Here is a 106483-nt window from a genome sequence, read left to right on the forward strand (position 1 = left end):
GAGGGTCTCCCCGGGGCGGGGGGCGACTGACGGGCGGGGGCTGGCGAGCTCCGGGCCCTCCCCCCGCGAAGAGGGGTCCGCAACCCCCCGTTTCCCGGCGTTGTGTTGCAGCCATTGTCATCGCTTTCCTCCTTCCCCCGTCCCTTTCTGCTCCGCCGCGTTTATTGTTCCGTGCTCCGGAAAGGGGCCGGTTGGGGTCGGGGTGCGGGGAGGGGGTTTTGGGGACCGGTTCCGAGGTGCAGCCATTAGAAACGGGAATGCGGCTGTAGGTTGTAATTAATTCGCTGGTTTCCTCTTTTCCCTCTTCGGGTAAAATTTAGGCCAAGCTCTGTTTTTACTAGGTTGTAGTGTTCAGGACTTTTTGCCTCTGTACGGAAAGTGCGATATTAACTTGGGAGCCTTTGGGGTACTGGCGCGGGTCCTCTGTATCATCCAGGAGAGGGAAGGGACACGTCTCTTTCGGTGTGGTATGGCAAAGGGCTCTTGAGCTGGGGTGTTCTCAGTGAAACCGATGCTGACTTGGACCTGCTGTGAAGTCTGCATCAGAAAGTATCTCCCGTACCCATTTAAATATGGCTCATCCATTTGAATAGAATGCCACAGAGAAGTCTTCCTTATTCTTTCCCCAGTGAGCTATACATAGAGATAATGCTAATGAAGAACCTTCAGGGCGCTCTCCCCACTTCTCTGATTTCATGGTAAAGCCTGTTCTGCAATCCCATTTAATACTAGAATACGCTGCAGAGTGCTGATAGTAGAAAAAAAAAAGTTTGTAACTAGGATTAAATGCTGTCCTGAATGCACTTCGTGTGATCTCTTTGATTCTGCAATTTTCAAAATTGTGCTTCTAAACATTTTCCTTCACTTCTGAAGTTCAAAAAATCGTAGTGAGCTGCCAGCACAAATTAGCATGCTGCTCTGCTTCAAAGAAGCAAGACTGTTTCTAGTGAGCTTTTGGCTTGACACCAGGTGTCAAAAAATGAATTGAAGTGACTTTGCCCCAGCCAGTGGTTTTGTTTTTAATTTTAAAGAGTTTCTTCTGCTCTTCTGTAAACGATTCACTAAACTGAAAGTCGTGTGAGGCCATAGTTCAACTGTACCTTATCTGTAGCAGTAATATTGGCTTGAGGAATTCTGCGACTTGTGGTGTCGCTGGCACAGCTTTTGGTGGTGCCAGGCATGAAGCAGATCAGCAAACTTACCCAGCTAGAAAAAAAAGGAGCCGGCACAGACTCCCCGATCCAGTTTGGAGCGCGGTCCCGCAAATGATAGGATGAGCTCGTCTGTGGGGAGGTGATGAGCTCTGGGATCATCTCAGATAGCCTGTGAGGATTTGGCTTGCTCGAAGCAGGGCTGAAGCGGAGAGGGACTATGTTCGGCTGATATCGGTAGCGTGCGAGGTTGATGATGAGCCCTTCATTAAGCTCTGAGGGGGCTCGGAGGGGAAGTGAAGTGTAGCTGCTGCAGGAGGGGCTTGTGCTGGCACACGGGCTGGCAAGGGGCAGCAGGGGATTGAGCGTACGCAGTAAGGCCTTGCTTCCCCCTCCCCCCCCCCCGAATTCTAATAACCTTAAATGTGGCGCTTTTTTTGTTGTTGTTTTGCAACAAGCTGAGCAAAATGTTGGAGTTGCTTAAAAAAATGAAAATCAACAAAGTATGTCACGTTGAGTGTATCTCAGTGTAGTATGACGCTTGTATATGATTCTTTGACAGTGGTGATGAGGCCGGGATGTCTGAATTTAAAGGCATAATCTCTGCTGTCTGAATTAAAAGTTCCAATGACGCCTCAAGGGCTGTATGTTCCTAGTGTGGTCCAGCTATTAGAAAAGGGTAATTAGTTCACCCTGCAAAGAAACATGTTGGTAGAGACTCCAAATGAATTTGCAGTGTGTGTCTGGGGGTGTGTCTGCTGGCACTGCTATGTCACCTCCACAAACACCACAAGCAAAGCTGTCAAAAATGCTCTGCTTTTTCATAGTTGTTATATTGCTGAAGTAGCTGTGATGCTTAGTACATGACTTTTTTTTCTCTTTTCTTTCTCTTTAGCTGATATATCTGTGCTGGCAAAACTTTCTGAGAAGCTGCGGTATGGCAAAACCCAAACAATTATGAAGCATTTGTTTTCAGAGCTAGCAGCCTCAGAAAGAGAGTATTCAGTGTTTGGCTGTTTCACTGTATCAATGGTACAAAACTTTTCTAATGACTCTTAATAGCTTGTGAAAGTTGACTTTGGTGGCCTCGGGCTAGGTTCACAGGGATAGATGCCTTTATCACAGATCTGGCATAGTCTATATGGGTGTCAGTGTGAGTGGGAGGTAAAAGCTTAAATAGATGGGGCAACATGTGTTCTGCTTTCCTTCCAAGGTTCTCTGCTTTGAGCTTTTTTTTTTAATTCTCACAGCTGTATTGCATTGTCAGAATACTGGATGGAAACATTTTTATGGTCTTCTTTTTAACTATTTGTGATGCAACAGGTTTCTTAAAATTGGGAGGTAAGTGCTTTGTGGATAAGTTAAAAACGCTAGTGTAGAAGGAAAAACTTTTCTTAGTACATTTGCTATCCCTAAGCAAAGTGTCTTTGAAAAACTAAGAAGTAATTAAGCAATATTAGATCGTCTCTGGGAGAAAGGGCATGCTTTCAGTGAACGTTCAGGGTAACTGATAAATTTACTGGTGTCATCTGAATTATTTTCGTAAGACTGTAAGGGCTTTACGCAGTAGTGAGTGTTTCAGGGTGGAAGCAGACCTGGGCCACGTAGTGCGGATAGCCTGTATCCTGCGGCAGAAGGGTCTCAGAAAGGAACTAAGCTCTAAGTGCCTTGAGATGGGAGATGCAGGGACTTGGCGACAGGAGTGTTTCAGAAGTGGATTTCTTGAAGCCATCTTTTGGATTATGAGGTCGGAAGGGATCTGTTTGAACCCAAGAGGAGCTTGCAAGCTGGGACAAAATTTGTATGACTCCTTTAATTGGCATATGTGTTTCAGAAGACTAATCAAAAGAAAATTCAAAAGATTTCCAATGTTCAGTGTCCTATAATTTGATGTCTTCCATGCCTATTTTGAGAAGCTGTTTTTAAGTGAATCAGGTGTACTAATTTTTTTGAAGAATGCACCAGCTACTGATTTGTGTTGTCAATGTTTTTGCTTTAAATTTGCTGGGAGAAATATGTCATTCTGCTTCCTTTTGTGGAAACAGTGCTTTGTTGTAACTACTAATGACACTGGTCATATGATTTTCTTGGGGCTTTTGTTTTAACTTCTTCTTTGTGATTGATGCAGCTGGTTGGTGGTGTGTTCTGTAGTTGTGAAATGTGTGAGATTTATTTGGCAACGCCAACACGCTGTCTGTTTTTAAAGTTATTCCACTTGGTTCTTTTAATATGAAATATTTAAAATGTGAGAAAGGTGAAAGTAGAAATGAAATAGATTGCGAACAGAAGTTTTGCTTTCAAAGAAGTTCTCAGAGTTTTTGCCCCAACTTGTAGTCTCTTAAAGTTTAGGGAAAACTTAAAACCTTTTTCCATTCCTGTATTATGGAGCATCAGTCTTCCCAGGTGCCCCATGGCTGCTTGAGCTGGTGGGTTATGCGTTCTGCTGTTCCTTGCCGAGGGACTCGGCTCCGGAGGGGTCCCCAGACGGTGCTGCACATGGGAGGCTGTTGACAGGGCCAAACTGCTGATGTTTTTTTGTGCAGGTGTGGATGGGACCCGAAGCGGAACTGGCTGTCAGTAGTCAAAGCAGCAGGACTATTTACCCATGATGTCAGACACCTTCCTTGGGCTCCTTCTGCCTTCTGGCGTACGTACTTGTTTGTCCTGCCTCTCGGAAGTCTCTTAATTTGCCTGAAGGTGGGAGGTATAAGCTGCTTTAGGATGGCGGTCCTGTCTAAGCTGTTCCACCTTGCTAGAAGAACAACAGTCAGCAAAAAGCATGTGGGAATGCGTTGCACAAATCTCATGGATAAAACCAGGGATGGGATGATTTGAGTGCCTGTCCCAGCTCCCAGGGCTTAAAAGTAGATGTTTGAACAGATATTGCAGTGCTCAGCATCTCAGTGTGTTAGTCCCGTTCTGAATGTAAATTTCCACTTTTGCAGGGAAGCAGGGGAAGAACTTTGTTGCCTTTAATCTCGGTGAGAAAAATAAACTGACAGGCCCAATTTTATCAGTCTGTATCATTTGGAAATTGCAGACCAGGATTTAGTAACATGACAAATGAAAACCGTGGTACATTGTAAATGAGCTTGATTACACCTCCATCTGGTCAAGTGCAAACTGTTGTTACGAGAAGGTGAGGTTCCATGTCATGAAAAAAAAATAAAGCAGGATTTTGAGGTGTACAAGTGATTAAATATTAGAGAGTCCTGTAGGTTGAAGAAAGCAAGGATAAATGTGAATTTCAATCCATTTCCTTTTTCCTGATTGTTTTCTTGGATCTTCATGTGAGTGGTCTGTTCTGGTTTCAAGTTGAGTGTGTTCCACGTGCATTTCATTTAGCAGCGTGGGAATTTTGATTCCTTTGAATAACTGACCTTATCTGATAACACTGATGTGAAATATCCAGCAGTATGTTACGATGATGATCTGTAATATCCAGCGGGTTTTTACTGTACTGGCACAAAACCCGGCTCTCTAAAGTTGAAGCTCTATTTCTGTTACTTATTGTTGTAGTATATTTTCTACGTACTTAAATAATTCTGTAGGAAATACAAGCAAAACATTACTTTTAAATTTTAAACTTATTTATAAACGTCTTATGGATTGAAAAATAACCAGAAGATTCATACGTGGAGGGCAAAATCTGATACTAGAGGCTTTGGAGGCAGTTTGGTGCTGGAGTTACCTCATCTGAGACATCTCTGGGTGGTCCTGCCTTGTGCCCCTGCTTTCCCGCTGCAGCTCCCCTGGCAGAGCTAACGCTTGTATGATTGCGGGGTGATTTCTTTCATGCTGCTTATCTCATGGGAAACTAACCCACTCGGGAACGTTTTTATCAGTTTGCTAACTCGCCCTGTGGCTACACCTTGCTGTTGCTCTCACAGGTAGAGGCAGGAATGATGTGGCTGGAGGTGAGCGGAGGGGAAGCAGGACTGCTTCTCCCAGCACATGCTGGGGATGGAGCATCAAACTCAACGCAGCAGGACCGGGGCAGTGCTCCCACTTCAAACTACTCATGTTTCCAGATGCCTTTAAGGAGATGCTCCCGGGATTGCTGTTCTCCAGCTAGCTTTCTACCTGTCTTGGAGCTGAATGATCCACATAAATTCATGAAAGTGTGAGTTCAGCTCTACAGTAAGGTAGGGGGAAAGCTTTTGTCTCAGCTCTGGAGGAATCAAAACGCTGGCCTGCACCCTGCTCACAGATGTCATCTGGCTCCTGAAGGAAGCCGAGAGGGAGAAATGGGTTGCTCTTTTGCCGTGTCAACTTTTAGCTTCTCAGTGCCACTCTCAAGTAGCTCCGGTGTTACGAAACAGGCACGGTTCCGGGCAAGTTTATGGCTGCCCACAGATTTTGAATAGAACCGAGGAAGTGAGTAGCACATCCGTTATTTAAAGAAAGCCGTGAGTGGCACTGGAATCCTACAAGCGTTGGCATGTATTCTGTGTATACATATTATTTTTTTTTTAGAAGCTGATTATCCACCAGAGTGCCAGTGTTGTAGAAGACGTGTATTAATAGTTTATCCCCCCGCCTCCCCTCCCTGATCATCTTTCCGCTCATCAGCAGTGAGTAACTTTTTAAGTAGTAGCAAGTAGAAGTTACAAAATACATATGTGGTTGTATTGCTGTCCTTTATTAACAACTGTATTTTATTGCCTGTTTATGTTGGAAACTTTTAACAGGAACAGAATGTAACCAGTTCTGTTCTCTTTAATGTTGAATTTGTAATTTAGCAGGGATGTTGTTATACCTAGAAATTTAAGCTGCGGTCTTGTGTTTGCTGTTTTAAGCTTGTTTTTATACAGTGGAATTAAAGTATTTCCATCAGGGCATATGACCTATGAGGTATATAAACTAAAGACTTTGTGAGCTTACACTTTCCAAAGGGAAATTATGAATTAAGCACTTGAGCTACAAAAGATTCAAATGATAAAATTCAGCAATATTGAACCTGAATTTACTAGATTGCTCGAGCTGCTTTATGTTGCTCCCTGGGTAGCTATGCAAATCACACCAGTCTCTTGTGGCTGCTCACATTTGTCACGGAGGAGTAATGGTAAATACGTAAGCGTTCACTGACTCTGTTCTTCATTAGAGTAGTGTCTTTCATGGTAGAAGGGCTGGTGTGGGCAGTCTTGTAATCCAGGTGGGACTCAGTACCATATTTTCCCCGTGAGTCTGAAAATTTTGTTCTTAATGTCTGAACAGGGAGTTTTAGTATTTAAAGGAGAACAGTAATGAGATGATCACATTACCGGCTATCTTGGAGTTGGTGGAAGTGTCATTAGCTCAGTTATCTTAGTGATGTTGGTGGTATCGCTTGCTACCAGAAAGCCTGGCCCGTATCTTTGGAAGTAGGCTAATCCTTTTTTCAGGAATGGTTTAGTAGCTTGTCTTAATATAAGGTTGAATTCATGGAGGAGTTTGCTGTGAGGCTCTAAATGGACCGTGGCACAGCTCCCCTAGTATCCCTTTTTAGCAAGAAGGTAGAGACCCTGAGGTTTTGCTTTTCTACCACAATTTCTTGATTTTTTTTTTTTGTTTTGTTAGTGCTCTTGCTGATCTGTATACCTGATGGTTTTAAGAACCACAGTGACGGACCGAGACCTTGGTATGATAGTGCTTCACGTGTGCAGAACAAAAAGGCAGTTTCTGTTCCCAAATCTTGTTACGCTACTGTAGTCTTTCTTCCGCCTGTTATTTTTCTGGGGTTAGTGTGTGGCAGTGGGTGGGGAGGGTACAACGGAACAAAAAAAGCGGTTAACATGGTTGACAACATCTTAGTAAGCATGTAGCTGGACTTGGTAGCATTTTTCTCTTTCAAAACTTGTGGTCTTTAGGCAACTTGATGGATTTTGCCAGCATCTCTTGCCTTCCTCCAAGGGCAAAGGCTTGTGTGCTGTGTTAATATTAGTGCTCACGTGGCCGTTGCCGCTTGTGGAGCTCCGAGTTACGCCTTCTCTAGGTGGAGAGCTAGGGGAAACTCCTTCCCTGGAAAGGGTTGAGGAGATGTAAGCAAGACTTGCCCTCCTCTTCACATTCATTCCTTGGGTGATGCCGAGTGTGTCAACAGCCCTAGTTTCTTTTGGGATGCTGGCAGGGGTTTCTTGTCTGGTTTTGTTGTTGGCCACCGTTCCTGGTTTGTAGGAGGAGAAAATATTTCAGTAAGGGGGCTGTAAACCTTACCTCTGGCAGCTTAGGCAGTTGTGCGAGCTCTTCTGCAGAAAGCCAAGCAAAATAAGCCGGAGTGGTTTAAACAGCCTAAATAATCGCTCTTTGTATCGGTTGATCCTGAGTAAATAGGTTAGCCAGTACTTAAGAGCAGCTCAGCTGGTGGCCGCCTGGCCGAGAGCAGGGACGAGCAGCTGAGGGTGCTGAGCTCCTCCACGGCACAGCTGTATCTAGAGGAGGAGATCCGGACCTGGTGCACAGGTTCACAATGTAAAAAGCTGCTCGACAGGCAGAAATGTGGCTTCTCCCCCGCAAATAACCCCGCGATTACAAGTGAGCTAAGAGAATCCCAGTTCATCGTCCTCACAGGGAATGAAGATATTTTCTGGTTAAGCTGTAGTGCTCTGCTGGTGTGGGATGAAAGAAGCAGCGGTTCGATGTAGACGTGGTTTCTGGGGAGGTGAGGGATGGCAGGAGCGCTAGCCCTGTTCTGGCAGCGCGGCCAGGCTGGTGGGTGGCATGGGACGTGGGATGGCATGGCTGTGTTCTTCCCCACGTGCGTACAGAGAAGGTCCGCGCTGTGGTTATAACCAGCTCCCGTTACCAGTTCAGATTGTTTATTCATGAGTAAAATTAATGGTAGGAGGGAGTTGGGCTGGAAAATGCGAAAGTGCAAGAGAAGAGGTTGCATGGCAACACTTTACAGTCATGAACACAGAGTCAGGAATAAATAATGGTGGAAAAAGAAATGGGGGGGGGCGGGGGGAAGAGTGGGTTGGAGGAAAAAACGCTATCTTTGTATTGACTTTATTGTTTCAGTGCCATCCCAGATGCGGCTAACAAGTCTGCCGTTGTTGGGGATTTTCATTGCTGAGAGCCTTTCACAAGGGCCTCCGCTGTGCCGCTGCGTGGCTGGAGCCGCCTGACACGGCTCTGCAGCGACGCAGGTTACGCAGGACCCTCTGATGGGGCTGGTGATCTTACGCCCGGCGTTAGAGAGCTTCTTGCCACTGGGAACTACCTTCTGACTTCTCGTCCTGCTGGCTTTCGTCACCAAAATGACCCAAGAGGCTTCCTGATGACTTGTCGGTGTCATCCCTGCCATATTAATATGCCTTTAATTCTGGACCATGTGTCTTGCTGATGGCTGGCATAGAGATACACATCCATGAAAAGCAAAATAATTTGACACATTTTAAGGAGGCGCGTCAAAAGGAAGACAGCTTCATGAATTAAGACTGCAGTAGCCTCTCTAATCTCCGGGTAACTCTTTTGATTTGGTTAAGAAGTTTGAATGTCCCATAGCGCTTCATATCTGTTACTGTTGGTTAACTTGTGGTTTCCTATGTTGTTAGTATTGTTTCATTGTTTTAACTGGATGAATAACCGTAGGTTGGCAAGGGCTTGTCATTGAAAAAATGCTGTTCATTCATTGAATTGTAGAAGTGACCCCCACTTATTGGTGTAACTGCATGTGAGAACACGAGTTGCCAAGTGTGAGGTTTCAATTTTTTTTTTTTCTTTTCTGAGAGGAACCGGGGGGGAAGTGAAAGCCGGCAGTGTCATTGCCGGTGTTTCCTCGCACCGCTTCACGTTCGAATGAATAAAAAACCACGACTGCCATTGCAAATGACAGTACTGCTAATTGCTCTTTGCGTTTTGGGGCAACTGGCTGCCTTTTTCCTTTTCAATTGGACATGCTGTCTTTTCAGCATTGAAAAGAAAAGCACTGTCTCCTACCAACTCCTGCTCCCCAGTTCTTCATTCTGGCCGGGAAGATGACTTCCAAATAGCCGTGCGACCTTTCGCTGTAACTCTGCGCTATCGCAGCTCTGTTGTGACCGGTGCTCTTTCTGCAAGCCCAGCCCGACGGCCGCCTGCTCTGACAGCGACGGAGGGGTGAATTTGTGAAAAGCATTAGTATCATGATGGAAGGTATTACTTCTGTTTGGACTTCTGTACCTCCTGTGACTTGGGTGCATTTAGTGATTTGCCTAAAATGGTGGCTCTACTTCTTATACACAGAGAGACTAGTTTAAAAGCAAAAGTTAGCTCTGGCTTTTTTTTCCTTCCGCGCTATTGTTGAAATTGATTTTTATTTGAAGCCGTGGTCTTGCAGAATTGTGTCTGAAATGCTCTGTATACATGGAAAAGAGCAGGATGCTCAGATTTTGTAGTGAGTTATGTGAACTTTCCCTCCGGGCAAGCAGTGGGGCTATCCAATTTTCCACTCGCAGTGGAGACAGAGCTCAGAGCTGCAGAAGCCAATAGTTAACTCTGTTGGAGATGCTATACCCTGCAGTTCTTTAAAATAACATCTACAGTGAATAATAGCGTGCAAACATGTGTGACAATTTTTTTTCTCTTCCTGAACCTTGTTCTAGATGTCAAAATTAACCTGGACTCCTTGGGAATGGCGAAACGTAGCCCTGGGATCCTGCCATGAACAGTAAGAAAGTTGAGATGCTTTGTGTATGCAAATAATTATTCTTATTTTTAATGGGAAAACCCCACTTCCTGTTCAATTAACATAAATTAGGCAACACGTTGTGTAGTTCAATGTGGATGTGCTCCCAGGTTTTTGTGCAGTAAAGAGGCAGCACAGCGAGTCGAGGGGTGGCTCCACAGGGGAGCACGCTTTGGGAAACCGTACTGGGGCAGTCCCTGCAGCCAGTATCCCACTGGAGGTGGGAAAGCCACTGTGGGTGGTGTGTTACGAAATTATTGAGGTGATAGCTGAAGGATGCTTTCCTGTAATGTGGAATTATATTGTTATCTCGTGTGAAATTACATCGAGACTCCTGTGTCACAGGATAGCCTGAACGCAAATGGGATTAGACAAATTAGTGGAAGAAAAAAGTGAATTGTGGAGTGGTAAAGGCTGCATTTGGGATGCAGTTTGTGGGAGGAAGTCCCTGAAATGCTGGCTGAGGGAAGCTGTCAGAGCGCAGCATGGTTTTACTCTCACTGCTCCGGGATCGACTCCTGTTAGACAGTAGTTTGGTTAAATAGGTCTGACCTTTCACATCTGGCTTGTGTGTAGTGTTTTCCTTGTATGAAACAGCTTTTAACAGATGTTGATTAAATGGTTTATGCATCCAAGAAAGCAGGCACCTTTAAAGATAATTTTTAAGTGTTGATCAAAATATTCGTATATTTTTGTGTTGTTGATAGCCTGAAACTTCCTAGTTTGAAGGATACATGGATAAATATTTATGTACATACATGCTCTGTATTCTTTATATAGCCCTTTCCAGATGTTGCAGTAGGCATCCTTAAATTGATGCATTGAAAATTATTCTGATGAATTTTCCCAGTACAAAACAGATGACTTATGAGAGACTGTGTGGGTGAGTAGCATGCTGGTGAAGTGCAAATTTTCAGCAGATGCTGTTGACACTATTTGTCAGCCTTTAGTGGGACAGAAATTAGAAGACTTTTGTATTGTTAAATACCGTGATTTGGATATAGTCAATTGTAAATCAACAGCTCTTGGAAACGCTTGTGTCTAAACTCTTCACAGCAGTTTAAATGCTTAACATTCAAATGTTCAAATGAAAAATATTTCATTTTCTTCTGTAGAATTCTCTGACCATGTCGTGTTTAATTCTTCCACGGGAGCAGTGTTTTACCCAGGGCTTGGAAAAGCTGGTTGATATACTTGAAATGTTAGGCACTGTTAACGTCTTCAAAATCTCAGAACTCTCCTTTGATGAAAATACTGTAATTGCTAAATTGCTGTGGATCAAATTAGGTAGCCTTAGGTTATTTATTAGAACAATTGATAAAGACATGGGAAGCTGTTTAGTTCTTTGTGCAAAATAGTGTATGTATCACAAGGAGATACTCCTAAGGCTTTTCGAGAAGTTTGTTCAGCTTAGCTGAAAAACAGAAATGTGTGTATTTGTAGATAATTAAATAGCTTTGAAATCTTACCAGAATGTGGCTAAAGCTTCAGTTTACTTTTTCTCATCATGGAGAGACCAAGCTAACAATTTAAGCTGTGCTTAAACATTCATTCATTTTAAACTGTCCTATTTAGCAAGGTTCCCCCTTTGAAAGGTAAGGCAGGGAACTTTGCTGTTGACAGGTTTGCTCTGAGAAAGCCTTGTGATTTCTTGTGGACCTGAGAACAAATGTACGTAATGTCAGAGAATAATCATGTGTGTACGGTGTAGTTAAGAGGAATTTTGAGGGTGGAAATGATTCTTGGTGCAAGTTGAGACACCTAGAATGATCTTGGGTTTTTTGTTCCCTGCCAGTCAGTTATCGAAAAGCTGTGTGGCTTCTCCTCGGGCTCTCCTTGTGAGGTGGTGACTGGGGCCAAGAGAGCTGGACTGTTGTTGTACTGGTGTTCAAGGTCCTTGTGCCTGGGAGGTTCTTAATGTCCATTTCTAGGACAAATAGCTTTAGAAAGCCGAATCTTACCTTTGCTATTAATCCCGTAGTGTTAGAAAATGTCCACATGCTACTGAGTAATAAGCTAAATTACTAACATGTGAAACGCATCTTATTCAACTCTCATGTCATTTGTTTGGCTTACGATAAGTCGGTGAGCGGTGTGCGCTATGCTGTGCTCTGGATAGCCTCATGGCCTGCTGTTTCCTGAGTTATCAGTTCAGTGGTTGTGTCTTTTTAAGGTATGCTCAGCATTTCTGTTAGAAAACAAAGGAAAAAAATTAGGAAAACTAATGCCTTTAAGTTGATCTGCAACTTGGCATTCCCTTAGCTTCCACCTTCACCTGTTAACAGTGCTCCAAAATTAGCAAGCTTGCTGACGGCGATTGGTGTTTGAAATCATGCTGACTAACTTGATCCAGAAGCATTTTTCCCAGGCCTTTATTTGCATATGTAGATTTTTTTTTTTTCCAAGGATGTGGTTTAGAAGCAGCCTGCAGGTAAAGGACGTGGCTGATGAAAGTAACAGCAGGTGGGGAGGCTCAGCATTTAGTGGAAAGTGATTCCAAGGTGGCTTGTCACATGGATACCTGAATGGTAGCTTAAGGAAATACCATGGATTTAGTTTGTCGGTGAAGCAGGTGGCTCTGGTACTCTGGGGTGTCATATAGGAGAGGGGTACCAAAAGGTTTTACAGCAGAAAATGGGAAAGTGGCCTTTAATGTTCTGAGCTTTTTTTTTGCTGTTATTGTCAGATAATGTATGGTGGTTGTCCAGAAGTTGCTTCTGAAGACTGGGAGATTTCAGTCTACTGAAGTGTACCTTATTTTACTAGGAAGCTTCACAGGATTTCACCTCCTGTCGTTATCACTTGTTTTCAGTCTGGTGTGAACTGGCCTTTTCATTAACCTGTTCTGAGCAGTATTTAGTTGATGCCTCTAAATCTGTGCCATACGCTGCCCAGAATGGGAAATGCTCCCCTGGCAAAGGGGAACAACCCGTGTAGGCTGAGAGTCACAGCTCTCTACTTTCAGGGCTGTTGAGAGATAATGATTCAAAACTTTGCTCCAGTCATAACACGGAGGCAGAAGCCCACGTTGCCTTTAATAGAGGAGTGACATGGAAGACGCTCGCTTTATAGCCTGGACACCCACAAACAGGAGTACGGGCATCGTTGTCGGGAGGGACCTGCTCTGGGTGGTGGCTGTGGTGACAGCAGTAGGAGGACAGCAGCATTTTAGGCAGCTGCCACTGCCAGATGCTCAGATGAGCAATGCTTGGAGCTGCAGCTGTGGCTGAAGAGATGGTGCAGATGTTTGGACCAAGGGCAGGAGGGAGAAAGCGGTGCTGCTGTCCAAGCAACAAAGCCCATGGGAACCCAGGGGAGTTACTGACCTGGCAGGTCTGCGGGGCTCTGGCAGGGAGCTGGCTTGTCTCGCTCGGGCTTTCCTTGCCCCTGCTGCCTCCTGGTCCCCTCCCTGTGCTGGCACCTTAAGCTCACGGCGCTGTGTTCTCTGCAGCCCCCTCCTTGTCCCCCTCTCCTTTGGTCCTGGGCTGGGATTGCTGCGTGGAGCTGGTCTCGTTAGGGCTCAGCCTAATGGGGAAAAGTCCCTTCCTTCCCTGTGGCTGAATTAAGACTATGCTGGAACCGCTGAAGCTCCCGGTTTTAAGAGCGTAATATAGGGGCATCTAATATGGCACAGCATTTTCCTGCTGCCTATGGTGCCATTTTAAACTGCAGGTGTTTTACTTGGGTGTGATTTCTAAGCAGTGTGTTCATGGTTCGATCTTCAGAAAACTGTTTTCTCTTGCATATAGCAAGAGTGAAATACTACATGGAGAGGCTTGTTTTCTATGCGTAAAATATTACCAAAGACTTCCAAGCTTGTGTGAACATGCTGAAGCGCGGTTTATTTTGTCTTCCTAAAATAGGTCAAATAAATTTTTTATTGAACATATTTTTAAAGCACGTTAACAAAGGACATTATGTAATTGCAGTTAACGAGCATGGTAGCATTGCTTTTGGTGGGCAAAACTTATTCATTTAATACAATTCCTAAATTTCCGTTAGGATAAGATCTGTTCTGCTATCTGGGTTGTATTTCAGCAGTTTATTGGCTTCCTTTAGGGCACAGGGGTTTTCAGAAGGCGGTGCCTTGGCTGACTGAAGCAAACTGGTAGCTTCAGGTAAAGCCCGTATCTTAGACTACAGAAGGTACCTTTTGTGTGTGGACTTGATTTTTAGTGAAAATATTTAAATACTTATATACTCTTTAGTTTGTAGGTAGAAATTAGTAATGATTCTGTATGTTAATTATTGATTATCAGGTGATATTTGATATATGTTAATGATGCTCTCTGGTAATGCAACTCTGATGCCCGTTATAAAAACTGGGAGGTTATTCTAATGCCCAGAAATGCATACAAAGTTCATGGTGAAAACATCAGGCTATTCTATATCCTACTTTTAAGATAAAAATGCCTTTTCTAGGCCTATACTCTGTATTTAGGGAGAGAATTGTCTTATTGCTACTTATTTAGAGAGTAAACCTTTTTTTTTTTTTTTTTTATTTTTAACAGTATAGTTTAATGTCAGAATTAATCAGCTGCTGCTGAAAGGGGCGATGCTGCTGCCACCTTCTGCCCTTGGCTGGGTTGCTGGGTGGGTGCTGGGCCACACTGGCCTGGCCGTGCTGGGCACTGCTTGCCCTCCGACAGCGTGTGCTCCCGTGGGGCAGCTCCTGCTTCGTCAGGTTTGGCGCAAGGCGGGCGAGTGCTCGTTAGGTCAGACCAAGCGGGACATGGAACCATGTCCTTCACTAATGTTCCCAGGCTAGAATCTAGCCTCTTGCTCCCTCTGGATTTAGCCTACAGTCTGTTTTTCAGCAGTTCGGTTTTGTTATGGTTTTAATTTTCCTTGGCTACTGTGCTGGAGAAAGGACTGTGTTAATGGTATGGGTCAGGCTAACGCTCAGCATCTTCTGGGTTTGTGATTTCTGAGCACCGTGTGAAAACAACTCACTTTCTGGAGAAACGGCATGTTTGCCGAGGTCTCTTCTCTGAACTGACAAGTGTATTTGTCATGTTCATGTTGTGCTCAGATGTTTGTCACCGCGGACGGGTGGGCTTGTTTGTTCAATGGCTTCCCAGGCTGTGCCCCGCTGGCTTTATTGTACACTCTTTGGCATCTCTTGTGTCACTCACTCGTGGTTGTTTCTGAAGAGCTGACCTTAACTGATACACGTTACCTACATAAGCCGTGTGCATCATCTATCAATTCTGAAAACCCTAGAGCATTCTGATAAAAGGCAAAATAGCCAAAATTTAGCCTGGAGAAGAGAAGACTGAGGGGATATCGTCAGTGCTTACCAATATCTAAAGGGCGGGTGGCAAGAGGATGGGGCCAGACCCATCTCAGTGGCGCCCAGCGACAGGACGAGGGACAACAGGAACACAAGAAGTTCCATCTGGACCTGAGGAGGGCCTTCTCTGCTGTGAGGGCGGCAGAGCAGTGGCAGAGGCTGCCCAGAGAGGTGGGGGAGTCTCCCCCTCTGGAGCCATCCCAAACCCGCCTGGACGCCGTCCTGTGCCACTGCTGGAGGTGCCCCTGCTCTGGCAGGGGGTGGGATGGGGGAGCTCCAGAGGGCCCTTCCAGCCCCCACCAGGCTGGGATGCTGTGAAAATATAGGCATAAAAATCAAACAGTTTCACAGGGTGTCTGCTATGTGAGTTGTGTGCGCTGGCACCAACACATGTGGTGTTCTTATTTATTTTCTGGAGTTGGAATTAAAAGTCGTTTAACTTCTCAGTGAAATGCTAATCAATTTTACATGGGTCTTAACCACACACCTTTTAAATTTTCTTCCTAAATTCATGCTGAAGGTCGTTAAAACAAATATAATGGGTTATATAGGAAATGAATCATTATTCATAAATATATGTACTTCCTTTTGTGTATTTGAAAGAATGATGGCAAAAATATAACAGCAGCAACAAGAGCAAACACTATAAGCCAAAGAGATCTGAGGAACTGGAAGAGCAGTGAGAAATTCAGCCCCTGGCAGGGGAGGGAAGTTAGTGCTAGTGGTAAGATTTAGCCTTTGTATGGACATAGTGAGTAGCTGTAAAGTTGTCAGCGGAGGTGTGAATTTCTCATATTTGCGTGTTGGGCAGGTAGAATTAACGATGAGGATGGAAAAGTTGATAGCAGCTTTACTGTTAGAGTTGAAAGTTAACTAGAGCTTTTCTGAGTTTAAAAAAAAATAAATATTTTTAACGTGGAATTTGAGCTATCTGAATTTCTGTGGTAATGAAACTCGGGAAATATTCCTCATGTGCTTGCTGAATTTTGTACTTTATTTGAAGATAATCCATCAGTTGCCAGGTTTAGAACTTGTGCGCATCAGCTTGCCCGTCCTGCACTATTCATTTTTATAATCTTTAGTTTTCTCCTATGTACCAGAAAAAAAAACAAACCAAAACAGTGGCATTTCTTAAGATTTTTCTACTGCAAGCCAGGCACGCACCTCCAGAGAGGTAGTTTCTTTCGTCCCATCAGCAGTGGTTTAAAAAAAAAAAAAAAAACAAAAAACAAAAAACAAAACCCCCCCAAATTTTAAAAGAAGGAAAATTGAAGTTTCACCTTGCAGTATAATTGGCTCACCTTTCTTTCACAAGCAGAGTAGCTTTTTATTTATAGAATCATAGAATGAATGGAGTTGGAAGGGACCTTGAAGACCATCCAGTGCCACCCCCTGCCCTGGGCAGGGCCACCTCCCCCCAGCCCAGGTTGCCCCAAGCCCCGTCCAACCTGGCCTTGAACACCTCCAGGGATGGGGCAGCCACAGCTTCTCGGGGCAACCTGCCCCAGGGGATCACCGCCCTCACAGGGAAAAATTTCTTCCTAAAATCTAATCTGAATCTCCCCTCTTCCAGTTTGAAGCCATTCCCCCTCGTCCCATCACCCCATGCCCCTGTAGAAAGTCCCTCCCCCGCTCTCCTGGAGCCCCTTTAGGCACTGGAAGGGGCTCTGAGGTCTCCCCTTTTTTGCCTTCTCTTCTCCAGGCTGAACCCCCCCAACTCTCCCAGCCTGTCCTCCCAGCAGAGGGGCTCCAGCCCTCCCAGCATCTCCGGGGCCTCCTCTGGACCTGCTTCAACAAGTTTGAAACTAGGCAACAGGGTTAAAGTTATTAGAAGTATCACTAACTGTATGTAAATAGTTTGTCCAGTCCAATGCCTTAAGCAGTCTGTGGAAGAAGGTGAAGCTGATCTTTTCAAGAATTCAGGTCTGGGTTTATTGGGTACAGCTCAAATTTATTGTGTGCTACTAACACTTATTTCTCCAAAAACTTTAAGAAACTTGCAGCCAAGTTGACTTGGAGTGACCTGTTTAGGGAAATTATGTGAAATGGCAGGATTAAAAAAAAAATACAGTTATTTGTAGTTAATAATTGAAAGGTCAGGTTTTCTTCCCATTCTTTAAGTGAGCTGGAGTGAGCAGTATAGTTGACGTACAGATATTAAAGCCCACATCAAAGGAACATGGTTTGACCTCACTGAGTAGGTGTATGGAAAGAAGATGCTTAACTAGATACACAAGCCCATCTGTAGCATGTGCTTGCCCGAGAGGAGGCCAACTTCTTTTGCCTCTTAGAATTAATTTAATCCCAACCTTAGAGTTTTCTGAAGCCGAGGGCCACCTGTCTTTTGATGCCTTCGCATGGTTGTGCAGTGTATTTGCCTCCTCAGAGAAGCCTGTGCAATGCCCACGGGATGGTAAAGGGAGGAGCGAGAGTGCAGCATCCCTCCTAACGCCGTTAACCATGCCGCGCATCCCGTAGGCCTTTGCAAACAATTTTCCTGAGTATGGCAGTAGGAAAGCAGTTCAGATGTATGTGGTACTTTTTGAACATGTTAGTTTTGTGATGGAGGATAGATAAAACATATCCTCTTTACTCAGACTTCTTTAATAGAGGAAAACCTGAAGTTTGTTTGAAACAAGCGGATGTCCTGAGGTGCGGTGACATCAGGAGTCAGGAACCACCTCATGCTGCTCGTGCACCAGCGGGAGGGAGCGGGCACGTGGGATGCTCTTAAGCAATTCTGTTTGATGCCTTCTCCGTTATGGCACGTTCAAAGTACTGCAAAGCACGCACTGAATTTATAATTCACGCTTACAAATACTGCGGGTGATTTCCTTCCGCTAAATGTCTGCTTCTGCTTTAACAAAGTAAAAATTTTAGACAGGCTCCTAAATTGGCATTGCTTGTCCCCTGCTCTGTGAAGTCAGAGTTGTGTTTGTAAGGGTACAGGGCGATTGGAGGGGAGAGCGTGATTTGCAGAACCTTCTGTTTTCTGTCCTATATAAACTGACCTGTAATTTCAGATCTGTTACGTAGATTTACTCTTTTGTGACCATATCTAAAAATACTAATTTACTTTTGTATGTTAGAAGCATTAATAAAGAAATAGGAATTTCTGCCTTGGGCTGTGAATTAATAAATTGCTTTAAAGAAATATCTGATTCATACAGCCACTATTTTTTTAATCATTCACTTATGTTTATCAATATAAAATATATGAAAAAATCAAAAATCAGAAGTGTGTCTTTTTTCAGGGCTATTGAGTAGTTTATATTTTGCCTTGCTTGCTGCTGACTCATCTCAGCAAATTGAAATTTTACAACTTTTCCACTGTCCCTTCAAGTGGAGGTACAAGTTTACAAACTTGACTATAGTCTGTAGTCTTTCGTTTTGGTTAAAGGCTGTAAGATACCATGCTCTTGAGACATAAAAAAAATTGAACAAGGAGCTTTTTATCAACTATATTAGATCTTAAAAATGGAATTAATTAACATTTTGGCCTCTCCTGTACAAACTAATGTGATTACATCTCACACGTAAATAATTTGAGCTGTTTCGCTCCCTCTTAAAATAAAAGGTGGCTTTCATGAGTCACAGCTTCCATTTTAGTAAATTGTTCATGGGATAGGCAGGCTCAGGAACAACTGGGTTAAACCGAGAGATTATTTGAAAAATCTAGGGCATGTGCTCTCTCTGTTCGCTTGATTAGTTTTCATAATTCATCCTTGTTTCCGCAGCAAAGAGCAGTGTAATACATGCAAACGAGAAGCAGTTTTCTTTATTTCGTCCTCCTTTATCTGTAATTTTGCTGGAGGAAGTTAGTGAAATGGAAGGAAAAGTCATATTGTGTGTGAATGTTGAGAATGAATCTTGGTTTGTTTTGTGAAAATCCATGGGATCTGAGAGGCAGGTGATATTTCGGGCTGTCTGTCTGTGACTCTGCTTCAATTCTTTTCTGTTTGACTACAGGTGCATGAAGAACAGAGGAGATATTCCCGCTTATCAGAGATGATGTGGAGAGACACTTTGTGAGTAACTGATGTGTTTTCTAAAAAGCCCAAAGTGCTAATGTGGGAATTAAATTTATTTATTTATTTATTTATTAACTTAAAATAACTGTGCCATTTACCTGACAGTTTCATTTGGGTCGGGAAAGCTGTGAATATAGAGCGCTTCATGGAAAGCAGAGACAAAGCCGATCGTTGGAATAAAGAGCTGGAAGACCAAGCAATAGGATATGTGTGGTTTCATAAATGATTAACCATGACACCTACGTTTTCTAGCGTGATGAGTCTACCGAAGGCTTTTACTGTTGACTGCTGAATGTGTTCTAGACATCAGTAAGAACCCCTGACACTGGGTGTACAGGTATCCTTCAGCAGGGTTAACTCAGTGCTTATAGAAGCTCTTCTGTCAAGCTTACTGGTGCTACCTGTTCCACATGACAGGTTATTAACGCTTTGTTGTCCTTGTCTGATTTTGATTGGAAGTCTAATATATTTGCCGTAAAGAAGATGGGAATAGCAGCAGTCAACAGAGGCTTTCCTGAAAGTTTTCAGTCCCTGTCTGTTGGAATGCAACAATATTCTGGGAGCATGCAGCTAAACTACGCTCTCAGAGTATTAGAGGAAAGGAAGAACCTCAATGACAGAATATAACTGTACATAAATAAATACTTAAAGGATTTACTTTTGCGGAAACAAGGTCATTTTTTGTGGTCACAGTTAGGTGATGTAATCTCTTATTTGTCAGATGGACTCCATGAATATGCTTCTAGTGCCGTAGACTCATCAGCCAGCTCTTTCTTTTGGGGTGATTAATCTCAGTGTTTCCATTTTTTGCCCAAATTTCCAGTAACGGTTGAGAATTAAAGCAGCATGTTATTTTAGGATTTTCCGCGATAGTCTTTGTACTTTTTTTTTTTTTTTCTTCAAAAGTATAATACAAGTAATGTGGTCTTGAGTGCTTTCTTTTAAACTGTAGGCTTTGATACTCCGGAGCTACTGCTTTGTTCTGATGATAATTATCTAGGAGAATGGTGCCTTTGTGGACAACTTCAGTGCTTTTCTTGGCACTGAACAGCTCAAGTCAGCAGAGCTGCTCGTACCTCAGGCACCTCTACATTTTTTTGCATTTGTAGTATTAATGCTACATCATGAAAATTTTGTTCTTTTTTTAAATTGAAAAATATCCTTTTATTGTAATAGACTAGTAATTGCTTAAACTCCAAGGTAGGAACCACTTTGTGTTCTTTCATGGGATTTGCCTTGTTCGTTACCTAGATCTAAGGAAAAGGGTTTTTAAGTGGTTTTTAGGCTTCCCTCATCCTGGACCCCTTTGCGTATTTTCATGGATATGGTTTTGTGATTTGTAGTTTAGTAACCACTTTAAAAAAAATGTCATTAATGCTTAATTTCCTCATTCTAGGATGAGGTTTGGCATCTGCAAATAGTGGCTGGTAGTCTGTCCTGCTTTCAGTCAAGAGAAAAATCTGCTTCAAGATAATGTTGGCTTGTAGTCATCTTTCCCTTGGCTTCTTCCAGGCTCTGCTTTGCCAGTTCAGGAAGGCTGAGGGATGGTTTCCGTATAACAGTGTCCTGGCCCAGGTGCTGGATTCTTTATAAAGCAGCAGGAGAAGTCCTTGTGCTGATCCAGCTGACTTACCCAGGAGATAGTGTTGATTTGATTTACTCTGTGTCCTTGAGATCACTCTCTTGTGGCCAGAGTCCATGAAGACTTTGCCACAGTTGGCTGAGTAGCCGCAATAATATGGAATAGTATTTAACAATAATATAACTTTTAAGAATAATGATGAATATTTTAAATAAAAATATTATGTTCTGTGATACCTTTTGTGAGTAAGTGGAGTAGTGGATGATGTAATTCCTCGGTCATGGCCCACGTTGTTCTCCTTGTTTTCAGCTCTTGGTCAGGGCTCAAGGGGAGCCGCCTGGGTTAGATCTCGTGGGCAGAGCTTCTGCAGCTCCTCACGCTGCTCTGGTCTGCCCCGAGAGACAGTCATCTTTTGGCAGTCCTACCTCTGGCCCAGTAAGTCAGGTAGGACTTGCTCAGGGGTCTGCTACTTCCACAGGCTCCTTCCTTCATGGATGACACTGTTCTTACAGTGTCCCTCTTCATGTTCTCCAAACGCCGCAGCAGAGATTGAGGTGAGGGGATATAACCAAAGGCTTGGCTTGGTCCAGGTTCTTTTGTTTCAACTTTCTAGGCTGCTTCCCTAGGACAAAGGAGCTTTTTCATAACTAAAAATATTCATCCTTTAAAAAAAAGTTCTTTAAACTCTTGCTGTTCTTTAAATTCTTTCTAGAAGGTATAAGGGTGAAGGAAGGAGGCAGAAGTTGTGTGCCACCTGGCCTGTACAGAAGTTTGATGTGCTTTGGAGAGGTACAGCGTGTTGGACAAGTCCAGTTGTATTTACTTGCCAGTTGAGTGTCACTCTACAGAGCTTGGAAAAATTTGCAGTTGAGAAATAACTTCCTTATTTTTTTAATACAGTGTCTTTGTTACTATCAGCTTAATAAAATTGGAACTTGATTGATTTTTTTTTTTTAAACAAGAAATATAGTTTAGGTATAAATGTTCCAAGTGTCAGTCTACGTACCTTAAAATATTTCCATAGTGATGCCACAAGTTACTGATATTACATATGTTTTTCTCGGAGTGTATTTGGAGATGTCGACTCTATTTTAGTGTGGTAATTTTCAGAAAAGGGTGTTTCAAAAACAGACAACAGTTACTTTGTGGGGCTGGCATTTCATTCATACAGATGGTCGCTGTTAAGGCCCTTTTGGCTGCATAGCAGTTGGCTTTTCACGGTCTTCAGCATATGGCTGGGTCAGGTTGTGCTCTGATGCTTAAGAGAGCGGATAAGGCTTACAGGCAACGACACCCACCGTGAACAGTGTTTCTGGATTTGCCTACATTAAGACTGCTCTGTGTCAGCATTAGTAGCTGCAGTAACGGGTAATATCTGTCCGGCTAGTTTCATTAATCACTGCGAGTTTATTGCAAGGGTGAAAATGGGTAGCATATAATGGCATAGCTGATGAATTGAATAGAGTTTAGTCCTTGTTGCAGGGTGGACCTGCAGGAACTGGTTTCTTTTCCCAGTTCTAAGCGATCATAACCTTGGCTTTAACCTCTGTGCTATAGTATCTCTTTCTGTGAGTGGTATTTATTACAGTTATATAAAGTTTGTAGGATGTATAATGGAAATTGCTGTTTACCTGTTACTGTTGTTTTCATTGTGGTTATTACTGTGCGCTTAGGAATGTGCATGATTTCTGGCTAAAAGTGGAAAAAATGTTTCACCTTTAAATGCTCAATCAGCAAGCTCTAAAAGGCTTAAAATATATCTTGCAACTTAGTCTGTTAAATTAAAAAGTGGCTTTGCTAGTAAAGTGAGAACATAAAATAAACGCTTTTTCATTTAGTAGTATTGACTCCTACAATCATAAACTTCAAAAATATTAATTCCTAAGTATACTGGATAATATTTAACTTAAAATTATGGCAATAAAGTACTTCAACCAAAGCACCAAGATGCGCGCCCCTTCCCTACCGTGATTTTTTTTTTTTCCTGGCAGGCTGAATGAGGGTGCCTTGTTCTACTTGACATCTGCCCGTGTCTGAGTAAGTCGAATTTGTACCACGGTAATAGGTACTTGAGCTGTGCCCTTGGTAATCAGGAGATGAGGGGTGTATGTGACAAGTTGGACACCGAAGGGACACGCTGTATCTAAGCTATTCAGTTTCCTTGTGAATGGACTAATATGTTCCGTCGGCCTTCCCTGATCTTAGTAACCACATAAAGCTTTATGCTCTTAAAATAACTGACAGTCAGCAGCTGGTTTCTTACCAGATTTTTTTTTTTTTCACTGCGAGTGAGGAGAAAGTGGGATCCAAATGTCACGAGTCCTGTTGTCTTCCTGGAGATAATACAGGTTTTTCTTTTACTTGTATTTGCTGGAATGTTTCTGTGGGCTTTTTTTTTTTTTTATGTGCAGTGCTTATCTAATCAAACTGTTGTCAGTGGAGTCTCTTTCCCCAGTGTGGATTTATAAAGTGTAGGTGGTGATGAATGAGCTTTAATAAGCTGAAATTGTAGCCATAGGTGACTTATACTGGAGAAAGGCTTTATGAGGGATGGAAAATGCATGTGAAATGCAAGTCCTTTACAGAACACTGAAGATACGGTAAATCCGTAAGGACTTAAACATTTCTACATCAAAATTGATTAGATGTTTTTGGGCCAATTAATAACCCTCATAATATTTTGATTCCTCTTGCCATAAATACATGAGCGTTTACGTTTGGTTCATTGTGCGAATCCAGGCGTGAAGCAGTTGATGAGCTGACTTACAATTCGAAAGAATATTTCATTTAAAACAATGTTTTGACACACGCATCTCAGCATTGCAAAAATTCTGCTTTCTGCTACTTTACTTTCGGTACAGTGGGTTGGGACTGTCCTCGCACAGTGCCCTGACCTGGTGTCACACGCAGCGCCTTGCGGAAACGGGTGAGTTTCAGGTCCCTGCCCCATTTCTGGGAAAGATGTGATGCCGTGTGGTTTTTTCATCCTTGGAAATTTTCAGGTAATAGCTAATTTTACTGGCAGTAAAGTAAGGACATCAAAGAAGGGAAGGGGGCAAGGGAAACCCTTCTGTGACCTGTAACGCATATTAGGTGCGTGGGACGCGCCAGCCTGGTTCTTCACAGCTTACTGTCCAAAACCTGACATACAGCCTGAAATGGTGAATGTGGCAAGAGGGGCCCCTTCCAATGCAGTCTGGAGAGACATGTCTGTGGGGTCTACTGGATGTGAAGTATTGGTGGAGAAGAGCTGTCTGTCTCTGCTCTTGATGAGGCTGTCGGCTACAAAGCTGTAGCAGATGGGCTGAGGGGTTAGTCTAGACACAGGGGTATAGCTTGGAGGTGGTGTCATCTTCATCAAATCACAGAATGGTTAGAGTTGGAAGGGACCTTAAAGACCATCCAGTGCCACCCCCTGCCCTGGGCAGGACCACCTCCCACCAGCCCAGGTTGCTCCAAGCCCCGTCCAACCTGGCCTTGAACACCTCCAGGGATGGGGCAGCCACAGCTTCTCGGGGCAACCTGCCCCAGGGGATCACTGCCTGCACAGCAAAGAAGTTCTTCCTAAGATCTCATCTAGATTTCCACTCTTCCAGTTTGAAGCCATTCCCCCTCGTCCTATCACTCCATGCCCTTGTCAAAAGTCCCTCCCCAGCTCTCCTGGAGCCCCTTTAGGGACTGGAAGGATGGTTTTGGTGAGGGTGTGCAGAAGGTCTGGCATTCAGCATGATGCAAGCATGCCATCCGGCACGATGGGAAATCGCCGCTGCCCCGGCAGTGTGTGGGTGCTGGGTCTGGCTCCCGTTGCCAGCCCCGGGACCAGGGAGTCGAGGTGTCCTGCTGTAAACGAGCTCCAAATGGGTCGGAGCCCTACTGGGCTGTGTTGGGTTATGCATCCTGGGGAGCACGTTTATGAGAGATTATTTTGAAAGAGTAGCTGATTTGCTTCAGATAAGCTATAGAAATAATGTACAAAGAGAGGAGGGACGTCTGGTGGCGTGTGGCTGACACAAACAAGTGGATCAGAGTTTCAGTAGAAGTGTGCTCCAGCACTGTGTTGTCCTACACATCGCTCAATGAGTGTATAAGCGGAGAGGTCTGTTTTCAAACTTTAGTTATGTAAATCTTTACAGAAAATGCACTCTGTGTTTGCCTTGAAATGTAATGATGACTCTGGTATGGTCAGACTTGTTGCTCTTAGAGTTCAAATTAGGAAGCCCATAACTGCCAAAACACGGATTGACTTGAGAGCCAAGATCCGTCGGGGCACAGATGCCGGTGTATTTAGGCAATGAAATAATCCCCTTTTAGCTCGGGAGCACAGAAGCGCGATTGTGCTCCTGCAAATGCTATGCAGAGGTTGAAATTACGGAATGGTTTTGCGATTATAGGTTTGATTGTGTTAAAGGTTTTTCTAGAGGCTTATTTTGCTGTCTGTACAATGTCTTATTGAAGGGTGCTGTAGCGCTGCCGTGAAACAATTTGCATTGGTGCAGGCATCCTTCTGGACCGTTTTGGGACATGGTTTAGGATGACGAGGGCAAGGCAGGAGATCTTTTGGAGCTTTTAGACTCCGCACATTGGTAGCGCTTCCATTGCCAGCTCGTGTCCTGCATGTTACAGCGTATTTTTCACAAGTCGGATGTTTACATGGCTGTAGCGGTGCTCTGTTGGGTGCTGTACAAGCTAGTTTTGCAGAGGAATGGTTTACATAAAACAAGAATTACTTGCACTAATTTGAAATACGGTTTTGTATGATGGAGTTCAGCGTAGTGGATCCTGTTCTGTTCAACAGTCTCACTTCCTTTTCGGTATATGCGGTTTACCTGAAATTATGCAGCTTGTACGTGGCATTTCAGGAAGTCTGAACTGATGGAGAATGTGCTTACTGCTGAATTTTAACGAATTCCTGTGTGCAATATGAAATGTGATGGTTCCCACCCCCCCCCACACCCCGATTTTAGACTTCGGGCAGTTTCACACAACTTTTTGTTCTTAATGATCTCTTGCTTTTCCTTCACAGAGCTGAAACTGAATAGCTGTGATAACGGTCTGTTTGTTTATCTATTTATGTTTAAACATACTAATGCACACTGTCATAGTGTCTTTTCAATTAAAGACAAAAATCCACAGGGAGTCTTTTTTAAAATGTTTGTCGCATGCCCTCTTTGACACTTGTTCCTAAGCAACCCGGACTCAGCAGATGTTGCATTGGGGTGTTTGCAGCTGCGTCCGAATACCCCTGATGGGAAGGGCTGAGTCTGCTGCTCTCGTGCTGGCAGAGTTCTCGACACTCAACTTGCTTCTCTTGTCATCGTGTTGAGTTGCAGTGGCTTTTGAGCAGTGATAATCAGCTTTTTGTGCTGGGTTTGCAGGCGGCAAAGTGCCACCTTAACAGCCACTGCCTACTCGCCCTTGTAAGGCTTACCTGTGCTGTGCTGGCCTTCAGCTCCTGGTTCACAGCATCCCAGCCTGGTGGGGGTGGGAAGGGCCCTCTGGAGCTCCCCCATCCCACCCCCCGCCAGAGCAGGGGCACCTCCAGCAGTGGCACAGGACGGCGTCCAGGCGGGTTTGGGATGGCCCCAGAGGGGGAGACTCCCCCACCTCTCTGGGCAGCCTCTGCCACTGCTCAGACTGTTCCCATCCCCCTGGCACCCTCCCTTTAAGTATTTATTATTATTGATAAGATCCCCCCCGAAGTCTTCCCTTTTCCAGACTCAAAAGCCCCAAGTCCCTCAGGCTTTCCTCGTAAGAAAGATGTTCCAGCCCCCTCATCATCTCCGTAGCCCTTTGCTGGACCCTCTCCAGCAGTTCCCTGTCCTTCTTGACCCGGGGAGCCCCGAACTGGACACAGTGCTCCAGATGTGGCCTCCCCAGGGCAGAGCAGAGGGGGAGGATGACCTCCCTCCACCTGCTGGCCACGCTCTGCTTGATGCCCCCCAGGATGCCATTGGCCTTCTTGGCCACCAGGGCACATTGCTGGCTCATGGGCATCCTGTTGTCCCCCAGGACTCCCAGGTCCCTTTCCACAGAGCTGTTCTCCAGCAGGTCAGCCCCCAACCCGTACCGGTACATGGCGTTATTCCTCCCCACGTGCAGTACCCTACACTTGCCCTTGTTGAATTTCGTTGGGTTCTTCTCTGCCCAACTCTCCAGTCTCTGGTTCTTGCTGCGGAGGCTGATGGCTAGTCTGCCTTAATGGATACAGCCTTGTGTTATAAGTTAAAAAAGTAAAAATTTAGAAATTGAAGAGACTTATGAACTTTCCTACGAAGCAGATTTCTGATTTTTTACTTCCTCTAGGTGAATGACTGATTCTGTGACCAAGTTTAGATCTTTTACGCTTCTGAATTCAATGATGCTGTGCTTTTACTTAATTCTGTGTGCGTGTGGAAACGCTGTGAAAAGTACAGCTCAGTATCTAGTTTGCTGAAACTCTCCTTAGGTAATGTGCTGTTGTGTTTTGACCTGACAAGCCATGCCCGGGTACAAAGGTACGACAAAACAGCCTTCATCCCAAGTGCTTCTAACTCAGAGTGCCAAAAGAGCGCGGGTGCAGGTGGGGATCTACAGAAAATCAAACCGAGTGACTGAGAAGAAATCGTTGCACTGTATCAGCACTCACCGATGCTGAGCGCTATGTGACATTGCCAACTTGGTGGTTGTTTTGAAGGAGAAATTGTTCCTTTTTTTTTTTTTTTTAAGGCACCTTTGTGCGTAAGGGGTCGCCTGAAAGAAAACACAGAGGTGCTTGTTGGAGGGTTTGCCAAAGGTTGATCTAATTAAGGGGAACAAATGTTGCAAAACCAGCAGAGCTGAGTCCTGAAGGGCATTAGAAAGCAGCTTTTTGTGCTTGATGTTGGGAGAGAAGCAGGAGTATTGGATGCACAGTAATAAATTAACTGTGGCTGAAGGGACAAAGCAGGAAGATGTTTCCAAAGTTGCAAAGGTTTAAGAAATGTGGAGCTTGTCTGAAACAGAGTAATTTAATTTTGTGAGATGGATTTTAGCTGAGTAGGTAACGAGGCAGAAAAGGCCGTGTCTTGAGGATGTTGGAGAAACAGTTCTGGAAAAAATTGTTGTATATTTGACAGTAACTCTTTATACAGGCAGTGTACACTGGTGGAAGATGGCTTTTTCCCAGTTTAACCTAATTGATTTGATGCCATAAATTGATGAAAGTCATTTATCAATTTAACTTCATTTGTTAAACATTCAGACCAGCGAAAGCCTTTATGTTCTTTAGGGGAACAGCACTCTTCATGTTTCCTATATCTTCACTCTCTTGCCAAGGAAAAAGCTCCTGCAAACAAAACTCTCTTTCTTTACTCCCCCCGGCAAACAAATTACCAGTCAGGCAAAATTGCGCATCCCTGATGAGGCAGTAGTGCAGGCAAGAGGAAAAGCATAAACGTAGATCTGTCCAAAGACTTGAAATAGTATATGGGTAGAAAAGAAGAAATGAAAAGATTATTTTGATATAAAGATTGTTGGATTCACCCAAGGCTTTATAATATTAAAATGTCGGAAGACCTAGTTCAGCTTTGGAATCTCATTTTTGTTCTTGATGCTTTGTTGGCAAAGAAAAGAACTTGTGAAGTTCAGTGATTTTTTATTTTTTTCAATACAGAATATTTTCATTGTATGGAATGCTTTGTGGTGACAAAAGTGACTTAATGTTGATTTTCACTGAAAAGTAATTCAGTTCATAGCACATTTTCAGGAAAGATTTTTTTTAATGAAGACAAAAGGAAAAAAATAAGCGCAGCCTTGTGAAGGGAGTGCCTTCATTTTCTCTACAACTATGTTTTAAGTATTGGATACCTGTGATTAGGTTCCTCTGAACCTTTTCTTCTCTAGGTTGAACAGATGAGTAATTAAACAAGAGAACAATTCAATTTTCTCATTTTGTTTACTGTTTGTGCTTCAAACTGGGCCCGAGTCTACTCTCACTTCTGTTCAGACTTTTAGCAGTTGAGGAGCAGCAAAGCTTTGGCGCACTGAAGCTTTGCTCCTTGCATTAAAATGGAACACTGTGATTATATTTCCTCTTAGATGTTCTCCTTGGCTTCATAATGCACGCATGAATTCAAGACAAGTTAATTAGAAATTAGCATCCTAGATTAGATGCTGTCTTTGCAAGCCGAAAGACGACTAATGGCAGTTCGTGGTAGGCAAGGGAGTAGCAGAAATGCAGGCACCGCAGCTGAGTAGCGCAGAGGAGATTCGTGCAGAAAGAGTTTTGCTAGGTTTGGGGAAGATTGGGATAAAGGCTTTTCATCGACACTGGCGCTTTTTATATTGTCATTTTTTGGGGTCCTTTTTTAACTTCAGACTTTTCAGTTGGTGGGATTTATTCTTGACTCGGTTTTCTTTCTGCTGCTGTTGATATAGCCTTGATGTATTTGTGTAGGTAGCACTGCGATGGACTGCACGCAGATACCGTTCTGCCTGAGAACATTTTAGAAAGCGTCTTGTCTGCGTTGTGGCTTTCTGCGATTCATTTCTCTTTCTTCAAACAAAAAGGACTTGTTTTCTTATCAAAGCCAAAAGATGGACCCCGCAGACCTTGGGAAGTTCTTGGCTGTAACCTCATTTGTTCTACCACGTTAAGCACCCGTCGGTGTGGCTGCTCTCGTCTAAAATGACGTATGATGTTTTTATCCCCTTTGGTCAATAGGGGAGTTACTACTCTGTGCTCAGAGGGGAGGTGGCAGCAGTGCTCCCTGACAGGTTGCCTGCAAGGGCCTGAATTCCCGCAGAGGTGCCAGTGGGGATTTCTTCCCCCCCACAGCAGCCTGGAAACCCTTTCTTCCCATCTGGAAAACTGAGGAATTCTGGAAGAGCTAATTAGCAAGTAACTTCAGAAACGAAAGGACACAGTTAGTGAGTTGTAAGCTAATTTCTTCATCAAATAACGCATTATGATTTTCAAACAAAGCAGAAAAAAATCCAGCTTTAGTCTTAATGGTTCTCTCGTCCAAGATTTCTGTGAGTTTTTCTGATTTAGTTGATGCCTTCGCGTCTGCTTTTAGGTATCCAAAGACCAATTTTAGAACAAGGAGGCAATAACAGTTACTTACCAAATCTTTCGGTGTGCTAAAAGCATTCCTGATATGGCTGGAAAGGGATTTCTATCTCAAAATATACTGAAATCGGCCATTCTGTCTTTCTTGATGACACTCTACCTGCTATTTAATCTCTTTGTGCTTATTCTTTTTTAGAAAGAAAAACCACAGATTTAGGGCAAGAGTAGAGATGATCACCTTGTCCCGGAAGAAATTCCAGCAACCTTATTTCAGTGTCTTCCTTTCTTGAAATAAAGTTCTTAAAACATGAAATGTTCCCATATTAACTAACTGAACCTGATTTTGGGAAGCTATGAAATTGTTTACGTTTTTATCTTGTGCTGTACTTTGCAGACTGTAACAGTAGTTTTGTCTCATCCCATTAATTATAATTATGTTGGAGTGACTGGTTTCATTCTTTTAAGGAATGGGATTTGTTGGGTGCTTTTCTGCGCTGCCAGATGAAATACAGCAGCATGAATAAGAGTGTTTCAGTAGGGAAACAGTGTTGGTAGGATTTGCTTTCCCTTGGAGGTGGTTGAAAAATATTCCTGCATCAAATGGCGTCGTTCGTGACTAGCGATTTTTTGTTAATGCCATTTAAGACTTCCACATTCTTCATTTTGATTGTTAATAACATTTAAACCTTTCGTTTAACTAGATTAATATCTTTAAAGAACTGTTTTGAGCGTTCTTAAGAATAAATGCTCAATTATTTCTATTCCAGAGGTTGTATTGACATTAAGCAACCTTATTTTTTAGCAAGTTTAGACTAAAGAAATCTAATAGAGCTGTTCCTGTAGTTTCCTTGACTGATCTTGTGTCCTTTGATCTTGGTCTAAACAGATAATTCATGGGACAACAGTTGAAATCATTGAAGTGATGTTTTGGCAGGAGCTAGATCATTCTTGAAGAAGGATCCAACCCATCAGTGCGCTGCTCTCTGCTTCTGGGGGGATTTTTCACTCGTCGTTTGATCTTGAATTAGAAGCAATAGATTTTCTGCTTTTTTTTGGTTGTTTTTTTTTTTCCTCCCCCAAAACAGGCACACAAGTGCCTTTTGTCCGCTGGATGCATTTATGGTGATTTGAGCATATTCAGTCTCAAGTTTCGCTTTTCAGACTGCTGTATGAGCAAAATTCCTGCATCCTGCTGTCACTCAGCGAATGCATAGAGCCTTTTCGCACTGTTTTGGTCCATCACACTTCTGCTTAGCATGAAGAATGGCTGTTTGATGAATAATGCTGTGAAACTTGAAGAAAAAAAATCATAAAAGCTTTCCTTAGAGCAGAGTTATGATTTATGTGTTCTCTCCCTCTTCAGAAGCTTCCCCTCTCTGGTAATCCCAAGCGGTGCCTCTTTCCTCCAGCCCATTTCCCTCTGGTTATTGTGTGTGTGGTTTTATTTAGCCGTCGCGCCCCGCTCCATCCGTAGCAGAGATGTTGCCTGTATTTTCTCTCCTCTTCATTAAGGCCATGCATTTACATCCTTCGTTCTTAGGCACGTGCACTTGAATATTTTAGAACAAGTACGTTTTCATTTGAAATGGGAACGTTGGCATTTTCATGTAAAGCCATTCAGAAGAGCTAAAGTTAGAAAATAAAGAACTGGAAAAAATCCAGTAGGATTTTTTTTTTTTTTTTTTTAGAGGAGATGACAAGTTTCTTATCTTATTTTGTGGACACTTGTGTTGGTCACATCTGGTCTCGGTATGGTGTCTGTGACAGTGTTTGTGCTTGTTTAGGAGGAAATGATTTCGTAACCTCAGTGGAAGAATTAACCTCTTCAGTAACAAGTTTGTTTCTCCAATAATTTTTTTTTTTAGCTTTCCAAATTACTACTACTTAACCAACCACTCCAAATGACTTGAGGATTAATAAAGTAAAAACTCGCAGCTTTACTGGTGACTTGCATGTAAATAAAGTCTCTGGAGTTTGTTTCAATATTGATTGGGTAAAATTAATGATTTCTTTGTGATGGAGTAGTTGACAAAAAAAGCCAAAGGTGCTTTTGTAGGGCTAGAAATTTATGTGCAGGCTTGATGAACAAATTGGTAGCATTTAACTCTTACATTTATTATTTTTTTTTGCATGGTTCAAAGCAGTAACACGCTCTTGCATATTTAAAAGCTGGTTTTTGGTTTTGGTTCAGGTATGTTTCTGGGTTAATTGCAGTTAAACTCCCTCTGGATCCTCTTCTGGATCCCAACATCTGTCCACGTGAAGCTTTAGTATATTATTTGTAAACCCGTGCCTCTGACACATGAAATGTTTGCAGCTTGATGTGGGTGGCAAATAGGTGTGGATCCAAAATAGTTTATTTTCTCTCTGAAGGAAGTGAGGCCACTGGTTTTAACGGGATGGGTGGGCTTGCAAACTGGAGTCGCTGCTGGGACGGTCTGGCTGGTGTGTGCTATGTTCGATCTGAAAAGACACAGCTCTGCAAATTTCTCCAGCTGGTGACACGTTGCTAGCGGTGTAATGTCACCTCACGCTGATTGTCCTTTTCCCTTTCCTTTTCATATCTCTGTCTTCTGTCACCTGGGTGGACGTGGCTGGGTTGTCACCGTTCTCTTGGTGGCAAGTGGTGGGTGTCGTGTTATGAGAAATCGTTTCCCAGCTCAGTTTAGTGTTTAAGTGCATCAAGTTAAAAAGAGGGGCTTTATCCAAAGCGACTTTATGCTTAGGATGAGGTGCTTTAGAGTCTGATATCTAAAATCAGCTACTCATATAGTGTGTATAGCACTCTCCCTTTGAGGGAGAATGGGATTTCTTGTTCTGCACATGATTAATTTATCTGTTGTGACACTATAGTTAAACTGGGCCTGTCACTTCTGCGCGCAGACTGGCGTACTTATTAAATCAATAATGAACAGAACATTAAAAAACTTAAATAACTCCTGTTGTTTCAAAAATGAATCGTTTTAATAGGCAGTTTAATCTGCCGTAGCTAGCAGCTGATTGTCTAAATAAACGCTTCTGAAATAAAAGTTGTCATCTTGGAAAGCAACAACTCCATCTTAAAATTCGGTATTCCCAGAAAATACTTTTGGTGCTAACTTTCCTCTGCAAACCACGTCCTGCAGTATAGTCAAATGCGGAGGAATTACACTGTTCTTTATTCACAAAGGGAAGGGGAAGAAAACAAAACTTCTCTGTTCGTGCATTTTATTTCGTTTTGCTGATAAGAGGTCATCTCATTTTGAAAAGGGGAGTATGCCTGTCTTTGTGGGTGCTAAATAGGTTGTTGGTAGTGCCTACTTTTTAAAAACAAATGAAAAAAAAACCCCCCAAAACCCCAAACAAACAAACAACTCCCCCAAAACGACTGAAGGATGTGCATAATACTTGTGCTTTCTTTGAAGGGGGAAAAAAACCTGCACACCCGAACACCAAAAAAACTTACATTATAAAATGCAACCAATCCAAAAAACCCCACCTGTATATTGCAATTTTTTTTTAATGTTAGAGGTGCTCCGCATGTGTGTGTTCATGCGTGCAGCTTGGCAGTGCAGTTCTAGGGATTCTGTTGTCTTTGGACACCTGGGATGTGTCTGTGACTGAGGTTTTAGTTCACTTGGCTGCAAAATCAGGTGGATCTTCGAAAATAATTGCACAGCAGTGGAGACTATGCTGGAAAAACAGGATACCCAGTCTTGGCTTGGGTGTTCGCTCTATGGGGAGACCAGTAGGTTTTGCATCTTAAACTGATTTGTTTTAATTAGCTGCACTTCAAGCTTGCTAATGTTAAGGGTATCTTGGAGGAATGAGAAGGGCTGGGTTACCGGCGTTACTGTCCTGCCCTGGACAGGGGGAGTTGAAGAAACTTCTTAGTTTCCACGTGCTCTTCGGATGCTCTTCATCACTGCAGTGCCGGTGATGGCTGTTAAATGAAACAACTCGGTTTCTCAGACAGTATGTTCTTCTACAGCCTGCAGACTGCCAGCCCCATAAATAGATACACTCCGGAATCTGAAATCCAGGTATCAGTATGATTCCTGCAGGTTATAGTAAATTTAACAACTGAAAACAGCAGTGCGCAGTTAAAATGCAGAAGTATGTCACAGAAGACTTTCACCTATAGCTACTACTATTCTGCCTCGTTACGATATTGTAGGTATATTTATGCCTGACCTTCCCGTGACATTTCTGAAACCCGAGCAACTTGCTAATCTCCTTCCATCTTCCCGAGCTATGTTATCACATCCAGCTCCATCACGGTGGATTCCAAACGTCTGCAGCCTGCAACTACCCTGGTCCACCTTCCAGCCGTCTGCTTTCATTCTTCTGCTCCGGCTCGACTGTTTTGGCTGCCTGAATCAGAGCTGACAGCCAGGTGGGTGGAGGTGTAGCAGCCAAAGGTCTGGAAAGAAACTTAATTTGAAGTGAATATTTTAAATCTTCAGACGCTCTCAATTTACTTCTGTTGTCCCGAAGAGCACGGAGGTCATGTATCAACAAGTCAGCAAGTTCCTCAGGAGCTCAGCTGGACGGGGATGGCAGAGCTGTGTTAGCAGTTGCTTACATGTGGATGGACGTGACTTGAGTGAGTCAGAGCGACGCGGGAGGAGAGCAGAACGCGGGTACCCAGGCAGAGGAGCTTGCGGGCTCCGCAGAGCTCGTCCCTCCAGCCCTGGCAGTGGCTGGCTTCCTCTTCGTGCTCACAGCAAGGTCTTCTCCTCTCTTGCTCTGTCTCCCCAGTAATTAGAGGCCCCACGTGACTGCGTTCAGTTCTGTTTGCAGATAATTAGAGCTGAGCCCGTATAGGAAAAGACGGAGTAGTCTGTCTGGGGTTTTGCTCGGGGGGCTTTGCCGGGATGTCGCGGGTCTGTCATTGTAAGCTAGAAATCCTCTTCCTTGCTGCTGGTCTGTGGGGGGGACAGGGGCTGATGAGGGGTCGTTATGTGATGCGCGCTGCCTTCCTCTCGTTGCACTCGCCATCCCTCCGCTCTGCGTGCTGTAGGAGTCACGAGGAGCGTTGTTTAAGAACAGGACTGGCCTTGTTCTCTGCACAGTTAACGTGCTGGGTTGTAAGACTATTTACAATGCAGAACTTGGGAGCAAAGGGTGGGAGAGGGAGCGTAAATGAACTGAATCACAGTACTGGAATTTGCTGTTTAAAAAGAATTTATTATGTGCGTTCAAGCTACGGCTCGATAATTTTACTTAAATTTTACTTTTGCCCTTTGGATTCTGCATGCTTTCATCAGGTTACAGCAATGAAGTAAAAGCTTTGTCACCCTGTGCCTTGTACGTTGTTGTAGGGTGTTGACAAAAGATGATCATAAATAGCCTGCTTATCTGCAAATACTAGATTTAGTTATTTTACATTGAGGTGCTTGATAAGAGGGCTAAGAATTCTGAACAGCTTCTTAACTGTTTACTGAATGTAATTATTTAACAGCCCTAGTAGTCCTCAAAGAGATCTTTTCTTTTTAATAAATCAGTATTTTGTGCTTAAATTGAGTATTGCCGTTGTTCACACCCCCCACCCCAATCCCTGAAAGCGCATTTCTGGACTCAGCAGAATTTAGTCATGTTTAAAAAAAAAAAAAAAAATTTCTCCCCAGCAGCTGCATGTTGTGCAGCAAGGTGTTGGGAGTTTGGTTATGTTTCTACTTCAGTGAAAGAATCAAACAGAAAAAGGTATGTTTGTGCATGTTGCTGCTTGATTCAGGTTATGAGCCAGAACAGAAGTTTGCAGAAATTTGATGAGAAGCGCTGAAGAACAAACACACTCTCCTGTAATAATGTGTATGTAAAACTCCTGTGGTCCAGTCGTTGCTGTAACTGGTGGTTTCCCTGCATAGCTTTATTATTCACTGGACAGTTTTTATTTCAGTGATTACAGAGACTCTTGTGGCCGGTGTTCATCTTACCCCGCGCTACCAACTGCGGCTCGCTCCAAGTTCAGTGCAGACCCTATGGAATAAATATCTGGGTTATTGCCCTGCCTTCCTCCTTCCCTCATCTGCCTGCTGCGTCCTCCGCTCTTGGATTCGGAGTAGCGGATGGCGGGCTCAGAGATTTCCCCACTGCCCCCAGAATTAATCTGGCCGCCTTTTCATGTTTCCGGTATATGCTATTCAAACGCCTCGAAAGCTTCGGCTTTCAAGGATTTTAGTGTCATGGAAGTACCGGGTTCATTTGAGATTGCCTTTGAAGGGCTAGACACCGGTGCTGCCTTCAGTTTAAGGTTTGAAATTTAGAATTGGTGTTGCCAGCGAGTGAAGAAAGGCTTTGCTAAACTGCAAAGATCTATTCCGTGGCAGTTATAAATGTCGGTAAATACACGGGGCAGGCAGGAACATTTCAGGCGTGACTGATGTCAGTGCTTCACTTTTTTTTAATTATTTTAAAAATTTGATTATTTAACGCTTCATTATGTGGGATTATAGCATTGCATTTTCCAGGCAACGCTTTGTGCAATATGCAGGGAGGCTTTGTTCAGGCGGCCGCGGTCACGTTACGCCTGGTCTGAGTTACTGTCATGATTCTTCTGAAGTAGTATTGTGCCACTTTGGTGTGATATTAGTTAATGCTGAAGTTTTTGGAAAATCTTTCAGGCAAATAAGTGGTGTTGCAGCGTGACTTCTGGTGGTGGTTGTGATGAAAGTAATGTTTGATATTTCTCATGATGTATGTATACCTTTCTGCATATTATCATTCTGCCTTGTGTGGGCAAAATGGTAATTACAGCAGCTCCAGAAACCAAACTGCTGAACTTAAGAATGAGTAAAAATGCGTAATTGTAAGAACATGTTAGAGCAAAGCTTTGCTTAACCGAAGTTTTGCTTTGTTTAGGGATCCAGAAAATGATTATACAATGGGACACATACTGCAAAAAGCTGAATATATATATATGTATGTAGCTGAAAGAATAAGCAAAGGCTTAAGGGAAAGCACAATGAGCAAGTGGAGGTGCTTGTAGATGTCCTTGTGTTTCAGCTGTGTCATTTATGTTGGTTTTGCTACTTGTACATAAAGTCCCTGAGCGTGGTCTTGGGTTTGTCTGATACCTACACCGAACTTCTTAATTACACTTTAAACATGGAATTAAACTTGCGTAATTCAAGGTTAGAGTGGAAGCCAGAAATATCTAATTTGTGGGTCAAAGATTGTCCAAGGTTGGAGAATCGCTAGATGTTTGTCTTGTGAGGAACAGTGCAGCATCACAGTTGACACACTTGGAGTCAGTGTACACTTAATCTATTAATGTTCTTTGATACCTAATTCTATGCCTCCTTTCTTCCTTCACTGAAGATGCACTGCTTTTTCTGCTTGAGGAATTGTCATCATTGGGGCGCCTACAATTGTTCAGCCTGGAGAAGAGAAGGCTCTGGGGAGACCTTATTATGGCCTTCTAGAATTTGAAGGGCGCCTACAAGAAAGTTGGAGAAGGACTTTTTACAAGGGCATGTAGTGATAGGACGAGGGGAAATGGCTTCAAAATGGGAGGGGAGATTGAGATGAGATGTTAGGAAGAAGTTCTTCCCTGTGCGGGTGGTGATCCCCTGGGGCAGGTTGCCCGGAGAAGCTGTGGCTGCCCCATCCCTGGAGGTGTTCAAGGCCAGGTTGGACGGGGCTTGGAGCAACCTGGGCTGGTGGGAGGTGTCCCTGCCCAGGGCAGGGGGTGGCACTGGATGGGCTTCAAGGTCCCTTCCAACCCAAACCGTTCTATGAATTTATGAAAATGAGTATTTGTCTTGTAGAGCAGTTCTTATGAATACCAGAAGGTGGCAGAACTGATTTTCCTAAAAGTGTTCTGATTGTGAGAAATGCAGAGGATGTTATTAAGCTGATTTTAATGCTGGTGATCAAATTTTGTCTAAGGAAAGTTGGATCAGTTTAGCCCTTAATATTTGAGAGCTGTTTAAAGGTATCCTCATTCTGCTCTTTTTCAATGTGTGAAAACTCTGGTGGGATTGATGCTGGCTTTTATATCGAAAGGTTTTGAAGTTGCAAGTAGTTTAACTGAAGCACTGGGTGGAAAGAAGGGGTTGTCCATCAGACGTGCAGAGGAATTCTGTCCTGAGCTGTTCTACAGAATCCCGTTTCCCCATGAACACATTTGTTTAGATATTTTGCTTTACCAGTTTGCAAAATGGGACCAATTCCTGCCTGTTTTAAGCTCTTCAGGTTATCTGGTGCTGTGCAAGAATAAATGATTGATACGGTAATTTACAAATTATAGATTTATTCTGTAGCAACTCTAATCATGTGCAGATTTATAGGTGTACCAACGTAAAGTGTTAGAAGCGGTGACTGAAAAGAGTGTGAAAAAAAGACGAATAAGACTTTAAATGAAAATCTGTTTTCAGCATAATATTTCCTGCTGGGAAACTGGAAACTTTGTGCAGGGTTGCCATGCGTTGAATGACAAGTTGATGTAATAAGGCATTAGATATTATCTCATGTGATGGCTTTCGTTATTAGAGGAGCCTACCTCTGGCGCGGTCATTCCTGTGGTGTGGGTCAAAAAGTACTTAAAGATACCTTAAAAATAGGTATTGTTGCCATTTGGAGATCCAGGGGGCCTTATTCCTAGAGCGAATGTTTTGGGCATAATCGGTGAGGTTTTGGTAGTGGGGGTGTTGGTGCAGCGCTGCCCTGAGCGGGCTGAGGCTGTGACTGCCCTGTACCAGACACGCCTGGGCTTGATTTTGCATTACCCCCCCTCCTTTTTTTTTGTCTGAATAGTTAAATTAATTGATGTAGGACAAAACCAAAAGTGTTGAAGTATGGAGATCTATGGGATTTTCTTCTTTCCTCCAGCTCCCCCTGGCAGGCAGACACCGGAATTACAGCGGGTTTAGTTGGAACTATTTCGGAGAAAGGCCCAACTCAAAGGTACCACAGTTGTTTGGTGCTCTCTGTGTATGCATCAAAGAGATTTTTCAGCTGTAGAAAAGCAGATGACTGCAGCTGCAGAAGGTGCCGAAATACACATATTTCTTGCTTTAGCTGACTTATGTACAGTTTTTTTTGTTCATCACAGCTGCGCAATGCCATTTCACCCCAAGGACCTCATGGTCATCTATTGGTTTTTTTTATCATTGTTTTTTCTGTATAACTTGTCTCTCCCGAGCCTGCTGTGATTTGCTAGAGCAGCACAGATGAGACCGATGTGACTGTTTTGCACAGAAAACTGCTTTTGGGGGCTGTCACCTGGGCTGAGCCCTTCCACCCACCTCTGGGCAGTACCCTCCTTCTCAGAGCGTTGCTGATTATTTGGAGGGTTTTTTTTCAGTTCTGTATTTCTGAAGGATGCTTCGCCAGCGCAGTGTGATGTAGTCATGCATACAACGCTATAAAGATGTAGAAAACTGCCTCGAGCACGCGGTAGCGCTGGTCAGATGGCTCGGCAGCGGGAGCTGAAAGCCCTGAACTTCAGTTTTCAGTAGGAGACAGGTGTTTGAAGTTTTACGAGATAAAAGTTTTTAATCAAGAGATTTTATTTGGCTTAAATATTTCGTAGTTTTTAAAAATCCAAATGACATTCACGTTCTTCTGCGGGCCCTTCTAAAAACAGCTTGTGCTTAGACTTTTCACGCTGCATACAGTTATTTTATGCAAGGCGGTCTGTCCTGATTTGATCCTAAATTATCCGGGTAGTTATGTTGTCGCTAAATAGGGATGTTGTAACTGCAAAGTTGTTCCAGTCTGCTGAGTGAGTGTCTTAAAACTGTCACTTTAAAGCTGCTTCTGGAAATGAATTCATAGCTTGTACGTTTGCCCACCATAACAAACTTGAATGAAATAACTTGTATCTTTTGAAGCTTTGCCTAGGAAGCGTACAGTTGTCTTTACATTTGTATTATCAAAGATGCTAGAGAAGAAAGCGGTTTGTAATTTTCTTTCTGTAATTTAGTTATTACGCAGGAATTTTGCATTTGGCGAATTAGAATATAAAGGTGTTATCTCAGAGAAATTGAACCACTTAATATGAATTTTTCTGATAATCCTTTTTTTATCCTCTGGAAAAATCTAAATGTAAGCAAGGTATACACTTTGAAAGCCTTGTGTATTTTTTTTTTTTTAATGTTAATAGCCACTAAGATTGTGGTAATTCTGTGGCATGACCATACTCATTGATTGCCCACCCCCCTTACACCCCATTCAGCTCAATGATAAAGGCTGTACCTTTTGGGCCCTTTGTACAACAACACTCAACAGTGGGAATTTACAGAAAACCTGTCTGCTAGAGAAGATGATGAGATAACCTTCTGAAGAGGTAGTATCCAGCTCTGCGGAATCTTGCAGTGTAGGCTGTCCCCTGCTCTCAGGGTGTACAGACGGTTACCGGTACCGCCGCGGTGTAAATCTCCCTCGAGCTGCAAACACACGTCTTCGGTGTCTTTGCTCCTGCCCCCCTCCCAAGTGAAAGAACCTGTGAAAACTACCTGTTTTTGTCAATTTTCACTGCTGTTGGGAATGGAAGAGCATCAAAACAAGAGATCTGGTTCCTCGATTTGGCTTTCCTTTTGGGAACAGTTAGTGTGGGGGTTACCACCGCCGTGGCTCGCTGCAGGCGGGAAGAGCCTGAGCAGTCCACCCAGGGAGTTCCCTCCCCTTGTCTTTTGGGAAGGAGTCTTTGGACTCTGCCTACCTGTGTCAGACGGGAGGAGTTCATTCCTGAGTGCCTCAATCTCTCAGGCAAAACAACCTGAAGAAATTTTAAACATGGGGGTTTAGCACAATACTCCCTTTGTCCCGCGTGGCCCGTTCAGCTGTTCCAGCTTTGGTACTAATTCCGCCTGTTCTCATGGCATTTCATTGGGACGGTCTGTGGACTTGAAACTCCTTATCTCGCGCAGAGATTTGTACGTTTCTTTTTTTTTTTTACTGAATGGGGGAATTGCTAAAGTTAGCGATAAATTTGAAACTGCACTTTTTGCTACGTAATCTTTTCTCATGCCTTTGTGTGTGAAGGCAAGCTGAGCTTTAAGTTCAAGTTGCTATTTCATAAAAATTCCTATCTAACATGCCGAAGACGAGGTGATAGCAAATATTAAAGTTGATTGAATCTATTGCGGTATCATGGGTTTTGTGACTCCTTCAAGGAATCCAGCCAGCAGCGGCGAGACGGCTGTGCGCAGCGTGGTGCCGTAGCTCCAAGTCTTCTCCTGGAAGAGGCGTTCCGGCTGATGGTTGGCTCCCAGGTTGCACGCAGAGATTTCCGACAACCTGGACTTGGAGCATCAGCACCTTTCTCGAAGCCTTTTCAATCTCGTTCTCTGTCAGTCTTCCCCACGGGACTCTGACCTTCACATCAAGGCATCAGACTGCCCGCGTTGGAAATTTTGTGGATTGCGGGTTAGCAGACTGGATCCGTCAGAGGTGACAAAGCAGTGGGAATTCCTGCCCTCGGAAAAAGTTGATCTTTTTGACTTCTAAAGAAATTGAGGCATTACAGAAACGCAGGGGAGGAGCAGTGATGGATGTGCTTTGTTCTTGCCTCCCCATGGCTGCTTTCGCATAGGTGTGTGGAACCGCAAAAACCCACTCCGGTGGGTAAAGACAATAGGGTTTAGGGAATGGAAAATGACTATCAGATTCCTTGTGAATAACGGAAGAATGAAAGAAAAAGCCTACAAACTTCTATTTTAAGAATATTTTCAAAATACTTTAATCGACACATGACTAATGTCCTTTGCAGTTTGCTGTCTGTGGCGCAGGAAATACTGAAGTTGTTAGTGGCTGGCGCTCAATCTTCGCCTCCTTTTAATTACTAAATTGTTTAATATATTTGCATCATGTGAGTCAGATGCATAAATGTGTTTAGGCATACTTTACTAAAATAAATTGTGCAGCCAACAGACCATAACAGCTGTGGAGAAGTTGTTTAGAAATAAATTCTTTGTAGTTCACAGTTTGACCTAATAAAAATAACTGTTGCTTCAGACCAATTATTTTCAGCAGGGTCAGTCTGGCTGCTGTGACTGTGCATTCGGATTTCTGCGGTGATTTATTAAATGTAATCACCTGGGGAAGATGAGCACAGTTCTCTGAATAAATCGGTGTTAATTCAAAAGCATTTCTTCTTAGTATGTTGTCAGCAGAGTACATGGGCTTAGATCAAAAGTTGGAAACCTTCATTAAGTCACTTTGGTTTTACCTCCTACTAAGTGTTTTAAGACCTTATTTTACCTAGTGCTTTTTATGTAGGAGTAGTTTGCCCAATGAAAGCTGAATTTTTACTTTTTTTCCATATTATAACCTGTGGCTTGTCATTAACAGTGCGTCTTGACTCTTGGAAGTGATTTCTTGCTAGAAATCTTGCTGCAATTTTAGAGCAAAGCCCTCTTGAAGAATACAGACAAGAAGATGGAGGGCATCCCTAAGTGGCGTAAGACTACTTTCAGTCAGAAACACACGCTTAAGAATAGATTTGAGATAGTTGAGACAAGTTACAAAATATATCTGAATCTGAATTTAATATTTTAAGAAATTTACCCTTCTAAATATTAAAATTGTGAATACTACAGGGGTTAGGTTTGTTCATTTCTTGTGTCCCCCCCTTTTCCTGCAAATTTTTGGAAGCTGACTTAAGATTTAACCTAATTTATGTTTTTTAAATTATTTTTAAAATACCAGATTGGGACCTGATAGGAAACGGCGTGGGATTTTTTTTTTAACTGGTTGCTATTGCTGAATAATTTCAGAAATTTCATACTTAGACTATCAAGATATTTTTCTCCTTAATAAATGATGCTTGTAAGGACCTGGCTTGTGGGTTTTTGAAGAATGTATGTAATGGAGAAACTCATTACTCAACATGATTGCTTCTCAGTCAGCCAGCTGCTGCCACCTCTTTGCTTTGTTGAAGAACATACATTTTGGTAGTCTGAAAAATCATGGGAAAAGCCAAATCTTTCCTCATGGTTGTGTCTGGGAGGGAAGGGGAAGTGGCTGTGTCAGATGCAGATAATATATTGGTCATATATATATATTTAAAAAAGAAGTGTGTGTGTGTGTATCTATATAGTACATATATATATAGTGTGTATATATACACACATGTGCTGTATATAAAGACACATACATATATATAGTATGCATATGTACATTAATGTATAAAATAATTTTCACTGAAATGATGCATCCTAAAATGTTACTGCAGCAATTTCCTCATTTATACAGGGGAAGAAAACGCTGAGTGGGTGGATGTCAAACTGCAGTGCTTCTTGTTAAACATGTGGTACATGGCCTGGCTGCTTAACTTAATATTTAAAGATTTGGGGATTTATTATTTTTTTTTCCTGATTTAGAAATGGCCCTACACGTATTGCTATAGAGACGGGAACCTGTACTGCTTACAGCGTTTTGACAGCAGGAGGGGTTGGCTACAAACCTATTTTCTCACTGTTCTTTCCAATTTATGGTTATTTCTTGTTCCTCAAGCAGTCAGCCCAATTTAAAAAAATTAAATATATTTGATAGTACCTATTTTGTAAGCATCTCTGTTCCATTTATCAGGCCGGGTGCATCTTGATGTCTACAGTGCAATTGCTTCCAAAAGATGCTGTAACTTATATCTGGTGCTTGAGGGCTTTTTTTTTTTTTTGCCCCTCAGTTATAAAAAAAATTTCTTTGAGGCAGCATAGCGGATAGTAAGATGAAGTACGTGTGTAATTCTCAGAACTGGCTTCAGCTATTTTAAAGCTTATTTCTTAATTTACTTAAAATTAATTGAAAGGCTGTTTTTTTGTAAGATAGATCTTTGAGGTTTCTCGAAAAGTTGTAGTTTCAATAACAATATTTCCCTGATTCCACCCCCCCACCCCCCTTCAGTATTTGGGGCACGTTACAGTGTCCCTGTGCGGGGCCGGCAAACATTCCTGCAGTGGTTTCCTTCGGATTCCTCTTCGGGCAGAGATGGGCTTTCCCTTCATGTGGATTTTGGCATGAATATGTTCACGATATGTGATCAAAGAAATTGTATTAATTAACTGACTTGTATATAAACCAGCACTGTCAACACTGTCGTTTAATTCTTCTCTTCCAGTAGTTGGGACAACTGCAGTTTAGTAGATTGAAGAGCCAGAGACAGAGGGATGAGAAGCATCCGTGTGCTGGGGGAAGAGGTGACTCAGGAAGCCAGTTAAACTCTCAGCCTCTCCATTTTTAGGGAGAGAAACGTTAACGCATCCTTATTTGCTCCTATTTGGTTTCTAAACTTGTGCCTTTACAGCCATATGCAAAATGCTGAAACGATTTGATGTTGAAATGATTATTGCCTCTTGGCTCCATGGCTTTGTGGATATTTTACTGGATTTGGGGGGTTGTGATTTCTGTTCTTGTGTGTGAAAACGGTCTCACACCGTGGGACGCGTGGGCTCAGCGGGTGGGCAGCTGTCGGATGTGCTGACGGTCAGAGCAATCCGTTCCAGCACGGAACTGAGCTTCTGCCTTTAGTTTGGAGCCGCTTTGCTCCTGCTAATACCATAAACCAGAGGTTTTATAGTGTAATAACTTATATCCATTTAAAAATGGAAATACGGCTTTGTGTCAGTGAATTTTTAGAATGTAGGTGTTGAGGAAAAGAATCTCAGAAGTCTGAAGATGTTCACTGGTACCAACACCACCATTTTAACCTATTTTCCATGTCGTTGAGCCTGGCATCTTTTCTTACACAAACAAACACTTTATCAGTAGGAAATAGCCTAATGTTAGAAAACAGTATTTGTGCCGCAGCTATTTAGTCCCATCTGCCGACATCTCTAGGTGAAAATGGGAGATGTACATCACATTCTCTCTAATTTGGAACGTTTTTCTTTCGGGAAGGCTGAGGGACGCCTGGGGTTCTGGAAATGCCAAACACTTTTCGGGTCAGGCTAGAAAGGGTTCCAAGACTTGAGAAAGTTTCCATATAACTTAACCCTATTTTCACCTCATGCTTTCGGTTCCTCTGCTGCTCAGTAGATGAATAAAAGGAGGGAGGTAAGCAGCTTGCTGAAGCGGAACAGCAAATATTTTAACTGTGGCAAATCACTAGACTGAGTGCATATTTTTCAGTTTTGTTTTTAACAGTTTAAGGGCTGAAAAAAGAAGTTAAACTCAATTTGTGCAAACTGATGGAAAATCCAGCAGCATGCAGAAGTTAACTTTTTGTCTGCTTAGTTTTCCTACAAAAAATTTTGTGGCATTTCAAGGCTAAGAAGAAGTATTTGCAGATCAGTATGTTTTTATGTTGCCACTGGGCTCTGATACATCTTTCTGCTTCTGACTTTCCCTTCTTTGAACGACCCTGAGGGGAAGTCCTGTGGGAGATGCAGAGATGGTTTAAAAGTTTTGTTGGGAGGATACATGCCTGGTGTGGTTTGAGAAACCCATAACAATTTATTGTCCTTTAGACAATTATTCTCTCACCCGATGACCCCTTACCATTTGGGAAGGGGAATCGGGGAAAAACAAGGAAACACGACAGCTGAAATATAAATAGATTTAATAGAATAAGACTAGATAATTAACATGAATAATGCTAAAGAGCCAGTATTGATCCCAATACCAGTATAAAATACCCAAGGACTATCCCCAGCCCCTTCCATCGGTAGGAGCCGTGCGCTCCCCGCAGTGACAGCCCATGTGGGACACTGCCAGCGCTGCGGCTTCGGGAGGAAGGGACGGGCTCAGGGCTGCGGCACCGGGGCGAGGAGTTCTCGGGATGGCAGCCGTCACGGGAGAGAGAGGACTCCTCAGCAAACTTTCTCATTTCTATGGAATGTGCCGTTCATGGCACACCATCGCTGGCTGTGAAGTAAATATTTTCACAAATTTGGACACTGGAGTCCTCTAAAAGTGCAGTTTTCCCAAGTGTTCATGTGGGGACGAGGGGCAAAGCAATGTGAGGCGAGAACAGAAAATGGAATGTATTCAGTGGGTGCAATGCACTCCCAGAGACCAGGTTATTTCCCCATATTTTTTAAATGTGTAAGCAAACTGTTATTTTGAAGTCTTAATTAAAATAACAGAATAACATACTGTGATTTTCTTTTGTCTTAGGAATAGTTTATGTAAAGCGTAGAATACATTTAGGTAATCTTTTCTCTGGAAACATGCAACTGATTCGTGACTGTCAGGAAGAAAACAGTATTTGATTTCTTTTTTTTTCCTCCTTATGAGCAGGTAGGTGTGATTCATTTCTCACGTGGTTCTTCTACAAGTGAAAAGCTTTCACCTATTTTTAGAGTACCTGGCACTGCCGCTTCCTTCAATTCCCGGGTTTGTAGATCGGCTGTTGGATGGAGTAGTGTGTGCTGGCCATCAGGAGGAGATGAAGTTGGGCAGGGCTTGGGATTCATACCCTATAAAAACTAAGTTTACTGCCACTGGGTTTTCTGTAAAGGTTGTAATTAGGTTGCTTGTAAATGAAATGAAAAATAATTGGCAATAGAAGCACCCAAAGGCGAGTAGGTATTTGAGCGCTACCACTGCCCTCTGTTCTGGAGGATGTCGTTGGGGTCAGAAGTGGGCAGTGACTCTGCTTTTTGGGCGTGTGTTGATTGACTTAATTGCCTGTCAGCTCTCAGGACTGACTGGGTGGCTCGAGTAGGCTTTTGTTTTACTGGGTGAAAGGGTATTTCCAGAGTTACTTTTGAAAAAGTGGCCCGCTGATTGTCCTTAGCCTCATTCTTTTATGGTAGTAACGCTGCTGTTAATAAATGAAAGGTGTCATCGGCTCCATGGGGTTGGCAGGACAGGGAGATGCAGACTTTAAAAGCAGTGAGTTGCATCGGTGTGCTCAGCGTGGGGAAGGGACCAACAGCATTTGCTTCTTGTATTTTAAGACAGTTTCTGTACCTAACGTCTCTTCCAACTTAACTTTTAGGCCTTGAGGACATGAGAGGACATGATCTAGTACTCCAGTGCTGTGTGTATATGTGAGACCGCACGGAATATTTACAGTGTGTGCAGGCAAGCGTGGCTGTTGGCGTGTAAATGCATAAAATCTTCTACTAAAAGTAAGACTTCTTCATGCTAAAAGTGCGTATTTGCTCTCTGCAGGGCTAGTGTTTCTTAATATTTATAGCGTATAACCACTGTTGACCTACACAGCGAGTGTCTGTTCAGCATTCAAGTAGTTGCTGTGAAATTTGTTGCCTGCATTAATGCTGCTCATCTGTAATTTAGAACTTTTTCTAAGAGGTAGGAGAGAGCTCCTCAATTGTTTGTCAGATAGGTGCATCTGGTTTTGAATTAGTCCTCGGCTGTGATCATCCTGGGTTATTTTAGTTCCTCGCCTGTGGTTATGGTAACAGCTTCAAATGCCCCAAACTATTTTTGGCCAACATTTTCAATAATAATGATCAGAAGCAGCCATTATTCCCTGGTGATTTAATCCCCAAAATAAACTTCACAAAGTAGGTTTCACTGTGACAAAGAACCTATCAGAGTGTTATTAAATGTTATTAAAACGCTTAAATTTATGGAAATTCTGCTCCTGGTTCTATTCTTCATTGCTGAGTAGCGTGACAGGGTGTTGGCTTTTTTTGGTGATAGTATTAAGCTGTCCTGATGAACGGAAAAATTGTCATGCTGTGCTAAGACATCCTAAGATCCTGAAATCTGTAGAAGAAATACCTTAAATGGTGTTGTTCTGGTAATACATTAAAAGTGACTTTTTTTTTTTTAATTTTGCTTTTTCTTGTAAGGGAGTCAATTTAGTCGAAGCTCTGCCGCCTTTTTCCCTGGAAGCCCGCTCTGCTTATGCACAATCTGCTATTAAATTCTCCGTTCCCTTTTTAATAGCTCACCTCCCGAGCTCCCTGCTGGCGGCAGCCGCGGGAGGTCACCGGGCAGAGCCCAGCGCATGCCGAGTGGTCCCCGATGGCCACCTGCATGGCCGGCTGCTTCGCAGGTCTACGGGCAAGCTGCGAGCTGCTGGAGGAGAGGGGGGGCGTTCGGAATTAGATTGTTGATAGCGTCCCTGCAAGGACTGCTATTAACAGCCCGCTCCTCTCTGCTGCTCTGCTGCAGAAGGCAGAGTGGTATTTGTGTTCCCATAGCATGTTGTAAAATGCATGAGCTTTTTGCTCGTCCTCCTTGGAAATGAGAATAGGAAAATGAGAGCATCCTGAAACAGAAGCCTATTAGAAGAGCATGCAGAAACCTGCAGCGATTTATGCTTTATTTTGTCTTCCTAGCTATGGATTAGAAGGACTGATTTTTGCAATGGGCTTTTTCCATAATGGCATTCTTGTATTGTTTGGTCAGAGCTTGCACAGGAGGAAAACAGGCTGCTGAATTTAGTCACTGATCTCTATTAGCCGTGGCCTAAGGCTATGCTGAGATTTATATCCCATTTGTATTGTTGCAGCTCAAAAGAAGAATGTTCAGAGGATGACAAGTGTATTCTGAGTAGGTATGTTGTTTCATTTTCATATGAAACCCTTCTTTTTTTTTTTTTCTGCTTTCATTGGTCAGAAATGAGGTTAATAGGAAGAGAATGTAGTACAGTGCTGCAGTCTCCCTGTTAAGGTAGAACAATAGCATCAGAAACAGTTCTTTAAAAATTAGCTGCTTTCATTAAATAAAGCTGCATTGTGCTGGTGTGCACAGTGCAGTCTTTCTTTTTTCTTTTTTTCTTTTTTTTTTTTTTTTTTTTTTGTTAAACATATACTGCAGTCAGCGCTTCCCTAACGAGGTGGCACTATTGTTGAGTTAGAAGGATAGAATCATCATATGGCTTTAGGGGACAGCAGGATTTAAAAGGAGAGATGCCTTCCAGCCCTGTTTTACAGATTGGAAGCATCGGTTTAAGGGCATTGGCAGAAGCATTTCCTTGTTCTGAGCAGCAGCCACTGCTGTGTCAGTAGTGTGTGGAATGGAAGTCCTAGTTGGTAGTCTGTTATGGAAACGCTGTTTACTGTTATTGTAGTACCGTGGTGACAACATGCCATTGAAATGGAAAACGAGCTCTCCTGCTATCTGGAAATTCCCAGTTCCTGTGCTTAAAACATCCAGGTCATCGCCACTTTCTCCAGCATACATGTAAGTGAGAGAAATGAGGATAATAAGGTGGGATTGCTTTTGTGAGACTACCCTGTGGCAAAATATCCTGTTATATATTAAATGACATTGGCACGCGGAATTTTACCTTGTTTTCTATGTAGACCCCCCCAGATTTTATCCTGGATGTTTCATGATGGATGTTGTGTCGAGTCTTTCCCTCTTTGTTGAAACGTAGAGCAATTGTGCAGATTAAGCCATATTTATAATAATATCGTGTATGTTCGTTTGAAAAGTTCGTGTTGCTGTTAATGTGTAGCGCGGATGTTGAATTGACAAGTTAAGCTTTGAGGCAGGCTTTCTTTGTAGCGTATATGCTAACGTTTCCTCCTCCTGGCTATTACACTTGGAAATTAAACATGGAATCACCTGCTGTATTGTGCTGCACTTTTGTTTCTGTGAGTTCGCGTATGAAAGAAATCATCTTGCTTTGGTCTGGTTTTATTCGTGAAGGTCTTAGCCTTAATACAGATTGAATGTCTTTTTACAAAGTTACAGTCAAAGCTTAAGACATAAATATAAATCATTCATACCTGAGTACTTATGTTGTTATGCAGTTTGTCTGTGTAAAGTAGCTTCACATAAAAGAGTATTTTAATACACACAGAAACAATATGCCTTTGTCTTGCCAAATCTTGATGGAGCTTTTGTTCACCTTTTGTTGCTGCGAGTTCTGCGTTAGCATATACAGGTGGCTTTTTTTCCTTCTGTGAAATAAAGCTGAGCACAGGGTACTCAACTGCTTCTGCCTTTATTTAAAGAAGCAGCTCTTTTGACAATGAGGAAGAATTGCTTTAAAATGCACAAGTAGCAGTGCAGATGACTTCCCTATCTGGAAATGACTATAAAGGCTATTTATTACTTTTCAAAAGTATTCCAGCCTAATATCTACGATATCAGTACTTCTAAGCTCGTATTGTCTTTTTGCAGGCAGGCTTTTGCTCCAGCTGCCGTAGGGATGTGCTGTAAGAAAAATAGGTATTTACAGGTCCTCTAAACATCTTTTTTTTCGGTTGTTGCTGAGGATTGCGGTGATAAGCAGTGGAGCTGAAGGAATCCAGCGCTGTATGCGTGGTCACTATTGTTCTCGGTCGGAAGGGCTGGGGTTTGCGGAGCTAACCTGGCTCTATAGAACCTGTGCTGCCCACGCTCCGATGCTAGGATGAATTCTCCTGGAAGTGCTTCAGCCTTTTCACTCGCTGGATGCAGCAAATATGTTTAAGGCTACCAGAAATAAGCTATTTCCAATAAATTGCTACTTTTTAAAAAATGGGACTAAATACAAAGAAAGTATAGTGATTAAAAAAGGAGTTGTGAGACTTTTGAACCTATGTCAGGGAAACACGGTGTTGTTGCTATGTTATGGTTCTGGTTTTTAAACTGTAGTACTTATTAAATGCAAGAAAAATCAGAAATAGCCCAGTCTGATCTATCTGCTGCTGAAACTGAGCATTTCTTTTGTGTGTCGCCTTTAAATTGCTAATAGAGCTCTGCGTATGCTCCAGTTTTTATGATGGGGATCGTGTAGCTGATTATCTCAGTGTGTTGAAAGTATGAGAACAGGTTTAGTGATCATGCTTAACTATATGATGCTGAGCTTATCTGGAGCACGAGAACTATGTGATCGGCAGCCTTAATCGTCTTTTCATAATGAGTCAATGTATCCCAATGTTTATGGAAACATTTGTTCACTGGCACACAGTCCCACATTAGCGGGACTCTTAAATCTAATGTTAAAATTAGTCATATACTGTATTATAAAGAATGAGAAACATTACAAAATGGCACCTATTTGATTAGACAGTATATATCAACTGATTTAAAACAAAAAACCCAACAACCTTGTAGTTTAGGTTGACCAGTAAAATAGGTGGTAGAATTCATTATCTTCCTTGCAGAGATTACAGTAAATTGGCTACTGTTTTATGTGAGCTGATGTTTTTCACATATTTATAAGTTTTCTTTCATAACTCATACTCTGCACCCTGGTAAAAGGCTTCTATTTCGAGCAAAAGACTCAGGAATACGTGGCGTCTGAAACAGAACATGTATTGATGTAAAATAAATGACCATAAAACTCTTGAATTCACAGACGAACACTTCTATACTTGATGTTTTGGATCTAGAGTATACAAAGGTAAATCGAGCTTTTAATCCCTTTAATAATTGACATCTTAATCTTGTAAAATAGGTTTGTAGTGTAATTTGGCATGTAAAGTAGGGAGGTCTTAAAGGTGATTTTTTTGTTTTTTTTTTTGTTGGTACTTAAAATGAAATTCCAATTTTTCAGGGTTTTCTAGTAAAGTTGACCTTTAACTTTAAAAGCTTCCTCTTGCTTATGATTTACAAGTAGCTCATCTAGAGGTTAAACTGTTGGTCAGGACGCATAGATTTTATTAGTGCTTTATTTAGTCTGTGTACCAGATTAGTACTCTGCCTTAGTTTCCCTGTGTGGAAATGCCGAGGCCAGCGGTACCGGCATCTTTGGCTTCTTGGATGAAGTCGACGTCTGCATACGAGGTACCACCATGAAGTGGTGAACTGTCCCACGAGCTGTGCCGCTGGGTGCAGTCTCCGCTGGAAAAGCTCACGGTAGCTCCCGAGGTGGGGAATGAGTACAGAGAGTTCTCCACTGCAGGGAACGTGCGGCTGGCTAGTATGTGAAATAAAGGGCCTGCTGAGGTTGGGCCGAGGACTTTAGAGGAGAGGACGTGGTGCTGTTACTGGGAAGTCTGCTCGTTTTGCTGGATCCGGTTCTGCTTTCCTGGGAATGGGAAGGAGCAGTAGTGAATCGTTGCCTTTTGGCTGGTAGTTTTGTTTCCCACCAGTTATTTATTAGAGATATCTTTGGGATATCCTGATAGGGGTATCCTGAAGGCAACTTCACGTTGTAGGGAGGGCGAAGGCTCCCTCTGAAGGGGAATGCAGACATCCCCCTGTCACCAGGCTTCTGGTGGAACTGGTCCAGAGGGAGCTTGAGCTGTCCACCAGGGTGATGGAGAGATCCGGTGACATTGGACAGGGAAAACTGGACAGGATTAGAATTGGAGCACTGGCATGTGACTGGTATCTGTAGGTGTAATGCAGCCCGGCTTAGTGCACGAGATAGGAGTGTGCGGGTACGTGTGTGTGCGGGTACGTGTGTGTGCGGGTACGTGTGTGTGCGGGTACGTGTGTGTGCGGGTACGTGTGTGTGCGCATGCCTTGGCAACCTGCTTTACATTTTCTTTCGTAACACTTACGGCGTTGGAGTTTAGAATACAGATTCATTTTGTTAAATGAGTGTGGAAGCGAGTTTACACTCTGCCAGTGAAGTCATACACATATTTGTGGTTGTGTCGACCACATGGGGCCAGACCTAGGTGACAATGTATTATAGGGGCAGGTGAGCAGTTTCAGCAAGTGAATTGGAGGAAAAGGACAAAGTGAATAATACCGAGTTGGAAAAGTGGTATTCTGTGGCATCACAGCTGTGTATTGACGGCCACACGTTAAAACCAAAGCAAAACCAGTGACTGACATAAGCAGAGGTTAAGAATTGAAGCTCTAATTCAGAGAGGTGAGGAACAGTTCAGAATGTGGTTGTACAGAACAGCCTTGAGGTATAAAGGAATGTGTATCCCAATTATTGGTCACGGGTCACATCATCTCATACATGAAGAACTAAGAGATTTCTTTCTTATTCACGCTAGCAATGTCCTTTATAATGTTTTCCAAAGTTGTGAGCATCTTCCATTAACGTGAATGGAAGAAAAATTTGTGGAAACTCTGGAGATTAAAGTACTGTGATGGACATCTACAAAGAATTCAATAATGCAAAAAATACTACAAGCTTGTGTCATGTGAGAATGATTGTGAGCTGTTTTCTGAAAAGTTAAATGTTCAGTTAAGTGTCTTTAGTCTCCAACATGCCGTGTTTGAAAATAAGCAAAATAAATAAACATTCTTAATGCAGACTAATCCATTTGTAAACTTAGTGCCTTCTATCCTTTTACATGGAAAAGTGTGGTGATATCTTAACTGGAAACTATCCTTTGAATGTGTTTTCATAAATAACTGACTAATATTGGGAGAAATAAACAAATGCGATATTCTGAAAATATTGCTATCAAAGAATTTGCGACACAGTCTGTCTATCCTGAATCATGTGGATGTGAAATTTGTCAGATAGGAAATCATCGAACGGTTTGGGCTGGAAAGGGACGTTAAAGACCACCCAGTCCCCCCCCGCCCTGGGCAGGGACATCTCCCCCCAGCCCAAGTTGCTCCAAGCCCTGTGCTTTGCAGTAACGGAAATCGGTTACTGTGCAGAAAAGTAGAATAAGTTCTTAATACTCTGGAGTAATTAGAGCTAGTTTTAGCCGCTTATATAGGTTATATAGGTTAATGCTTTTCTGTCTTCTTTCAAATCTCCGATTTGCTCTACAATGAGCTCTTTGAATTGATGCTATACAGTAATAGATACTTAAATGGGAAAAGGTGTGTATGCATAATTCATCAGACCATTTGTATTAGTTCTCTTCTGTGGGACCACCCTTTGTCTCTACTGTCTTCATTGGTCATTTTTAATAAATAAACCCTTTTGTTGGGCTCTTGAGAATTAGACTACAGGGTATTCACACCAAAAGAGACTCACCTGTCTGGCAGTGTTTCCATTTTAATCAATTACTTTCTAGATATTTCAGATTTCAACATGTTGAAGGTCAATGTGCAGATCACCCCAAATATTTGTTGAACTCGTCTGACAATGGGTGCAAACAGAGGAATTGGGTGGGTGGGGAAAAGAAGGGGTTTTATGTCTAAGAAATAGAAGACTGCTTTCAATCCCAGCAATTTTGAGCATAGAGTTCTCGTTTGTGCCTCTTCACATTACTTTTGCTCTTTAAATAATAGATATTTGAATAGTTAGAAGTGTGACATTTCATTGCAGTAATAAACTGGCAAAAAAGAAGGAGAAAACCCCCAAACCTGGTTGTCCTGAAGTTTCCCAGTGCTGGTGGTTTTTCTGGGCAGACCATTACAGGTGAGGCTGTGGCTTACAGGTCCTCAAAATGATCTTCTCCTCCTTATAAAGCATGATGTTGCAATACTGACATTTTGTTGTGACACTCTAAAGCATCTTTACTGAATTATCTTGAATATGTTACTCAGGCTATTCTGCCAGAATGTCACTTCTGCCAGTTTGTGAAATTTTTTTTAGCCATTATTTCCTTGTTGTTGTGGGGAAATCTTGTCCCATTGCTTTCTACTCACTGGCTTTTCTAGTGTTAACGCAGTGTTTGATGTTGAAGTTTGGATGGGGATATCTATGGATTTTCATAAAGTACTCGGTGAATATTGGGGTTTTAAAATAATAGTCACTTGTTCGAAATGGTAATAGTGGGAATTGTAGTGTAATAATGTGTAGCTATAACACTAAAGTGGAAGTGCACATCTATATTATTGCCGTAATTTTTTGTCCAGCAGGGACTGAGACTGTTGCAATATCTGAGTTGCAAAGATGTGTTTTTTCATGTGATGGACAAGTCACCCACACCCATTACCTGACATGCTTAGATTTAACCTGTTAATCATTTAGGGAGGGGAAATATTTTACAATTCAAAGTGGTTAATGCCCCCTCTGCATTCTCCCTGGGAGACTGCAATAAAGGAATGCTAAACCAGCTGTGAGAAGTGACAAAGCAAGAGGAAAGGTAGAGCAGACCTAGGCAGCAGAAAGAGCAGGGCTTAATTACCAAATCCTAAGGTCAGAATCTTGTTTACCCTTTTTTTTTTTTTTTTGGCTGGCTATTGAAATCATTCTGTACAGTATATAGGAGAAAGAAGCCAACACCCTGGACAGGAATTGTTCCTAAATCTGTTCCAGGAATACAGTGGGATGTGTATTCTGTGACCAAATCTTGACTCTGCGGGTGCAACCTTAGACATATATAGGTTTCTGTCTCTAAGGAACCATTCTGCAGACTTAACAATTTCTACGTGTATGAAAACTAACTTTAAAGACACATCAGGTGTCTTTAAAGGTGTAGTCCGCCAGCGCGTGCAAAATGTTGTTCTCAAGTGTTTTGTTGTGCAGAAGGAAGAGTTAAGCTGCCAAGCTAAAATGACGGCTTGCCTTTTGAATGCTTAAGACAAGAGAAGATATAAAGGGCAGCGGATAGGATGTGCAGCGCCAGCCCAGCCTGGACGGGGGGACCTGAGTGACCGCTCTATTTTACCTTTTTGCACGTCAAGGAAATAAAGTATTTCTGCTTCTGTAGAAAAGCTACAAAGCGTGTGTATTTGCTTTGCTTCTTCTCTTTTTAATAGTAGGAATCAATAGACTTAACACCAACTTTGGCAAAAAGTCATTAGAGAACCGCTTCTAATTTAGCATCGTTAAACAATCTGAGTCTGCAAATTTAAGCTACAAATGGCTCAATGAATGTAAACCCTTTGTCAGACAGATAAATGTGGATGTGATACTAAAGCTCCCAGAGAGACTAAATACTGTTAGGAACAAAAGCTTTATAGCAATGACTGAGCCAAATATTACTTTGTTTCTGTGGAAAACAAATTTGAATTAACCAGCGGGCTGTAATTACGCTGCAAACAGCTTGAGACCTCTGATAGTTTAGTTGTTTAAGAAGGAGTTTTGAGGAGAATATTTTCTGTGTGTGTGTCTCCTTGGGAAATCACACTGAAATACTGGTTGGTGTTGCTCAGTCCTCTTCTGCTGGCATTGTGGGACCTTGTTTTGTGCTGGCTTGGGTCACGGTGTGGCCATACTGGGAAGGGGTACAAAAAGGTTCAAGTGATTTTTGGGGAATATCCTCATTTCTATGTTGTCCTCCTCTTCACCCAGATCCAGGCTTTCGGAACAGTGATCGTGTCTTCAACCATCGGAGCGTTTCTAGTAGCCTCTATCATTCCTGTTGACGGTGTGGGCTTGCGTGCTTGGGCGGAAATGTTTGGTCAAGATGGTGATTGTGTGTTGAAGTCCAAAGAGAACTGGTTGTATTAAAAAAAAAAAAAAAAAAAAAAGAAAAAGAAAAAAAGGAAAAGGTTAACTGCTTGACATTTGTGCACTAGTCTCCAAAACTTTGTTTCTAGAATAGCTTAAGTGGGTTACCTTGAGGCCGACTCTGGTTGAACAAGGTTCAGCCTGGCCTTCAGGTCTCTTTGGGATTGCTGTTCCCCTCGTGGCCTTGCTGCCTTTGGTGCTTGTGTCTGCAGAGCCACTCGGGCTACGTTGCTTCTGTCCTTGATTTCCCCTTCAGAGACACCTTCCGGTGGCGATGACTGCCATGAGCATCTCATGCTGTAACCGGCCACCCAGCAGGTCCCGCTGGCGAGCTCCCCGCCTTGGCTTGCTGCCGCACCTCCGTCCCTGTCTGCTGAACTTGGGGTCTGGCAGCCCTGTGTCCTCCTCTCCTGCTGCCCTCGGCCGGAGCCTTGGGAACGTACAGCGCCGCTTCTCCCTGGTTTGCCCAGCTGCGTGGAGCCGGGGGTTTTTTGTTCTCCTTTAGCAGAACACCCTCAGTTTAGAGGAAAGGTGGACATACATAGGAGCATCCATTTGTTTTTTAATTTAAGAAACAGTAAGCTTTGTGTTGTGCCTTTCTCCTGGAGTGGAGACTTAGAAGAGCTCAGTATCAATTTACTGAACAAATGTTGCAATGCTCTGCTGTTACTGCTGGATAGATTAGAAGGCTAATCTATAAACAGGGGCCGGTGTAAAAAGTGAGATATTCAAATATAAACAGCAGCGCGTTGCCCAAGGTGAGCAGTATTCGGCAGTAGCTGCTGGAGCTACTTGGGGAAAACGCACCCACGGCATTTTAAAGAAATGCAGTGACCTGATAAATGCAAAGTGTTTCTAGTTAACGTTATCAGCCTCCGGTTCATCTATTAAAAATACAGCCTTCAAACTGTTCAGTAAAAACAGTGACATCCGAAGCTGATAGCGTGGGACGAGGGGTCATAATAAGAAAGCAAATAAAAGCCGCGGTTTGCCCTGCTAATGCTGTGGGGGTATCGCAGGGCGCTGCGGTCCTGCCCTCATCCTGCTTCCCGCTGTTCGGCAGCAGCCTGGGGCAGTACCTGCGTGCCCCAAAGCAAGAGCTGGAGGATGCCGAGCGTGCTGGTGGGGCTGCTAAGAGAGGAGAGCCCTTGCTCTGCCAGCCTATCGCAACAGAAACGGCCTTTTGTCTTTGTTTCCTCTTCGAGCGGGAGTCGTGCATCTATTTTAAACTGTAAACTTGCATTTCCTACAGAAACTTTTTGCTATATTTTGGTAATAAGAAACCATTAACAAATTGCAAAACTGGCTAGTTTTACTGGGTTACTGGTACCAAGAAGGAATTAAGTTAGAAACTCCTGTTAAAAAATAATAGTAAAAAGATGAGGTGTTGTTTTAGGGGAGGACAAATGTAAAAGTAACTTCTTTGCCAGAGTAAAGAATTTCCTGAAATTGTATGGGTGAAGATACTGAATGGAAGAAGTGTGAAGTACCGTGATTGTGTAATTTGTTCATCTACATTATATTAATATTTGAATTTCTTAATAGAAGTATTATGAGATTTTCCTTTATACAATGCTGCCATATCAGTTATGCTTATTGAGCTCCTAGGTGGCCATGTAATTTGTCGGGGAATTCCTAAATTCATTACTTACGAAGCTGGAACATCTGTTCATAATGGGAAGACAGTAAGATAGTCAATACTTAAATTATTTTTTTGGCAGACTAAGCATACTAAAATACTTTTTGGCAGATTACGCATACAAAGTAAAGAATTACTCTATCTAATAGTAAATGGAAGTTTCATTGTATTTCACTGCCCTTTTCATTAATAGGTTCATTAGCAAAATACGTGCATAGCTGCAGGTATAGGATAGCCCTGTAATATACCAGATTTTTTTGATCGATCATAAAATAGTAAAGATTGGCCTCGCAATAAGAATATCTTAATACAGAATTGAAATCTGGTTCTTTGTTTGCTGATGAACACCAGAGAACTGGCACATGCCAGGAGCGATTGCTGAAGATGCCATTTACCAGTGACCAGAACACTTGCCGTCATGGTTCATTGAACAGTAATTTGACAGCGAAAATAAGGTTATAATCCTTTCAAAAACAAGCTATTGAGCTTCACCAAATTAAGAATTCAATGTCTGGCCAATATGGCTTTGGCAAGCTTTTACTGAGTTATGTAAAGTCTGTGGGTTTTAAATAAATCAGAGAACACGTTCTCTGAAATATCTGTAGCTGTAGGCTGATCTCCTTACTTTGTTTTCAAAGACTCTGCGCTGTGTTCTGACGATTTCAAACAGATCTACGCTTCGCTAATGTAAATGAACAAATCCCCAAGAATATTCATAGTTGCCTTGTTTCTCTTGCATCGGAATGAGTTCGACTACTTCTGAAGAAAGCACCGTAACGGGATATTGTTTTATTTCCTTCCTGCCACCGAGCGCTAGGCAGAATGGCAATGCCATATTCGCATATCGAAGTCGACAGGAAAACTTAGTCTCTGCAGATCCCTGCTTCCGTGGGTCGCCTGGGCGCCTCTGGGCTGTTTATTTAATATTCTGAGCTCCTTAATGGCTGTGCCAGTCTAGATACTGACTTGTGCCACTGCTGTACCTGCAGGGCTGGCAATTAAACCTAGAAACTCATGAAGACCCATGGAGATGACTTCCAATCTTCTTTTCATTAACAAAAGTAAACTGTTATTGTTGTTACACCCCCATATTTTGTCCTGCATTGTGACAAGACTTAGGGAATTATATACCTGATAATGGAAGTAGGAGGAGGATTAACTCGGAGTCGTGAGAAAAGCAGGTTTGGTTACAGTAGCTGGGGAAAAAAACGGTGCTGTCCTTGAAAGAATCAACATAAGGTTAGAAAGACCATTCTGACCGACAGCTTATTCTGTGGTAGCAGCTAATTAACCTGCGGGTCGTTTCCCTGAACTGAGAGGTGCTGCTGCCCAGAGGCCGCAGGAGGGGTCAGGCAGCCCCTCTGCCCTGCTCTTCCCATCTCCACCCTCAGTTCCCATTCCACTCCTGCATCCCCTTCTTCCTCACGCTGGGATGTTTGACCCCCTCCAGACCGGCGCGCGTGTGGAACATGATGTTCGCAGCCAAGCTTAGCGCAACTCGTTGGGAATTATCATATTATTGTAGGTTTAGTTGTCTGCTCCAACTTTATTTTTTTTTTAAAACTGCTTAAAAATTCTTCTGCTGCCCATCTCGTTTAATGATTTCTATTGATCAGAACAATAAAATTAATTAGAAAATGAATTGTCTTCTTTGGTCATATGCTTAATTGTGATATACTGTGCTTACAGTAAAGTAAAAAACCCAACAGGTTTACATTCATTTTTATCTAATTAATTATAGTGCTTAGCAGACCTATGTTAATGAATGTAAATAACACCTTTGGTAAGTGTCCAAACAAGACAGATGTACTTACTGTCTTCTCGTTGGGTGTTGGGTCGGATATAAAGCGCGGTACCCGTCTGTTCGGGGTGCGAATGGCAGAGTTATTTGTGAATATTCACTTAACGGCCCCCCCCAAACAGAAGTTGTGTTCTGAATAGTTGAAGATTTCTTTGTGGGAGAGTTTGAAATTGCTCTCGTTGTGCATGATCTCGTGGTCGGGTTTTGCTGTTTTTTTGTCTCCTGTTATCACCGCAGTGCCTTAGAGCTGCTGCATCTTCACTTCATCTTACAAAGATGGAGTTCTCTTGTTGTGTGAAGATAAAGGCTGAAACTGGTACAAAGCCAATGACAAACCCATAATTTCTGGTCCCTCCGGGAATGTTCTTTCCCTCTTGGTGAACGTCACAAGGTTGGGATTTGGGGGATCAATGCGCTTTGGTCGGGTCTTACTGCTGACTTGCATTGTCACCTCGGCCAAAACCAGCTCTGGAATGTCACTTTCTGCGTAATGGGAGAGTGTGCTCGTCCATCCGAAACCGTTATGCTGTAGGTAAAAAAGTGTATTTGGGGAGAGGGGAGGAAAAAAAAAAAGGAAAAAAAAAAAATCACAATTTTTTACATTTGTCAGTTGTTTAGATATAAAGCAAAAACAAAATAGGAATGATATAATTTGGTTATCTTTAAGTTTATTCTTATGGAGTCATTCACAGCCAAGTTAATGTTTGAGCCTAGAGCTGTAACATTTATATTCTGCTGGATTTTTAGTGTAGAAATTTGCTATTTTTCATGTGTAATTCACGTACACAAGTTCCTGTACATAAGTAACAGCAAATATGTGGAAAAGTAATAGCAAAAAATCTCTTCTGCAGAAGAGCATCAAGTTGTGAGCTGCTGAGCTCGTGTGTGCGAGGTGGGCAGTGGACCTCTGGCCACTATGTGCTGAAAACCAGGTAGGGGAAAGAATGCTCATAGCCACACCGGGCATGTCGAATGCGTACTTTTTCAAGTGTTAGAAGCCTTTTGAAGTGTAGTGTGTGCTCTCTGTTGGCTGTGCGGTTGAAAGGAGGTGTCTCGTGCTCTCGAGGAGCTCTCGGGACAAAGCTTGGGGCGCTGCGTGGTGTGGCCTGTTCAGAGAGACGCTGCCAGTATCTCTGCCGTCCTTGGGATCAATGAATTGTGGTCGAGGTCTTTGCCTTCGTTTGTAAAACCTATGAAGTATTCTGGCTGTTAGGAAATGAAGTAGCTTGGGGCATGTGGTAAGAAGCCCACTCCAAACAGCCAAGAATGCTGCTTTACTTGTGCCTTTCTTTTCCTCATCATTTGAACCGATGTGTAGGTCTTCTATTTTCTTCTGAGTTTAGAAAAAAGTCTTTTAAAAGCCCCTTCATGTAATGGCTATCTGATCTGACATTTCAGTAAGATCTTTCAAGAGCGAATAGAGCCAGAGTCATGCTAGTTGAATCTGCGGTCCCCTCCCGCCCACGCTTACCAGTCTCCCCACATTATTTTGTATTTCTGCTTAGGAAGACATGTACAAATTTAGAGACTGGCTGTCCTTTGCAATTATGTTATCTTCTTTCCTTGATGTCATTGTATTAAAACTAAAACAAACAAAGAAAAAAGAACACAAAAACCCACCCCCCAAACCCCAAACAGCCGAGAACAAAGTGAAGAAATATATTTGGGGGTCATGAGCTAGGAACTGCTTTGCTGCTGTGTTGCGTTGCCGTATGCATTCGATGGATGATGATAGTTTGGAGAGCGCTTTTCTAAGATACACCCTGGAAACCTTTATTTAAATTACACTCTGGAGTTGTTTTGTAAAATAGAGATAATTTTTATCAAAAACGACGCAATTCTTGCGTGCTGCAGCACATCCGCATTTATTAAGGTGTCCGAGTATGGGGCTGCTACATTAGAAGTCAAAGCTCTTCAGATGTACTCTTGTTCCTACAATCTGTTGTTATGTCTGTGTGCATAAGACCTCACTGTTTCAAACCCGTGTACGCTGTTGAGTGGTGATTTTGTTTGAAATACATTTTCCTAGCTGACCTTCTATATCCGTGGGTTTGAACGAGGCGCAGCAGTGCTGGCAGGGTAACGGGGGAGTTTCAGAAACTGCTCTACGTAGTCCCCGTGCCCGAAGAAGGTGGGGGAAAATGTATTTTTTTAAAAAAGAAATAAAACTTTTCTTGAGGGAAAGAAAAAAATTATGAAAATTACTTTTCATCCACAAATTCCAGATTTGTCCTTACATAGCGATCGCAGTCAAAACTTGGGGAGGGGGGAATTTAAGCACATTCTTGTCACTTATTTAAAGTAATTTCTGAAACTGGCTTGGAGGCCAATGTTTTTACCTGCATGTTTAAAACTTGGAAACCCATTCGTATCTGAAATTTGCAGCAATTATGTCAAACTGCTGTGAATCTTTTTTGAAATGTGGAGTCTTTATTAATAATGAAGATGCCCTCGTCTGTGGATTAACAGCTTATGTTTGCTAATTAATATTGTGTATATATGCATTATACTGCTATGCATGCTAATAGGTGGTACACTACATCACGGAAATTACAGGAACTAGTTATTGTTAATATTTCTGGAGATGAAATTTATTTACATTTTATAATAATTACAGGTTAGGGTAGTTAGACTCTCATATGCATAGCTCTTTATGTAAACCTAATTTACATCTCAAGATGAAAATGGCCGGCTAACATAGCGCAGTAATTCTTTAACAGTTCTACCTAAAATTTGCCCTTCCTATCTAGATTTGGACAGTTGTTGCTTGGAATCAAAACCATCAGTATTGACTTCACACTAACAAATCCTAAAATAAGATGATGAAGTGGTTGCCTGCAGTAGCAAAATACTGGATATCACATCCTCAAGGAGTTCTTCTAGTTGTGTGTTTCTCAAGGTAGCGTGAAAGTACAGCTTGAAACTCCACCACGTATATTTTCTGTTATCATCTTCGTACTTGAGCAAGGCAACGCAAGCCGTAAGAATGAATTTACTGAACTTCAGTATTCCACTTAGAGTGTCAATCCTTTAGCTTTCCTTGGCAGTCTGGTAAGATACTTGATTTTGAAAGCTGAGTGAGCCCCCTGCAAGCGTCCTACAATTCTGGAAACACATGTAGAAATAAAACAGCGTGCAGGTGTCTTAATCAGGGAGGTGGGGGTGGAAGGAAAAATTTATTAGCCAAAAAATAAAGTTTTTGAAGTTATGCTGTTGTAGAGACTGTTAACGCTTCACTTTCTTAGATTAACTGAAGGGGACCACTAAGGACTGATTGTGTCACCCGCTGATTTTTGCCCTGTAGCCTCTCTGCTGTTATGTTTCGTCCCAGCAGCCTCTGGGTTTAATGCACAAGAGCACTGCATGAAAATGAGTTTGGTCTTAAGGTTTCTTTGTTCTAATCTTCTTAGATCTCTGGTGGAAGAGGAGGATCCTCATATGAAAGTATCTCTTGGTAGCAGCGATATGGGCGTCTCTGCCCATCTACAGTCTTCGAAGACAGGGACCACGAGATTTTTCACCAGCAATACTCACAGTTCTGTGGTATTACAGGTAATTAAATATTCTTGTGTCAGTATTGATCTGTACTGAGAATTTTGGCTGCTCTTAACAGTGCCTCTACTCGGTAGACTTTATCAGACTAGTAATTCCTAAAAAGCCTCAAAAAATGCACGTTAGTGTGCCGTGCTGACAGTGCCCGTGAGCGAGCATGGCTTGTAACTCCTTTGCCTGCCAGTTAAAGGTTTGACTTTCAGCAACAGCTTGGAAAAACACCCTGGCCTTTTCCTCGGCTTGTATCCCTGGCCACTCTCAATTTCTTAGAGATAATACCGTTCAAGCAATGAAGTGACAGCTGCATGAAAGATGCTCTCTTGAATATAATCATGTAATTCTGTTAAGGCGAAGACTTGAGCCATCTCCTGTGTGAATGCTGCCGTAGGGATGCGAGGAGGAGAGCTCCGCGCTCCTCCATGGCCAGCTTCGGTGTAACCCCTGGGCTGGATCTGACTATATGGCACTACCATATGGCAGAATGGATTAAAATGCTCTTCTCTCTGAAGCTCGAAGAATTTAAATCTGAATTCATTTTCTCTTATTGTTTCTGCTGGAGCTTTCAGACTTCATGCAGAGTGAAGCTTGCGGCTTGCGATGGCTCTTGCTGTGCTCCAGCGCAGCCTTTCTCAGGAGGGCAGATGACTTTGGAATGGCATGGCTCCGTGGAGAACTGCCACTTATTTTTTCAATTTGCTGCTGTTTTTAATAAATTGCCTAAGTTTTGGGACAAAAATGAGAAGATTTTTTTGTTGTTTTTACTCAGAGAAGCTACTGATTCTTCTGTTTTAATTTCCAAGGCTTGGGCATCGGTGCATAGCTCTCCCTCGTTTCTAGATTTTGGAACAAGTTAAATTGTCCTAAATATTTTTCACTATGTCTATTTAGGCTTTATAGGTATTGTATTCTTTGGTGTGCTTGGAGTTGTCCCCTTGCTATAGGTTTTCTAGCTGAAGTTAACTAACGAAAGATTTCCCTCAGTGCAAGGTGGAGGTTACTGGCATGAATACAAACTGGTCACGATCTGAAAGAAAAACTTCTTAAACTATTAAGACTCCCTTGGCTATATTGTATATTTTGTACTCCAAAAGATCATCAGTGAAGGACAGAAATGAGGAGAACAAAACTGTAAAAGACCAACTGTAGCGTTGTGCCTTGCTCACTTTGTACTTAGTTGGATAAAGACTGTAGTCATCAGTACATCAGGAATGAAGTTACTCATTTTTAATATGGCAAGGGACATAGCAGAGAGTGGTATTAGGACTTCTAGGCAAAGTGTTCAGAGCTTATTTCCCCTCATTTATTTTTTTTCTTCAAAATTTGAGCAAATGGAGAACTGGTAGTGGAAAAGCCTCGTTTGTAGAAAGTACGGGCAAATCGTTTGAGGCATTGAAATATGTTAGTTTTATATAAACCTGTGTTTGGCTTGTGGTATTTATTGGAGCTAATAACTCATTTTTTTCATTTGCACTCTGTTCTTTTCTGTGCGACAAATTGGAATCTTCATGTCTACTTACCTTTGCAGTTTTAAAAATACAGCCTTTCTTTAAGATAACTTAAATTTTAAACCGTGGATGCTGACGTCGAGACTTCTTTAAATGTTAAATCTATAAAGACAATATTTACATTCTTGTTAGTACTAGAAAAACATCAGACATGCCGGGTTGAAGGAAATCGTTTTATGTTTGAGCTTCTGTTCCGCAGTGCGGGAAGGAGGACAGTATTCCACCCATCCTCCAGTATCCCTGACCGGGTGTATCTCTAGTGGAGAACCTTCTCTGCGATGCTGTTGTAGATGACTTTCTTTTTTATTACCGTTTGCCATTCTGGGTAACTTGGAAAAGATCAGATATGTAATGTGAGCTTATTTTGCAGTTTTTGCCACGTAAACCTTGGTGATAAATTTGATAATCATAGAACCAGGTGACAGCTTTCCGTTTAGGCGCCAGTATTTTGCAGCCTCTTATTTTGCAAAGCGCTTAAACTGATGTGGATCAGAAATATATCTAAAGCGCATATGTGTCCAGAAAGGGTAGGTCCAAAAAAGGTATCAGTCCCTACCTGAAACAGTTGCTGGAGTACAAGCTTACCAAACAAACTCCTTCCTGGAAATAACTTCATTAGTGGAATAAAGCTACTTTCTAAGGCCCATGTACTGTGCGTTCTTCAGCCGTTTCTGGAAAATAATAATTATTCTGCCTGTTTTCCAATGAATAATTATCATTGAATATATTAGAGATAATACGTTTAAGATGACAAATTATTTCTTAGTGACTTTTTGGAACTGCGGTACATAGGTAATTAAAAGTAAATAAGTATTTATGTAAAGGAAATGAAAGAGATTCCTACTGTCTCTCTCCCAAATCAAACGGATGCTTCGCATTCTGCTCTTCTTGCAGGGTTTTGACCAGCTGCGAGTGGAAGGTTTGCTTTGCGATGTGACGCTGGTTCCGGGAGATGGGGACGAAGTGTTTCCTGTTCACAGAGCAATGATGGCTTCTGCAAGTGATTACTTCAAGGCCATGTTCACAGGTGGCGTTTTTGTTGAAGTAACGCATACCGCTGTCTCCAAATTGCCATCCTTTGGACACTCAGACCCACAACGAGGGTCGTGTGTGAGTCAGCCCGGGGCCACAAACATCTCTGCGTCGCTGTATTCTCTCTACTGTTGCGTATGGGGTTTTAAATTAAACTTTAAAATGCTAGTTTCATTTTGTATAAGTTTATGAAATTATTTCAAGCCAATCGAAATGATCGTGTAATCTTACCTCCCCGTCTTTTTCAGGAGGAATGAAGGAACAGGATTTAATGTGCATTAAGCTTCACGGTGTGAACAAAATAGGCCTAAAGAAGATCATTGATTTCATTTATACTGCAAAACTTTCCCTTAACATGGACAACCTTCAGGACACTCTGGAAGCTGCCAGTTTTTTGCAGATTTTACCCGTTTTGGACTTCTGTAAAGTGTTTCTTATCTCTGGGGTAAGACTTACTGTTTCTTTCACATTTACAATGATTAAGGCCTTGGTATGTTTTTTGGTTTTTTTTAATAAGAATAAGGACTATGTAATAGTATAAAACTTGCCATTTCACAAAGAACATGTTTTCTTGAAAATCTTTTTGCTTCTCAGTATTATGTACAGCGTGAATTTGATATAAATGTTGTACCACATTAAAATTCTTCTAATTCCTAAGCGTATTGCAGGGATGATAGCAGTGAATGACAATCATAGTTCCCAGATTCCTTACTGGATTTCTTAGTTCATGCCCTCACCGCTCTATGTCCTTCCATACGAAAGCATCTTGATGAGTTACACTGAAAGAAATAATAGAAGAGCGAGCTGCTGTTACTCTCTGTTAATACACTTTCTTGAAACCTTTTTGTTCTGAGGAATGAGTCCCACAATTGCAGTGATCATCACAGAGACAATGACATCTTCTTTTTAACCAGTGGACCTGGTGACAGTCCCTTAGAATAATACATCCTATCTAAGTGGAGTTCTTATAGGGATGTCACAGAAATGCTGGTTACACGAGAAAAGTAGCTACAAGGATTTTGTGATGACTGCTGTATTTTGCTAGAACTAAACATGCCTTTGAATGGCTTGAGATATAAATTAGCACCCACCCACCCACCCCTTCTACTAATAATGGTTAGTTAAAAGAATAATACTTAAGCAGCTTGTAGCATGGTTGCTTTTGTGCGATGGGAACAAATAAAAAGTTTGCCCTGCAAAGCAGCGCCCTGTAGTTCCAATGCAGTAAGGTCTATTTATGCTTTAGAGTCGCCCTGCTGATTTTTGTTTATTATAGAGATGAAAATCTCAGGTCCTGAACCTGCTTTTGAGGGAGGGGGAGCTTTGTTAACAACCTCTTTTCCTCCTCCTTCCCTCCCTCTTTCAGAGCTGGTGTCCTCTTTTGTTTTGAGGCTGTGCTTTGGAGAAGGATGCCATGCTCCCTTCAGGTTGAATGTTCAAACAGTTTTGCAGTTTCCTCTGTCTTAAAAACAAACTTCTGTTTTCACAAAATCAAGAGATCTGTTAAAGATTCAGCTTGTTGAGGGGTAACTGGCTTCTCCTTGTATAAGCTTTTTCCTGGGTTCTGTCTTCATGGGTGGGAAAAATAAGGAAAATGTAAGGAATGAGATGTGACATGAAAACACCCTGTGTATTTATCTGGCTCCAACCTCTTGTTGAAAGTATTGGGTTTACACTCCTCTGTTTAATCTTGTTGTTTATTAAGCATAGCTCATATGCACATTTGATTAGCTTGGGTTGCTTTCCAGAGCTTTTATTTTTTGAACGTCCTTCTTAAATCTCAGCTGTCGGAGGTTTCTGGGTCTCGCTGTATGACCGCACTCATTTATTTCTCTACTTAAAACAGTGCAATCTCAGAATATGGGTGCAGTTCCCTGTTTTCCAACTTAAACACGCTGTAGAAGCAATGCCAATAGGCGATGTTTCCATACCTTTCCTAGCTCTCGCCCTGCTGTCTTGTATCAGTACAGCTCTTTGTCCTGCCAAGAGGACGGAGGACGCGCTCTGCGGGCTGGGAGCACTGTCCGCGCTGGGCTGCCGAACCACTTCTGCCTACAGACGCCCTTTGGCATTATTTCGAATGTTTCCTGGAGGTTTTCTGATGTTAATTGCTTCTGTACCTTACTGGGAATCTAACTTTCCCCGTAACAGGGAAACTGGTGTGTTCTACGTGAATTATAATATTATTTGGAATTCAGCTTGCTGTGATGGTCTGTAATGAGAAATAAAGAAGCAGGTATTCCTGTTACTCCTCAGGGCGCAGGCTCAGAAATGTGACCTCCCTCATGAAGACACACACCAGGATTTCTGCAAACAAGAGGACTCCAAGCTGGTAGTAACAGCAGTCTGTTTCACAAGGGAAGCGTTAGAGGCATTTAGGCTCTATAACGCTACTGGTTTGCTTTTCGTTTTGGCTTATTTTCTAAATGGTCAGTTCTCCAAGAATGTTGCAAAAATGTTTCATTAGTCTTAATGCTCTTAAATCCTACACCATCTAGTCTGTGTTGCTCAGATATTTTCTTTTTACCTTCCAAAATGATGCAATGTGCCTCTCCAGGGCTGGTGTTACAATAAATGCCAACTTGGAGTTAGGTCTTGGTGTTCTTTTGGAGCAACCTCCTTCTTTTGGGGAGGGTATCTGCTTGTTCAGTTGGCTTTCGTAGGGAAACAGCTTCTTTCGCCTTAAATCATGTTATTTGGAAGAAGTTTTTTCATTGTTTGAAATAAGGCTCGTTTGCTAAAGGTGCCTTCACTTACGATGTTGACTCAGTCACTGTTTTGGTTCAAGTGAGAAACGTGTTGTTTGATACCACGATTTGAAAGGAGTAAGGCTCAGAATCAGGAAGACTTTATTCATTCTCTTAATTTTATTGATTCTCTTGGCTTAAATATTTTCCTTTATATTGATGTCGAAGGGGCCATCATCTCTTTCATCGTATAACTGGCGAAAGTACAAAATTAAGTTTGTGCTGTTGGCCTGGTTATGTTCTCAGCAGCCTTGCGTGAAGGATTTTTGAATGAGTTTTCCTTGGAATTTGAACAGGAGCAAGAGTTGGTGAGCAAACTTGGTGGTTCTTGCTTTTTTAATTGCCGTGTCTTGGCTTTACAGAGATTATGCTAGGCTCGCTCCATTCTTGAGGTGGCATTTCTGTAATTTAAGTAAGTTCTCTGAACAAGTTTTGAGCTTATTTCTACTGAAGTTAGCCGAGAGCAGCATCTGAGAGCTGATGGAACCATTCTCAGAAAAATACTTAATTGTCTTGAAATTGTCTAGGGAGTCCCTTATTACAGAGATTCTAGAAGTCAGTTTATGTAAAGCATAATGTAACTGTATTATTTCATTAGAAGGCATTGGAAATATTTACAAAGAAAAACATAAGGTGAAGGTAACAGCTTAATTTGTGGTTTAAAAAAAAAAAAAAGGCAGCGAGACCTTCAAAGAATAGTAGATGTTGTAGCAGACTCATAAGTATTCTTTTCTTTGTTCTGCATTTACACCCCTCCTGTCCAGTAGCCCATTGCTCTGGTAATCTTTGCAGCTAAACAGACTCCCTGAGAAACACTGGAATACTTCCTAAGATGTTTTCAGTCTTACTTTTAGTATTGTTTTTAAATATTTATAGCTATACGATAGACCAGGACTACTCCCAGGTCCACATCTAAATGAGCCATAATGTAATTAAAGTTAATAAAAATGCCACGGAAATGCTTTCAAAGCCGTGAGTGCTAGAGAACACATAATAATGTTTTTGCAGAAGTAGCAGCGGTGTACGAAATGGAGAAAGATGAGAAACCTATCCGAGTAAATTACAGCACTCAGGGGAAAATCACCGAGTAACGGGGAAGGGGATGTTATACTGTAATTAAAGAAAACATTCCAAAACACTGAAAATTAATGTCTTGGCTGTGCCTTTCATGTAGCTGTATAAGACAATTTTATTCCTTCTGTAATTCTGTGCTTTTCCATTGTTGTAACGACTAGCAAATTGTCAAGTGTTGAGGCCTCGGTATTTAGAAGTCTGTCTTGTCACGAGAACTTGGTTAACTGAGGATGAAGCCAGATGGTCCGAGTTCTGCGGGAGCGTGGGCTGTACCGCCGGGGCCGGCTCGGCCAGCCACCAGAAACCCCCTGTTCCAACCTGGGGGTACGCTTCTGGCTCTTTGCTGAGCTGGTCAAATTTCTGTGCTGTTATTTTGGGACTTGTGTATATGGGAACCCCCAGAAAAGTTGGGGATTTCAGGGGGATGTAAGCTCTTCTAAACTTGAACCCTTTGAAACACCAGGCGAAGTACCTCAGTGTCTGACAGTCATTGAAACCAAAAGTTAGACGCCTAAATAACTTTGCGGTACTGGGCTCGAGGACTCGATTTTCTGTGCATGTTATTTTTCCTGAGTTGTTCTCCACAGTTCTTATACTTGCAATCATTTTGCTCTGTGTCCGGTTTGGGAGTGTTTTATAGTCAAGTTGTTTTACCAGAGCTTGGGTGATTGCTTCAAAATTTCAAAGAATTAAATCAACTGCTTTCTCCAGAAAGCACTTTGGCTTTTGCATTTGGTTTTCCAAGCTGTAGTAACATTGCGCTGTGCTCGACCTTTAGCTTTGGAAAAGCTTTTTAGTGTTTTCTGGAACTTTTACTTCTGCTTTGTAATGAGCAATTACAATGAGTAATGTGAATGAGCAGCTCTGCACAGTAGCCAAAGCCCCAGTAAAATAGTGTTTATCTAAAATTTTTGACTTCTTGTAAAGTTGCTTAGCGGTTTGTCCAGTTACGGCTTTTAGCTGGTTCTGCATGAGTATCTGTACTAGTTACTGGATTCGCTGTACAATCAGTCTTACGTTTTTGTCTGATATTTCCATTCCTCCCGTTCACTTCAGTGGGATTTCCAGAAGTAGCAGTTCCTTCTGTTGATGAGCTCCTGTTTGACTGACTTCCACAGAGAAGGGTTTCCACAGTACCATAGCATAAGTCAAACTGTTTTTTTGAAACTCAACACTCGAGTAACTTAAGTCCCGAAGTGTTTAAAAGGCATTAGTGTACTTCAATGCCGTGCAATTTTGAATATTTAAGTAGAAGTAACTATTGCATTTCATGCTGTTGAAGGATTATTTTTTTGGCTTGGGATTTAAGAATCTCTAAATTTTTATGACTGTGAAATCTTTGCAATATAATTTAGCTGGGTACATTGCTTGTTATCTTAGAGCACAGTAAAATTGGGAATAGTACTTTTGGCAAGGAAAGTAACCTTTAAGAAAATATTTAATGTGGTACTCCGATTTGAGGTGAGGGTGGAATTTGTTAGTGCCAAAGTGCACAATTTTGTAAGCATAATGGAGAGTACTTGCAATTGTAGCATGAAATAAAACCCCGAGTGCAGGACAATTCCAGTGGATTAATTAAGGCAGTGTAAGGTAAATTTTCTGAGAATTTGGTGGTGACTGAAAACTGTTGATGTCATGTTCATCAGTCATTAACAGCACGTAAGGTGTCGATAAATTTCTCAAGTGTAAGTATTCCAGGAATACATTCAATTGCAGAGATTTACGGTGTAATATGGTTATGATAATCCATCAGCGGGATGTGTGCTGGGCACTCTAACTGCCACGCATTCTGCAGTGGGTCTAAATGCTTCGCTGCAGCCGGAACACCGTGTACCCGTGGTACATAATCTGTACCTTTTTTGCTTTGCTCTTTTGACGCCAAGCATGCCTTTTCTGTATGCAGTAGTATCCTTCGGTCTGCTTGCCTTGATATGGGGAAAATGCTGCATCTCTGTAGTTTGATGCCGGTGAACGTGTTCCAGTGCAGTTTTAAAATTCGACAACTGTCTAGCAAGAGTTAAAGGTTTGTGGCATACTGTGAGTCAGCTGTTTGTTAAGGGGTGATTTTTCTGTTGCTTTATATTTTTTTTTATATAGCGTGAAAGAAATTTTAGAAGTAGGAATGTCCCGTTTCATTTACTTAATTTAAGGTATGCTGTTGCTTCCATTATGCAATTAATTTATGTAAATTAAAAATCCTAAAAGGGAATTTACAGAAATTAGTTTGATACTGACTCTCAAAAACAGTCAAAAGAAGAAAAAATGTTTCTTAAGCATCAGAGAATGTTTTATAGGTCACTGCTAGCTGATGTGATTGTATTGTGATATAAACAATGTGGTCTGTCTTTTAATACAAAAATAATTTCCATGTATGTATTGCACAGATATTTAATAATAGAACTCCTGACAGTCTGCAATGCCTTCGTCTTCTAGATAGGACCTGGTTCCAGGATTAGTGTTCCTGGAGATGAAGAATATGATTTGGAACCTTTGACTGTATGAAGGCGTTTCAGGATGTGTGAATGAAGACGCTGGATGACTGCAGTTCTTAACTCTAGGGCAAGTTAGATCAGTTTCGAGTGAATTTAAAAAAAAAATCTCCAATTCCCATACTTAGCAGACTTTTGAATTGTCTGGGACTAAAGGGCAATGAGCAGCTTGAGTTATACAGTATTAAAATGTTGTAATCTCTATTATGACGGGGTCATTTGAAGGTTTTGTAGTTCCTAGGCTGCAATCAGGTTGTAGTCCTCAATCTTCATCTTTTTAAAAATAACCATGAGATTCGGAAGCTTAAATTCTTTTGGTGTTACAAATAGAATGAGAATCACAAAGTTGTGGAAATTGCCGACATACAGAGACTAGAAAGCATGTGTAAATGAAGCTTGGGTTAGAATAAGGATTGAATGCAAAAAAGCTGCAGTTCTCAGCAAGAAGCATCTGAAAATTGAATTACTTTGCATATGTACCATAGAGCTTGCCAAAATGAATCGCCCGGGTTCACTGGAGACCCGCTTTAAGTTATGTCCCTTCCCTCCCGTCTTTCTCGGTCCCTCTGCCTTGGATCCCAAGTGTTCTCAGAAATTTAGGAGCTAAAGATGTAAGAAAGGTAGATGCAGCGGCGGTGTTCAAGATGTGGTTACCAAGGTATGGTTGCTCAAGTATTGGAATGAATTAGGGTATGATCCATACTGTGAAGGCATTTCACGTGCTGGGTGTTTCTAGGGGAAATCCTCTAGATTCATTAATGGTGTAAAAAACAAAGCAAAAAACCTACCTTTGTCTTATTTTTGACAATGACATGTATTTAATTTTGAACGTATTCCATAAGAGCACCACCTTGATTTACTAAGGATGCCATTTGGCTCCTTTCTAAGGGATGTATCTATGGAATTGAATGCTGTAAATAAGTTGTGTGAAACATGTGGCATACTCTGTGGCTGCATTGTGACAATACAATTTTAATAATGTTAGAAAATGTCTAACGGTGAGACCTGCTTTTGCGTTACTCTGTGACCTTGGGCTGATCCACCTCTCCCCTAACTGTATTTTCGACATTTCTTTCTTACAAAGATGTTTGCAGAGCTTCTCAAAGATGAAGTGCTGTGTAATTGCTATGTATCGTCATTGTATAAAGTATTTGACATAATTAATATACGCCATCTGCTTGTTCCTGGTCTCATTTCTTTCTTTGAAATAAGGAATACATTGGGTCTCCCCTTGCAGTCATGAATATGTACATCAAATTGAATATTTATTTGTTCATGTGTAATTCACCTTGAGCGCTGAGAGATGATGAAATACTGCTGATTCTATAGTATTCATTAAATTCTACATAATCATTTAGACACCAAATTAAGAAAGTGTGTTGATTCCTCTTTCTGTTTACTTAATAGGTTTCGTTGGAAAACTGTGTTGAGGTTGGGCGAATTGCCAACACATACAATCTCACAGAAGTGGATAAATATGTTAATAATTTCATCCTGAAGAACTTCCCTGCGTTATTAAGTACTGGTGAATTTGTGAAACTCCCCTTTGAACGTCTTGCCTTTGTGCTTTCAAGCAATAGCCTTAAGCACTGCACTGAACTCGAACTCTTCAAGGCGGCTTGTCGCTGGCTACGCTACGAGGAGCCTCGGATGGAGTACGCCGCAAAGCTCATGAAGAACATCAGGTTTCCGCTGATGACGCCACAGGATCTTATTAACTATGTTCAAACGGTGGACTTCATGAGAACTGACAACACGTGCGTCAACTTGCTTTTGGAAGCCAGCAATTACCAAATGATGCCATACATGCAGCCAGTTATGCAGTCGGAGAGAACTGCCATTCGGTCGGACAGCACGCACTTGGTGACGTTGGGGGGAGTGCTGAGGCAGCAGCTGGTGGTCAGCAAGGAGTTGCGGATGTACGACGAGAAGGCCCATGAATGGAAATCCTTAGCTCCCATGGATGCACCAAGGTACCAGCATGGCATCGCCGTGATCGGAAACTTTCTTTATGTAGTTGGGGGCCAGAGCAATTACGACACGAAAGGAAAGACGGCGGTCGACACGGTCTTTAGGTTTGATCCTCGCTACAACAAGTGGATGCAAGTCGCCTCTTTAAATGAGAAGCGCACCTTCTTCCACCTAAGTGCCCTCAAAGGACATTTGTATGCAGTTGGTGGCCGAAACGCGGCGGGTGAGCTAGGTGAGTGCTGCTCCTGAACCACGGCTTCTTGCCCTGCTCATTGGGCCCTGAAGGCCCATATTGCCCCGTGGACGGGTGGAGAGGAACCGAGCTGAAGCCCTTGGCGTGCAGCTTCTTTCTGCCGATACTGCAAAGGTGTAGAAAAATTTGTCTGGGCACTATTAGCAGTTCATTTTAGCAGGGCTTCCACAAAACAAACATTTCCAAATACATGTATCTTGAGTATTGATGTAAAATAACCAATGTCTTCACCTTGATCATCAAACATGAAGTAAGCGTGTGCATCTACCTGTATAAGGGTGTGTGCGTATATATGAACACAGCTATATACAAAAAAGAACCATTACTTAAGCTGAGACACCAAACCCGCTCTTTTCAGTCCTAAGGGATACGTGGCTTTCCAACTGAAACTCCCTGTTGAATGCAGGTTGTATTTTAAAACATGCAAATTTTCTGGAAAAGTCGTTTTGAAATGCCTTTTTTTTTTTCTTTTTAAGTGGGCTGGTGACCGAGAGATTTGTTTCACTCACAGATCAGTGAGATTCAGATCTCCTGAGATTCTGGACTTCTCAGTTACTAAAAACGTTATATTTTGCCTGTGATCTGTGATCTTGTGACTACACAGTTGACTTCGTTATAGGAATGACTCTCTCCTGCTGCCTCCTTCCCCCCCCCATGCAAATGCTGATTCATTTTACTTGAGCAACAGAAAAAACAAATTCATTTCAGGGAAGTAAGATGGTTTGAGACAAAGAATAAATACATGATAACTTTTAATTTAACAAAAGTCAGTAGAGAATGGCCTGTATTAATCCACTGTGTTTGCCAAAGCCATTTTGCAGTCAAGTCTGGGAGCGTACACTTAATTGTAAATTTGTCTGTGCTTTAAAATCGAAATGCTACAGTGATTATACTTGGAGTTTTAGCACAATATTTTATCTAAACCAGATGTAACATTTCATTATTTTGTTTGTTGCTTTCAGGCCAATACTTAACTGTGTCTTGTCAAATCTTTGTGGCGGTATCTCTTGCTGCTAAGATTTGCTTTCTAATTAATGCATCTCAGTCGTGATCATATTGCAGATTTGTCTTTGGAAACATATAGTGCATTGCTTCCGCTACACAAACCAGGGCTGGTTTTGCTAGAAGCTTAAAATCCATTCTAATGTTTGATGAAATGAGAGGTTGAAAAATGCCTCCTGTTGCCAAACAACACACAAAACTGTTCTGCAATAAGTTGTTTTCTCCAGACAGCCATTTGCTGATGTGGATCCTGAGGTTTTCGGAGTTTTTCTTATGTGTCGCTTTACCTGAAAACACATTCTAAAAGCCAGCTTAACGTACAAACTAACGTGTATTGATCTTCATCTTGACTATCAGGAAAACCCAACCTTCAGTGAGCTGTTTTCTAACACTATGAATTATTAGCAGATAATCAGATTGCTGTCCTCGTGTGCTGTACCATCTAAACAGAGTCGGGTTATGGCAGTGAAAAAGTTGCAAGTCTAACAAAATCCAGAGGAAATAATACCGTCACTAAGCCAGTGCAACCTGTGTGCGCAGCGGGCTTTAAGTGCAGTGTTTTTCTTAAATTAGATCAAGCAGCACCATTCTGCTGACCTCAACTCTTCTGCAGCTTTAATTAAAACACAGAAATCTGTTCACCTGTCTAAAATTCTTCTGTAAAGATATCATTAAAATGCTGCAATGATTTCCACACAGACCTGAAAAATGTCATTGGATCATTCTGCAGGAGGAGCGCTCTATAAATGCTAAATATTGTAGCTGTCTGATGCTTTGATTTGGGGCTTCAGTTTCTTCTCTTGTTAATTGTGAGGCAAGTCACTTTTCATTTTCATGTTTCTTTCATAAACCTTGACAGCCGAAAGATGAAATCCAGCTTAAACTTCCCATTCTCTTCAGATGAGCAAAAATCTGAAGCTTTTCTTAGACAAGAAGGTCAAATGTGTGTTGGACAGGTATTAAAGAAGTTGCCCTTGGGTTCAAACTAATTTCAATCTGTTGTTAGAGAGGAAAAATTCCCCAAACCTGAACTCAGCTTTCTGGAAGATGAGCTGTTATGGAAAAGGGCCAAAGGATTAAAGTTACTAAAATGAATTTCTTTATTATTTCTTCTCCTGACATTCACTGGAATAAAAGTTATACTTTTGGGGGGCTATCAAGCCTACCCAAAACAGTTTTCAAGTATTTAATCTTCTGAGACCTTTGGAAGGACCACTTTCTACCTCAGCAGTATGAGCTGTAGCAGGAACAAAGAGCTGCTGGTTTAACAGTGCGTGCCACTGAGAAAAGTGTGGGTCACTGGTAAGGACAGGGGAATTTGTGTGTGTGTGGTACATGCATTGGAATGTGGTAATGGGTCTTTGAAACGTACTGGATTATGAAATTAAAATCCAGATTTTTCAACCCTGTGACAATTTAGTGCTCTGCAGAATCACAGAATGGTTTAGGTTGGAAGGGACCTTAAAGCCCATCCAGTGCCACCCCCTGCCCTGGGCAGGGCCACCTCCCCCCAGCCCAGGTTGCCCCAAGCCCTGTCCAACCTGGCCTTGAACACCTCCAGGGATGGGGCAGCCACAGCTTCTCGGGGCAACCTGCCCCAGGGGATCACCACCTGCACAGGGAAGAAGTTCTTCCAAATATCTCATCTCAATCTCCCCTCTTTCAGTGTAAAACTGTTCCCCTCATCCCATCACTCCCCTCCCTGATCCAGAGTCCCTCCCCAGCTCTCCTGGAGCCCCTTCAGGCACTGGAAGGGGCTCTGAGGTCTCCCCTTTTTGGCCTTCTCTTCTCCAGGCTGAACTCCCCCAACTCTCCCAGCCTGTCCTCCCAGCAGAGGGGCTCCAGCCCTCCCAGCATCTCCGGGGCCTCCTCTGGCCCCGCTCCAACAGCTCCGTGTCCTTCTGCTGGTGGGACCCCCTGAGCTGGAGGCAGCACTGCAGGGGGGTCTCCCCAGAGTGCAGCTGAGGGGCACAGTACCCACACCCCCACCCCCAAGAAGCTCTCTAGAAGTGTGCACCACTCCTAGGAGGATTGTGCGTGATCCTGGTTGGTTCTATTTAAGTGTCAGAGCAGGCCCATGCCTGTGGTATTCCCAGAGGGCAGGAGAACAGCCCTCCAGCCTGAGGAGGAGACCAGCCTGGAGAAGGCAGGTGTGTTAAAAAGGCAAGACTTTTTGGAAAGAAGACAAAGGGAAAGGCAGGAGCGGCTCACAGAGGTACTCATGGAGCAGAGCTCGTTGGCAATGCCCCGCTGTGCTGCGGCGCAGAGCGCTGGCTGCTGTTTGCTCTTCTCAGACAGCAGATTTTTGTAGCTCGTTTTTGAAGGAGCTCAGTTGTGGTGCTTGATGATGATGACCGAAGCTGTGCCTTCAAGTATTAGAGACCTTGTGCAGTTAGGTACTCTCCAGATCCTTCAGGCTCTGCTGTTGATAGGCTTGAGTGGAGTTTGACATTTTTATGTATGGTGTTTTCCTAAGTGCTTCAGGGGATGTTGGGTTGCGACTAAACCACAGATTCCTTCATCCTCATGCTGCAATAAAGACAGAAAGAGAAGACTTCTAGTCCAGGGCAGGACAGTTACCTGTTCTTCTGACCCCCTGCCCAACAAATGAGAAGGCATTTATGTTCTGGGTGTCCTCTATGGTGCTTAATCCTCAATTCAAACAACTCCTTGTTTATGTAAAAACTTCTCTTCTGAGTCTAAACAATATCTATATTTTAAACGTTGTTGGTTAAGAAGAAGAATACGCATCGTTACCCAGCTGGGCTGTCTGTGTAGTGCTGTGAACATCAAACCAAAGGGGGAACTGGAGGACCTCTTGCCTAGGAGCTTATTTTGAAGTGGCTCCTTGCTGCGCTAGGGACAAAATTACTCAGGGCGCTGTTTAAATTTACCAAGTTGGCTTTGAGTTCTACAGAAGCAAACTGAATTATAGAAATAACATACCAAAAGGAAGATCCTGGGTTTTGGGAGATGACGCACAGTTGCTACGTGCTGCTGTGATAAACCTCAAGACGCATTAGAAGCTGCTGACGGAGAAGTGGTAAATATCTGCGTACTCCTCAAATAGCATCACAGATGGCAGCAGAAAATGAGCGCAGACTGGGCATCCCTTGGGACTGCAAGAGCTTTGTGTCTTTTTGAGATTGCTTAATTCTATTAAAATGAGGCCTGTCTTCCCTGGATTATGGTAATGAACTGATCAGAAGTTCCACTGTTAAACATAAATAAAGCCTCATTTGAATCATTCGTGCTGGGGGGAGAATGAATCCATCATCAGTCTCATGCTCTACAGAATATGTGCTTAGGTTCAGTAAAGCAGCAGTTCTGGTGAGTGTTTTGTGAATGATGCTCTGTCTGGAGATGACACATAGAACATCCCGATGCCTCTTTTAAATTAACGGGCACCTTAAAGAACTGAAATATGGTATATTTCTCTTTCCTTTTCAGTGCAGAGGGAGATCTTGAGAGAGAAGTGGAATGACATTGCAAGGAAACAGGGAAACAGCTACGCAGAACAGCCAAACAGAACAGTAGGGTGTATTCAGCTGGGAAATAATTAGCTTTGTTTTGGAGCACGGTGGATTTGAGATTTGAGTTGGAATGATTTGTCTGAAATACTGTCAAACGGTGCTTTAGTTCTGCTGGTGATGGTCGAGAGAATTTTGAAGCCACATGAGAAACTGAGGGATCTTGGACTCCACAGCATCCTTTCTCAGATAACTAACGTCTCTACAACATGGTGATAGCGGTGGCGGTAACGCGTACCAATTTCTGCATTTTATCTTCTCTGGCTAAAGGGATCTTTTGGCTATGGCTTATCTCGTAAATGCAATCCATAGCGCAGAATGTGATTAAAAAGTGGTGCAGCGTTGAATGTCATGTTAATCCGGGTGCTGCTGGCGTTGTGATGGCTTTCGCGTACTCGGCTCTTCCTGTCCTTTATAGTCTATTAGAAATTTAAGTTGCTCACCTCCGCACGGAGCGGCAGCGCTGGGGGAAGGCGGCTGCCTTTGTTTTTGTGAAAGCAAGTAGAAGGAGGGTTTCGGCGCAGCGAACAGCAGGTCGGAAGGGTCTGCTGTCAGGGTAGAACTGGGACAGCTATAATTACTTGCACGTCAAATCTGGTTTTTCTCTGTTCTTGAAATTTCTGCACATCTTTGTTTTCTTCTGATTGCTAAATAGAGCGGAGTAGGAAGCTTTCCTTTTTAGACAAGAATATTGGAATGGATGAATACATTTGTGCAAATTGGAATGGATGAATACGTTTCTACAAGAAAGAGCATGGCTTTATTTGGGGATGGGGAAAATAGTCCGTGTGGTGTCAAGGTGGCTGTATACAGAAATGTAACTCCGAGATTTAATTTTAGGTCTAATTTGTGGAATTAGTTCTTTGTGCCCATACCTTTATTTGGGCAAGCGGCCGTTTCTGGCATTCACTGGCTTTAGGGCTGTGTAAGTCCCTGATGCAGGTTATCAAATGGGAAAAATACCACAATTTAAGAAGAGATTTTTAACTTTATTTAAAAAAAAAAAAAAAAAAAAACCTCACAAATTTGGCATGTCAACAGTAGTGTATAGACACCTGACTTCAGTTACTTTGCATCAGGTTTTTTTTTGTCCATCGTGCAAAGCGCTGAGGTGGCTGGCACAACCGGGAGCGTGCGTGCAAGGCACTCTTACGAAACCAGAAGCATTTCAGGCTGTCAGTACCGATTTTAAACAGTTTCAGGATTGTGAAATCAATCGTTTCATATTTGTGAATCAAAGTATATAATTTCTGTTGACAGAAAAAGGAATGTAGTGGGTTTTGGCTTATATCATGAACTTAATGTTCTGGACCAACACTTTTCTGTATTTCTTAAATTTAGATTTCAGCTCTTAAGTGGGGAAAACCAGAAGAAAATCCAGTGTGTTGTAACAACTTAGTGATTCTCATGTGCAATATAGATTTTCTTTTATTTTAACCTTAGATGATGCTGAACTGGTTGTCAAACAGTATTCCTGACACTGGGACTGGAAGCTTCAATTTTGAATGTGTCTTCTCCAGATACTAATTGCACGGAATTACAAAATATCATCCTGTTTTGCAACAAGAAGGAGGTTGTATGTTTTACAGCAGCTAAAAGATAATTTAGAAGGTCACTGTAATATGCCGTTTGCTACGTTTTTTCCTTGACTAGGGATCTTTTGGAGACCGTAGCTAAACTTTACTCTTCCAAAATGCTCCAAAGGATTTATTAGTTTTTTTTTTTAAAGGCAGATTTGGACTGTAGGGTGAAGTATCTTATAGTCACTGCATGAGCGTTACCGATTGATGTACTTTACTGGCCTGGCCAGTACTGCTCGTTCTGCAGGCTTATACTAACACTAACTAGCTTCTGCCTCTAAAATATGGAGTTTCTCAGCTTTTAATTTTTTTTTTTTCTCTTTCGGTTGATGTGTAATCCTGGACTGTAAGTCACCGTCACTGATGCCATAGAGCTGGCTGAGATTTCCTACCCTTGATTGAACAAAAAGCTTGTTCTAGAGCAAGTAAAATGCCACTTTAAAAGACAGATTCAGTTTTATACGCATAGGTCGTAAACATCTCTCTTCAGAGATTAAGCATTCTATAATAAGCATTAGAATCTGAGTCTTAATTATTTAAAATGAGACTGAATTTGTCTTGAAGATAACACAATTACTGATAATTGCTTTGTGCATCCTAAGGTCACTATATTACGGGTTTTTTCAGGATCTCTTGCCCCTCTGGTTGTATTTTACTATTCAAACTGCCATTCTCTAAAGCGTGCTCAGATCCATTATTAAATCTGGTTTCTATTCCTATTCTCTGTGCTTACTGCATAGCCCTTTTCTTGCAACTCCACATCACTTCCACCCGACTTCGAAGAGAGGATTCCTTCTCCGAAATGCTTACTGCAAGGTCACCTGGGCTCTGGGTTTCTTTTTAATTACTGCTAACCTCTGGGATTTCTGATTTGGCAAATCCTTTGATTTTAACATTTGAATTCCCAAAGAACGCTGCCCAAATGGAGCTGTGTACCGACCCAGGCGCTGCTCCTCTCCATTCGGGATTCAATGAGGTTTCATCTTGCAGATTTTTTTAAAGCTTGGCTTTTGTACGCTGTTTGAAGTAGTAACTTGCATATGCCGTGCTGTGTATTGCTGTGCACAAGTACTTGAAACATTGCAAGACAATAGCAAATTAGTCAACGGGTGCTGCCCCCTTTTGAGGACCATTTCAATGCAAAATAGCAATAGGAAATCTAGCCTGATTTTTCTGCATGAGCGGGACATTGCTGAAGACGTGGGTTTGCGAAGAATGTCCTGGTTGCCAGATGTATTGATCCTCTTTGAGACAGGTTTTAATTTTTTCCCCCTTCTCTCTCTACAGCAGACACCGAAGGGAGTTGTGCCAAGAGGAAATGGGTAGAAAAGCTGAACTCATCCAGCTTCTGCCATTTTCTCTGCCGTCCCACAGCTGGTGCCTCTGGCAGGGGTCAGAGCTGGGGCAGGTTGTGTGTCAGGCGGGAATGGGAATGAGACAAGTGGAAGGCAAGAACGCAAGAGGATTTTTTTTCTTCCCCTTTGTTCCTTTGGGGCAGAGCTTGAGGTTTTTCTGTATTGTCTCTCGACATAATGCTCAGTAATTCCCTTGATGCTTTCTCAGCTGAACAATGTTTCTCATTGATACTTCCTCTGTTTATGAATATATTACTGCCACTGTGACTGTACTCAAACCCGAACTGCCATGCTAGCTTCAACATTTTTATATTCTCGTTTGTTTTAAACAGCCACTGTGGAATGTTACAATCCCAGAATGAATGAATGGAGCTATGTCGCAAAAATGAATGAACCCCACTATGGTCACGCTGGAACCGTGTATGGGGGATTAATGTATATTTCAGGTAAATAATTCATATGATCATATCATCTCTATGAAACAATCGCTTATCTAACTTTTCCTATTTCAGTGGGAGACAAGAAAAATTAGCCTCTGGTTGCAATGGGTTTGCCATGGTACAAGCAGTGGTGCAAACTTGCGTGATGCTGGTCAAATAGCATATACACTGCAGAGTCTGATAAAATTACTTTAGATAATATTATACATTTACATAGTATATGACAGCTTGAACTCTGAAGCAATTACTCGATCAGAATAAAAATTTTTTGAGGCAACAGCACATACATGCATTTATATAGCAATAACCGTTACACACATCCTCTTTGATACATTTTGGAAAGCACTTTAAAGAACATCTGCCTTCATTGAACTAATGGGAAGGGATGGGTTTTCATGTTAATCACAGTATACACATGATGTCTGTACTTTAACTGGTCTGTCATTTGTAATATGCTCAGTCCTATATGTCACTGAGGTTATAGTTTCATTCCATTTTTTCCAAACTGGGAGCAATAGGTTTTCTGAAAATCTGGGATCTGCTCAGGCTTTAAAGATTTGGGCTGTCGGTGATCTCTACAGGGGTCACCTGTGTATGTTCTCCTACTGTGATTTTAAGGGATGTCCTCTCCGAACTAAGCTGACATTCAGGGCAGGAGGTGGGACGGGGTTGCTTAGCTGTGAAGAACTGGTGGGGAGATGCACTGGAGCAGACTGAGCCTTTGGGGCATTTTGAATGGGCCTTGTGCCAGTAGACTAGGAGGGATTTGTTTTAAAATTTACCGTAAGGTAGAGCTGCTTACTTTTCTACAAGCAGGTCCATTAAGCTACTCTCTGATCATTGTGCTATTTGTACTTTTTTGCCCATTTTGCTTGTCTTACTGCAGGGGGCACATGTATATGCTCCCTGCTGTGGTTTTTCACGTAGATGTTGTGTAGTTCCCACAGATTTTTGCTTTTCTTCCTCCTGTCCTTTCAGATACCCCCATGAGTCGAGACACTTTTGGGGTTGAAAATGTGAAGATTGGTTCCATTATCATTAACGCCTCTTCTCGGAGAGGCTCCCGAGCACTTTCACTGCAATAGCTGTCATTGTGTCAGGGCTGGACAGTCCTCCTATTTTTTTCTGTGTTTAATTCTTACTGTCCCACTGAAGAATTAAGTGCTTTCTTGCGTAACCCCTGTAGACACCGTACCACCTCTGCCCGCTAATAATCCAGGCGTGATAATTCAATGTTGAACGGTTAGCCCAGCAGGAGGCTGTTCAGGAGCAGTGTGTTCCCTGCATAGTTTTTAGCACCTCGAATCTAGTTACAGTACGGTCCATAGCTAATGAGCCTACAGTGCCTGAAATTGGTGCGACGGCTTTCTGATCTGCCTGGTGACCTTGCGGGAAGGCGGGACATTCCATCCACCCACGGGAAATCGTCCTGTGATTTTCCCCCGAAGCCTCTCCCAACTGCTTTTGCAGGGAACCGCGGAGAAGGTAAATATAGAGAGAACCATAGGCATCTAGTAGCAGAAGAATATTTGAAATCTGTGTCCTCTCTCTCTCCAGGTCAAGTTGATGAAAAAAGTTTTCTGAAGAAAATTCTGCTATGTGATAGGAGCACTTAAAACACAATAGCGTAGTAGCAAAATTTGAAAGGGAAATGGAGTCCTGTTCTCTTGATGGTGAGGAACAAAGCTAGCAAACCCAACAAATGTAAGCAAAGAAATAATTTTGCCAAAATGAAGCGTAGGTAACAATTTTTTGTTCTTTTAATCTGCCGGTATCGTCTTACGTAAGGAAGTACTGTATGAGACACGACTTCTTTCCGTAGTCAGATTTAAAGGTATATGAAAAATGTCATTTGAAATGGAGCACAGGTGACAGTAATCTAAGCTAATGGGAAAAAGTTTTAGGGAAGGCTGAATTAATTCACCAAAAATGTACGTTTCTGCTATTTATTGCTTACTAGGGTGAGCACTACTCTAACATGTGTTTTATTTCTCTAGGGGGAATTACCCATGATACTTTCCAAAAGGAACTTATGTGTTTTGACCCTGACACAGACAAATGGACTCAGAAAGCTCCGATGACGACAGTCAGAGGTCTGCATTGCATGTGTACTGTAGGAGACAAGCTATATGTTATCGGTGGAAATCACTTTAGAGGAACGAGTGATTATGATGATGTTCTAAGCTGTGAATATTACTCACCAACTCTAGACCAGTGGACTCCAATTGCTGCCATGTTACGTGGGCAAAGTGATGTTGGGGTCGCTGTCTTTGAAAATAAAATCTATGTTGTTGGAGGATATTCGTGGAATAATCGCTGTATGGTGGAAATAGTTCAGAAATACGATCCGGAAAAAGATGAATGGCATAAAGTATTTGACCTTCCAGAATCACTTGGTGGCATTCGAGCCTGCACTCTTACTGTTTTCCCACCGGAGGACAATACAGGGTCACCGTCTAGAGAATCTCCTCTTTCAGCACCTTAGGAACATCCCTTGACTTATGATGTCGTAGTAACACCTTTGCACTGCATCATGGAGTCTATTATTTTTCTTCAGTAGCTTCTGTTAGGCTTAGCCTACAGCATTTCGTTCAATTACTGGAAAAAAAAAAAAAAGACTTTGACATTATTTGTGCTGTTTGTTTGGCCTAGAATGTTTGTCAAGTGGTTAACAAAAAAACAGATGTACTTGCCCGAGCCAAATGTTTAACAAATGAGAAGATATTGTCTATAAAATGTATGAACTAGGTACGTTATTAATGTTGTGTATTGGGTGTGAGGTACCTTATAGCTTACATTTGGAAGCCCCATGAGTCAAATTTGAAGACATCGTATCGAACACGTTCTTTCACGAAATTGCGTAGTTGAAATCCTTTTTCCTTTCATTTGTGACTGCAGATTACGAGGGGAGGTAGACCACATCAAAGTGAACTGGGACAGAAGGTTGCCAAGGGGCCTGAGCTACCTCCTGCTCTTCACGGAGTATTTTTGACATATCTGTTTGCCCACCTGACTTCGTGGGTGCTTTCAGAACATATGAAGTTTCTTAGGCAGAGGGGAGAAATGAAATAATTTTAAAATATTAGCGCTATACAGGAAGCGGACCTTGTAGAGGCCGAGAGTTTTTTATAACATATATCGAGTGTTTTTCCTGAGTCGGTTGAGTGATGCTTCAAACAAAAGATTTAAACTGTTTGGATTTTTTAATTTGGGTTTTTTCAGGAACCGGCTTCCGCCTGCATGGGAGCACTCACTATTAACAAATGGGAATTCAGTGCAGTCGTATATTCTGTTGTATGCCTGTACTGAATATTGGTAGATAAGGGCTAGAAACATTAACTTAAGCCACTGAATTTGACCAAATCGTTCCATCAGATCAAATTTAATCTACCTTTTCTCCTTTGCTGTTGAGATAACTTGCATAATGTGTCCTCTGTATAGTCTCAGTTAATAAGGTTATTTAGCACAAAGTGCAGCTTCAGCGAGAGAGCTGCTTTTGCTCAGTGAACTTGGACTACCACGTTTTACCTTCTTTTGTTCAATAAAACTTTTAACTGCAGTTGTTCAGTCTAAGCTACCTCATTAATGTATTTGGTTTTCTTCCTCTGCCTCGCTGTCTCCAGGATACGCATTACCTATATCCGTGTGGGTCGATTCATTCGCGAGGAAACCAATGCAGAAGTGATCACGAATGGGTATTTTTGACCTACTTTTAAGAAACTATTTTGGCCTGATGCGGTCATTTTATTGTTAAGGACTGACAAAAGAACAAACTGTCTTAATTTATTTTTTTTTTTTCCCCCTTGGAGAGCTATTGCCTCTATGTGCAGCCATGCAGATCTACAGAAATCTTTCTCTGCTCCCAAATCCAGCGCGCTGCTGACAAATTCCAGCTCCGAGTGCTTATAGAAGGCTGATACCGTTGTGCTTGTTCTGAACTTCCCGTTGTGTGTTACAAGGGGTTTTGCTAGCAAACACAGTCAGAGGGGCGTCATCTGGGGAAAACTGTTTAAATCAGCTTATTTTATTGTGCTGCCTATTACCAATAACCGTTTAAAGCTTAATAGACTTGTTGGGAGTATGCTCTTTGTGTGTTGTCCCCACTTGCTGCATCAAGCAGCAGTATTACTGTGGTGTCAGTTGTGGGCGTACGGATATTTATTCTTTATGCAATTTACCAGTAATGATCGCTACCGAAGGTATGTGTAAGCTTTAGGTTTCATAATTGTTTTGGATAAAATCAAAAGCAATTCTTCCTCTTTAAAAAAAAAAAAAACAAACCACCCAACAACCCAAAATCTGAATCCTGCGTAGCCGTGCAAGGGTGGTACAGGTGGAATAGTGGCACCAGTGGGTACTCTTGGGAAGGAGCCAGTCGAGATGAATTGACTCATCACCTTAAGAATACTCTTCTAATGCTCTGCAAAGCACCAGATAGGAAAATGTTGCTCTGTCGTTTGTGTCAGTCATTTGTGTGTCACGTGCTCCTATATTTTTTTTTTCCAGCTCAGAGACCAGATTTTGGAGCCTGCTTAAGTTTAAATCCCCTGAAACCCATATTCCATTGCTATTTTATTAATTATACTGAAAAGTAGTTGAAGTAGTTGCAGCTCCTTTTAGACAATGTAAATACATCCTGCTGTCTGTCTGCTGGGCGTGAGGAGATGCACGCTTCCAAAGTGGGTATCTTCACTGGTATTCTCTGTTCGGAAGAAGCTTAGGGCGGATTCTATCCAGTACAAGATGGTTAGAAGTCAGGATGTCAAAGTTTTGCGCTTGAGCCTTGAGAATCGCCCAGCTGTTCTATGGCCACAGTGTAGACATTTATTTTTTGAGTGACTCATTATCTATGCAACTTAAAGTGGAAGGGTTCTATTTGAACATCATTTTGTCATCAGTGTTGGACACAACATTGCGGATTAAATGTAGTGCTTCAGTCACATGAATCTTTGAGGGTTTTTTTTCTGATATATCTCCCTCTGGATTGAAGTGTTCATGACATTAGTTAACTAATGTTAATCTACTCACCAGGAGTGAAAAGCAAACATCAAAGATTTGCCCAAAACCGCAGACTTTTCTTCTATAATGCAGTGTGAAATTACTTCATGCTCATTACATCTTTCTTAACCATGGCATAACAAACTCTTTCTGTGTCCGAATCCGCAGCTGTAGGTGTCCATGTAGATACAGCAGATACTCAATCTCCATTTTCAGTAGAGCTGCTTTTCCGAAGAGTGAGCCTGTCATTGTATCTAGAGTCAGCGGCGTCCAGATGATACCGAGATGCCTCTTTTTTTTTAATCTTGAATGCTTTCATTTTTGCAGTTATAGTACCTAAATTAGAAAAGCATCTGGATAAAAAGCAATTAGTAGATATTTGACCTGAACGTGAACAAGGCTGGGTTGGTGTGCTGGCAGGGAGAGACGCTGGAGCTGTCTGCCCTCTCCCGATGACGGCAGACCCACGCTCCAATCTCAGAATTCACATTTGGACTTCGCTTTTTTTTTTGGGGGGGGGGGTACCTAATCAGCAGCAAAGGCCAAAAGTGCTCACCTCCATATGCAACTCCACGAAAGGCCCGGCTGACATCCCTGCAAAGAAACACAGCGCTCCTAATGACTTGAGACATTGGGGCTGACGTTTCTCTTGCACTGTCTTTTGAGATAGGACAAGAACGATGGGGAAGAAAATGTGGGAAACCCCAGGTTATGTCGAGTTTCTTTGCCCTGTTCACATCAAAGAGCTGATCATCTGCAGATGTCCAGTTTTCCGGCATTCCCCTTCCCTTAGAAAGTTGTATAAAGTCTAAGAGTCTGGCCCAGGGAAAGCAATTCATGGTGGGACCCGACCTGTCTTGGGGTGTTTGCTGTCGTGGTGTTCTTGGGATAATGGGGCTGTGGTGAAGGGGTGGGAACCGGAGCAGCAGAAGGCAGCGCTCGCCGGTCTCGCCTGCGGCTCCGGAGTTCCCTGGTGCGAAAAAATCACTTTGAGCCTTAACCTATTCCCAGGGACAAAAATGAGTAGTTTTGTCATACCAATGGCTTCTGGGGGCGGGGGGCAATCTCCAAGGAGCAGCACTGTAGTAACAGTCAGAAGCTCCAACCGATAGTCTGGTTCTTCAGCGGAATCATGGAAATCTTGGATTAGGGCAGTTTGCGTACAGATAAATAGAATTCTGCCCAAAGGCTTATGGTCTTAATCCCGTGGGCTGGTTGGACATCAAAAAATAATTTGATGCCACAGCAGTAAGGGCAATACAGCTGTCTGCAGAAGTTTATAGCCAAAGAGTTGGGGATTATCTGATCTGGAAAGATCAGAGCACTTCCCCCCCCCAAACCCCCGAGTTCGCTCTACCTACTAGAATTGTCGTTCCTTCTTCATTTACCCTCTGGCTGGTAATTACCTCATCTTTGCATTGGTGTCTGACTCGGCTGGTTGCTACTTTTTAATTCTTCCTTTTTGGAGCTGACATCTTTGTTCCTTCCTCTGTTCCCAATCAGAATCAATAAAGCTGAAGCTTTTCTAGTCCCACGGTCATCGCGTCCGGGGAGAAAATAACCCACTGCTGGTGCAGAACAGACTTCTGATAAATGTAATCATAATTCCGGTTGTGCATTCTTGGAGGCGTATAAGCAGTTTTACCCCAGTGAAAGGATGTGTGTGTGTGTGTGTGTTGAAGTGCTGTGTGTCCCGGTTCCTCCTGGCTTCCACCTCCCGTGGTGGTTCAGGTTGTGCGTAGTGGTGGGTTACCCCGAGGTCCGGAGGGTGAGTCAAGTTCTGATGGAGCGCTTTACGCTCCCTGTGCCCTGTGGAAATGGTCTTTACATGCGCAGCGTATGTAGCTTAGCGGGTATGTCTTCCTTTTGTATTTTAGTTAAAATGTGAATGATAGTTCCTCGTGTACAGATGTGGTCAGAAAAAAAAAAGAAGTCTTAAAATGCAGAGTTATGTATGATTTGCTTAAGGATAAAGTTTTGGGTCCCGCGAGTATTGCAGGACCCCTTCAGCTGTGAAAAGGTGATCGCAGTTTCGAACAAGCTGGAGAGTCAGGACGACTTTACCGATTAGCACCAGTTCATGTGTTCTTGTTGCTGGTCTTGCACGTCATGAAGTGAACTTCTCAGTCCGCGGGCTCTGTCTTCTGACGGCCAGCCCTGCTGGACCTGCTGAGTACCCGTTCTGGAGAAAATATGATGGGATTTGTTCCACGATATGTCTTACTCTGTAGAATAACATGGCTAATTTGTGTCAGGAATTCCAGTAGGAGTGACACACGGGGTTCCTCCAGAGTTAGTTTAACGACCAGGCGATTTGTAGAAGATGCGAGCCCCAATGAGCTGAGAGCGGTGCTGCAGCCGGAGCCCGGCGTGGTTGTCATTCCAGAAGGGATTATCTGGAATGGGGTTCGTTTCCTCTTCCTCTGTGCATTATTTTTGGATCTTGGATTTTTTTCTTTTTTTCCCCCCCGTCTTTGGGACTGTTTATTGCTGCTATTTGGGTTTTTCACTTTTTATTCCTGACATGAGTAACGCCTCTCTAAAGCTGGAGTGGGAGCGGAAGGTTCAGTTGGTTGTTTCTGAGCTAGCTGCGTGCTGGCAGGCTGTCTGCATAGTCATTAACAAGTTTTCTATTTGGGGCTCTGTTTCCTAAGCATTTAGAAGAATTCAGTTTGCAATGTGAAAAGATCTCGGGAGAAAATGTCTTTGGGACTGGAAACATGCAAAGCCAGTAAATTTGCGGAGTAAAATTGTAATTCTAGGCAGAAAAAGGATGGGTTTTTAGAGTTTGCTGGCATGGTTCAGAGGTTCATTTGGACATTGAGCTCCCGCAGACTGTCTGGAGTGAGAAATAGATATGTTTAATAATTTGTAGCTGACTTAGGTGAACCAGAGCCCGGTTGTTCGTTCCTGCTTGCGCTGGCCTGTGGCTGTGCTCTCCCTCGGACCGTGGCACTCTGCGTTGGCTGGGGTCTGTAAAAGTGCCTCTCCTGTCTTCCCTATTGCCCGTTTGACTTCCAAAATAAATCTGAGCTTTCGATTCTTCTCGTGGCTCTGGCCTGCTAAAGGTCCTGTGGCGCTGGGGAACGAGGACCGGGGCTTTGCCATCCAGTTACCCGCCAGCCCCTTGCTGCCCTGCCGGCAGATATTCCCAAACCCAGCTAAAATCTGTGCACAGGAGGCAAATCTCTTAAGGCTTGACCTAAAATTTTAGTTACCCTGACATCTAAAGACCACCGGAATCTCCTCGTCCTCCTTTCAGAGAGGGTTGGGTACCAACCAGAGCTGCTGAGTCCTCTGCGGGGGGGTAAACACAGCATCTCTTTGGGGTGCAATACTTCTTTCTTGGCTGTTGGTTCTGCCTTTCCCCTCTTCTGTGCCCGTGCGGACGATGCCGGAGGGTCGGGCAGGCTCTGGGCGGCTCTCCAGATCCCGGCAGAGAACAAGCTCCTCCACCCTCGGCTGTCTGCACAGCCCGGTGAGAAAAAGAACTGTAGGAACTCTTCAGCTTTGAAACATCAACTCGCAGAACAGTATCGGTTAATGAAGGCAAAAATCAAAATTGGTCCATTTTAACATGTCTTCCCCATACCCAGGGTTGTTCTAAAATATGGCATTGATAACTTTGCCTTTACCTCCCTTGTTGAACATCACTGTACAAAAAGAAAAAAAAGAAAAAAAGAAAAAGAAAAATAATAATTGCTTGCTTTCTTTTCAATTTGTTTTTCATTGCTTGTAACCTTTTCTTAGAAGTGTGGAAATGATTTTCCTGATATGTTTTATGCACCGAAATAAAGACACCGCTGATCACCTGAGTCCCCTCCCCATGTTTCTTACACAGTGTCTGTCAGCGCATTTTTCCGTATTTTTACCCACCCCTTTGACAGCTGTCGATAAATAGCATTACAGAGTCCCATAACTCCTGCTAAGGGGCACAGGCTCCTGCGCTGCATCGTTAGGTACGGTGAAGGGGGGGGTGTCATCTCTTTTCTTAACAATTAAATACTTCTGGGAAAAAAAAACAACAAAAATTCACTTTGGAGGACAGACCTGTCCTGGATCAGACATTTACATGGGGATTAGTTTGGCTTGTGCTTCTTGATTTTAGTTTTGAATCTTTTACTCTTTCAGAGATATTTTTGTGAATAGTGGCTGCGTAGCTTGCTTTTTTAAAAAAAATCGTGTATTCCTTGCTAGTAATTGGGCCGAGCTCTGGCTCGGGAGGTGTCCTCGGCCTCTGCCCGCAGGGCTCCCGCCGAGGCTGGTCCAGAGCGATGCTCTCACGGCTTCACAGGAGAAACCTCCTGTAACTAAAGAACCTGCAGCGGGGCGGGGGCAGAACCCCACTCGGGTGGCAAATCAAAGCAGCTGCTTAATTGCAGTTAAAGAAAAGTCAATGTCTCAAGTGTTTCTAGAAAGGGGAGGGAGAGTCGCCGTCCCTTAGGCACGTTTTGTCGGGAGCTCAGGGTATTACCAACAAAATTGTTGCTGTAAATAAAGACAATTAAGTAAATCCCCGAGTCCGTCCCCAAAACAGAGACGGATTGCTTCTGTTGATGTGCGGCGCTGTTATGATTTGACCCTGTGTATATGGCACGTCTCGAGCGCTCGCGCATAACAAGCGCCTCACTTCTCTGCTGTCATCACATGAATGATGCCATCGTTCCCGTGAGTCACGGTGTTTTCTTTATAGTCAGTTCTGAATAGGGTTTTAAAATTATATAGAATATTAGAGGATATACTTTTGGGGGTTTTTTTGCAACCATTTTTTAAAGCCGGTTTCTGTATCTAGCTGTTACAGCATTACTGCCTTTAGCTGAACCCAACGAACATGCAATAGCAGGGTTTGGTTCATCATTCGGGTTTTTTTGGACTTGCTGCTGCTTCTTTTCGCTGCGGAGAGTTTTAAGGAGGGGATGTTTCTCCCTGTGGCAAGAAGAAACAAAGGAAAGGAAACATCAGATGCCAACCGGATTACGGTGTATGCTGTCGGCAGCTCTGCAATTTGGGACAATTTTCTGATTTACAATGCTGTCAAATTGATCTTGGTTAGTAACCCGGCAGGTTTCCATTTGGCCTGCGGGGACGCAGCGCTGGGAGAGGGGAAAGAACCCAAACGTCTTTGCGTTATTCCGCGAGCTGTGACTTTTGTCGTATGCCTTGGAATGACAACGCGCGCTCGTCTGCCGCTGGGCACGGAGCCTCGAATCCCTTCTCTGGGGGACGATGGGTCTGCTCCCCGCAGCGAGAGCGGCCATCCCAAAACCAAGGGCCATTGCGTGACCATCCAAAGCCAAGAGCCTTTGCGTGGCCACCCCGAGCCATTGGGCCATCCCTCAGCCGCCTCTGCCCCTGTGGGAAGCTGTCAGCGGTGGAGGGAGCGTGGGTTGTGCCGGCGGGATGCTGTGCCGGTGAGAGCGGGGACGGGCAAGGCTCATGGCTGGGCTCCTGCGCAGGCAGCAGAGCCCTGAAGAGCTCTTCCTCCAAAAAGAACAATTTTTTTATTATTATATGTTTTTTAAAATCCATGATTGTTCATAGGAATGATGTGAATCTTGGCCCTCCAAAGCGCAGGGCAAACTTGAGCCGCAGTCATTGCGTGCAGCGGTGGCTGTAAGGGTGTCGGGATGAGATCATGCAGTTTTAGCACTCATCAGCCACCAATTTTTGGAGAGGGTCAGGTTTTTTTTCCCCAGCCATTTTCTACCAAGTCTTTAAATATTTCTCACACGTTTTGAGTGTCTGATTCCAGGCAGGTTGGGGCACGCAAGGGCAAAGTAGTTGGGAACGTGGCTGAGACCTCCTCGTGTCACCAGGCGTATGTCCTGTACTTGGGGATGCCGGTGAGGAAAAAGCTGCAGCCCGGTTTGCTCCCCCTCTCCTTAACTCCTCCCCAAAAAACCCCTTCTATTTGTAAACATTCATTTTAGTTAGACCAGGCACCAGATCTGGGAGTTTTAAAAATGTCTCACATTCTCCATCTCGCTCCTTGTTTTTGCTGTGTATTCCAAATTAAGACGAATTTTTTTTTTTTTAGTCTTCTCTTCCCACCATGTGGCGTGAGAAACGGTGCCGTTCAATAAACAGCTGCATCTTGCGGCTTAGGGTTACTCCAGAAAACGCACATAAGGATCGCATTTCATTTTCCTCTTCCATATTTATACACTTATAAATGTGGACTTTCTGGGATTTAGATAACTTGATAGAGATGACGTGTGCCATACAGTCGCTGGGACAGATTCCGGCTTCATTAACGGTCCACTGGCTGAAGGGAAATAGCAGTTACTATTTTGAGCAGTGTAAAATCAGCCCATCGGTTAGCATAGAAGTTAAAAATTACAGGAGTTTCTTTTTACAGAAGCCCCCGCTCAGTGTTCTCCTTCACACAGGGCTGACTTTGCCGTTAAACCCCGCGTTCATCTGACTGCTCGGCCACTGGCGACGGGGTAGAATTCATCAGGGGATGCTCCATGTGTAAGATGCAAATATGAAAGCTGACAGGCAAGAGAACCCTCTGCATGGCTCAATGCCACTGGCATGATGTTCACAGCATCCCAGCCTGGTGGGGGTGGGAAGGCCCCTCTGGAGCTCCCCCATCCCACCCCCGCCAGAGCAGGGGCACCTCCAGCAGTGGCACAGGACGGCGTCCAGGCGGGTTTGGGATGGCTCCAGAGGGGGAGACTCCCCCACCTCTCTGGGCAGCCTGTGCCACTGCTCTGCCGCCCTCACAGCAGAGAAGGCCCTCCTCAGGTCCAGATGGAACTCCCGATGCTCCAGTTTGTGCCCGTTCCCTCTTGTCCTGTCACTGGGCACCACTGAACAAAGACTGTTCCCATCCCCCTGGCACCCTTCCTTGAAGGATCTATCAGCATTGATGAGATCCCCCTCAGTCTTCTCTTCTCCAGACTGAACAGCCCCACGTCCCTCAGCCTTTCCTCATCAGAGAGATGCTCCAGTCCCCTCATCATCTCTGTAGCCCTTTGCTGGACCCTCTCCAGCAGTTCCCTGTCCTTCTTGACCCGGGGAGCCCCGAACTGGACACAGTGCTCCAGATGTGGCCTCCCCAGGGCAGAGCAGAGGGGGGGGATGACCTCCCTCCACCTGCTGGCCACGCTCTGTTTGATGCACATATTTTAGCAACTCTGCTAACGATAGTGGAATGGAGCTGAGAGCGTTCCTGGCTGAAAGAGTCAAGCCACCTACTTTTTCTTCTGTAATTGGACAGAACCTGGGTCTGCTCCCAAACGCAGTCAGTTTTGGAACCTCACCCTCCCTGGAGCTGCGGGCGTTGATGCCCATCTCTGCTTTCAGATGGAGACTCCAAGGGATGTGGAAGCGTGCAAAGTCATTTGTCGTCCCCTTGCGTGTCTTCTGCTGCGCTGTCTGCTCTCTATTTAGGCTGTCTTGTCTAATCCCATCACATCTGTTGGCTCTCTGTGGCTGCAAACACCCTGTAAACAAGCTGTCAAGGTGGAGCACGATGAATTGTTGCAGAAAAGAAAAAAAAATGGAAAAAAAATCAAACCACCTTGAATAGCTAAATAGAAAACCCGAGTGGCTAAATAGCAGCTAAATGTTCTTTCTTCCATTTTCAGTGCTTGTTCCGTCACGGGTGATGGATGATGGTTCATACGTCGACGTTTGGTTGTGAAAAACAAACTCCACAGTGGCAAACATATAGCTGCTCCTCCCCGTTGCTGCAGGAGGGGCTTTAACCAGTCCCCACCTTTGCTTCCCATCACGAAGACACTGGAAGGAGGTGCCATAGTTTAGCAGCGACTTGTCCTTGGCAATTGTTGAGCCCCACCAACCGTTTCACCAGCAATATTTCCCCTATTCAAACCTTTCAAATTGCCTGGCATCTTTGTGCTTCATTTACCATGATAGTATGACTTCTGTAGTGTAATCACAGACAATATAAGAGCAAATATATTCTGTAGGCACTCAACAAGAAGCTTTGCAGTTTACTTAATTCAGTAAAAGTATCTTTAGCTACTTATTAGAATAGCTGTTGCCAATAACTGTGTGTTCACAGCTGGATAAAGTGATAAACCAGAAAGATGTAACAGGGGAACTGGTTTCCCTCTGTTGAAAAAGATGCAATGTTAAATACTCAGATGCAATCTTTTATGTTCATTTAAGGTCCGTTTTCCTTCCGGCTCCAGTGAATGACGTGGAACAAGGTCAGAGATTTGTGCGTGGGTCACAGATCAGCTTTACGTGTCTTGAAAAGTTACTATTTCAAGTAGTATGAGGCTCAGAACAAAACCCAGCGTATTGCTAGTGTTACGGCAGGCACAGGGCGGTGCGAGTTTTGTTCGTGGCTGTTACCAAATGGTCAGTGGAGCTGTTTTAAACAAAACCTAAAAAAAAAATTACTGGTAAAATGAGAGTTTTATGAAAGCTGCAGTGATTTTTTTAAAGCAATTCCGGTAAAAATACCTCTTACCTTTCAGCCCCTTTGATAGGTTCTTGAGGGTTTTGCTGCCCAGAGGAGGTGATGGAGGGCAGGGAAGCACTCAGACCTCCTGCGTATCCTTTTGCGGGGCTGCCTGGTACCCGAGACCCTCCGCTGCCCCCCGGGCACGGCTCTCCTCCAGGCCGGCGAGCATCTCGCTGCAGCCCTGCTCAGCCTCGGCTCTCGCCTCCGTCTCAGAGGGGCCGGACTCTGGTCTCTCCTGCCCGGCGGTTTTGGGCTGCCTCCCGCCTTTCCGGTGGCTCCCAGCTTGGCCGCACTGTGTGAATGGGTGATCTCCAAACCGGCTGCCCTCCGGGGAATGGGAGAGTTACTCCGGTCGCTTCGTTTTCTCAATATAGAAGCGAAATGAAGCAGAGAAGGCAACCAAGCTCTTGCATGCGAAGCGGTGTTCACTGTCTAACCAGATCCCGAGAGGGTCCCACTGCGGGGCAAAATCTGTAAGTCTGGGCTTTGGGCATTATTTAATTTTTTCTTTTTTTCTTCCCCCCCCCCCCCCAAAGAATTCTCCTGTATTTCAAAAATCACAGAATGGCTTAGGTTAGAAGGGACCTTAAAGGCCATCCAGTGCCACCCCCTGCCCTGGGCAGGGCCACCTCCCACCAGCCCAGGTTGCTCCAAGCCCCGTCCAACCTGGCCTTGAACACCTCCAGGGATGGGGCAGCCACAGCTTCTCGGGGCAACCTGCCCCAGGGGCTCACCACCTGCACAGGGAAAAAGCATCATTACATTTCTTCACTGAAGGATAATCTTTATTATGACAATAAAAATAAACCTGGGAGTGTGATGACAGTTTTTTTTGTCTCCCTGATGCAATTTTGGAAGGTAACTGGGTGCTTTCTCCTGCCTGTAAGTCATCAAAACAAATAGCCCAGTTGCTGGTAAATACGGGAACAGACCTTGAGGGGCAGGGAGGGAGAAAGGGAGATCCTGATTTATGCAAGGGTTGAGCCCAAACCGGTCCCACGCCCGGGCACATTCATGAGAGACTCTTTGTATCGTCTCAAGAATTCCCAGTTGCTCTCTTTAACACTTCTGTAAAACATATATTTTTATTTTTGTTTTGCAAAATAAACCTCTGTGTGAGAGGGCAAGGCAGGGATTGTGCTGCATCCCACGGGCGGGAGTATTCCTGCGGGGATGATGTGAAAGCAGCACCCGCTCCGGAGAATTTACTGCCTGTAATTTGGGGGTAACGAAGAGACCTCGGAAAGCTGTGAGTGAAGAAACCTAAAGGAGCACAGCGGCGAAGCAGCGCTTTGAGGTGCTGTTTCCAGCGGGTGCGTAACCCTGGCAGGTGGGTACTGCTCCTCTTGAGGACCTCCAAGATGTGCCATAAAGGGAACGAAAGGACATTGCCGCGGGCACCATGTGTGGTCTGAGTGCAATGAGGGGTCCGATCTAATTTATACACGCACCAGGTTATTGCTAACTTCTGCAGGTAGTGGTTTGGGGATTTTTTTTTCCCCCCTGTTATATTCTCACAAGAAAATAACTGATCACTTTGACTATTTTCACCCCTCAGAAAGGCATAAAGCCATCGTTTAGTTTCTTTGATGTCTTTTCCATGTATATTAATCTGTGCTGTTGTATTAGATAAGACTAACTATGATTTGCTAATGAGAATTACTGTATTCCCAGAGACAAACCGAGAGTATTTTTAGCAAAAGGATAGACTAACGAGACCACCAAGAGAATACGGTGTCGCATTAAATATTGCTATTTAATATACAGACATTTTGCAAAGGATTAGACACTGTAAATCCAGTGCTCTTTCCAAGTAGGATAAGCATTACTTTGAAATGATATTTAATTGTCCACTCTAGACTTTTATGTCATCTAGTGTGTCTAGCCATGCTATTAGTGACTTATGTCAGGGAAAGCCTGCTGTGACCTTACAATACACAAACCTCTAGACGGTGCCTCTCCATCCTTCTCCCAGGGCAGTCTGTTGTTGGGGATAAAGGCTTGGCGTCAAGGAAAATAAACTTTAGCTGTACCAATGGAGGGAGGGTGGAGAAAAAAGCTAAAAGCAAAAAAAAAAAAAAAAAAAAAAGCTTATTTATATGTGGAGAAGAGCCCTTGAAGCTGATGGTCTTGGGATACATGGAGGGGTCTGATGGCCTGGGGCCCCTTGAGCTCTGTATCAAACCTACCTTAGAGAAAGTCCTGAAGTTGCTGTTGTAAAAAGGAACCTGCTTTGATGCTGGGAGGTCTGCGGGAAAGAGCAGCAATGGGGATTAAAATACTTTCTTTAAAATAATTAAACCCAGAGGTTTAGCACTAACTGCAAAATGGGTTAATTCCCCATTGGAGCTGCCTCTTACTAAGCATCTGATGGCGTGAGAGCCGACGTGCAGAGCTCCCGCTGAACTGCACTAAATGAACTCCTGATGGCTTTGCTCCTCCAGCAGGATTAACGCTGCCTTCCCCAAATTAAAGCTGCCTTTTTCGTGTAATGAGTGCAGCAGCGAAACCTCCTTGCATGGAAAGCAAACGGATGAGATGACTCATCGCCCTGGTTCATGGAAACGGTCCTTGAGGGCTGGATGCTAACGCTGAGCGGTGACAAGTGCACCCACCTGAAGCAAAAGGACCACCGGAGCCCTGGAGCACGTTGCCCACCATGCCAGAGGGTGAGAGCTCAGGATCACAGCTGGTCTGGGGGAGGAAAAAATTTGTCGTCTGAGGACCCCATCCCGGGGGAACGATGGTGCAATTAGAGTTGGCCCCTGGGGCAGGTGGGTTTTCCAGCTCTCATCCCTCACCTGAGTGCATAACACCTGTGAGTGAGTGAGGGAGCTGCTGGTGGCCATCACAGCGCTGCCGCTGGCTCTGTAATTGGGCTCTGAGATAGCCCAGCAAAGGTTTGCAGCCTGTGGGTGCCTGGTCTCTCTGCGGAGGGACCCCAGCCGGCACCTGCTGTCATGCTGATGTCTCCAGCACGTTCCCATGTCACAGCATCCCAGCCTGGTGGGGGTGGGAAGGTCCCTCTGGAGCTCCCCCATCCCACCCCCACCAGAGCAGGGGCACCTCCAGCAGTGGCACAGGATGGCGTCCAGGCGGGTTTGGAATGGCTCCAGAGTGGGAGACTCCATCACCTCTCTGGGCAGCCCGTTCATGAGTCAGAAATGTGCGCTCCTCTCTGACTCACCACTGGTGCTCCTGTTGTTGAACCGATGTCTTGTAAAAGAGGTTTCAGGAAGTCAACAGTCCCTACCAGACCCCTCATATGGGTGTAAGCTGCACTGATTATACAAGTTACTGCACATCTACCCGTTTGCAAGACATCAAGGCACAGATTGAATGTCAGGAGGTCCTTCCTAACTCATGTTGCCTTCCAAGGAGAGCTAGTTCATGTTTTACCTCCCAAAGAAAGATGTTTCTGCTAATTTATGTTAACTGGGAAAGAAGGAGCTTTCAAATTATTAATACATACAAATACTTAATGGGAGGATGCCAGGGGGATGGGAGCAGTGGCCAGCCCTGCCGTGGGGAGCAAAAGCCCCAGGGCTGGCAGCCAGGAGAAGTCAGAGCCCCAACGGTGCCACACAGCTCAGCTCACGTTGGCTGACGCTGCTGTCTTGATGTGCACAAGCCCCAGGAAGCAAAGTCACCAGGAGCCACGTTTTAAATAATGTCAATATGTTCTCAAGGTGAAAGTTTGTGTTATGTAATTGCTGGTAAAAAGCAGCACTGTGATATTTCCTTGTGTCTGAACAGGCGCGGGCTGCTCCTCTGCAGCTGGTACCTTGGATGGAGCCTGGGGCTTCAGCAGGGAGAAAAGTGATGAGAGAACCTGCAATGCCCAAGCTGCTGCTCGGGAACTGGCGTGGACACACACTAAAGCAAGAAAATCCCAGCAAACCGCCAGCTGGAGCAACGCCTGTGGCAACTCCAGGGGGAAAGTGCAGTGGTCGGCCATCCATCACCTTGTATGCTTTGGCTGAGAACATTTTCATCCCTGTGCTCCAGCTGAGGAGACCAGAGCTTGTGAGAAGGACGGTGCGAGCGGGGTCACCGGCCGCCCGCGGTGGGAAGAGCTGACCTGGCCACGTGGCTCGGCACGGCTTGGGGTGCTTGAGTCTGGTTTGGCTGGGAAGAAAAACACGTGCAGTATGTTAGAGGTTTGAAAAAGCGAAGGAAGAATGAATGCAGTAACAGGAGCGGGGGAGCATCCAACGAGAGCCATGCAGGAGAAAAGGTGCTTTTGTATCTCTCCGGGGATGCATCAGGTCCCCGGCACGGCCGGCACCGCGGCCTCTCTGCCCTTGGGCGTCCCCCTCCGGCACCGCAGTGGCCGCTGCAGACCAGGTGACGTTTCAGAGGGTCCTGATGGTCTGGGATTTGTGAGCTGTGTGTTGGCCACGCTCGGGAGGGCGCCCGCTGTGCTCGGCGGGTACACGGCTGCGTCTTCCCACTGGTGGAACTGGGAGCAGAGCTGAGCCCTCTGGTTACCTCTGGTCGCTGCACTTGCCATGGTTGTGAATCTCAAACCCCAGGTCGTAATGAGATTGTCAGACTGAACAAAAAGTGGTATTAAAGAAAATTAATAAACGTCAAAATCCAGGAAAAAAAAAACACCAACCCACCTTAATTCTCATTACTCGTATGCGACATGACACCCCCAGAATTGTAATTTCCAATTTCAGCTTCCCTGGTTGACCGCAGCTATGAATTCATTCAAATAGCAAGGAAGGAATTAAGTGTTAATTTAACAAAAAAGAAAAGGCTACTAAGGAATTAGATTAGATTCTTAAATTAAATATAAACCTGTAAAAAGGCTTTCTGAGTGTTTCCAGCCTGGCTCTTTGGTAATTCTCTGCAGTAATAAAACAAAACAGTAGCAAGTGCCTGGCAAAATGCTGAGGCACTGCCCCCAGGGAGCAGGACAGAGGTGCACCGACCCTTATAATGTTATTTTGGGGGGGAATAAACTCGGAAACTTCAGTTAGCCTCTGTGCTTGCGCTGCAGTCGCTGGACCCACAGCAGTTGGGGCTGGGGGGAGGAGGGGGGTTCAAGGCATGGCCTTCATCGGCCCCGAGGGCTGCGCTCGGCGGCGAGGTATGGATGCTTGAGTATCATATTTTAAATAGGGTTTGAAATGCCTTTTCTTTAATGGAGCATCCCATCGTCCGCCGTAATTACAGCCAGCGGTCCGGGCGGCTCTGCCCGCGGAGGGGGAGGCAGACCCCGCGCGCTGCCGCTGGCTGCGCTCCTGTCGTCCTGGCTCGGCAGGGCAGGCTTTGGGGACCCCTCACAACCGAGATAAGGACAGAAGCAAATTAAGATTTAGGAATTTCTCCCGGGACTTTTCTTGGCGCGAAGAGGTTTTTAATTGGTGTTCAATTCTGCAGCAGCCAAAGGCCTTTAATTAGGTTTCACATCGTTCTCCCGTATCACTCTGCTTTTCTACGTTTAGCACCACCGTGATTTGGGCTTCTTTAAGCAGATAAAAGTTTACTATTTGTCTTTGTTTTAAAAAAAATCAAGGTGCTGAGTGATTTCATGTAGATGCTAAACAGCAAATGAGCTGTCGAAACTTAAGCCTGCTAAAGCCAGTGTTTTAGTCTACCGCTGCTATATTTAGCTGCTATATTTATATTGTTTGATAAACGTAGAATTAAAGGCCCGCTAACTTTAATTTTTTTTGTCTTCACTGCATTATTTAGCTGGTGAACCAGCTTTAAAGTTTCCAGCTGGATCTCTTTATTGTTTTTCACTCTCCCCATTTTTAAAAGTCTTTAAAACAGCCCTACAACCCCCCCTGCCCCACAGAGCTCTGCTGCAGCACCAACAGTTTACGGAGTTAATTTTGGCAAATGTTAAAAAAAAAAAAAAAAAAAAAAGCCTGCCTGTATCATTCTTAATCAATTGGGTTTGTTTTAGGGGAGCCCCTGCTCTGCGCAGCGATGTCCGGGACTGGCGGTGCTGCCTTCGGTGCCGGCAGGCACGCGGACCGGACCGACACCGCAGCCCCTTCCCTGCGCCTCCTGCCTGGGGCAGCGCCGTCTCTGGGAGGTGAGCCCTGACCAACACCTTCCAAAGTCAGGAAAAATGGTCCTTCTGTCTTGAGCAGATTTCGGGTTGGATGAAAAATGCCTCAGTGCTCTACTAAAAGTCCAGGTGGTGGGTTATTACTGAAGTCCAGACAGTAGATTTGTTAAAAAAGCAATCAAACAAGTGAGGAACCTCACGGGCATTTGTCCCGTCTGGCTGAATATGAGCTAACTCTTGAGGCTAAGTTATTTTCTAGGTATTTCCATTGATTTAACTGGAATTACTAAAAGTGAATGCTGCTCTGCTATGCAGAAAAGAACTTTGTCAGTAGATACGGAGATTTGTCTCTGTATACTGATTTATTCTATCTCCAAAAATGTTCTTATATACACAATCTGCGGTGGGTTTGGAAGTTGCTTTTTCCCCCGTGTTCACATCTGCATGTGGACGATGCAGTGCCGTGTCTCAGCAGTGCAGTTGGTTTTGATCATGATACAGGCAGAAAGTGCAGGTGAACGTGTGGGTGATGACAAACCTGGAGGTGCTCGGGACAAATGCCGTCTGATGCCGGTGCATCATGCCTTATAGCAGGAGACCCTATAGCCCCTTCCAGTCCCTAAAGGGGCTCCAGGAAAGATGGGGAGGGACTCTTGATCAGGGAGGGGAGTCATGGGATGAGGGGGAAAGGCTTTAAACTGAAAGAAGGGAGATTTAGATGAGATATTCAGAAGAAATTCTTCCCTGTGAGGATGGTGATCCCCTGGGGCAGGTTGCCCCGAGAAGCTGTGGCTGCCCCATCCCTGGAGGTGTTCAAGGCCAGGTTGGATGGGGCTTGGAGCAACCTGGGCTGGTGGGAGGTGGCCCTGCCCAGGGCAGGGGGTGGCACTTGGTGGTCTTCAAGCTACCTTCCAACCCAAACCATTCTGTGATTCCATGCTCTACTCAGGGGAAGATCGCTGTTCTTCAGCCAGAAGATGCATCACCATCCTGGGGGTGAACCTGTGGCTGCCCACACCTCTCCAACACCACCCACAGACACCGCCGACACTGTTTTCCTCCCAGTGACCGGCAGTGCCATTTAGGTAACACTTCCATTCCCCGCAGCTTGCACAAAACCCTGGGTACCTTCAGGCATGGGTCCCCTGCGTTGCACCCATGTGCCCCGTGTCCGTTCAGCATCCATCAGTGCAAAGCAGGAGGTTAATCCCAATTACAATAAAAGTTTATGTTAATAAATAAATGGTAATATATCCAGGGGATATATTTTTATCCAGGGGATGGGAAAAACCCAAATGTGTGGTCAAATCACATTAGTTCCAGTATTTAAAATTATTATTGTTCTGTCTGCGTGGGAGAGGTTGCTGTTTCTGCCGGTAATTCCCATGAAGAAAGGCCTTTCTGCATGTACCTGGGTGCCACAGGCTCTGAAGGGAGATGCTGCTGCTGGCTCATGGCACAGGCAGGCCTCATGGTCTAACACTAATTGATCAACAGTCAGATAATAAGCCGCTGTTCATTAGCCAACAGTTGTTGCTGTACGGTTTGTTCCGCTCTCTCTCAAGGGCCACGTTCTCCATGCTCTCTGCTGGATTTTCCTTAAGGACAGCCCCAGTTCAGTGTGGCTGCCTGCAATGCTGAACACCCCAAACTTCTCCTGCTCTGTTCAACTCCTGTCGCTCGCTCCGAGGAGGAGCTCAGCCCCCACTGGGGCTCTTGGGGAGACGTTGGTGCTCCCCAACACCTCATGAACATCATTGCTACCTCCAGGCTTTGCCTGTGTTACAGCCCCTTGTCACTGCGTAGGGGCTGAAAGGAGGATCAGCATTAAAATGGTCAAAAATGTGTGTATGGTGAGGGAAAAGCTCTGGCAGACCCCCATCAGGCCATGAACACCGTGTTGTACATACACCGTATGGTATGTGCGCCGTGTTGTACGTACACTATAGCGCAGCCTCAGGAAGGGCTGGTCGGTGACCAAAGTGTCTGCAGTGCTGCTGGTCTTTCCTGGGACCGCTTCCTCTGAAATGCAGAGGCATCACTTTGGTGGATAGATTTCCTTGGGCAAAATTAGCAAATTGAGCGTGCTGAGGAATCTGTGAGTTTTGGTTTCTATCCTGGGAAGCATTTCTAGAGGAGCGGATGCTCAGCAGAATCTGTTGCTTGATGCTGACTCCACAGCTGATCCAAAATAGCAGTAATTTTTCTGTGGATATTTATAAAAGCTTTTCTATGCTTAAAAATCCTGTGAAAATATTTCTATCATTTCTGTTTATGTGCTGTCTTGTAATATTTTTTTGTTGTTTTGGCCTTCTTTGAAAATCATGGCATTTTGGGTGTAAAAATTCAATGGGGAAGAGTGAAAATTGCCACCTGGTGGTTTTTTCTTTCGGTTTGTTTTTCTTTTTTCCTGTGAAAACTGCTGTTTCTGATGAACAGACATCCTCTACCAGACACGTGCTTGGATGAGAGGGGCTGGGTGTCTCTGCTTGCCTATGGAAGAGCCCGTGGCTGCCCCTGCGCCCAGCTCAGGGTCCTGCCCAGGTGCATCAGCCACCTCGCAGCTGCGGAGAGATTGGGATGGTTTCGGATGCAAACCCATCACCTCCCCTCAGCCAAGCACCGATCCTGCCCGGGGAAGAGCCACAGCGGCAGCGAGGAGGGTCCTGCCCGCCCTCCCCTGCATCCCCCGTGCGGCATCTGGGTCTCAGCGAGCTCATCCCCATGCTGCGGTCCTCCCGCCGGGGGTTGGCGGGGGTGCAGGATGCTTTAATAATAAGCTGCTGTTTTACCAGACGCTGTCAGGTAAATGGAGTGCGAAAGCCTAATGACTCTGGCATAAATGGGAGAGCATTAACATTAATGCAGTTTGTTGATGTAATTGGTAGCTCGTTAGGGTGAGTGCCAAGCTCCTGACGCCGTGATCCAGCAGCCGCCCCGGCCGAGCTGTCCCAGTGCTGGGGCAGGACCAGCACCGTCGGCACCGTCAACCCCATCCTGGCGACTGGCCGTGACGCTGCTCCTGCTCGGCCCTGTGCTCTGACGGTCCCGGCTGAGCCGAGGCAATCCTGCAACCCTCCGAGGGTTTGGTGACCATGGGTAGGTCACCGCAAGGCTTGGTGCAGTAGTCGCTGTCACCCCTGTGTGGACTAAACCCTTTGCACCTTTGCTGGTGGTGCTCCCCATGTGTCCCCAAGACTTAGACTTCAGCAGCTAAACCCTCTTTTTCCTCCACTGCTTGATTATTTAGACGTGAAGTCTTTCTGGAAGGCAGACGGGAGCATCTCATACTCCACGTCTTGTTCCTCTCCTTGGGGAAAGGAACTCAAACGCCATCCGGGCCCCCGGGCTCAGCGCGGCACATCCGGCAGAGATGAGCCAGCGATGCCCCAACCTGTGCCGGGCTGGTTAGCACGGCATCAGCCTGGGTAATAAGTGCTAAGTCACGTGCGCTGAGGACACTTCAGCAGCAACACTGATGGCTCTTCAGGAGGGATGATTCTGGTGGAGTGGCTTTCGATTTGTTCCCGGCCCATACGTCTCTCCTCTTCAGCATGGTGGTAGAAATTGCTTCATTATAAACTATTTCACAGCAGCAGACCTCGAAAGTTTCTGAATTAGAAGCAAATTGCACAACTGATTACTTTTTTTTTTTTTTTTTTCCCAGATCTTGATTCTTCAGGAGATGAAACACGTTTCTTATCGCTTCCCTTCCCGGGGGCCTGGGGCAGTAATTACCAGCCCGACGCAGGGCAGAGGCGAGCTGCGTCGCTTTGCTGCGCACTCTGCTCTGTAGCTGTATTAGTCCCTCAAATATCACCCCCTTCTCTCTGACTCTCAGACCTGACCGTTTCAAGGTTTAAAAAGAAAAAAAAGCAAAGCAAAAGTGGGCAGTACAGAGCAGATCTACACAGGTTTGATGTTACACCTTCCTCTGCAAGACAGCTATTGCCTTGGAGGCATGTTCCTTCAACATCACAGCTGCTTTTGGACCAGCACCATGAGTGGCCACCATGAACAGGGTTACAGACTCCCAGCCTGGTGGGGGTGGGAAGGGCCCTCTGGAGCTCCCCCAGTGCCACCCCCACCAGAGCAGGGGCACTTCCAGCAGTGGCACAGGACGGCGTCCAGGCGGGTTTGGGATGGCTCCAGAGGGGGAGACTCCCCCACCTCTCTGGGCAGCCTCTGCCACTGCTCTGCCGCCCTCACAGCAGAGAAGGCCCTCCTCAGGTCCAGATGGAACTCCCGATGCTCCAGTTTGTGCCCTTTAGCTCTGATTACCAGTGACTGTCATTGCTGGTAACCTCCATGCTCCGGGAAGTCCCCTCGTGGCACAGCCTGCTGGCAATCCCCACAGAGTTGCTTCCTCTTGTTAATTCCCTACCTCTCCACCTCGGCGCAGTACCTCACACAGGGAGATTTGACCAACAACCGCACTCTGGATTGATGAGTACAAGTGAGTTTCCCCAGTCCAGCGAGGTAGTTTTCTCATAAGGGACGATGCGCTATTGGTCTGGCATGATTTCCCATGGATGAGAACACATGGTGTTTTATTCTGGTTTCCACTTGTTTTTATCCTGTTGTCTTACAGCTGCTTATTATGTTCTGATAGAACAACAGAAATGCTGTCTCCCTAATTAGATTTATCACAAATGCCCAGCCTCCAAAGTATTGACAATTAGAAAGTGTTCTTTAGATGGAGGTAATTGTCCAATATGGGAACATCGATAAAGCAATAGAGTGATTAACAAAACATGGAAAACGTATGGATACATCAGAAGCTGTCTGATCTGGGTCTTCTCAAAGCAAGCGAGCAAATCATAGGGTTAGTCAGAGGACAGATTCATTGCCACCATAAAAACAAATTGGTTTTTATAGGATCCTGTGATTGAAAAGATTCTTGCAGGCTGATCTGGCTGGAGGCCAATGAGATATGAAGGTATTTGGGAGACAGCAGCTTCCTCACTGTAGCCTGCAATCATTACTCTGAGCAAGAAGGTCAGTCAATACCCGCGTACATCTCTTTGGTCATATTGCCTATAATTCATCTAATCTCTTATGTACATTTTTCAAAGGTATTTTTTGGTTCTCTGCACTGTGATGGAGGAAAAACAGGAAAAAAAAAAAAAAAGCTTTCATAGTGTTTGTGTTGATTCTTCCACCGGAGAACTGCTGAGGTGGTGGTAGGCTGTGCTGTACAACCACTGCCATCCATGGAAGAGCGGGTTGGGGTCTTTGTGTGATGTGGTATTTGCC

At 43.6% G+C, this 106483-nt stretch overlaps 1 protein-coding gene across 5 annotated transcripts; it reads left to right on the forward strand.

Annotated features, from left to right (window-relative positions):
* Window positions 1–9713: 9713 nt before the first annotated feature.
* On the forward strand, window positions 9714–86030 carry KLHL13 (kelch-like family member 13). Of its 5 annotated transcripts, none has more exons than XM_009881731.1 (8): window positions 9714–9780; window positions 19061–19119; window positions 62636–62777; window positions 65177–65309; window positions 65563–65759; window positions 73032–73827; window positions 81648–81761; window positions 83753–86030. In XM_009881731.1, the coding sequence occupies exons 2-8, from the start codon at window positions 19100–19102 to the stop codon at window positions 84238–84240; spliced, it is 1890 nt and encodes a 629-aa protein (XP_009880033.1). In that variant the 5' UTR covers window positions 9714–9780; window positions 19061–19099; the 3' UTR covers window positions 84241–86030. The 5 variants fall into 5 exon arrangements, with proteins under 5 accessions (XP_009880033.1, XP_009880032.1, XP_009880034.1 ...); XM_009881730.1 differs by lacking the exon at window positions 9714–9780 and adding an exon at window positions 9795–9803 and having other exon boundaries at window positions 83753–85314; XM_009881732.1 differs by lacking the exons at window positions 9714–9780; window positions 19061–19119 and adding an exon at window positions 23566–23630 and having other exon boundaries at window positions 83753–85314.
* The last annotated feature ends 20453 nt before the right edge of the window (window positions 86031–106483 follow it).

This window comes from Charadrius vociferus, unplaced genomic scaffold, assembly GCF_000708025.1.
Source record: "Charadrius vociferus isolate BGI_N301 unplaced genomic scaffold, ASM70802v2 scaffold472, whole genome shotgun sequence".
Classification (NCBI taxonomy): Eukaryota; Metazoa; Chordata; class Aves; order Charadriiformes; family Charadriidae; genus Charadrius; species Charadrius vociferus.

Coding starts and splice junctions, on each gene's coding strand:
- KLHL13 (XM_009881728.1), top strand. CDS start 48,667: ATGCCATTGAAATGGAAAACGAGCTCTCCTGCTATCTGGAAATTCCCA. Junction 73,828..81,647: donor AAACGCGGCGGGTGAGCTAG/GTGAGTGCTGCT, acceptor TGTTTTAAACAG/CCACTGTGGAATGTTACAAT. Junction 81,762..83,752: donor GGGATTAATGTATATTTCAG/GTAAATAATTCA, acceptor TTATTTCTCTAG/GGGGAATTACCCATGATACT.